Below are 136454 nucleotides of genomic sequence, written 5' to 3'. Positions count from 1 at the left end.
GAGCTGCGTGCTTCGGCAACAACGCCCTTGAGGGCTTCAAAGGGTCTGGGGGATAAATCCAGGGAGTTGGGGGTCTCCAAAGCCACCATCCTCCCGTTGTGTGCCAGCAACTGCGCTGTGCGTGATCACCCACCAGCACTTGAGAGGGCTCGTGGGTGCAAATCATTCAGCTGAGGGCACACCCTCTGTCTTTGCAGTTGCAGCTCTATAAACACTTATCGTCTTTGCATTCCTGCTTTGCACGTAATGTCACAGATAAGCCCACGCAAGGGTTGTCAGAATGCCCCTTGGATTTGATAAAGTTGGCTGTGTGGTAATGAGTCTTTTGGCTCTTGGCTTCTGACCTCCTCACTAAGCCTGAGACCCTCAATCCTACACCCTGGAACAAGACCGAGGTGATATCAAGTGATGCTTGTTTAAGTCTCCTGAAAATCTAATGTAAGGGGAACAAAATAGGGGGTGCGCACGGGGTCAAATAGCGCAGGTAGCAAGCAGTAGAGCGCAGCATGATCGGCAGATAGCCCATGCATCGGGTGAGCCGCGCTGCCGGCCCGTTTTCGGCGTTTTGCACCATCAGATCCAGATAGAAAGCCCCCTTATAAGTAGTCCCCTGCACACGCGCAACAGTTATCTCCTCAAAGCACATTCCATAGATCGGGCTTCATAGTGCAATTTGCTTTTGCCCCTTCCTAGCCTGTCCGCAGCCCCTCCTACCCCCCATCAAGGGTCTTACTGCAGCATCGGGAAATCTGAGCAGCAAGGTGCAGTCGGATGAGCAACGTGTCACGCTCAGATGAGAAACAAGTCACGGAACAGCTCTGGCCAGGGACATCTGCTGGGCAAATTATCTGCGCACCAATTCGCGGCAGTCTCGCGGGAAGAGCCGCTTGTCGGCAGCACCCGACGCGTCATCTTTCACCGGCCGGGCAACCCTCGGATTCTCAAACCACACCCGCGCGCGCCGCGTGGTCCCCGGCTGCTCGATCTGGGCGCATGCATGCACACCGCTAACATCAGATCGCGCTGTACGTTTCATCGCATGTCATCACATGCCATCGTGTGATGTCATCATGCGAGGCAACCAAAGTTATGATGGGGGAAATGTCTCCCTGCTGTCAAAGTCTAGTGGGCATTAGGGGGTGAATACGAGGCCACGGAAGCTTGGAGGGAGGGAAGGACTCTGGTGCAAGCAAGGATAGGACAGTGGAGATGCAATGCGCTTGAGACATATGGTAGCCGCGTAGCTGCTTTGGCGGCTCCTCTAAAGTGCAATTCCTCTGAGCAGTCCCCAAAATACTAAATTTCTGTTGCTACATTTAGGCCGGCGTGATGACAAGACGTAGCCTTCTAAGAAGGAGATGAGTTTGATATACGATGTTGCAGAGCAACAAGCATGTGAGATTCAAGAAAAATGGAGCCTCCAAGGCCGGAGAGCTAGCTGTGCCAGTTTTGGGTAGCACACCAGACATAAAAATCTTAATCAGATAATTAAAAACATCCAGAAGGTGTAAATCCCAGACCTCCGCTGGCTTCAGCAGCTCCACAATACTCTGCAGACCCTCTCCGATGAAGTAGTCGAAGGAGTCGATGTGCGGCCGCACAAGCTCCTCCAAGGATCGAGGGGACTCGGCCATTTGGATATGATACTCAATTATCTAGATGCAGACTGCTGACATAAAAGATCTGATAAGGAGACTTGGTGGCATCTACAAGCAGGCGATCTAGCCTTTTGGTACTCAGATGTACTATGCCGGCTGTGCATCGTCCAAAGGCCATAGATCAGTTGCGTCATATAATCTATTTGGAACGAGCCAATGCAGCTTTTACATGCATCTGCTGCAGCGCAGACTTCTCAGAGCTTTCGGTCGCAGTAACGTGACTCCTGATTCGTAACCCACCCCACGGCAACCCGCCATGCCTTCCCACCTCGGCCCTGGTGGGCAATAGACGGGGCACACCAGAAACAACTGGCGCCTTGAGCCAGCTTGGTGATCTGGATGGAAGGTACCTTCAAGGTATCTTAAGTTAAGCCTGTGCCACGCGGCATGGGGCATCCACTGGTGCACTATGATCATGGCTTGAGCTTTGAGAGAAGGTTGAGCACTGCTTGTAGCAGATGACGTTGGCAGTATCTCTGGGAGGAGATCACCTGCCAACTTTTCAAGCTGTGCAGTCATGCTCGGCTGAAATCCATATCATGATGATGATGCTATTGCCAGCAGGAGCAGCTTTCAAAGGGTTGGTTCGAGCCGCAGACAAGCTCAACTGTAGTTGAGAGCATGCCATGCAGTGCATGCATATGCTGCCGTGTTATCGTCATGGATGATGGCAAACCTACAAATCGATGCATGCTGTCAACAGCAGCAGCAGCTGGCGTCAAATTTGCCGAATTGCTGAAAGACAGCAGCAGAATCTCCTTACAAAATACAAAGAATGTTATTTGGAACCCCCACAAGCCGAGGCAGCTAGCTCCACTCTCTGGCTATACCATCTCCCCCTTTAAATGCACAGGCAAATCAAGAGAGTGTAATTTTGGATAAATACACACCAATATTGCATACTCTGGTCCACTGTTGTCTCCAATCGCCACATTCTGCAATTCTGCAAAATTTTAGGGGCCTCTAACTGGCGCGCCCAGTCGCAGCCAGACCCAACAATGTACTGGCCATCATTTACTGCACTTAGAAATGAAGTCACTAAGTTTAGTGATAAAGCAATGAAGCATGCATCCTTATTCCTAGCCCATCGTTTCCTTTTTTCAAGAGCCTGATTCAAGAGAACCACAGCCATTCTGACCCATGCAAGGCTTCAGACTTCAGCTGGAATCCCCCGTTTCAAACCTGAATAAAACCTTCAGGCATGCAGTACCAAAACCATGCATCAGGGTACCCAATGCAAGCATGGCAAGGAAGAGAGACAAGTTTAACCTCGTCTTCTAAGCTAGCTCAAGCACATATTCACACAGCGACAAAAGTACAAGCCAGTGCGCTGTGCTGCAACAGAGCGAGTAACCCCACTCGTACTAATTCCAGCTCAGCGCTGATCCATCAGATACAAAATTCCCAAGTCCTTCAATCCATCTGTGTCATTCTCGGGCGCTGTAAACAAGGTGCCTCAGGGCAAAGGCCCATTTTGCAATCATTTTTCAGCTTTCTGTGATATTGAGTCGCCAATCCCATCTGGGCCCCCCAGTTTCTTTAATCAGCCTTCCACCCCAGCCTTTAAGCTGCAGTTAAAGGCTGCAGGACGTACGTTAACTCTTGGCAGGAAAAGTATGCAATGATAGTAGATATAATCCCATCTGGGCCCAACACAACCCCTCAACATGCAGCAGTGTGCCTAGAACAGGTATTTGAAAACTACCCCTTCATATGACAGAAAGATCCCTCACCCCACTATTCATCTACCAATATCGTGATTTCATCGTCCACACAACTCCTGGCTCGATTCGCGAGTAATGTGGCTCATGCGCAGCAGCAACAGATGCTGTGACAGCAGTTTCCAGCAATCACATGCATCTGCAGTGCCAGCCTTCTCACCCAGGAGAAAGCACCCAAACCCAGATAAAACACTATTGTCCTTGCTGCATATTCCCTGACTCCACCCACGGCTTAGAAAACAGCAAAGCAAGATGCTACGACAAGGAGCAAAACAGATAAGGATGTGGCACCGGGTGGCTCATTTTATACCCAGCACAGATCTTCTAGGCCTGCCAGCAAGGCAAACCTGACAAGGAACCACCCAGCACAAAGCAAGACAGCCATTGTACAGGCGTGCTCCTCCCAGATGTTAATTTAAAAGGTGGAAAAAAAACAACATGCAGGCCCTTTGCAAAACGATCTTGAACTCCACTGTTCTGTTCCGCAGGGATTCAGCATGTTAGCAGCTGCTTCTCCACCTTTCTCTGGCTTCAGAGAGCTTCACAAGCGGGAGATCAGTCAGGTCAAGGTCCCTTTGCAAAGGGGAGGAAAGATACAAAAAGGTATTGGCTGCATCTCCTGCGCGGCACATGACACCGGCAACATTCCCTCTCCCCTAAACACTAAATTGACACGCTCTTCCACAAGCCATTCTTTACTCTGCCATGCAAGTGCGGAGCCTCTTGAATCTTTGCCAGAGCCAAGGTGCTGCGCACAGGACAGCGCCGCATTGATGTATTTTGATCAGCAAATTACCACAGCAGCAGAGCTGTGATTATGGCAAAGCCCCGCGCCCTGATCTGGAGTGTACAGCTCGTGCCCGTGGCCTGGCCGTTTTTCATTTCTGAATTTATTTTCGAAGTGCCTCGACGCGGATTCGAAAAGGGCGCCCTCAGTTGGCCTGGATGAGGGCTGTCAGAACCGCCATCCGCCGCTGCTGCTCCAGGGAGAGCTCTGCCTTGAGCTGCTGGTTCATCTGCTGGGCCTGCATCACACAACATGCACACAGCTTTTTAAGAGCACCTTCTAGAGGATTGACAGACAATTTGCTGCTGCCTTCTGCATTGACTGGTATACACGGTACTTTCCAGATAGAAATGGTGGGTCCGTTCAGCAGGATAAGGGGCGATAATTGCCAAATGGGAGGCCACACTACATACAGCTTTTCTCCTAACATTGCTGCGCCATTTATTGCCCAGTCAGCCCCGGCCGGCATAGTGGGCAATAAGGCATGCAGGCCAGTCGCAGGAAGAGATGCAGGTAAAAGCACGGATAGTGCACGGTCCTGAGAACTGGTCTGGTAATATGCTGGGGTGCAGATGGGTGAAAGGCGTTGCACAGAGCCAGTCTGCAATCAAGAGCGGTGCATGCTGTGAAGAGGGGATGACTTGCTGGGAGAATTACTCATAGTTACCTTCTTCAATTCCAGCAGCAATGCTTCCTTGGAGAGAGCGTCCACGTTCACTGCTGGCAAGTCCGTTTCTTCCCCTGTAGCTGCAAGCGACCCTGTATGAGAAGGGGCTGCACTGGAAAGGAATAGGTGAAAATCCCACAACATAGAGCTTGGTTACATAGCGAGCTCTATTAGGCCTGTGGACATGCTCCCTGAAAGCGGACATTGAATTTGCACGGCTTGGGCAGGGCATGAAGGTCAGCCAAGGTCAGAGTTAGAGTAGGCTTTGAGAATGATGCCTCACCTGAAGTGTCGGAGATCACTACAGATTTGTTCCCAAAACTTGCCGCAGAGCACAGGGTGCGCAAGCGATCCGGCGTGAAGTTCACCTGTTCGAGCCACCAATTGATCGAGCCTGAGTCTTTGATAAATTCCCGCCGATACTGAATATCAAGAAGAACCGGGCAGATAAAGTGGGTGATAATGTGCGAGCAATATGTTCTGCCAGGCGCGCACGAATGTGCTGGACACTGTGAACTAATGCTGATTGGGCATGGCAGGCGATCGCCGCACCTCTCGCATGGTGAAGTCGATCGCCTTGCCGGGTCTTGCAGTCACATCGGCTCCATTGGGAGGAGGCGATGCCTTCAGTACGCCCTTGGAGACGAGGATTGCCAGTGCCTTCTCCGCAGCAGCGTGTTCGGCGGACTTTTTCGATCGGGACCACGCTGTGAACGTCGTCTCCTCAAAGCCACCCAGGGGAGTATGTACGGCTGGGATCGTCAGAGTGCATGTGAAACTGGGCAGTGCGGGTGGTCGGGGCCCGCTCTCTATAGAGAAGATAGGGATGCCGGCTTCGGAGTGTTTCTGATAGAATTGATGTAGGGCAGATTTTGGGTAAAGTGGCCCATAGTAATTAGAGACAGCCATTTTGGAGTGCTGCAGAACTGGAAAGACTTACAGAGAGACTTGGGCATCACGAGCTGGAATGCCCGCCTTGTGAAATTCCAGGCGGGACAAAAACCCCCTTCTCGACACCTCATAACCCTCTCAAAACCCTCACCTTATAACCCTCTCAAACCGATTGTGGGGTCACATTCAGGATTGGATGATTCACGTTGGAGCCAAATATATCGACGATTTCCATCCATCAGCGCGCTGTATTAATGCATAATATTCGTCGTACTTGTTGGGAGAAGAGAGGGTTGAATCAGTCAGCAAATTTGCCCAGGATGGGAGATCCGATGTATTTTCATCCCATGGCACATGCATGATGATGTAGTGCATGGCAAGCTATTGCTGGGATAGTGGCTTCCAACATCGAGCAAGTCTTAATATGGATGTTTTTTGCGGTGAATGCAATTCAGGGAGCAACAAAAAAAGGTTGAATTAGGTGCAATGTTGACACGTGCAAGCATATCAATCGCACGTGCAGACGTTGCCCTGACCCCAGTTCGATCAGGAGCGGGACCGTGGTTTCTTGGCGCCCAGTGCAAAGCCTGTGCCACAGCAGTCCTACTCTGGTGCTGCAAGTTGCAATTAACAATTGTGAGCCCCGATCACACCTAACAGAAGAGCCTAAGCGGTCATAGGCTTCGCGTTTAGGATAGGGTAGAATTGCCGCTCACAGGCTGTGTTCCAAAGCGATGCTTTTATCGCCCACCCATCGGTGCAATTTCGCGTAAATCTCACTGTAAGACGCCTTTATTCAGCATAAATTATTCCGAGAATATGTAACCTGTGCCCGCCACCTTCTTCTGTAAATGTAAGGCAAGGTGAGAATCCCACAAATTAGACGTAATCCGCGATCGTAGAAGGTCTCGGATATCCAACACGTAGCAAACTAACTTCACATTGTGATTAACCGCAGGTTGCGGATCCAGACCGAAGACAAACAAGTGCTTGAAGAAGCCTTGCAATGGCCACAGAAACAATTTTTGCACAGCCGACTTTAATAGAGGATGCTGACACCTGGTGGGCAAAGAAGACACTAATGCAGGTACTGCTGCTCCCCAACAATGTCGCTTAGCATCAGAATGTGATTCTTCTACTGGGGTGTATCTTCTGCACTCTGCCAACTTCTTCAGGTTCTTTAGTGTTCCACCACTTACCATGGATTGGCTGCCTCTTCGGCTTTGCAAGGGCTCATAATCTAGCGCAATTCAAGACTCCTTCCTCCTTGTGTACCAATTGCTGTGTTGGCATCTTCCTACAAATGCTCAGCTGTGATCTGGGCTGCGTCAGGTCTTGCAGGAGAACGCTCAGCTGCGAGAGAGGCTGGCCAAGACGAAGGCAGCGCTGTCCTACAGTGAGGCCCTGCTGAGCAGCGGGGAGGTCCCACAGCCACCGCTGGCGTCAGTCCCCCCTGCGGTGGCGGCCAGCGCGGCTGCGCGGCGGCCGGCAGACTCCCCAGCCCAGCCAGAGAAGCGCCAAAAGATTTGCTGACATGCTGTGGCGTCCTTCATCAGTTGCCAAAAAGTTAAACTATCCTTTAGTCATCCCTGCGTGGAGAGGCGAGGGAGGTCGCCCTTTCATGCAATAAATTTGATAGCCTGACGTGTCTCCCTGCCTAAGCTGGGGGCCTGCATGGATGTGCTGTCCATGGATCAGCACATAAATGTCTTGCTGGTTTTCAGCAGCCACCTGGCCTCACTTTTCAGGGTTTTAGGTTGACACATTTTCAATGGCACAGCAGAATCCTCATGAGGTGAAACAACTGGTAGTCTGCTGAGCACAACACCGCAGTTCATGGACAGCAGGCGTCAGAAACAGAAAGACATAGTAGCGAGTGTGCGTGCATTGCACTTGCCAACCAGCGTGCTCGCTGTTGAAGCCATAGTATTCCTCCTCAGTGATTGATGTTTCAAGGCACACGCTGCTGCCTTGTGTGACGTGTCAGCGGACTGTGCGTTGGAGTCCTGGCTGGGCTTTTGCCAGAGTCCAGCAGGTCTACTTGAACTTGATGGTATATTTGCTGCATTGCATCCATACCATAAGCTGCTTGCCCCCAAATGCACAGCAATTGGTGCGCATTACTGAGGATTCCTAGACATGCGATTGGCACCTCTGTCAAGTTGCTCGGATTAAGTCACCTGTGATAGGAGTGAGTCACCTGCGCCTGTGTGTGTGGTGAAGTTCAGCTAAGGCAACACTGGTTGCTGGTGTGTCTGGGCCTGATATTTACCGCTGAGGCGGCGGCATGTGCCGGCATGTGCTCATATTGGAATCTGAGTTTGAATTGCCGACTCTTGGGGCTTGTACCCATGTGCTGAGGCATGTGCTGGCACCACCATTGTCTCGAATAGGCTGTGTGATGAGATAAAATCCCCCAGCAACGATCTGACTCCTCATGTTTTGGAGGGCTGGTTCAATCCTGCTTGTTATAATCATTGAATGGCCTGCCGCTAGGTGGGCGGCATTGATTTTAATGAGTCGTGCCAGAATTGCATTTGGCAGTGCATAAGCTTGTAAATCTATTGTTACATAAGTGCAAAGCCCAAATGGGAGCCAGCTGCTAGCAAAGCGCTATGATTGCTTGCCGCTGAGTCTGAATGCCCATGACTTTTCAGGGTGCCTGGTGTGTGCAACTTGCCACTTGCTTAAAGCCACTTGGAAAGATGCTCATGTTATTTCCATTCTGCTATGGGAGGATGTTTCACGCTATTGCTGGACTGCTTTCAAGCTCCAGGGGTTCTGCTGTGATTGTTTGGATTCAAATGCAAGTGTCAGATCTGCAGACAGCACCAGTACCTCCGATGAGTCATCAACTGTCACCCCATCTGCCTTCACTTGGTTGTGCCAGATTAGGTGCCATCTGCCACGCTGTCAGATGGCACAATTAAAATACATAATGGGTATTGTGCTCAGCAACATTCTTTCAGGCAATCAAAGAGTCTTGCTGAAGGATGGTGAGTGCGGATGCTCAACTCAAATTCTATTTTCAAACGCATAATTATGTCATCAAGCTTGCAGCACTCACACAACCTTGTGCTTGATCAAGCCGCAGGAGGAAATTCACTGCCCGATACCTGCTTATCATCTTTGAATTCAAATCAAAATCAGAACGTTGTCGTCTATCAGTACCTCATGGGTTCACTTTCGATGCCTCAATTGCTGCACTTGTCCCCTCAAATTGAAGTACCCATTCATGCCCCTTGCCTCCATTGCTGCGCTTATCCCTTTCACTTCTACTTGAAGTACCCGTTCATGCCTTGGGGGTAGAAAGTGCCGGGCTGCGTGGCGTTCCCTCCATACACAATCGCCAGCACCTCATACGGTGTGCGAGAGAATGCCAGTCCCTGGCCATCTTGGGGTACCAGGTTTGCAAAGGGGTATGCTGTGGTTCGGCCGTCGGCCGGAGGAACCACAATTCCCTGGTCCTTGCCGTTACCGGCCTTGCCGCGCAGGTTGGAGAACCCCTGCACAGGGCAGAAGTTGCGCTGCTCAGATGCATGACCTTTGTGTGGCTTGAAAATGAACTTTTGGCCCAGTAGCAGATAAGCTGGGAATGCAGGCGCAGTACTGAGCTAATTAAGCTTGGTAATGTGGAGTCAACCCCTGTCTGTGGGGTCAAGGCAGGCAGGCAGGCTGAGGCAGCCCTGTCGTAGAAGCAGCGCCAAAGCATTGGACCAAAGCTGCAGGCTTGCACTCGCGACTTCCTGGCTTTCAAAGCACGTGCTGGCAAGCTTGAGAGTCAGCGTTTCTTTACCAGTTGACTGCAAGGACATCAGGTGATCAATGCCAGGGCGGCGAGGGACATGACTGACCTGGACAAAGTCCCACACGCGGATGTTATAGGGAGTGACCATGTCGGAGCCCTTCTGGTACAGCAGGGTCCGCAGAATGGCTGCATGGTATGCCTCCACAGGGGCAATGCCAGCAATCGTGTTGAGCACTGACTTTGAAACCAGCAGGGGAGTTGCGCCATGGAATGCAGTGACTCCAACGTCCTCAAACAAAAAAGCACCTGCCATGTCACACAGCAGCAGAGTGAGCAAGCCACAATGTGCTAGCACAGCATGCATGCTGTGATTCCTCTCAGCTAATTAGCTCAGTACTGCGCCTGCATTCCCAGCTTATCTGCAAATGGGCCGAAAGTTCATATTCAAACCACACTCTTTTAAATCGAGCTGATATATCAGGCAGTTCCCAAAGGGGTAATAAAACTTTTGTTAGGCCAATGTGCAGCATTGCATGCATGAGTGGCATGCAGGTGCACCTAAGAGGAAATTGATGTCACTGTTGTAGGGGAAGAAGCCGTCAACGTTAAGCGCAGCTTTGCCTAGGCTGGTGAAGGAAACGCCGATATCCATTTTTGGGCAGGGTACCGCGTCATTGCCCAGCAACTCCCGAAGGTCAGTTACCTGCACACAGAATTATGTCGAGTAAAGCACGTTTCATGCACATGGGGTCAACCACATTCCAGCTTTCCTGGCACAATATGCTCCTGCACTTCAGGAAACGTTCAACGAGTCACAGTCGAGTTTAAGACAACATCAGGAGCTCACATGGTTGATTTCATCGTCAGCAAGCTCAGTTGCTATCTTGAGCAAGTCTGGGCTCAGGTTGGCCTTAAGCCCTCCGACTGATCCCGGACCACTCCCCAAGGTACTACTATTCAGACCATATCCATAGACGGCGTTAGAGTAGTACTCAGCCTCCAGGCACTCCAAATTCAGGGCGAAATTCAGGATGTCGTTGTCCGTTTGGGCGACAGCTGTGCCGGCAAATAAGACGGCTACACAGGCGGCGAAGCCCATGGAAAGCCTTAAGACCATCATATCCAACAGTGTTATGGTCTAATTGTATTAATGTGCGTGGAACCACCTACACAGACAGCAGCAGCCCTGAAGATGGATACAAGGTTACTCGATAGGTCGATAGGCCCTTCTACTGCAATAAAGGTTGCGCTGTCGTTGTAGATATGTTCAAAGTGGCGTGAGAGTAGAAAAAAATGGATAATCAAGACAGTTTCGCGCCCACGACCCTTCTGATCTCTGACCCAGTTCTTCTGGCAAGAGGTGCCGACCCAAGTCAATCTGGGCCGCTTTACTGATGATGCTCTCATACAGCACAATCTAGAAGTCACTTTGTCACAAAGAACCGATTTTATTTTGTTACCTGGGGCCAAATAATCAGGCGCCGGTTTTGAAGTTCCGCAGTGATGTCCACTGATCTGCACTAGCTTCAAGCAGGTAGTAATGGATCACAGCGAAGCTCAGATGAAAGAGGAACTCGTATCTTAGTGTCTTTGGATGCTCAAAGCCTGCTTTCGAGAACCCAGTGTCTAAATATTCTACGATTTTTTATAGATCGATGCGTCAGGATGGCGCAGCTCACCCGGAAGCTACAAACCAGATGGCGTTCCTGACCGTGATTTGAGCAGCAACTTGAAAGGCATGCAGATGAACATAATTGCCAGAGGGCGATAATGCCCCGTGCAGAGAGCGAAGCAATTCACCAGTCAGTAGTCCAGGGTGCCTGAGTGTGATCTAGCTAGGCGCAGCCGCTTATAAAATGCGCATCGCATCATGATGGCTGCACGTGTTTCTAAGCGGTACTTAGTAGCTAGGCCGGTATCGTTACTCTTCCGTTCTCAGAAACATATAACCTATAAAGATAACTTCTCTTGAAGAGAATATGACATTCTCTTATGAACTCAATTAAGCTTATAAAAACCTGCTTCAAGCAAGCAAGCAAGAGTTTCTCAAGAAAAGAAGCTCCTGCCAAACGGCAAGGTGCGTCTACAGACAAGCTGCAGGTGGATGCTGCCACACGTTCTGCCACTTGATGGACTCGCCAGATCTCAAGCAAGACCCAATCACCGGTCACTGACTTGGCAAGCGGCAGTGCTCAATTCTTATACCGCCCGATGGTGCCAATGGATGCATGCAGATGTGCATGACTATATTTTGATCCTGCATGCGCATGCCCTCAGTGGTCAAATAGGGCTCGGAAACTTCAGAGTATTGTTGGTTGACTCCAAATGCATGGATATGCTCTTTCGGTCGCCTGTTAGGCGTTTGGCTCGCCGCGGGAGACAGAACGGGGTGCACCTTATCAAGATCGTCATGAACTTCAATCCTGTGACGTTTGGTGATGCCCCGTGATGATGTAAAGCTCATCAGAGCGATCATCGACTCTCGAGCTCTTGTTCCGGCAAGGAAACACACTCTGGACCGTCAAGATCGGCCCGATATCGCACTTGCAAAGTCCGCCGGTTGACGATCGACGCTCTTGTGAGATCGGCTGTCGCTGTCAGGGTACGCCCAATCCGCTTTAGGACGCAATTGGCCAATTTTTTCACCCCTTCTTCAAAACTCAGCGAGAAAACCTTATAAATACGCATCCTGGCGCTGTGCAGCTGCTCGTCTTGTATAGTCGCAGCCGTCCGTTGACTTACAGTGAGGGCCTGGCAGGTGCTCGGGTCGAAGCAATACATCGTGGGAGCCTCGCAGATAACAGCTTGGGCAACACCGCGTCAGGGAGTAGGCAGTCAATCAGAGACGGTGCGCCACTGGTGTGCGCGTCTTCTATGAGCTTGCGATTGGAACGAACCAGCACACTTGCCTTACCCAGAAGCCACTCCTGCTCTGATGCCAAGGTCTAGCAAAGCATCTTAGGGAGTTATTGGCGACTGCCCTCGCGACAGGCGCCAGACTTGGAGAATTCACACACACGCCTGCCACTCTCTCGTAGGACACCAATCCATGCCCCTCAGGGCCACGTGTTCAAACACGAGAGTGTCCCGACAATGTTCAAGCACTCAAGCTTGTGGCCTTGTATCATTCAAAACAAATGATGCACCTCCTGCCAATGCAGGTGCCACTGAGCTCGACAACCGCAGAGCCATCCTGCAGCCATGAGGGAGGACTGCACTCTGCAGCTGCCCTTGCCGTTAGACAGACGGCCCCTGGGAGGCTCCAGGGAGTCAAGTGGTCTGCCCAAGACGGGCAGCCCGCCTTCTGGGCTGCCCAGAAAGCACGCGGTCAACAGCTGCTCGCTGCCCGAGCTGTCCAAAGTTGACAGCCTAGACTGCCCGCGCGTGCCCGGTCTCGGTTGGGGCAGATTAGTCGGCTGCGGCAGCTTTGGACGCATTTATAAGGGTACGCCCCCTTCTGCCATTTACCTGCCTTCCTGTGCCGAGTCGTCTTCAGTCAGTGACTCATACTTATCAAGCACTGACTTAGATCAAGACAAGTGCCGAGATATATAAAGGGGTGCTTCATGCTTTGGGCTATGAACTGCAACCAGATTATAAATCCATGTTCACCTTTAAGGTTTGCTATGGCTTTGCAGCCGCATGACACCTTGCAGACTGGTGAGCGCGGTCTATTATGGTGATGAACATGGCATGTTTAGTTTTGCCCAACCCAATTATCGTTTTCGGCCCCGCATGCCCTGATTGCTATCTTTGACAAACTGAGCCATCCCTTTCAAAGAGTCCTGTGTGCGCTGCAGGGGTGTGGCAAGGGGAGATTGTGGCGATTAAGGTTTTGAGCAGCCAGGGGAGCAATACAGTGGATTTTGAAGCGCTGTCGGAGCGCCTGGTGTCGAAGCAAGTGCACCACCCCAATGTGGTGCGCCCCTTACACCCCGTGCGTGGAGCCTGCACCAAATGATTTCAGAGTCACGAAGATCGCAGTGTTGAAGTCCCGCAGGATTGTTCTTGTACATGGTCTGAAACCGTGATGCTGCAGCGCCAGGCACTTGTGGATTTCCAGATAGCTCACGTTCAAAACCTGTTCTCCTGAATTCACCCTTATGCCACGTGTTATTTACCACAAACATGAAGTCATGCTGAGGAAGTTCTTTGACGTGTGCAGGTGAAATGGTACAAGGTGCTCAGTGTGCAGCGTATGGCATCAAAACAGAACCCCCACCACTTGAATTATCATCTGAGTGTCCAGTGCGCCGCGTCTGATTCGGTAGGTGCCTCGGCAGCTTCCGTAGCAGCTTCCTCGACGGCGGATGACGCCGCCGACGACATCGACGCCGTGGTCAGGTTCTTCCAGGGACATCGGCTCGAGAATCCCCCGGAGCCAAGTTTTGCGGCGGCGGTGTTCCCGAATGCGGCAGCTTCCGGCCGCGCGAAGATTGCCGCGCGCACTCTCGAGGCGGCCGCCACCGGCCGGGTCGAAATGGAACACGAGGTCGAGGCGAGCCCTTTGGTCGACAGCCGACTGGACAGTTGGAGCGCGGGTGATGAGGTAAGCGCGTTACATGTGCATCATCACTTTGCCTTGAATCAGCCTCGGTGCTTGGGTCTCGGCTGGCGGCAGGCGGTACAAGAATTGTCTCGCTTGACAAGGTCCATTGGAGGGTAGGATACTGGCAGCCTTTCTATGCAGCTGGTGTGCAGACGCACCTTGCCTCTGGCGCGAAGAAGAGCATGTAATGGTACTAACAATCGACAGGCCTGCCACAGTCCCATGATGCAGAGCGTTTGCATATTATAGTATTCAAGGTAGAACCAGGGCTGGCCAGGAAGGAGGATAGGTGTTCCGCAATCAGGGGAAAAATGTCCTCAGGGTTTTTTGCGGTTGTGAAGGCAAATGAGATTGGCAGAGTATCAGAACATTATATGATTTGAGTTATACACAGCCATTTAAACTCCACAGTCTGCATAGTTTCAGCCAGATTGCCCCCAAAATCCACCAGTCTGAGATCAAACTTTCTTCAGGTTCCTTTTTTATGGCAACTTTCTGGCTTTCAAAAGTCATAAGTACAAAGCCAGTGTAGGTTTCACTAGTCTTAGAAGACACAGTGCAGGTTTCAGAGGATGAGAGCCAGTGTTTGTCATATGCAGCTGCAAGGCATTCTGGGCGTAAGCAGCGCCTTTGCAGCGACGCGTGCTGTCTCAGCCCCCCTCGCACCGTCACCCTTTGATGCCGCCGTTCAAAGAGCACTCTCCGGCAGCTCAGCAGGTTTGGCACCACTTATTTCACTCTTGAGCTAAGAGAGAATGCAGACGTAGACAGAGCGAGCGCCAAGGAAGGGCTGTCTCGTAGGGCTGTGTAGCAGAGTGCAGCAACAAAACAAACATCTCTCGGCCCAGGAACACTCATGGTCGCATTGCGTGCATTCAGCTGAGTGTTGCTAGGTGAGAGTCAGGGCATCACTAACAAGCAGGCAGGGCTGAAGGTTGGCCCGAGCGGCACGAACAAAAACAATGAAGATGACCGACACCCTGGGCTGGCCTGTGTAACAAACATGATGCACTATCAAGACTCAGAAAGATGGGGCCTGCTTTAAACTTGCGTGAGTTGGCTACAACCCAGCACATCGGTCATCACCCTGTAACCCTGGAGGGAAGGTTTACAACCACCGGCAAGGCAAGCACCTTGCGCTTGGGACACCACTGACGCACGCTTCACGCCGTTTTTGATCGCGGAGACGAGGCTAACATTTTCCTCTACTATTGCAGGAGGCAGCGTCGACCTGCAAGTGGCAAGAACTACGCGAAGTTCTTCTGCTAACACTGATGTGGCACTTGGTGACCCCGCTCACCTGGCACTGTTGGCCGCCGGCGGTAGCAAGACCGGGGGGACCGCGTCAGGTGCACTCACCAACAGATTCAAATAAAAAAAATTGTTGTAGAAGTCAGTCCTTTGCACGCCTGCCATTTGAGTTGCTTCCCTCAAGCATGGGAAAACAAGGCCTAGTTCATGGCCTGCCTTGCTGGTTCACCATGATTGCAGCAGCATGGCAGTAATAAGATTTGACCATTGTGCCTGCAATTTGCGGCGTATGGGCATCAGTTGCTCAACTTATTAGATGAAACTGAGCAAGGCTGGTGAGACAAAATGGCATTTGCGGTGGTACAGGCGCACACAGCAGTGACTGGCAGGAGGGAAGCTGGTCTTCATCGGGGTGTGCGCCCCCCGTCTCTCCGCCACCGCATGTCCCACACTGGGGGGACCCGTCCCCCCGGAACACTGCAGGGGACAGCCGCACCCTCATACTAATGGAGTACGCGGATCAGAAATCGCTGCACGCTGCCATTTCCCGAGGGCGGCTGCAGGGAAACCTGGTGAGTCACACGCTTTGAACGCCTTCAATTCAAATGGAGACTCATGAGAGTTTTGGGCGCCAATTTTGTGAGGCTGAACTACGTGGTGCTGATCCGAACGCATCACCGAGCCAAGTGTGGATTGTCACCTTCGTCTCTTGTTGCAGCGATACAGGAGGTTAAGTGCATGACACTATCAGAAGCATGTGCTCCTCTGTATTTACAAATTTCTCATATTCTGAGAGTTGGCCGCGGCTGGCGGGGGCGGTACAAATACTGAGCACCGTGCCCACGGTTGACTGCGTCTTACTTGGATCTGGCCAGTCCACCAAGGGGGAGAAATTCTGCAGCTTTTCCATGCAGCTTGTCTGCAGACGCACCTTGCCTTCGGCAGGAAAAGCGTGTATAAATAACAATAATTCTGAGATGCATGCATGCATGCATGTCCAGGCTATGAGTGCACAGCGCATTTGTGCGTTACTGTGTACAACAGCAGCTGGTTTGAACCTGTGGGTTCCTGTCAGTTTCTGCTCTTGCAATCCTGCCCGCTGTTGCGCACAATTTAATCGCAACAGTGAGCAGAAGGGCGTTTAAATTAAGTTGTGCTCACATCTGGTGTGAAAAAGTGTTTTCTCATCATGCTTTTGTGTTCTGCAGGAGGCGATTCTGCTGTGCGCGATGGACGTGGCTTCAGGAATGAGCCATTTGCATTCCATGAAAATTATACACGCGGACCTGAAACCGGCAAATGTTCTGCTCAAGAGCGCGCATGCGTCTGCAGACGACCCCCGCGGCTTCACCTGCAAGGTTGGTCACCTCCGTCTGTATTTTTTGTTTCACAAAAGAGAAAAAAACAGTGAAGTAGCTCGAGCAGTCTTGGCGGAATCCGTAAAGTGTCAGTAATCGAGGTCGATCTGGCTTCACCTGCAAAGCAGACTCCCTCTGTCGTTGCTGCAATGCATCCAATACCCTCAGATCACTCGTACATGGGAGGCTCTCAATAAAGGCTCAATTAATGTTAACATCATGACTTGAATCACAGCTGGATTTTAGCCCCTCCTGCGTAATTCTCAAAGGGGTGTGCACAGGCGGCGTTGCAATATGGCACTCTCTGAATGAGCAGTCTGTAAGGTGGGATTAAAATGCACGAACGTGGTTTCTTGCTTTGCTGCATGCTGAGTTGCTGACTGGACGGTGCGTGTGCGTGCAGATCGCTGATTTTGGGATGGCCCGGATGCTGTCGGCGGATGACAGCTACATTTCAACTGAGACTCTTGGTGAGTAACCTGCACCCCTTTCCATCCAGTTCAATGCAAGCACATGCTCACGTGCAATGCATCTCTTATGTGTGTTAATCCATGCATTTTTGTTTGAGGCAATGTGCATGCTATGCATGTTGCCTCAAACTCACCCCTCCCATTCGGCAGCCTTGCGAGCACTTGACAGGTGCACTGCTCTCTTCATGTTCACAGACCCAGATGCATCAACACGCAGAGCGCCATTAGATCGGCAATTGTCTTGTGCTGGGTAATGTTTTTTTTTTGCTGCATAGTGCTTTGAAAGAAGCAATGTGAAGCTTTCATGCGGCAACTTGCTGGAGATCCCTGTCAGCATGCTGCTCGTTGCTAGGACTTCGTGCATTTGGATCAGCAATCTGCAGCTTAACAAGCTACAAAGAGCATCATATCTCTGCTTATGGCCTCTCAAGGGTCGTCAACATAAAAAGATTCCCGGGGATAGGATGAGGTGGCAGTATTTAATGGGGACGAGGATGTAGTCTTGAATGAGTTTGCTGGATTACTAAGCTTCTGCTGACTCATGCGCAGGGTCTCTGCCATATCTGGCCCCAGAGGTGCTGCAGCTGAACAAGGTGACTAAGGCTGGTGACGTGTACAGCTTTGCTGTGTTACTACTGGAGATGTGGGTCGGGGGCGGTGCCTATCAGGACCAGAACTACCACCAGGTGAGTTTTGCATGCAAGATGTCTCCTCATGTACTGTAGGTATTGATGACCAAAGGAATGATCCAGATCCGAAATCTGGGTTGCAACAGACAGCCACAAAGCATTTGTGGATATGGGAGCAGACCTAGTGCGTGTTGCACAGATTCCTATTCCTTGAAAGTACTGCACCGCAGTTCAAATCAAGAATGTTTTGAATGGTCAGTTATGATCCTTCAGCCTAGAGGAGCCAAATTATTGAGGATGGTGCATGCAAAGAGATTTGGTCAAGTGTGCTTTTGCCTGGCCTAATTTGTGCAAGGCTCTTCCAAGTTACAGCAAGGGGACGATGAGAGGCAATATATATAGTATACACCGTTGGTACTGATTTCCCACAGCAGCACCTGGCAGGAAAGGTGCGAAGTAATAGTTGTAATTGCTGAGTCAGCTGCTGACATGTGCCAGCACCTGCGCACAGGTGCTGTACAGCGTCTTCTGCGGCCTCCGGCCTCTGGTGCCGGCCGACATGCCAGCCGCGTACCGCGCTCTGCTCGAAGACTGCTGGGCCGCGGACGCAAAGCTCCGGCCGACCTTTGATGGCATCTTGGTCCGGCTTGCGTCCCTTCTGAAGGCCGAGCGCGAATATGGCATGGCGTGCTGAGGTGGTATGCTGAGCTGGCATGCATGCCACTCGCTGGAAGACTGCCGGGCCGCGGCTACAAATGTCTGACCCACCTTCGATCAAACTATTGCTCGGGTTGCAGCCCTTTTTGGAGGCTGAGCGCGCAAACCCCTGAGGCACAATGTGGGGTGCTGACTTGGCGAGTGGCATCAGCGGGATGGCTGAGCTGGCAGCTGAGATGGCGTGCTGAGCTGGCATCCATGCCGGCCGCCGCGCAACGCACGCTGCCGCGGCCGATTCCGATTCTGCTTTGTTATCACGCGCCGCCGCTGTGTTGCAGCAGAAATCCGCATTCTCTTTGAAGGCTGCACCAAAATGCATCCCTCTGCAGATTTGCGCGGCGAGATCCGTTGGCACATTTAGGTCTGGAATTGAAGGTCAAGATCAGCCCAGATTGCTTGGCGATTGATGGTTCGTATTCAGTCCGAAAGCAAAACCTTGGTGTCAATACTGGCACTTGCAGCAATTTCCACACAGCCAGCTTGCTTCCCTTACCAACACTTTCAGTGTGCTCATTCCAATCGAGGCAGCCGCTCCCTGAGCACAGCGCATGTTAAGATGCTGTGTTCCCTGAGCAAAAATGGGATGTGCCTATTAGAAACAGAGATATTTGTCAGCTGACGGGTCCTGTCCGGGGAGTTTGCTTCTGTCAGACGAAGGTGGCTCAGCCCTGATTTGGGCAAGAGTGGAGGCTTACGATTAAGGGTGGTGCATTGCTGTTTTGCCAGGAGTACCCCATGCCAGATCAAAAGCCTGCACAAGACCTGTGTGCCAGGCAGACTCTGCTGTCCAGACAATATTGTATGCAGCTGTTATTGTGCGGCACGCGCAAGTATTTATCATCGATTTCATAACTACGCCCAAGGGCCTTGGGAGAAATAAGAGCCAGGGAAGATCCAGCGGCTTTTGCCAGCAACGCTGCTATCCTTGTGGAGAGTGCAGAGGTGAATCAGACATTCTTTCAAGCGGAGGTGGCGAGAAGAAGCAGCCTACGAGACGAGGCATGCTCGCACCACATTTCTAGAGAGGCAGATATCTGGCGACGGTGCTCTGGGTTTGGGGTTTGAAAATGGCACAGACGGATTAGTCACACTTATAAGGGTGAGGCGCCTATTTTATGCAGGAGGTGCTTCCTCTCAGCTAACCAAAAGTGGCCGGATATAAAGATGGCAAGTTGCCCCTGTCTTTCTGAGGAGGGGCGCCTCCCAAATTTGAGTTGAAGCGATGACCAACATTGGTTCAGCACCATGGCAATTTTGCTCTGGTGCTGTTGAGATGGTCACTGGTGCACTGGGGTTGAGTTGCAAACTTGGATTTTAGTAGTTGCAAGGTCCGTGGGCGGAAATTAGGGTTCACTAAGAAGATGGGAGGTAAAATTGTAGGTGGACGATTAGTACGTGCAGATCATGACAGATGAGTCTTTATCATGTATATCTTTTATTTATTTATTTGGGGGTATTGAATTTTGGGTATTTGCAAATGGGCAGCCAACTTGATTGAACCAGCTCAGCAGCAGTATTTTCATTGGGACATTTTCCAGAAATATTGGTGTAGCATGCATGGATAGGCGCAAGAATGCCCGCCAACTTGAGGCATTCGATGCTTTCCAATGCTGAAGGCCCTGATCTCATTTTTGGGGGGTGACGGGTGTTTATTTGGGGTGCTGTCACAGCACAATGCTGCCTATATTAGTATTGTGTCGACCTGAGGGTCAGAATTGTTGTTTGCTGTGGACCACAGGCCGCCTGCGGCTGAGGCTTTCCCTTGTCGGTTAAGCTGTGGCTACATGAGTGTGAATACTGTCAGGACGCTGCGTTCTGTCACAAATGGTTCTAAGTTACATCAACAGCGCTTTTGCTTCAATTTGACTCCAAGGGAATGGTGTGTTGGGGCCTCTTGTGTGCCTGCCCGGGTCTGTGTCCAACTGTGACACAGATAGTGTCATATTATACATTGTTCTTTTGTGATGCTAACTTTTTTTTCGCAAAGTGTCCTGCCACCTGCGTGCCAGGAATCTTTCCAAGGGTTTTTCTTTTGTAACTTCCAAATTTGGAATGCAAGTATGCACGTTGCTGCATGGCTGTGATGATGTTGCCATGTCAAGAGTACATGGCATCTGCACAATCTCTGATGGTGCTCATCAATCACTTATCCAGTAGAAGCATACTGTCATGAAGGGCACAAACCTCAAGAGCGTGATGAGCTCAAGCCATCACAATCCTTGCAACAAGCTGTCACAGATGTGTGCAAGGCGCACATAGGCCACAGTGTCTGGCAATCTGGCTGCACGCAGCAACATGCAGCAATGCAGCAGCAGGCACGTGCAGGCATGCCATGATCTTTCTCTTACAGCAAATACCAAAGCATCCATATTTGAGCTGTGCCTTACAGGACCTAGTACAATGCAATTCTTACAATATATTTATTTTTAGGATTTAGGACGCGGTGTCGGTTGAAAGTATGCAGCTGTTACCTGCATGTGGCTACTGACAAGTCCCCCACTGTGTGGCTCAGAATGGCCACTCAGAAACGATTGGGACATTGAAAGTTGCGTGTGCAATGGTCGCATGAAAATGTTGGGGTGCATCCAATGTTTTCCAGTAATTGGACCCTCAGAAACGAACTAGTGCATATTTTGGAGCCTGTGGCATCCGCTCCAAGGCTTAGTCCTACTCTTGCCACTGATACTGCTGCCCTGCCAGTACAGACCATAGCAGCTCGAAAGGATTTGAAGCTCACTTTAAGGCAGGTTTGAAGGCAGTGCTCCAAAGTCATATAAGCAGCGCTATTCTTACAGACCACAGTGGACACAGTGTGCAGGATGCAAGCTTGCATTCCATCATCATTGCGTCAATATTTCAAATTTGAGTCGAACCTTCTGCGCACTGGCGCAAATGCACTGTGTGCAACCTTGACACTTCATCATTCCAGCAAGTTAACATTCACTCGGACAGCAAACAGGCTGTCTGGAGGTGTCAAGGGTGCTGAAACGAAAGCCATCTGCCACTGATGCACAACACAGTGTACACAAGCATCAAATGCTGCTGTTCCGCAATGGCACATTTCTGACGATCGCAAAGGACTGCATGCAGACGGAGTGACTCATATGCTGAAGGAGATGCAACATAAACGGATGCAATGGTCACACTGGTGCTGCAAGTAATGCACACATTCCAATCTCTCAAGGCTCCAGATCCTGATTCCAGCAGGCACTATTCAATCTCTGCCTCACGCGTAATTTCCAACGCTGGGCTCTATCGTCCTCATGCATCGAAGTACTCTGCAGCCTCGCTCAACCGCTCTGGAGTAGCATGGTAAGAGTTTCTGCATGGATCATGGCAGCTGCAGCGGATGTGCTGCCCTGAGCTGAGGCTGCAGCAGTGGTGCAGCGGCATAACCACCTGAACAGCAGCAGAGAAGCACTTTTCAGGCGCTGCGGCAACTTCCTTCAACGTCACGAGCCTGCACAGACGCTTCTCAGCCTGCACAACCCCAAGTAGGACCCATTGACCCTTGATTGTTGAAATGGGGTATTCGGTCCGCCTCATCTGGAGGAGCACCTGGAAAAGGTGGGACAGTCGTGTCACGGCCTGCCCACATGTAAATCGAGCTGCAAAAGGAGGGGTTTAGGGGAGGGGTTTAGGAGCGCAAACAACAGCCAACTCATAGCTGAACGATAGAGAATAGCAACTGTTCAAGCAAGAGCCTTTGAGCGGACCATTCTGGGGTACCAGAATGCAGGATGCCTGCCCAGAATGGAAGCTGCAAGACACCTGTCCTGGATCACTAGAGCAACACCATGACCAAACGTATTGCACTCACACACTTCAGACCATCCCATACTTGCACCTACTAGGCCATTGTGAGTCATGCCTGCTCATGCAGCAAGAGCAGCAACACCCACATCCTGAGCAGCATTTCAGAATTGACATTCGGTTTAGACATGCAGAGCAGGTTCAATCCGCACTTGCTGCAGCGGCAGCGGCGGCGGCCGCAGCAGATTCTCCGCCGAAGCCAAATTCGCGGTTCTCAAAGCCACGGCCCTCTCCAAAGCCACGGTCACCAAAGCCGCCAAAGCCCGCCAGCTTGCGGCCAAAGCCAGAGCCTGCGAGCAGGAACTATCCGCAGGCAACGCATCCATTGAATATGGGTTCAGTCTTGCCGTTCTTGACAAAGGCACCTACTACTGAAAACAACAGCATCAGTGCCGTGCCAAAATCGCGCTCCAGCAATGCAGTATCACATGCAAATTCGAAAGGGCATGCGCACTTGCTGCAGCTGCGGCGGCTGCCGCGGCAGATTCGCCGCCGAAGCCGAACTCACAGTTCTCAAAGCCATGGCCCCCGAAGTCACGGCCCTGTTCAAAGCCGCCAAAATCTGCCAGCTCGCGGCCAAAGCCGGAGCCTGCATGCAGGAATAATTTCATGTTGATACGCTTTCATCATCCATGAGGATCAGTGCGTCGCAGCACCCTTTCTGTCACAGCCTTCCAACCGTCTCTATCTTCGGCTTTCCTCAGGAAGGAGGCTACGCCAAATCACAGAGACAGAGCAAGACACTCCAAGCCCTGTCTGCTCAGACTCAATTTAATACCTGACAAGCCTACCTCTTCTACCATTTGCTACACAACACACAAATTCTGTTTCACATCATGCTATTCCTGCCAAGAGGCAGGATACGTCTGCAAATTAAAGCTCCACCTTAAAACCGGCAGCAGCAGCAATGCCTGGCCACAGCTGCTCTGCAGCATTGAAATTTTCGAATGCAAATATGAAAACGCGCACTTCCTGCGGCTGCGGCGGCTGCCGCGGCAGATTCGCCGCCGAACCCGAATCCGAATCTCAAAGCCACGGCCCGCGAAGTCACGGCCGTGTCCAAAGCCGCCAAAGTCCGCCAGCTTGCGGCCTGCGCCGGTGCCTGAGACACATGTGCGCACATGTCAGCAATATGAAGTACAGTTAGTCATTGCTATGTGATATTAGCAATGGATCATCATCTGCAAAATCTCTGCCGGTGACTGCGCGGAGAGCGCACCTGTCATTAACATGAGATTCGATGTTGTGCTGATCAGTGATACTTACATAAGCTGGGTGCCAGTATTCCTTGAAAAGAGTCAAGCTGAAAGCAAACGCTCAGGAAGCCTCAGACATATGCTTGGCTAATGTGGCGAAGGCCAGCCAGCCCATGCTTCTGGGTTCTGGTCTGCATAGAACCAAAGTTTGGAACATCAACTCACTTGAACTGCCACGTAAAGAACACAAGTCTGAAGTCCTGGGTTGCCTAGAGACAACCAAATGTGGTGTCTGGCCAATCGGGGAAATATGTTTCGGCCGTAACAATCGCTGCCCACATGACAAGCATGTGACCCATAATGAGAGCTGCTCTCAAGGTCCAAGAGAGGCAGGGATCACAGGCTGAAATGATGCTGTGCTTTCTGCAGCAGGACTGCAATGCATGCCCTGCTAAGGGATATGCAAGGCAGCAATACTCCTCCATTATGGGGCAGTCCAATAGGCAAACGACTAACAATTCTCCTGCGGACTGATGAATCCGCAGTGCAGTATCTTGGTTTAGGGTCCCCTGCAAAAATGCAGGTAGGTCCCAGTGTTCATTAAAGGGGGGTACGTCAGGGAAGTAAACGTACCGGCAGCTGTGAAGCTGTTGTCAGAAGTTGCAGCGAGGTGCCTGCAGCTGCGCCAGAAGGGCCAGCAGCGCCACCAGGGAATGTCTGCAGGGTCAGTAATTACCATTAAATACCTTATAAGTGGGGCAGAGGTAGTTTACAAAGGCGACTAGAGGTAATTTACTCATGATCAAGGCAGTTTCTAAGATGTTCCTGTCAGAGGCAAGGTTTTTGTGCAGACAAAGTGCACGGTCACATGTCCTACCCCTTCAAACAGAAGTTCGAATGCTCTGACCAGTCTTCTCAAAATTCCAGTGAGGAACTCACACGCCCACTTGGCTGCCCCGATGGACTTTCCGCATGCAAGCAAAAGGTACCTTGAAAGATTTACTGACTCAAATGCACAGGAGGACAGGACATGTGTTAGAGGAAAGAAGCTACTTATCTGATTCATGACGCATGGAATCTAATTGGAAGCAGCCAGCAACAGAACCAAAGGCACATGCATTGCTCATTTGATTCTCTCTGGCAGCATCCATGCATCGTGGGAGCTGCTAAATATGTACATTACTTTGACAACCCGTTGCACCGCGTCGTAGAGTATTCTTGCAATAATGTGTCCTGCTCGGCTTAGAGAAGGCAAAATGCCAGACATGCAGGCATAGGTTTCGCCAGGAAGCTTCAAAGAGTTTTCAAAAGTCAAAAGTCAAACATCAAAAGCTGAAGGGGATTCTGTACATTTCACCAGCGCAAAAACTTGTCCTGCTCAAGGAAAAGAGGGTAGAATGCCAGGCATGAAGGCATTGCAAGCGCCTCAAATTTTAAAATCGAAGGGAAGTTCAAAGGGTGCTCACGCGTTGCAGCAGGGACGTAGATGGTCCTGGCATGGCCATTCTCATCCACAATGCTGATGGCGCCATTCTCGTCAAAGTTCCCCGCAGCCCCCTTGAAGCCGCGGGGCTCAGAGGAGGAGCTTGGGAAGACTTCCTGGGTGTTGGATGACTCGAGGCCTGGCTCGCGCAGACGCCCTGAGACTTCGTGTCCAGGCGTGGTCAGGGCATTCTGCATGCCACACTTCGGGGAATGTGTCAATTTCAATTCAAACGTGTCAGGCCAAAAATGGGTAATTGAGAGGGCATTGACACAGATCCTGGGTTGTCCAGACGGCACTTTCTGAATTTCCCTGGGCAATCCCAGGGACTCTAGAATAGCTTGGCTTAGACATATAGTAATGGCTTTCGATGTGCTGAAATTCTTGGGACTTAAAGCCCGTGCCAGAACCAAGAAGCAAGAGCCCAATGTCAGGAAGATACCCCGGACATGTCGAACTCTGGATCAAATGGATGCATGGGTAACCGCAGAGCAACAAAGAGACCAGATGCTGCTACACAAAACCCAACAAGGTGCATCAGGACAAAGAGCACATCTTTTTACTGGTGAAGGTCACTCACATTCAGGTTCACTCCATCTTCAGCCGGCCTGCGCAAACACCATGTGCCATGCATCACTCCATGAGCCTCCATTCACTTGCCATGCATTAGCATGCAGCAGCCACCATGCAGCTGCAGGTGACTTCCTTTGGTATCTTTGCCAACTAGAGTGGTCCGCACATAGGCGTTTGCTTGAGCAATTCCTAGTCTCTAATCTTCATCCATCTGTGATTTTGCTGTTGTCTCAAGCTCCCTAGCCCCTGTTTTGCAGCTCGATTCACATTTGGGCAGGCCATAACACGACTGTCCCACCTTTCTCAGGTGCTCTTAGTTATTATTATTATTATTATTATTATTATTATTATTATTATTATTATTATTATTATTATTATTATTATTATTATTATTATTATTATTATTATTATTATTATTGCACGCTTTTCCTGCCAAGAGGCAAGGTGCTTCCTGCAGACAAGCTGCAGTTAAAGGCTGCCACAATCCTACCCCTTTGGACTTGCCAGATCCAAGCAAGACCCAATCAACCGTGGGCACGGTGCTCAGCATTTGTACTGCCCCCCCCCAGCCGGGGCCAACCGAGGCCAGCCGGGGCTCTACTAATTTGGGCGAAATAGATCTTTGAAAAATGTGGCACCATTTCAGCCTTTGCACATGCCATGCATGACACTGTGGCTTTCAGCCATTGATGCATGCCCTGCTGGGCTGCATGCAAGCAAATGATTGCCATGGAAGCAGGATGCTTGGCTTCAGATCGCACCTGTCACTGGCCTGGACTTGGTGGGAAGCACCTGCAGGCCACATAAATCTGAAGCACAGCCACTGAATAGGGAAATAGGCTCTGGTTATGGGATCCAAGGGGAAGAGGCATGCAGATCAGAAGCACACTGAGCATGCCAGCAAGCTGTGTGCTTCCTGCCTGCAAATACTTGCCACGTTCTGGAAGAATTCATTTGCACGTAAGCGCCGAGCACTACGAGGGAGCGAATTCAGGGGTGCCCGACTGTGTCGCACTCGAACAACAGGTCGGCAACAGGCTGGCACCAAAAGCATTTGAGAAGCACTTGGAGCACCAGTGCACACAGCGAGCAGGACGAAGACGCAAGCGAGGCCTTTCATGTTGAAGTGCATGGAGTTCGGTGTGTTTCAGACGGGGCAGTGGCTTCAGCAGGTCTCGTTGACTGGACGATCGCAGGTCGATCCCAGGAAGCCTGAGGCTGTGAGCAGCAAGACGTTTCCTTTCACTTTTGGGACTCAGGATTGCTTCAGCAAGCTTCAGGTCTGAAAGTTTCGTGGCTTGCTCGGGTCCTTTGGCTGACGTAAAGGAAATCCTTTTCATCTTTTAGTCATACTTCGACATCAGTGGGAACTTTTCGATATGTTTCAGTTGAATGTGAAGTCGAGCCATGTGGGGCTCAGCGAAGCAGCAAGGGAGCTAGAGCTTTGATCTCTGCCATTTTTACAGCTGCTCCTGCTGGCACCATATGTGTCTTGGCAGGGCGAGTCGTCCTGAATACGCAAGACGGCTCTACTTTCATGTCGCCAGCAGGTCTCGATCTCAGCACCTCAGAATGGCTCGACCATGCATTTTGCTGCAACTAGAGGGAATCCTGGCAAAGCAGAACACAAGGTAGGAATCACGTGGCGCACCTATCCTAGGTCAGACACCAAGAGGAGCTCCTGCTTCAATCATTCCATGACTGGACTAGCTACTCACCAACGGCATCATGCAGGCAGGGAAACAATCATGATCATGATGATGATGGTGCATAGCTACCAGCCGCGCACGACACACTCCATATTAAAATATTTTATACACTCGCCACTGACAAATTGTCCTTGCAGACAATTTGCCATTCAACAGCTGATCAGTATGTATACAGATTACATCGGGCCAATCTTGATGAATCTGAAAATGTACTTGCGCCGCCAAGAGCTTCTGATGACACAGGCACATACCACAATACAGCTGGAGTGGATCCTATAAATTAACTTATTATAATTTAACATTTTAAACTTTAAACAACTGGGACGGATCAGCTTCCTAAAGCCGTGCGGCGGCAGCTGTGAGAGGATCCCCCGTGGCCCAATGAGCCGCTCAGAACAGCGCAGAGACTGCTCAAGCCACAGGTGCCTCAAAAGGTGCTTGCTGCACCAGCAATCACCGGTGCATGCACCTGCCCGGAAGGCACTGCAAGACCTCTTGTGTCACCCACGGAGGACGGTCAGCAACAAATGTTTTTGATGCGGCAGCTGTGAGAGGAGCCCCCGTGGCCCGACGAGCCTCTCAGGACAGGGCCACAGCTGTGGTGCTTGGTGGACCATTTTTCAGCGATGCATGCAGTTGAGAGGGCACTGCAGCAGCTGGAACCACGGCTGCGCTCGGCCCTGCGGCCGCCTCCTGCGCTGCAAACCTCAGCGGCTCCTGTGGCGCGCGCATGCATGCACTTCAGCTGACAAGTAAATGACAAGATGAAACAGTCATCATTTCTGAACCTGGACAAAATCAAGACGAGCTCGTGATCTTCATTGAGTTCCACCTGGACGCTCTCAAGGGTCCATAAAGTGAATGCAGCCCGCATTGTGTTTTTCTATTTTTGCAAATTTTAGTTGAGCACGGGCATGGTAAGACGCCACTAGTGAATGCTCAATTTTAGGCTCATGCAATCCAATTCAAGGTTGAAGCTGAAGCATTCACCCGGTGCCCGAGGGGAGGCTCACTTCAGCTGACATTTCAGTGCATGCAATGCACAGTCATTAAAACTGCTGACCGAGACTCACCACCTGAGTGTTCCCACTCAGCCAAACGCAAGCAAAGCTGAGGCTCAGCCGAGGCATACAGCAACGATGACGCACTTTTGGGGTTTTATTTTTTGAAATTTTGAGGTCTTTAGGGTTCAGAAGAGGCTCATGTCAGTGTCAGCAGGCATGTCAGATTGAGAGGCATAGGCCGACCCCAACCCGAGGGCCCTGTGAAAATATCAAGGGTCATTTGGCATCGATCCAGACTGCCAGCAGTGCATGGCCCACAGGAATGTCTGCCTCTGCCTGAATCTGCTTGAAGAAGAATTACTCGACTGCGACCGCCCCTCTTGTTATCTGCAATCTATACTTATATATTCAGAAGGGTTTCCTACAAAACAAAAATTGGTGCACAATGTGTTAGGACCACCTGACAAGGTGGTCCTAACACAATGTTTGTTCCTATATGTTAATTTGTCGGTTGCTTGACTTCAAAAAAGACAACGATAAGGTACTTGAAGCTCTCAATCATCAGGAAAGCGAAATTGGGGCCCCTGCGATCATGCAATCGAATTTGCTCACGTGAGTGCTGCCACGTAGATGCCAAGTGTGCTGGCGCCAACGAATCGTCGGCTCGTCTGACCAAAGTAACATCCTTGAGATGCAGAATCTATCACTCCTGAGCAGTAATAACACTCTTGATTGCGTCAACATCGCTCATCACTAAAGCTGACCAGTCCGGGAAAAGAATACAAGAAACATCTTGTTGTATAGGATGTTGTAATTGCTCATTTTTCAACACCTGCGCGGATTTGCCAAGCAAATATCGAGGTTGTTTCACATCCTAAGGTTCCTGCCTGATCATCAGTAAGTATTATTAACGAGAGAGCTGCTCACTTGTTGTTTGCCAAATTTGTGGATGCTTGCCCTGAAAGATTGCAAGGGCTCGTCCCCTGAACCCCATGAAAGAGAGTTTGTATCTTGATGCAAGGTCCATCGTACTGCCGTGCAGGTGCCATGATGATTGAGGAGCTGTGCTCAGTCTCTTCCTCTCCTTCCTTGGACAGCTTACCTGGAGCCTTTCACAAGGTCGGCAGCACACTTGACACATCGGTAGGAGATCTACACAACACGGCAGCTCAGCACCGAATCGTGGGGAACGACCACAACAGCAGCAGCAGCAGCAGCTATTCTGGCTCCTCTGTGCTCTTCGACCTGTCTGACAACCAGTCAGATGTCTTGCGCGCCCTGTCAAGAGGGGTACAGCTCAAGGAAAACCAGCAGCCACTGTTAGCGCTTCAAAGCAGCCAGGCAGGTGCCGCGCTGGTGCCCCTGGAGAAGAACAGCTTTCAGGATGTGGCTGAGAGGGAGCAACTTGTGGCCAGATGGGCCACTCATGACAGTGCACAGGCAGTGCTGGATGTGGCTTATGCAACCGAGAGGGCTCTGCAGGAACTGGAGTTCGAAATGCAGCTGCAGGGGCCGGGCACTCCTATGGTGCGCTGTGCACCCTGTTATTCATTGGAATGTATTGCAGTGGTGCACATACTGTGATGCTTGAAGTGCATGCGGCTACATGCCATCGTCATGACTGGCGAAAGCCACAAAAGTATCATGCAAACGTCATCCTGCTTTTGGCAGACACTGGTAGCAAAAGGTTTCTGGCAATGCCTGTGTGGTTTGATAGGTGAAGCGGGTTTTGCATGGAGGAAAGGACAGAGCTGTAGATTGTGGATTGCCAAATAAGTTTATGCTTATGTGACAGGTGAGGCTAGAGGAGGCAACGCAGCATGCCGGGCACCTGCAGGAGGCAAACCAGGCGCTAGCGGAGGAGAGGGATGCGCTGAGCCAGCAGCTGAGTCACCAGCGATACATTGAAGCCCAGCAAGCTGCGCAGAGCCTTGAGGAGGCACGCGCAGCTGCCGCGCAGCTGCATGCACAGAATGCGCAACTTCTGGACGAGCGCGGGCAGCTGCTCCATGCCCTGGCAGCTGCCCGGCAGCAGCTGCAGCAGCAGGTGCGGCTGCCCCATTAATTATCTTGGGGGTGCCTTACACTAGCTGAAATGTCTCGAAGCATCTACACGAGGCATTTTTCGCTGTGGCATTCTACTGCATAGACGTCAAAATAGCTGGGCCTGCTAATTTTGATTGGTTCATCACGCTCACTGTGTGCACCTAAGGGCCCGTAGCCACTTTTATGCTCGTTTTTCCCTGCCTCTCTCACCAGTAAATAAGACTGCGCGCATTTTTTTGTGCGCAGATCCCTCTTGGCGGACCGCCTACTATTGTCGGCATACACTTAAACCCTGGCAATATGCAATTCCAGGCTGCGGGTGATGCGGAGAGACAGACGCTGATGCGCCGCGCGGCCGACGCCGAGAAGGCCACTTGTGCGCTGTTGGAGCAGCATGCTCGGGAGGCGGCCATGCTAGGTGTGCACACCTCAACAATGTGGCCCCTGTTTGCCCGGCGAGATGGCTCAAATCATCATGATTATACTGTCTCCATGAGAGTGTGACGCGAGCCGCTGTTTCCCTCCTTGCTGGCAGATGTAGCCGGCGCTATATCAATGAAGTGTGCTCAAGATCCTGCACAAACAGCCATCAGAGCAGATGCCTAATACACTCTGATCAACAGATTATTGTCTAAACGACAGAGTTTGATGTTAAGCGCTGCGGCCATCCTGGCCTACAGTGCACTGACATCTGCTCGGATGGTTGTCTGTATAGGATCTTGAGCTCTGAAGACATGTCCAGTAACCAATGAGAATGGCATTTCCGAGTCTACGCACGTGCTGGTGTATCACCAAGCTCATGCAAGAGTGTCTTTGCTTTCCTTTCCTTCTCTCAGCTTTGCCCCACCTATTGACAGAAGAGTGATGAACTTTATGCATAACGATCCGCAGGGGAGAGGCATAGGGCTGGGATGGAACATCTGCAAGCGCTGAGGGAAGCTGAGTCACAGCATGCTCAGCGTGCGGAGCAGGCGCTGACATCAGCGCGGCAGGAGCTTAGTCAGCGGGCCGAGCGCTGCGCTGATCTGGAGCGCGCGCTTGAACAGGCGACCGCTGATGCGCGCGCCGCGGCTCAGCGGGAGCTCACTGATGTCAGCGCACAGGTGGCCCCCACGCTCAAGTACTTGCTTTTCATTCCCCTGAACTGGCAAAGTACTGTAGTTCTAAGCCTTGACGGTACCCTTGCATTGCCCATGTTTGTCAAAAATTTTGGACCTTAGCATTCAGATGAGCTCTATATCAGTAGCATCTCATCAAGACAGGGATGCCAAGACGAGCCCAGCTCGGTCTGTAGGGCCACTCTCAGCATCTGAGTGTTGCCGGGCCTGGGAAAGCCCTTCCCTGGACGTGGGACGCTTATTTCCCAAACCCCAAGCCGTTTTCATTGATTTTGAATGTGCTGTACAGCTGGCGGCCGAGAGGGAACGCAGCGCTGCAGCCGAGCGCGCCCGGGAGGCGGCGGCCGCCATAGCAAAAATTGAAGCGGATCGGGTGAAGTGCGCGCTTGAAAAAGAGATCCAGCAGATCAGAGCTGCAGCAGCAGCCGAATTTAAAGAAGAAGCCAACGCTGCCAAGGACAGAGCCATCCAACAGGTGCAGTGGACTTCATTCCTTTGACCCAATTGATGCCTGATAAGCATTCAAAACATCTGTAACAAGCAGGTTGAGGAACAAAATGGTGTATCAGGCGGTGCTCGATTTCTACCAGCCTTTGATGTGAGCAACATACCTGGGCTGCTCTGGCATTGTGCAACCTCTTGGCAAGATGATGCCCATGACATCATCCATTCGGCTCTGCAGGAGAGGCTTGCTCATGAACAAAAGCTGCAAAAGGTCAGAGAGGCGGCTAAAGCAGACCTGCAAAGAGCGCTGGCGGCAAAAGATCGCGAAGCGCAGAAGAGCACCGAGACGATTGTCAAGCTGGAAGCACTGGCACGCGCTGAGCGGCAGAAAGCGGCCGCTGCCGAGACGCGCCTTGCTACCGAGCAAAAGTGCACTCTCATCACCTTTGCACCTTCAAAACTATGCAGACAGCAGGATATGTAATGTCTGCATCATTCTACTCGCCTGCTAATTGCTGCCACACTTACATGTGGCCTCACCGGAAGGCCCTGTGCTAGTCATGCAAGGCAGAAGCCGGTTGATGCCCCAGATGTATACCCCCACCCAGGCAAAATAAGCAGATATAGCTATGGTCCTTGTGAATATGTATATTTATAGGCTGTCACCTCTATCCCGCGTCAACATGTTTGGTGTGCACAGAGAAGCCAACGGTGTAATTACGCGCAGGAGGGCGGAAGCTACGTTGGAAGCCGAGCGGGCAGTTTCCCGGCAGGCGGCCTGCGCAGCTTCTACCGGAGTCAGCGAGGCGCGCCGCCACGCGAGCAATGAGGCGCACCGGCTGAAGACGCGGCTGGCCGCTGCTGGCAAAAAGGCCGCCGATGCCCGGGAGGAGGCCAACGCTCTGGCTGTTCGGCTACAGGTGATTGTTCATACTGGCATCTCCTGCATGACATCATTCTGCTTCTGCTGCCTTATGGGCTTCAGGAAGGCAGAAACTTAGGGTGGTGCAATGAAGCAACATCGAGGTGCCAAACCTGGCTTGGAGAGGCTTATCATGCTGCACGAAGGTCAACTCTTTTTAAAATATGATGGTGTTTTTTTGCGAGGAAGCCAATTTTGGGACCCACTGTCCCAATGTAGATAACAACACCAAATCTCCGGCAAGGTGTGTTGTACCTCATTTGGGCTGGCAAAATGGTGCAGGAGTCGGAGGTGGCGAGGCAGGAAGCTGCGGCAGATCTCCAGCGCTGCTACGAGGAAGCCGCCTTGCTGCAGGCGCAGCTGTCCTCGCTGGCGGCCAGCTGCCGGGAAGGCGCCGACTGCCGCGTACAGCGACTAATCGCGCAGCTGCAGCAATGCAGCGACGGCCTGCGCAAGATTCACGCCTGCGCACAAGAAGCCATGCTCGAAGAGAGCATTAATCCCTCTGACGACGGCACAGTGAAGGACCCCAGTCCTCTGACTGTGGCGCGGGCAGACAGTCAGCAAAATCCTATCCATTGCGGCGAGGCCCAGATTTGGGTGCGGCCAGAAGAAGACGGGGATGACACATTAGCGTCGGCCGTCGAGGCCGTTATGGCGCTGGCTGAGCTGGCAAAGCGCGCACAGCGGGAAGAGGTACAGCAAAGGGAGCGGGCCGGGGCTGCCGAGGTACAAAAGCTTTTGGGATTTTGCCACAAATGTGACAAAAGCCACCGTTCTGTCTGATTGCATGCGGCTGCACATTGGGGTCTTGAACTCCTTTTACAACGGAATAAAATGCATTCCTCTGGACCGTATGGCCTCACCTGACCTCTTAGTGGGCAATCTATTACATGACATGCAAAAGAGAAATTTACAGCCTGAGGGAGGTGGCGTCGGTGCAGGCGGCGCTGCAGCAGCAGAGGCGGGCAGTGCAGGAGGCGCGCGCGCGGTCGGCCGCTCTCGAGATCCGCGCGGCCGAGGCGCAGCGCGGATTCGCCGACCGGGCGGCCGCCGCCGATGCACGGTTTGAGGAGCTGCTGCGGCAGGCAGGTTTTTTAATATTATTTTTGGACCATATTGGTTGAATAAATTGGCCTGTAGAGCGTCAAACACCAAAGTCTTTGGATATATTTCAGACTGGTATGCCCTTGCATTTGCGTGCTTTGAGGCAATGCGGTAGCAGGCGCGCTCCTGTTCAGTGCACAACTGTACCCGTATTTTGTATTTGTGGGGTTTGATGCTTTTGTGAGAAAAGTTGTTTTGCATTTGTCTACACCAGCAATTGTTTGAAGCAATTATCACTGGTGCATAAAACAGGGGCGGGCGGAGACTGCTCGTCTCCAAAGCGAGGCCGCCGCGCTCGAGCAGCGGCTGGCTGACGGCCTCTGCATCAATCTCGCCACCACCGCCGCCGATGCAGGCGCGGCTCGCGACGCCCTCGCTGCAACAGACGCCGCTGCCGCGGACGCGGCCGCCGCCCGGGACGCCCTGGCTTCGGCAGAAGCTGCCGCGGCCGGCCGGGCGGCCGAGGTCGAGGCGCTCTCCAGCCGGCTGGCAGCAGCGGATGCGCGTGAAGCGGCGCGGCAGGAGGAGCTCGCGCGGACCGAGGCGCAGCTCGCCGGCGCACGTGAGCGGCTGGCCGCGGCCGAGGCGGCCCGGGCCGACGTGGGCGCGCGGTCGCTGCTGCAGGCGCAGACGGCGCTGCTCAAGGCGGAGGGCCGCCTGTCGGAGCAGGCCGCCGATATAAACCGCTTGCAACAGCGGCTGGCAATGGCCAATGCTGATGCCGGGACCATACAGGCACTGAAAATCGACTTGGAGGCGGCGGAAAGCAGGGCGTCGGAACAGAAGAGTGAGCTGACAAAGCTCAGACACGACCTGTCAGAGACGGAGGCAAAGTGTGCAGATGCATGGGACTTGGAAAGGCAGCGCAGACAGGATAATGAAACGCTGGAGGCTGACATGGAGGCTGCGAGAGATCAGCTCGCAGCAGCAAAGAGCCGGCAGCAAGCTCTTCTGGCCGATGTTGCTCTGCTCACGGCGGCCGTTGAAGCCTCAGCATCTCTCCTTGAAGCCACACTGCAGCCCGGTCTCGCATCGGCTATCGTTCTCCCGGAAGCCGCCGTCGGTGACCCACCAAATGTCTTAGGCACCACTACTGAAGAAAATTCACACCCGGAAGGGGAAGTAGAGAGTGCACAGGACGTGGAAGCCACAGCCGCCAGAGTGAGAAATGCAGCGCAATCAGCGACGGCGCAGATCGCGGCGCTGCGCGCAGATCTGGAGTCCACCGCCTCCGAGCGCGAACGCGCGGCAGCCACGGCGGTTGGCCTGGGGCTGGCGTTGGCGCGTGCCGAATCGGAGGCGGCCGCGGCGGCGGCTGAGAGCGACAGGGAACGCGCGGAGACGGAGCGGCGGCTGCGCGAGGGGAGAAAGAAGATGGAAGAGTTGGCGGCCGCGCTGGAAGGGTGCAGGGTGCTGCTGCGGCAGTCGCAGGAGGAGGGTGTGAATTTGCAGGCCACCTGTGAGTTGCTGCGGGAGCGGCTGCAGACCGCTGAGAAGCGCGCCGGCAAGGCAAGTGCCATTCTACCGATAGGATTGTAGAACGTATCCCAAGACTTTAAAGTTTGAGTTGAAGTGAAGTGTAGTGGTAGCGCTTGGAATTCACGCAGGCACACTAAGTGGATTATTTCAGGTACTCAGTGCTGCTTATTGTCAAGCATTGGATGCTTTTCATTGGACCATAAAGCTTTTGTGACACACAAAAGCACAGACAGTACTACATGGCACACTTGTCTGCTGGTTACGTCCTGCTGCACTGCAGCAAAGTGTGTCCTGTCATTGGACAACTGCGGATGATGTGCATGCATCTCTGCAGCCTCTTGAGATGGCATAACAAGAATCACAGCATTGGGCGATTCAATTTGCAGGCAGCTGAGCTGAAGGTGGCGTTGGAGGCTGCACACAAAGAGGGGGAGGAGGCCCGGGGCCGCCTGTCGGATGCTGACAAGGCGCTGAGTCAGGCAAGGGCTGAGTCAGTGCGCAGGTGCAGCCAGAACAGGACACTCCTCGGCAAGCTGGCGGCTGCACAGGTGACTTCCGTGACCCGCTCGTGCCTTTCTCGACACATATAAACTCCTGCCATTTTATATATCCCCTGCCACTTCACTTGCCTGGAAAATGACCCTGCGGCCTCCCATCGAGATCTTCAGCTACGGACTTCCGTGACTCCTTTCATGATGTCGAGGTTTGCAGTGGGATCACCAACATTGCAGCGGGAAGTCTGGGCGGATTTCACAATTGTGTTTTCCTGATGAGTGTAATAGTTAGGATTTACACCTCTGACATGTGAGGCAGGGATCTGCTGGGCAACAAAATTACCTGACAAGTGAGGCAGGGTTCGGCTGGGAAATAAGTATAGAGTAGCAATATTGGCGCTACAACTGTGGAATAAAGTGTTTTGCCTGAATAGGAGCGGGCAAAAAAAGCAGAGGAGGTTGCAGAGAGCAGCAAGCTGCACATTGCTGAGCTGGACGCACAGCTGGCACAACTCCAGGTCCGCAGCACACTCTTCGACTCCATTTGACGAGGAAAGGGCATGACACAAGTGTCTTATTTTGCTACACCTGTCAAGACTGCTGTGTGCACTGAATACTAGTTGCTGCCTGCAGGACACTGTGAAACGGCTGCAGCACAATTGCAAATTGCAGGAGAGCCATATTCCGGCACATGCCCTGCAGGTGTGCGCCCCTCACTCTGCCCTTACCAGAGCAGACATGTGCCTCTCCCTTGCTCCTCATGCTATGCTGTCGGCTGACTAAATTGATCAGAAGGAACAGTTTCACCAAGCCAGATAATTGCACCTTACGCATCACATTTTCCAAAGATGACTCAAGGCGCCCTCAAGCATTTTTTACAATTTTTAAAACAATTTTTACACGAGGGAATCTGCCCACTCTACCCCGCTGCCCCGAGGGCTTTGGGCGATTTTGTGCTGTGTTTTACAGGTCCTTGTCTACAGACGTATCTCGCCTTGTGTGCAGAAACAGCGTGTAGCAATAGGAGCATCATAGCGATGAAATGCACTTCATACTCATCTTCAATCAACAACGCAAATTAAAATTGTCTTTTATGAATGTTCAATGACAACGCAGATGCTGGAGGCCGCAGAGGGGTCCCTGGTGGAGGCCCGGCGGGCGGCGGTGGCCACCGCAGAGCGGGGGGACCGGCTGTCGGCCGAGCGCGACGCCGCGATGCGCCAGGTGGCGGCGCTGCAGGCCGCGCTGGCCGGTGAGTCATTGCTGAACCCACCTAATACATCCCTGCAACCCATGCAATCAGAGTAATTATAATACATAAATTTTAGAGAGGCCCCCGCCAACTGACTGACATAGTGTTGCAGAGGAACATGGGCCGTGGCATCTTAGCGGCTTTTGTACCAAGCGCCGATGGGTGAGTCAGCATGAAATCACATAGTCAGCCCTCATTGTCCGTGCAGTCTGCTGAACGGCTGAGTGAGTTTGTGTACGTCTCATTGAGCAGTGGCGTGGACGGCTGGTATCCCAAAAAAAGGCTCTCTGGCTCTAATGAGGACGTGGTATTGTCAAACGCAAAAGATATGATCCCCCGTGCCTGGCTTCAGTGTGTTAGTGACATACTTTGTCGAGTGTTATCCCTGGCAGGCTGATGACAGAAGGTCTCTGCAACTTTTCCAGGCTATAGAAAAGAGCTTGCCTGCTCATATTCTAACTGCTGCAGACCTTTGCAAGAGAATGTGATTGTGCCATTCAATAATGCATGTGGCAGTGGCCAAATTTAGTACGTGTCATTTTGACCTAGTTTTGGGCACATGCAGGGTTGGAGGCAAGGGAAGCTGCGCTGAGCTGGACGGCGCAGCAGCTGCAGCACAGCGCAGCGCAGAGAGAGGACCCCCGGGGGACCGCAGAAGGGCCAGGGGAAATATGCGGGGGTGATCATGCCGATTGCTCCAGCTGCGCTGCCAAGGCCGAGCGCATCTCTGAGCTGAGGTGACTCCTTAGTAGTCATTTATATGATTTGGGAGGAATAGTTTGTATTCCCCCAATGCTGGATCTATATTGTGCAGCTCGCCTTCAGCCCTACATTCGTCATCCGTCAGGCATTCTCACCCTTGCACATTGCGTGCTGTCCTCTCAGAGGCAATAGGTTGCAACCTGCAAGATGTCTGTACTAGGCATTTGCAAAGGGCCCCTGCTAAGCACCTGAAGTGCATGCATGCGCGCATGCCGGGAAGTCTCCCAAGACACAAGGCGCCTTCAGCATTCCTTATCCTAGTACGGTATTTGCTGAGGAGTCTGCAGCTCACGAGATGGACTGCAGGAGCAAATCATGCGCTTGGCAATTCAGCCAAGGGTCTGGGGAAGACAGATGGGAAGGGACACTGTATCGATGAATTTCAGGGAAAGGCTATTGTGGAATCTTGAGGTAGCCACCAGCTTATATCGAACAGGGAAAGGGTTGCAACGCTGAGTCAAGCATTGTGCAATTGCAGGCGCGCACTTGCCGAGAGCTTGGCACGAAGCAAATGAAGTAATCAGGCCAATGCGTTCGACAATACTTTTGTCCGCCATGGAGCTGACATGAGATGCTTGGAATTAGCAACAGTTTGCCCAGCGCGCATGCATGGTACCAGGTGCCCAACATGATTACCTGATGTTCCCATTTCAACGCTACTTTGAAAAATTTCGTTTTTTCTATTTGAATTTTGACATCGACATTGCCATGCATGCTGCTGTCAAGAAGATGAGCAAATGCGTTTTGAATTTTAAGGATGCCCATGCTTTGCAGGAGGAATGCCAGCTGCCTGCCTTGGATCAGGGCAGGTACTTCGGGATGGATAGCATGCTCAATGACGTGCACCTGCCAGCACACATGTGCAAAGCCGAACTTGAATTCTCGGATGCATGTGGAGAATACTCTGGCAAAGCTGAGTGCGAGTGAGACTAGTTAGGGGACTAGCAGTACTCTGGCTCAAGTAAATTATTCTTGCCTGTGCCTGTTGCATGCCTATTGCATTGATAAGCAGTGAAGCCACACGTGCGAGCCGGTAGCTTTCCAATTACAGGCTAAGCAGGGAGTATAATATGGGTGACCAATTGTTGAGATGAGGCCGAGTCCACTATCCTTGCATGCATTCAATTGATGTGTACTTGTTGGCAACGACTCATTGGGATTGCTTTCAAACCGTTGAGTCTGCTCTGGCTGATAAATTGATCGATGATATCAATCACACACAGCTGCTCACAACAATGATGGCTCTTGATGAAGAAGTGCCGCCCGGTGCTTTACAGTAAATTGAGCGGCCTATGTTTCCAGTCATCGATGTAAAACTTTTCTCAAGGCTGCACGGCATGCAGCTGAAGCATGGAATTGCCGGTGTGAAATGATTGATAATGCCCTGGGAATCTAATGCAGCTTCGTAAAAGACAAAAGGCCAGTCAGATGACAGCTTCTCGGATCTTTGGGCCAGTGCTGCAGAAGCCAGTCAGCAGTTTTCAAACTCTGTATATCTTGCATGAATCTCATGTTAGGGCGGCCAATGAAACAGGCAGTCTCACAGTAAGAGCCAAACTGGTGTCGACAATATCTTTGAGCGATAGCCCCAATCCTCCATCATATCTGCCAAAATCTCTAAACGCTCGTTCTTAGGTAGTCCACCTCATTACTCCCGCAAATGCATCTGTTCCATGCTTCAAGTGCTGCTCTCTATTGTTTGCATCATGCTGATTTTCCAGGAATGGGCACAAGAAGAAGGGGAAGACAAGGAAGATGAGGATCAAGCATGCAAGACAGAGAGCGAGAAAATCCAAGAAAGTCTGCAAAGAAGAGCAAGCCTCAGCCTCAGCTTAAAGTGAAGAGGAAAAAGTAAGCACGGTGCGTGGCTGCAGCATTTGGCTCAATTGCAGAACTGTGTCTGCCTATCCTGGCTCTGCAAGCAGTGACTTGCCAATAATGTTACATCTCACATGGAGCAGGTTGACCGTCATTCACATTGTTCATGGCAGGTTGCTACTGGACACAAAGGTTCACCCCTGCATGCACTTGGGGAATACAACTGGCTTGTAATGATGCATGCAGGTAGTAAGAACATCCATCTGGAGCAGCTGCTGGAGTCTTTACTGGAGAAAAAAACTTGCACGGCAATCGAAGGCATCTGGGAAGTCTGCAGAAAAGGAGCCGCTTAATCGTAATCTGGTGAGCCAGCCTCAAAGTTGTTTGTACGCTGGCATTCTCTGACCAGCTGTGAGACATGCATATGCTCGTGTAATTCCTGCTCACTTTCAGCTCTAATGACGTTCTCTTGAAGCGGTCTCATGGAAAGCAGCACCAGAATCTAAGGGTTGCAGCACTCACAACCAGTCACTGGTAGTAACAAACAGAATGTGTGCATGGGCAAAAGAGGGACATCGTGCAATACTGCCATGAGAAGCTCTCAAAGAAGGCGATGTACCCTTCGTCCGCTGCCATGGAGAAGACAGCGAAGAGCTGGCGTCCAAGAAAGAGAAAGGCAGCGCATCATTCAGACGCGCCATCGTCAAAGTGGTGCGTGGGAACTCAGTTACATTTTGCAGCTCATGCATACATGTGCATGTGCAAGCATGTGCCTGGTCGGTGTCTTGTTCATGCCAAATGGAAGAATGCGGCTACCCAATCCCAGCGCTGGGCTAGCCTCTTGTCATGTGAGGCTGCATCGTGCCTCTTATGGCCATGACGCCTCCTTGTTGTGTTGCAAATGCGCAACACAATGACAAAGCAGGTGCGAGGAGAGACTGCCAAGGAGATCAAGGGAGCACGGATAAAGTACTATGGTCACCTGAAGAAAGAGGAGATGTAGGGATGCTGGCAGGTGAGAGAGTCTGCCCCGACCATTGCAGGAGTTCACTTCTCTGAATGGAAGACAAGCAGCCTAATTGCACCATCCGTCCCATAGCGTGAACACGTGGCTGAAGTAGACACACGCTCAGGAGCACTGACTGCTCACTGTGCGGTGGGCGCAGATGTGTCCTACAGGAAGGACGTAGCACAGCAGTACGGGGTGCAACCCATCTTGAGCCTGCTGCTGGACGTGTACAACCTGCGCAAGCAGCCAGGGGGCGCAATGCAACTGAGCACAGCAGAGGTGGCCTTGGCCGAGATGGGTGTGAGTTGGCCAATTCAACTCTTTGAGTGATGCGGGACTCAGAGGACACACACTTATTGCCATGGCGTGCTTTGCAATGCGTTTGAATTGAACGTGACCATCAGGTCATGCAATCCTGTCCGCTGATCGTGTCTGGTTGTGCCTGCCAGTGTGGCTATTCTTCAACGGCATCCCTGAGTTCCCAAAGGACACCACAGAAGGCAGAAAGCAGAAGCTGGAGAACGACCGCTTTCTCGCTGAGGCTGCAGCTGGGATCAACGAGAAGGAAACCTTATACTGATTGTGATGAAGACCAACTGAAACGTTGTGTATGCTCTACATATGATGTCATCTGATGACAAGAGGCTGTAATTGGATATCAGGATGATAACCCAGCATCACTGCTGGTGCACTGACGTGCATTTGATACAATTTGGTTTGACATGCTCTGGCCCAGTCTGGCATCTCTGATATCCTTTTGACATCATATGACGTGTCAATGACATCACATGATAATGATTCGTCGACCCGGAGACCCAACGCCTGCAGCACAATCCTTCCATCATTTTTAAAATCCGCCATGATATCATTTGGATATATGTCTGAAACAATTGGTCATTTGAAGCCATAATGATATCGGTGTCGCGATGACGTCAAAAGGAGTTCAGCATCATCCAGGTTGCGTACTTATCTCCCTCTTCAAGGGGCTTCTGCAGAGGAAGGAGGCGCATGCAGGCTGAGCGGCTGCTAATGAGCTCAGAAGTCCATCCAGATATACACCGTCACTTATGCTGATGTAAGTCTCCTGAAGGCCTGGTCTTTGATGCTGCTCTCCCCAAACCAGACCAGGGACCCTCACCTGTAAGCATGGTCCTTGTCTGGCGTTCAATTAGATGCGAGGACAGGAGCATCACGGCATGGAATGGGAAGATGATGCAGGAGGTGGCGCGGTGGGGCTGCCGACAGCGCTCAAGTGGGCGCTTTGCCAGTTGCTCATGGCCTAATGAGGACATGGTAGTGCCAAACGCAAGAGACACGATCCCTCTTGTCCGGCTTCTATGCTTCAGTGATAGTTTTTCTGCACTGTAACTTTGCGACTTCATCAAACTTGTCAAGTGCTATCTCTGGCAGACTGATGCCAGAAGGTCCCTGCATTTCTACAATGCTACAGGAAGGAGCTAGCCTGCTCATATTCTGCAGTGATGCAATCCTCTGCAAGATACGCGTGTGGCATGCTATAATGCACGTGGCAGTTTCTGGCCAAATGTAGCATGTATCATTTTGACCAAGTTTTGGGCACATGCAGGATTGGACGCAAGGGAAGCTGCGCTGAGCTGGACGGTGCAGCAGCTGCAGCACAGCGCACCGCAGAGAGAGGGCCAAGACATGGGGCGCCTCCAGCGAAATACATGACATAAAAATAAAAAATAATTAGAAAACAGCTTGAGCAGTCTTGGCAGAATCCTATTATTTTGATTTGGAAAGGGTCAGTGTCAAGGTCGAGCTGGCTCCACCTGCAAAGCAGACTTCCTCTGTCCTTGCTGCAATGAGTTTAGCACCCTCAGATCACTCGCACATGGGAGGCCTTAGCAAGGGATGGAGAATAACAAAATCATGACTTGCATCACAGCTGCATTTTAAACCGTGCTGCGGAATCTTGAAGGGGTGTAAACATTGTGATATTGCACTCGCTGAATGAGAGCAGTCTGCAAGGTGGTGACTGAGAAGCACAAAACGCGCTTTGCTTTGCTGACTGGACGGTGCGTGTGCGCGCAGATCGCTGACTTTGGGATGGCCCGAATGCTATCAGCGGATGACAGCTACGTTTCAACTGAGACTCTCGGTGAGTAATCTGCACCCCTTTCCATTAAGTTCAATGCAAGCATATGCTCACGTGCAATGCATCTTATCTGTGCGTGAACCTATGCATGCCTGCATGTCTCCTCCTGAAATCTCCATAGAGTCAAGGGCATGCATGCATGCATGCATCTATTGTTTGAGGCAATGTGCATGCTGTGCATGTTGCCTCAAACTCACATCTCCCATTTTGGCAGCCATGCAAATACTTGACACGTGCTCTCCTCTCTCCATGTTCACAGACCCATGCATCAACCAGCAGAGCACATTAGATCGGCAATTGTCTTGTGCTAGGTGTTTTTTTTAGCTGCCCAGTGCAGGCCAGTGCATGAAACAAGCATTACGAAGGAATTTTCGTGCGACAGCTTGCTGGAAAACCCTGTCAGCATGCTGCCTGTTGCTGGGACTTCGTGCATTTGGATGAGCAATCTGCAGGTTATCAAGCTACAAAGAGCATCGTATCTCTGCTTATGGCCTGCCAAGAGGTCATCAATATTAGATCCCTGGCTATAGGATGAGGTGGCAGCATTCAAGGTAGACGAGGATCTAGTCATGTTTGAATGTTGCTGGATTACTAAGCTTCTGCTGACTCACGCGCAGGGTCTCTGCCATATCTGGCCCGGGAGGTGCTGCAGCTAAACAAGGTGACCCTAAACCCTAAGGCAGGTGATGTGTACAGCTTTGCTGTGTTGCTACTGGAGATGTGGGTCGGGGGCGGTGCCTACCAGGACCAGAACTACCAGAACCCTAAACCATAAACCCTAAACCCTAAAAATATGTACCGTATCCGTATTCTTTGGGAGTTTAAAATTTTTGTGGGAAAAGATGTTTTGCATTTGTCTACACCAGCAATTGTTTGAAGCAATTTTCACTGGTGCATAAAACAGGGTCGGGCGGAGACTGCTCGCCTCCGAAGCGAGGCCGCCGCGCTCGAGCAGCGGCTGGCTGACGGCCACTGCATCGATCTCGCCACCACCGCCGCCGATGCGGCCGCGGCCCAGGACGCCCTTGCTGCGGCAGAAGCCGCCGCCGCTGCGGACGCGGCCGCCGCCCGGGACGCCCTGGCTTTGTCAGGAGCCGCCGCAGCCGGCCGGGCGGCCGAGGTCGAGGCGCTCTCCAGCCGGCTGGCCGCAGCGGATGCGCGCGAAGCGGCGCGGCAGGAGGAGCTCGCGCAAACCAAGGCGCAGCTCGCCGGCGCACGTGAGCGGCTGGCCGCGGCCGAGGCGGCCCGGGCCGACGTGGGCTTGCGGTCGCTGCTGCAGGCGCAGACGGCGCTGCTCGAGGCGAAGGGCCGCCTGTCGGAGCATGCCGCCGAATTGGACCGCCTCCGAGCGCAAATGGCGGCGGCCAATGGAGATGCTGAATTGTTCCAAGCACAGCTGGAAGCGGCAGAAGGCAGGGTGGCCGACCATAAAGCGAGCTGGCAAAGCTGAGACAGGGCCTGTCAGAGACAAAGGCAGAATGTGCAGACGCATGGGACTTGGAGAGGCAGCGCAGACAGGATAAGGAGGCGCTGGAGGCTGATGTGGAGGCTGCAAGAGAGCAGCTTGCAGCAGCAAAGGGCCGGCAGCAAGATCTTCTGGCCGATTTCGCTCTGCTCATGGCGGCTGTTGAAGCCTCAGCATCTCTTCTTGAAGTCGCATTGCAGCCCGGTCCCGCACCAGACATGGCTACCGTTCTCCCGTAAGCCACCGTCGGTAACCCACCACTACTGCAGGTCTCAGGCACCACCACTGAAGAGAATGCAGACCCGGAAGGGGAAGCAGAGAGTGCACAGGACGTGGAAGCCACAGCCGCCAGAGTGAGAAATGCAGCGCGTTCAGCGACGGCACAGATCGCGGCGCTGCGCACAGATCTGGGGTACACCACCTCCGAGCGCGATCGTGCGGCGGCCGCGGCGGCCTGGCGGCCAACCAGGGGCCGGCGTTGGCGCGCGCCGAAACAGAGGCGGCCGCGGCGGCGGATGAGATCGACAGGGAATGAGCGGAGACGGAGCAGCGGCTGCGCGAGGGGAGAAAAAATTCAGAAGAGTTGGCGGCCGCGCTGGAAGGGTGCAGGGTGCTGCTGCGGCAGTTGCAGGAGGAGGGTGTGAATTTGAAGGCCATTTGTGAGGTGCTGCAGGAGCGGCTGCAGACCGCTGAGAAACGTGCCGGCAAGGCAAGTGCCATTCTACCGATAGGACTGTACACTGTATCCAAAGACTTTGAAATTTGAGGTTAGTTGTGGTGGCAGGGCTTGGATTCCACGCACGCACACCAAGTGGAGTATTTCAGGTACTCAGTGCTGCTCAGTACTCAAGCATAGGGTGGTTTTCATTGGACCATCAAGCACCTGTGACACACACAAGCACAGAAAGGCACAACAGGGCACACTTGTCTGCTGGCTAGGTCCTGCTGCACTGCAGCAAAGTGGGTCCCGTCATTGGGCAACTGCGGATGATTTGCATGCATCTCTGCAGCCCATTAGAATGGCAATAACAAGAATCACATCATTGGGCGATTCAATTTGCAGGCAGCTGAGCTGAAGGCGGCGGTGGAGGCTGCGCACAAAGAGAGGGAGGAGGTCCGGGGCCGCCTGTTGGACGCTGACAAGGCGCTGAGTCAGGCAAGGGCTGAGTCAGCGCGCAGGTGCAGCCAGAACAGGACGCTTCTCGGCAAGCTGGCTGCTGCACAGGTGACTTCCGGGACCCGCTAGCGCCTTTCTCGACATGTATAAACCCCTGCCACTTTATATAAACCCCTGCCACTTCACTTGCCTGGAAAATGACCCTGCAGCCTCCCATCGAGATCTTCGGCTATGGACTTCCGTATTTCCCTTCATGATGTCAAGGTTTGCAATGGAATTACCAACATTGCAGCTCGGAGTCTGGGCGGAGTCCCAAACTGTGTTTTCCTGATAAGTGTAATTATCAGGATTTACACCTCTGACATGTGAGGCAGGGTTCTGCTGGGCAACAAATTTACCTGAGAAGTGAGGCAGGATTAGACTGGGAAGTAAATATAGACTCGTTCCCAGCAATACCGGCGCTACAAATGTGGAATAAAATGTTTTGCCTGAATAGGAGCGGGCAAAGAAAGTAGAGGAGGTTGCAGAGAGCAGCAAGCAGCACATTGCTGAGCTGGACGCACAGCTGGCACAACTCCAGGTCAGCAGCACACACTCTTTGACTCCATTTGACGAGGAAAGGGCATGACACAGGTGTCCTATTTTGCTACACCTGTCAAGACTGCTGTGTGCACTGAACACTAGTTGCTGTCTGCAGGACACTGTGAAACGGCTGCAGCACAACTGCAAACTGCAGGAGAGCCATATTCCGGCACATGCCCTGCAGGTGCGCGCCCCTCACTCTGCCCTTACCAGAGCAGACAATGTACCTCCCCCTTGCTCATGCTCATACTATGCTGTCAAAATAAAGGGAGTTTTACAGGAGGAAGAGTTTCACAAAGCCAGATAATTGCACCTACCCATCACATTTTCCATAGACTCAAAGTGCCCTCAAGCATTTGTTACAAAACCTTTGGGATTGCAGGAAAAAATCTGCCACTCTACCCCGCTGCCCCGAGGGCTTTGGGCGATTTTGTGCTGTGTTTTGCAGGTCCTTGTCTACAGACGAATCTCGGCTTGTTTGCAGGAATAGCGTTTAGCAAAAGGAGCATCATAGCGATGAAATGCAAGTCATACTCATCTTCAATCAACAACGCAAATTAAAATTATCTGCTATTAATGTTCAATGACAACGCAGATGCTGGAGGCCGCAGAGGGGTCCCTGGTGGAGGCCCGGCGGGCGGCGGTGGCCACCGCAGAGCGGGGGGACCGGCTGTCGGCCGAGCGCGACGCCGCGATGCGCCAGGTGGCGGCGCTGCAGGCCGCGCTGGCCGGTGAGTCATTGCTGAACCCACCTAATACATCCCTGCAACCCATGCAATCAGAGTAATTATAATACATAAATTTTAGAGAGGCCCCCGCCAACTGACTGACATAGTGTTGCAGAGGAACATGGGCCGTGGCATCTTAGCGGCTTTTGTACCAAGCGCCGATGGGTGAGTCAGCATGAAATCACATAGTCAGCCCTCATTGTCCGTGCAGTCTGCTGAACGGCTGAGTGAGTTTGTGTACGTCTCATTGAGCAGTGGCGTGGACGGCTGGTATCCCAAAAAAAGGCTCTCTGGCTCTAATGAGGACGTGGTATTGTCAAACGCAAAAGATATGATCCCCCGTGCCTGGCTTCAGTGTGTTAGTGACATACTTTGTCGAGTGTTATCCCTGGCAGGCTGATGACAGAAGGTCTCTGCAACTTTTCCAGGCTATAGAAAAGAGCTTGCCTGCTCATATTCTAACTGCTGCAGACCTTTGCAAGAGAATGTGATTGTGCCATTCAATAATGCATGTGGCAGTGGCCAAATTTAGTACGTGTCATTTTGACCTAGTTTTGGGCACATGCAGGGTTGGAGGCAAGGGAAGCTGCGCTGAGCTGGACGGCGCAGCAGCTGCAGCACAGCGCAGCGCAGAGAGAGGACCCCCGGGGGACCGCAGAAGGGCCAGGGGAAATATGCGGGGGTGATCATGCCGATTGCTCCAGCTGCGCCGCCAAGGCCGAGCGCATCTCTGAGCTGAGGTGACTCCTTAGTAGTCATTTATATGATTTGGGAGGAATAGTTTGTATTCCCCCAATGCTGGATCTATATTGTGCAGCTCGCCTTCAGCCCTACATTCGTCATCCGTCAGGCATTCTCACCCTTGCACATTGCGTGCTGTCCTCTCAGAGGCAATAGGTTGCAACCTGCAAGATGTCTGTACTAGGCATTTGCAAAGGGCCCCTGCTAAGCACCTGAAGTGCATGCATGCGCGCATGCCGGGAAGTCTCCCAAGACACAAGGCGCCTTCAGCATTCTTTGTCCTTATACGGTATTTGCTGAGGAATCTGCAGCTCACTAGCAGTTCAGGCACTGCAAAAGCCTCTGCTCAGGCACTGCAAAGGCATGCGCCTGGCAGTTCAGCCAAGGATTTAGGGAAGACAGATGTAGGGGATAGGGAAGGGACCCTATGTTAATGAATTTTCAGGGGAAGGCAATTGTGGACTTTTGGGGTACCCACCAGCTTGTATTGATTAGGGAATGGGTTGCAAGGCTGAGGCAAGCGTTGTGCAATTGCAGGCGCGCCCTTGCAGAGAGCTTGGCACAGGGCAGATGAAGTGATCAGGCGCATGCCTTTGACAATGTTTTTGTCCATCGGGGAGCTGACACGAAAGAACTTGGGAGTTGCAACAATTGTGCCCAGCGCGCATGCATGGTACCAGGTGCCCAAGATAGTTACCTGATGTTCCAATTTTAATGCTACTTTAAGATATTTTGATGTTTTTCACAAATGTGACGTCGACGTTGCTATGCATGATGCTATCAAGAGGATGAGCAAGTGCAATTTCAATTTTAAGGATGCCCATGCCTTGCAGGAGGAATGCTAGCTGTCTGCCTTGGTTCAGGGCAGATACTTCAGGAGGAACAGCATGCTCAATGCCATGCACCTGCCAGCACGCCTGTGCAAATTTGAATGTGAACTCTCGTCGTGCATGTGGAAAATACTCTGGCAAAGATGAGGCTGAGTGAGACTAGTCCGGGGACTTACAGTACTCTGCCTCAAGTAGATTCAATCTATAGAATAAGTCATTCTCGCCGGTGCCTGTTGCATGCCTGTTGCATTGATGTCCAGTGAAGCCACACTTGCGAGACGGCAGCTGCGCAGGACAGGCTAAGCAGGGAAATTGGAATATGGGTGGCCAACTGTTAAGATGAGGCCGAGTTCACTGTGCTTGCATGCATGCAATTGATATGTACTTGTTGGCGACAACTCATCGGGAATGCTTTCAAAACGTTGAGCCTGCTCTGGCTGATAGATCGGTCGATGATATCACACTACACACACCTGCTCATGACAATGATGGGTATTGTTAAAGAAGGGCCGCCCGGTGCTTTCCAGTAAATTGAGCGACCTATGGTTCAGCTGGCCCCGGGGGCGGTAAAAAAACTGATCACCGTGCCCACGGTTGATTGGGACTTGCTTGGACCTGGCGAGTCCAACACGGGGTAGGAATTTGGCAGCCTTTACATGCAGCTTGTCTGCAGACGCACCTTGCCTTTGGCAGAAAAAGCGTGCAATAATAATAAGATTAATAAAGTATCTCCTGTCATTGATGTAAAACCTTTCCTCAAGGCTGCGCGGCGCCGGCATGCCGGCATGCAGCTGAAGCATGGAACCACCGGTGTGCATGATAAAATATTGATAAATATATCTTTGATAATGCTAATGCTAAATCTGCATGTATAGGCCACAAGAAGTAATTGAGATGCCGCGAGGTGCGAATTGGCATGCGCTATCCATGAAGAAAAGAAACCTACAATGACCCCCCGCTTTGCCAGAGGGAAGCTGACTTCTACCCTCGTTCTATCGTCGTTTCCTGTTTAGGTGGGACCAAATCTCAGCGCGGATCAGCCGGGTTCGACGCATCACACGCCGCTCTTCATTAAAGAATTGGAGAAGTAGAAACTGATTACAGGTGGGTTTGGGTTCCAATCATCCAAAACAGCAATCCATGACTTATGACGAGTCGTTGACCTGGCCAGGTCCAGGGTTGTGTCCCTTGATTTTGCGGCATCAAGCAATTTAAGATCACCAAAAGTATAAGCGAACGTCTTTGCAGAGCTGTTGAAGAAGGGTAACAGAATTGGAAAATGCGCACAGGTTTGGAGGGTTTCGGCGAGGTTGATCCGAGTCTGCACATTTTCTGACGGGCAGGAAGATCCTGCATTGAACCATAAAAGACTCCCCTGGTGGACTACTCAGAATTTTCAACAGAGCTGCCGCGTCTCACTATGGTGAGTTCTGCGGGAATCGTCGCTGCCAGCAAACTTGCCGTCATGTTGATGAGCGTAGCTAGAATACCCTACGCTGGACAAGCATCGATGCTATTTGCTAGCTCCCAAATGTTTCGACAAAATTTCATTCTTCTGTAAAGGTCCCAGTCGACAGCAGTTTGCAGAGAGGGAATACCTAATTCCTGCTGTCCTGGTCGAGTGGCATCATGCTCCTCTTCTGACTATTTCTGGCCAAAAGAACGTGATTGACATTTCCTTGAGCGTGCAGGCAGCTTTGTCTATGAGCGCTGCATTGAAGGGGCAGCCCCTGTGGCCTTCTGCAACTGCACAACAGGTGAGTGCAAAGACCCTTTCTGGGTACTTCCCCTGGAACCAATGTATCACCTAAAGAGATCATATGCATCCTTCCGGGACCCAGCAGATGCAAATCAATTTGATTACCTGACTCCTGAGCAATAACATCCTGGTCGATTCTCCTGCAGGGCCGCAACAAAAAGCAGGCTAGCCGAATGACTAGGCGCCAGCTCTCTACCAGCTGCTTCATTCTTGAGCCCTTCACGTTGGCAACATTGCCGACCGTGGATTTTGGGTGGACGTTTAACAGCGCTGATGACTGCAACGCCGGCTCCTACTGCCGCAAAAATTACTACGGGTCCACTTTGCACGACAACAAACAGAATATTGGCGCTGCTGCGGACCGAGTGCTTGCTGATGAGAGTAATACAAGGAAGAAGGACTCTTACAAGGCGCTCATGCTTGCAGTGGCCATGCAGGTAAATATTTCATAGCGGGACCTCTAAGCCTATTCATTTTCCAGCAGCCAAATTGATGGAAACAATGCATTCCTTGATAAAATGTAAGCAACGCTTGCCCGACCTCATGCTCTTGGATATGTCGTGCCTGGTGTTTCACAATCTGCAAACTTCAAGCACCATTCATGTGAGTGACCGGTGTTCAGTTTTTGAGCATGTGGTACCTTGCTGGGAGAATGTCAAACTTTAAATTTTTACACAATGGCAATGGCAGTCCCTAGTTGCCGGAGTGTTGGCAATCAGAAAAGAAATGTGTCAAGTCAGGGAAATACATAATACCACCCTTGGTAGTCTTTAACAAATTTTGTAGGTAAATGCCTGAATTATGCATGCAGGAAGCTGACAAGATGGATCACCGGGACACGTCCAAGGACAACGATCCGCTGTCAATGAACTGCAGCGTCCTGAACATAAACTGCGACATGCTGCAGCGGGCAGGCAAGCTGCGAGGTCCCCACGGGGAAAGCCCAATCGACACAAACGTTGACTGCTACGCAATCAGGGACCAAAATCTTGACCGAGTCCTGCTGCTCCTAAGGAGGGCCTTTGATGTGTGGACGCCCAAACGCACTCTGGACTTCATCCGCGGAGGAAGCACAGGGTTTGATGATGGCTACGGCGGCTCGTGCAACTGCCCTGTGTATCGGAGGGCCATTGCATCCCTCTACAAGGCATTTTCTGACGACCCCAGCCTCATGACTGATGGACGGAGGGGTGACATCACAGTGCCACCCTGCTAGAGCTGCCAACTGGCACAGGATTACTGTCACTCACAACAAACGCTTAAATATGGGTACAGGTCTTTGTGTGATGCTGCAAAGTTGCACTTGATGACAGATGCAACACTTTAGAGTTGATTGGAAGATTGGAAGATTTTAAAAACATTGAGACACGCACTTCATGAATCGCTATACTGAAGCAAGGCCCCTTCACCCAACAGAGTTTGTCAAGAATATGGCCACAACATGGAATTTATCGAATCACACGTCTGAGACACTCAACTTCTGTTCAGCGTATCATAATCTGTATGTCGCAGCCATCGCAGCCATCAAACAACAGAGACAAACAGAAAAGGCATGTCCGTAAAGCCGTGCAATATCACTGACTTTCCTTACAGCTTTGCATCAGCATAGTCTTACTTTCACAGTCTTACTGATTATTGTTCCCAGCATCGCGGGGAACCAGAAGCAATTGCTGTAAGCGGCTCTTGAAATTGGAATGACAGTACCCCACAAGATCCTTATTCTCAGCAAATGCGCCCAAGACAGGATGTGACAAAATTGTTTAGTGATTGGTATTGCTGGTATCTGCAATGTTGTCTATGCAACCATACTATGTGATACTCAAGCCCCTGAATGTAAGATTACAGCTGCTGCTGCAAACCACTGGATGCAGGATTGAGATCTCAATCATGTTCATGTTCATATACCTAGACAATCTGGGGAGCCTGGTACGCAGGAAATTTTGTCGCGAGGAATTCCCCGATGTGTTTGTCGACTGCTTCAGGCCTGCATGGACGCACATGACCCAAAGTGAGCATTGATGACCATTGAAAGGATAAGCAGGCACAAGGACAGCACTACATAGTACGAAGTGGTGTGGGCATTTGATCTTCTGCGCAGAGAAATTGGGAGGTACTCTGGCAATTGCTAGCGTCTTGCTTGACATGTGCTGCCAGTCCCGTTCAATCTGACAAAAGTCAAAATCAGTGAAGCCAAGCAATGCGCAAAAAATCCAAAAATTGATCAAGCCCTTCGCAGGGAAGGCAAGGCCCCAGAGGCTTACTGGTCTTGGGGGCACCAATGGGAGCAATCTTCCAGCGCTGGCGGTAGCACAAGGTGGCGCACATGCTTGTCAAGATTGTTGAACATTTCAGACCGGAAGTACCCGTCCTCTTTGCCATGCAGCACAAGCGTGGGAATCTCCAGCATTTTAGCACATGCCCTGTACCAAAGACACCAATTCTGTTGCCGGACGCCACGAAAATATTTCTACAATGATGTTGCTCAGGGTTTAGGGAATTTGAGTTTAGGGTTTAGGGTCAATGAAGGGTCTAAAATTTATAGACATAAAAAATATTTGTAGGACAATTTTCTGCGCGCAGGATGCACTTCAAAGAAGATTGACTGCCTGGCTGATTATGTCACAAAGTATGACTCACAATGACCTTGTTGGGAACGCACTCGTCAATCTCTGGAATGGGCTTCCAGGTCTCGTTGTCCACCCAGCCTCGGTAGTAATTCAGAGCGGCGGTTGCAGCGCTTATTGGGCAAGGCTCAGTACCTTCCCCCGGCTTCTGCGCGAGCGCGGCTTTGGTCCTTATTATTTCTGAATCGCTTATTGCCCCAGGGGTGCAGGGACCCTTAGGAGGATTTTTCAGGGAATCGTCGACTAATCCCACATCGCTGTTGAGCAGGACTCTTTCTGCCAGGCCCTTGGCATAGAACAGCTGGAAGTAGGATGATCTGCGCAGCAAAAGCATTTTATAAGAAATTATAAGACCCAAAGAATTAACCTAGACGTTATTTGCAAGGGACCTTATCTCAGCCAATTGTGAAGAGTCCTCTGGTGTTCTGGTGCCTCAGGTTCAAACCGACTCTCTGGTGCAGACAATATGTGCCACAAAGGTTATGAAGACAGCCTGACAGACTAAGACACAGCTCAAGGAAGACGTCTTGCAATGCAATGCAGCAAACCCAGGGAATCTGCTATCTTCAATGTAATGACGCTGTACTTCTCCAACACACAGTTGTTTTCAAAGGATGCAGATCCTAATAGATTCTTCAAGGAGAGATGTAAGTCCCCAGCTCATTTCAAAAGACAGAGCAAGTGTCTTGAGCTCTCTCTTCAAGAGAGTCTCTTGACAATCTTGGGCGGAAGAATGTGATATGACTTATCAGGACAGCCACAGGCAAGCTCTGGTGCGCACTTCAGATTCTGCTTGAAGGTGAAGCAGTCGGGGTCTTTGTAGGCAGTTGGGTGCGGTGCAGAGATGACTACAAGGCGCTCGATTGTCTCTGGGTGCATGATTGCGGTTGTCCATGCCACCTTGCCACCCCTGCATGCATGCATTGTGCGTGTTCGAATTTGTAAGAATTATTTCTGTTTTAAAGGCAAGTCCAGGTTCACTCCGAGCAAAGACTGCTGTTAAATTTTGGCTTGCCGCAACACTGCCTTGCTCGTGAGAGGCCTTGATGGCAAGTGGGATAGGAGGAGCGGAAATATTATGAACATGGTGCAAGGCTCCAATTGATCTTGAGAAGTGGTCATCTATAATGTGATCTTGGCACTTATTTTTGAGCAGATGCAGTGCGCACCAGTCGTGGCCGACGAGGACGCACGTCTTGTAGCCGAGTTCATGCACCACATCCACCACATCTTGGACAAGGCGATCGATGTAGTAGTCTCTAGGATCCTGCATAACAACAAAATATCAAGATTGCATGATCCTGATTGCTCTTTGGGTTTGTCGTATGAATGAGAGAAGCTCAAGGTGGCGAGTGCAAGAAGGATGCGCACTCCGGGGCGAGAGCTTTCTCCGTAGCCCCTCATATCGATAGCGGCCACGTTGTAGCCCTTTTTGAAATGGCTCAGCTGATGCTCCCACATTCCCCACAGCTCAGGAAAGCCGTGCAGCAGCAGCATGAGCGGCTTGTCAGAACTACCTGTTGTCACCGTATGCACCCTGCATCCAACCTTTGAAGTCAGAGTTTCAAGCGCCGTGATAAATTGCTCAGAATACACTATACCTGTCAAAGATTTGCGTACTTTATGCCGTTGACACCCAGCTGTCTATGCGTCAAGCCTTGAATCGGGTAGGGTGGCAACTTCAAGAGTTCCTCCGGCCAATCAGTCTGATGCAGGAACCGTTTAGGACTGCAGGGCACAAATACACTTTTGTAAAGGTCATAATGACACGAAAGTCTTGTAAAATAAGAGATGCGGGTCTTACTTGCGTATGAACTTGATTGCCAGCATGAGGATCGCTCCGAGCCAGATCAGCGGTGCAAAAATCATCTTCTTAAAAAAGGCGATATTCCCGGACAGCGTCATTTTTGGCGGCACACTTATGACCTTCACTGGAACCTTCTGTGCCCGGTGTATCTGCTTAAGCCCTGGAGCTGACCGGGTTCGCGTCAAGTGGCATCCACGGCGAGGCCTATGGAAGCAGCCCAAAGGGGATATATGTCTTTTGAGCTGTGTATGATGCAAGGTAATCAAATGCCTATACCAAAGTGGGTGAGTAGTCTGCATCGCGTCGGGCACTCTCATGTCATTCAAGGAATTCCGAAGATGACATGAGAAGAGCCCAGCGCTTGCCTCAATAGGACGTGCCGGGACCTGACCGGTTACACGAGAATGCTGACCTGCAAATTTTGAAGGCAACCGCTCAAGGCACCATTGATCTGCCAATAAGTCTCCTATTGAGGTGCGCGCTGAAAGAGAGCACCTGTGGCGAGATAGCTGATTCCAAACAGAAACGATCTGGGTTCTTCCGGAACACGCTTTGCAAGTCTTGAGCCATTGATAGAGACAGCGCCGACACTTCCTGCTAACAAAGAATCGATTGTGTAAATAATCACATTGCAGTGGGCCAACAGCCTTGTATAATTTCTGGACATGTTTGAGCTCACCGAGACTCATCGCATGTTGGAGTGCTCATCTCGCTTTCAGCGTGTTTGCAGTAAGGACCAATAATTCGAGCTACTATACGTATGTTGTGCACATCATCGTTCCTGGAATGGCTCTGTCTATCAGCTTGAAGACGTCAAAACATTTCGTCAGGTTGGCTGTTCAGCCAAAGCCAAGACCTTCTCAGGCTCGACGCCATTCAGTTGTGAGGTACATAGCTTCAATCCGGTGATTGAAGGGTCTGCCAACGTCTCAAATACCTTTATACGGCATGTCTTTTCTTTATACCTGACACGCTGCCACCTGTCGCAGGTGCCAACAGGTGAATTACTTAAAGCTGATGCTTGTGCCGTGCTGATAATTGAGCTCAAGCAGCCTTCATAGAGCAGCCTTCATATGTAGCAATCAGCTTGTCGCTTTTCCCACCAGCGCTGCCTTGCTGTGTCACTATAATGCCGCATGCATGCACAAATGGCCCCGGCTGGCGGGGGCGCTGTGAATACTGAGCACCCTGCCCACGGTTGATTGGGTCTTACTTGATTCTTGCAAGTCCAACGGGGGGCAGGATTTTTGCAATGGTCACCTGCAGCTTGTCTGCATACGCACCTTGCCTCTAACAGAGAGATCATGTGTAAATATACCTGATGCATGCACAGGTGTCCGTTGACGAGCTTCACAGCAACTGGAAGAACAAGTATCTTGCCACAAGGAGGGATGGCAGCAAGTACGTCAAGTACAATCTTGCTGGCGATTCACAGCCCTCCAACGCTGTCACAACCTCGGAGGCCATTGGGTAAGCAGACTCGTAAGAGAGCAAAGCTTTCCAAATGTGCAGCAAGCTTCTGCTAGTCCCTAAACACAACACAGAAGACTGAAAGCAACAATATAGGTGTTGCTTGGCGTATCTGGTCCTTAGGACTAGAAAGAAAAACAATACCGGTAATTGTTGAAAATACAAGCATTCTAAGATTGCACAATGAAAGGAAGCAGACTATTCTGTAAAGGCAGGGAACAGCAGTGTAGTGGGGAGCAAGACTAGGGACTGAGATATTATTACGATAATTTATATTATTACACGCTTCCCTGCCACAAGGCAAGGTATGTCCTGCCACAATCCTACCCCTTGCTGGACTCGCCAGAGCAGATCCAAGCAAGAACCAATCAATCGCGGGCACGGTGCTTAGTACTTACACTGCCCCCCTCCAGCCAGGGCCTTGCAGGATAAGGCAATGTGAAGTGGCATCTGAAGCGAAGTCACAGCATATCTCATTATATTTGAAAAAGACAGGAGCTGCAAAGGAACGATGTGCGCAGGTATGGGATGTTGATCACTGTGCTGCGCGGCGAGAAGCCTGAATTCGATGGCTTAATGAAATTCTATCAGAGCTTCATCAATCCAAACCATGGGATGATGAAGTGGCAGATTCTCGACAACTTCACGGCTCCTGACAGCAATTCCGCCACCGATGGCGACATGGACGTGGCTTACGCCCTGTTCAAAGCAGGTTAGTCGTCACTGATGACTTATCAGACTGGCAATTGACATGACACAGTACATCACTGCCCCGACCTTATTCTTCATCCAGTTTAGCTTACTATCATTATCATTATTATTATTATTATTACACGCCTTTTTAATCCATGAGGATCAGGTGCGTCCCTTTAGCTTAGGATTTAGGATATATGGATTCAGGGGTAAGAACTAAAGGAAGGGGCTTCTAGAGTAATATTTTTCAAGGAATATGCAATGGTGGAGTTAGGCTATAGGTCCAATGAAGGGTTAAAAAACTATAAAACACAAAGTGGATGAACTCTAATGCCCACTAGAACAGGTTGGTCTGTAAGTCCTTATGTAGTCTGCTGCTTTAGGAATTGCCCGTTCTTTGCAAGCCATCTGCCTTGCCTTAATCTTGTGGACAGATGTAGAGATGCACAGAGCCGAACAGGAAAATCTGTGTGCGTTGGTTTCTTTTTTGCATGCATGACGTGCAGTGCTGGCTGGCATATAAACAAAAAGCTTCTGCCAGCATGAATCGTTGCATAGCTTGAAAATTTCGGTTTTACGAGGCGAGTCCTTTTCTTGTCTGGCACGGGGCGGCTTCAACATCCTTTGAGATGATAACCAACTTGACATCCCACAAAATGTCTGAAGACAGCTCGAGCAAATTTCTCGTTGCATGCACAGAGAAGAAGTGGGGTGGCGGGTCCTACAAGCAGCAGGCTCTCAGCATCTGCCAGTCGCTGCTAACGCACTGCATCAAGTCTGGCGAGAGTCACATGCCCATGGTGGGCAGCTGGGCAGGGCCGACTGACAACCGGGTGCTGTCGAGATCATCGGATTGGATGCCTGCCCACTTTCTGCTGTTCAAAACGGTGCGCTCTGCATATTAATGCAGACAGTCAAGCTTCAGTATCCCTGGGAATCTCTTGTGCATTGATAGCTAGGAGAGCATTGTTGCCATGATTGCTAAAGGGCACTGCTGAGTGGACGGCAGAAGGACTTGACAAAATATGGTTGAACTTGCCAGACCGCAAGCAAATGAGGGCCATTGCCAATTTCCTGCTGCAAGTGTTTCTATTTATTTGATATACTGTATACTTTACCTCAAACACTTGCATGCAGCCTGTTTCCACTGTTTGCAAGTGTATCCTGCGACAGGGTTTCTGTCTAAGTTTTACCCCCGTTGACAACCATTGATGCAATTTTAAAGTGCAGGAGGACAGCGCGCACGCAGACAAGTGGCAGGCAACATTTGACAAGACAGTGGCAGCCTATGAGCGAAACCGTACTCAGCATCCAAGGGGACTGCTTGCAGATTTCCATGTGTACGATGAGTCAGCCAAGGTCTACAATGCATCCACTGGGTTTGTGTTGGAAAATTCGCACGACAAGGACTACTTCACAAACGCCTCAAGGTGTGCCGAAGTGCTGGACTCCAATGCATGTCTTACATCAAGCGCTTGCCATGTGCTATCAAGTTCAATCAAGAAGATTTTATAAAAGACACTTGTTTCCCATGTGACACTCTGCTGTGTCTCAGAGCAGCTGTGCCTTCTTATATAGTTTGGGATACCTCTGTTCTCAAACCAAACGATTTGAGTCTTAGAGCTGACTAATTGCCTGCAGAGAGCAACTGCAGCCATGTAAGGTCTGCAGAGAAGCCAACATCCGTACCTCTGGAACACGACATGATAATCTCTCATGAGCATTGTAGTCTTGCATGCGAAGCCAGCAATACAGCTGAGGCAGTGCGTGATGTAGCGTGACTGATTCTGACTGATCGTATGTGTCATGCAGGATACCCTGGCGCCTGGCAACTTTCTGGAAGGCGCATGGAGAGCAGGCAGTGAGGGACGCCGGCCTCTACCCTGCAATGAAAGCCCTCAAGAAATTCTTTGAAAGCGAAATCGTAAGCACCGGAGAGGTGAGTCATTGCTTACTGCTGTGCATTGGTCAGAATGCCTCAATTCCTCAGTCTTGAAGCCTTTCCTGTAGCTCAGTCAACACTGTCACAATGGAGAAGTGCTCAGGAAGCCCGCATAAACTGTCGTCATGTTGAATACTTGGCTTCCTTTCAGGGTTTGACAGGGCTCCTAGAAAATGTCAGGCCAGCCCAAAAGTAGGGCAAGGGCGGGCCTGCTGCCATAATAGTAGCTGAAACTTCGGGGCATCCCTGAGGTTCCCAGAATGTTTTAATAGGGAGAAGCTGGTTTTCCCTTTAATCTGGCCTCCAAGGTGTTCATATTGCCTGAAGTCAGGGGACCCCCTGAGACACTGCCACGTAGTCTCGGGGCGTTGCCCTATGCCATTTGGCCAAACCTGAATTTATCCCGGGGTTTCCCTAAAAACCTTGCCCCTAGCACTGCAGGTTGGCCGATCCCTTGGGGGGCCCCGGGGGGTTGTCAAACCCTGGTTCTTTTGGAGCTTGTCCACCCCATCTCATCATGAGCACACCAGTACACTTATTGTGTCTCCCTGGCTACTTGCATAGAAATATGTAGCTGACATGGCAAAAGCATGGCAGCGAGCGCTCTATCAATCAAGGTGATTTGATTAATATCTGAGCTTCGGTCTAAGGCAATGAGCATGCCATGGAGTGGTCTGAGCATATGATGACTGCGGGACAGGTGAAGGGTGGATACTATCTGGATGGCAGCAGAATGAATGAATGGACAAACAACGCTTACATGGGCCCTGCATGGTGCCTGCTCAAGGTAGGGCTCTTATCATTGATGTCTGACACATCTCATAGGACCATCCCACGAGGATCATAATTTAAAAGGTCTGAACACCTGACAGGTCTATAAGCATCTGATAGGCTATTGCTTGGATCTTGCTTGGATCTGGCGGGTCCTAGAAGGGCTAGAGATGGGCAGCCTGTGTCGGCAGATCAGCAGACGCACCTTGCCTCTGGGCAGTAAAGGCAAGTAATACTAATAGTATTAACAGTAATAATGAGATAGGCTATGGAATTAATGTAGGTGTGCTGCACACTATGTGCATAGGCAGAGCAGACTGTGTGCAAGTCTAAAACAAAGGTGTTGCCTCTATGTCGTGGAAAGTGCACACTGGGAACAAAGCTGTTAATCAGGGCATGCATGCATTCATAGGAAATAGTGTAGATGGGTGCTTGCTCACAGGTTATGGGGAGTAGCAAAGCGGATGACCTGGAGCAGAAGGTCTTGGAGCATGTGAATGACCGCTACTTTGCGTGCGCCACTCTCCCTTTGCCTGGCAGTGTTTCTTCAAACACATCCCATTTCCTCCCTTTTCAGTGCGCTGTTGCAAAACAAACACGGATTTGCAGGGTTATTCTTGGAAAACTTTTTTATTACCCCGTGGGTGACCTGAACCATGGGTCACTGACTTGCACGTAGTCAGCTGCTCCTGGCTTCTTTCTGCTTTCCGGGTACTCTTTTACTACGTGAGCCTGAATGAGAGGTACTTACCTTGAATGCCAATATTTCAACCGAGAACGCCTCAAGTGAGAATCAGCATGGCCCACAGAGCAATGCACCACACAATGGCGGGGCTGGTGACATGGCAATATGTACAGTGTGGGCTTCTCAGCTCCTCAACACCTGCCGGTGCTGCAGACCATAGCTGACGCTGGTGAGTGTCATGTAGGGATTCCATACTTCTGATGTCAATCCTGGAGACACAGTAGCGCTGTCGGCTGCGCTCTGCACCACCAGATTGACAAAGTGCAATTTTGCTGCAGCTGTTATTGGCAGGCTATCACTCTTTTGTGCAGAAGGAAACGGGCCTCATTGTCAGGCCGCTGGTTGTTTGCACCAATGACTCAGTCAATCCTTGAACGCCTGCTGGTGCTAGGTAGCCGACAGATTTGTAGGATGGGTCAGCCTAAATGAGTTTAACGCTGTCAAAGGGAGGTGGGGAAACCCCTTTCGAGCAGCTTCTGGGCTCACGTATGGGTTTGAGTAAATAGCCCTGTCAGTGGTCTGCTCATCCATTCAGTCACTGAAGCATTGCTGAGCAAGATTGATTGACAGTAAGGCTGCTGCACATGCGCCAACAGCAGGTTAGACTGTGCATTCACCTTGACGCATCCCGACTGATTCAGACAAAGCGGTAATGCCTGGGCCCAGCAGGAAGCTTCTTGGTAGCTGCGCTGCAACTGCGCTGCTGCATGCAGTCTGCAGTCAAGACCATGGGACTTTGAAGTTGCCAGCTACTTCACAGGCAGTCAATGATGTGTGCAGAAATCAGACGTAACTGTTTATCTGTGTGCCAGTGTTCACGCCAGGTGACACAAAAGCATTTGAATGAGAGTTTGAGCACTGCTGACAGGAGCATGCATGCGAACATGCACGCATGCATGCATCTTGAGGCACAGAGGAAAGGCCTCTGCACGTGGACGATTCAAACCGCATCCGTTACAACAATGTAATCTACACAGCAGAGCCCGATGCATACGCGGCCTGCTATATTAACAACAGGAGTAATATCTGGCAAAAGCCGAACAAATGAGCACAGCTAGGAGGAGCTCCAAAAGACACAGCTAAATTTACAGGCACAAACGTCTCCTGCCTTATGCTTTATGCGCATCTGCAGCAATGCACTCAAGATCATACAGTGAACTACTTCGTCAAATTAAGATAAGACCATCGACACTGCTGGCCATGTCAGCCGCCATGTCAAAACAATTGCAGTGGGGGTGATTTCATTCATTCATTCATTTGCAGCCAGACAGAGTAAAGGAGAAAATATAGGAGTCCAGCAGGTGAATATACATCTGCATTCAAGCTTAGTCCATGTTCGAAATTGACAGTGCTGATATCACTTGCACAATCCACTCATTGCAACCGAACTCCAATATCAAGTGAGTCCTGTGCACAGCCCACACGGCTGGCCTTTGAGGCAGCTGTCAGACAGCAACTTCGTCAATCGTTCCAATTCTCATCATACAACCAGTTATCAGTGTCTCTGGACCACTGCATGTTCAGGAAGATCCAAATTGCAAGGTCTTAGCCAGGGCAGGAATATTAACATTACATCTGAGTCCTCAGTGCCCTAGGCTGCGTGACGCATCTGCATCATGAGGAGCGAAGCATATCTATGGTACATTGGACAAAATCAAAAGTAAAGAAAAAGAGTGTAGAGCACTGATGTAACTAGACTGGACAACAACCCCATCGATTGAGTTGTCTGTGGGCATGGCAGATTTGCTGTGACCAACAGACTTGGAAGACCCATCCTACACTTTTTTCTGCGTTGGCAGAATGGGTATGCGGCTGCAAGGCCATTGCTTCCGGCTCCAAGCTCAGGAAATATGCTTGACAAACTGAGATTCAACCTAGCACAACACACAAGCATCAGAACATCACCAAGAAGAACCAGAGACCACTCTTCAGCTTGACTGGCACAGCCACCAATGTTTCTTCTAATATACAGGGATGAGAAGAAATACCTCCGGTATTACTCAGGAACTTACAGAGCTTAGTCCTACGGTGAGCCCTGCCACTAGGTGGCACGGTGCGCTAGGAACCCATCTTTTACACGATCGCCGAAGACAAATTGCCAGACAAACATTGTAACAGGTCATACATACCAATCAGCTTCAGTATCTGACAAAGATTCCGCGTACCTTTCATTCCCGCCATGGATGTTATGACAAGGCATCAGATGGCTTCAGGGCGGACGGTCACGCCCGTCATGTGCCGCGCAACCACCGTCCAACGCCAGCGGCCATCCTTGACAGGTTGCATCTTGGAGGCATCGATGCTCCAACACCGTTCGAAGGCCGTGCGAGCCTGCAAGGCCAGGATGTTCACACAGACATCCGGGAACACGAACCAGAATAACCACAAAACTGGATCAACAGGCTACATTTGAGGAGTCGATCCGACATAATAGCGGACTGCCAGCTGAGGGCTTCATTGCTGACAGCTCTGGGGAGCAGTACGTACTATGTGTCCAGGATGTCAACATCTGAGAATATAGAACAACTACCACGGCAGCTCCTCAGCACCAAAAAAGCACCGGTGAGGGTCCCAAACGGATAAGGACACACCTGCTGCTCAGCATTCTTGAAGAATTGGTCCATCTGCTCTGGGCTCGGCGAGCTTCCAAAAAGGCGCCTAGTCGCTTGCCTCTTCGTCTGCTCGCCTCCTAGGGTCCCTTGCTGGTCCATTATTGGCGCATCGTACGAACATTGGTCGTGGCAAGGCCGTTTCCTGCTCTGAACTTCCTCACTCTCCCCACCGCCGCTGCTCACATCTTTCTGAGTAGGTTCGCCCACCCCGAATAATCTTCTTGACGACGAGCCTGCCGACCCGTTCTGCTGCTGCAACTTTTTATCCGGAGTGATGAGCGCATCTGATAAGCTTGCAGCCTCCTGCTGCTTCTGACAGAGAATGATCCTGCTGCTTTCCTGGTGCAGCATATTCTTGAAGTTTAAACAATCCTCACTGCATATGCTTCCTGGGTACAACAACACCTGATCGCCCTGACAGCATGCGTACTACAGAGTTCTGGGAGCCTTTGTGTGCCAGACATGGGTATACGCAGGAGGCTGTAGCGCGATTTTATGTGTCCTGGAACAGATTGCGAGCGTTATGATGAGAAAGCATAGTTTCTAGGACAATGCCCCTTTATAAATATGCACATAATATTAATCCAAGGGATCTATAGGGCCAGGACAGCAGGCACCCTGCCATTAGCAGTGCGCCAAATCGCATCTCGAGCAACTTGTTCGTGGCAGGGATGACGTTGGGATCCCACTGAAACAAGAGTCGTCTGGCATGTTGGTGGTCTTCAGGGTCTGAGGCTCTCAGACCTGTTGAGGCAACCTTCTGAGCATTCACCTTGCACTGTGCTCTACCTCAAGCACTGGTGCAGCCTCAGGGACGAATCGCGCTTCCAGTGTGCCAAGATATTTTAAGTAAGCTGGCAAAAGCGTTCAATCACCGCTCCTTGCTGGAGTTGCGGAGGGGATCTGCTGACTTGGCAACCCAGAGCTACTCCTCAGTGCAGTTGTGAGGTACGTTGTTGCCGTGTTGCAGCTGTTTCGAGAATCTTGCAAAACATGTTGCGTGGGCCAGCTTTCCTGCTCGAGAAACATGGCCAGGCGAAGCTTTGAAGTGCACCCTGATGTTCCTTTGAGTGTTCCACGATATTTGAACTAACCTCGGCTTAGAGATGTGTGCTTCGTTGCCAATGGTTCAACGTTCCTCTAAAACCCTGGCCTGCCTTTGGATCCACTCTTGAGGGGGAGTGCAAAGTAGATGTCTGAAGAAAATGCATGCTTCCTGCTTATGATTTTGCCTCCCTGGTCCTCCAGGCGGAGTGGAGCAGGTCTCGGGCGACTGATTTCGCTCCTGGCAATGAACGGACAAGCGACGCCCCTGTGCTCCATCTGCTGGGAGACGTTGGGCAAGTATGGGGGCCCAGTCACCCTCCCATGCGGTGCGGTCACAGCATCCTTCCATCACATGCACCCTCTAAATCCCCTGAACATACCTTCTCATTTAAACGGCCTTGATCTAGCAGAATCTGGAACCTTGGAAAGGCGCCTGCTCTCTGCATGCAAGATCATGGCTCAAGTCTGCGTACTGTAGTGGAGACTCTCTCCTCCGCAGGGGCACCATTACGGATGTGCTTGTAGCCATTCTGGCAGCGCATACAGGTCTGCCAAAAGCTTATAAGGCAGAGATGTTATAAGATGTTGGAGCAGCCGCCTGGTCCCTCTGTGTGTGCATGTATACATTATTTTTTTGATGGCTAATCATTGTGCAATGCCTGGGCCCGGCTTTGGGGGGGCGGCACAAGTACTGCGTGCCCACCCATGATTGATTGGGCCTGGTTTGATCTTGCGAATCCAACAATGAGCAGCGGGTGCGGCAGCCTTTGCGTGCAGCTTGTCTGCAGACGCACCTCTTCTTGCCTTCTGACAGGACCAATGTGCGATACAACTAGTTCATGGGCATGCTCCATCAGATCGCACTCGTCAGGGGCTTTCCGAATTCGGCCTCAAGCTTATTAGAGGGTGATTGTGCGTGTCAGAACGGTGTTACAGGAATATTAATTTTACTACTTCGCGTGGGCAGGACACAATGGCTGCCTATACTGCATGGCGCAGAATCACCTACTCAGGTCCAAACACATGCAATTGCCAATGTTAGTAATGTGCGTGGGCAGGCCACAACGGCTGCCTGCACTGCATGGCGCAGCTGCAGCGGGCCAAGGCGGAGTGCCCCCTCTGCCGCGCGGCGTTCCCTGCAGGGACACCATTAGTCGTCAACCACGAACTGCGCGACCTCATTGCCCTCGCGGCCGCGCTCGGCACCGTGGAGCAGAACGATGGCTGGCAGGCCATAACAGCCCAGGTCAGTGTCTTGATCATGCAACTCCTGCACTAAGCCCGCTCATGCATTCATCAGTAGGGAGTGCATTTGAAATTCGCCAAGGGTCGCGAATGCAGTCACTCGCCTGGACAATGCACCCACAGCCGATACTTGTGTCCGGCAGTTGCAGTGGGGGCAGTAGCGCTGATGAACAGCAGCGGCCCTGGTTTCGGCAGGGTGGTTTCCGCCGTGGCAGTGCTGGTGCCACCGTCAATCAGTAGAACTATGGCGTCCGGCCTTAACGGGTTCATTCACCCTGTCACTGTGGAGATCCATAGATAGCACATACCACCTGTTCAATAGCCTAAGTCTAGGGTGATCTTTGACATGAGGAGAAGCTTTTGAAAGCTGCACCTCAGGACAGGAGCAAGCAAGCAGCTGTCCACACCCTGTTTTTCCAATTCTTGAGTCACTGTCGACCTCAGGCGAGTGGTAGGCAAACCAGAGAGTGTGATACCGGCGTTTGAATCCAAACCTGTTATGGCATGTGCGCGCAGGTGCCGAAGAAAGGCGCGGACGGCGAGCTGGAGGGGACGCAGTCTGAGAACGGCGTTTCTCTGGTGCCGACGGCGCCGCCCGCGCACATGTCTCTGAGCGCCGTTCTGGACGGCGACGGAGACCTGCTCTCCCTGGAGCCCCCCTGCTGGGTCCCCGACTCGCACGCGACAACTTGCACGCGGTGCAAGGCCGGCTTCAGGTGGGTCTGAAGACCCTTTGTCAACTCCCCTCATCTGACACCACTTGGGAATGTCATGCCCCAATAGAGTAGGGTCGGCTAGTACACCATAGCCTGCCCCCGCTGCATGCAGGCTACTAGTGCACCTGCAGCTTGTTTATTGCTCAAGTCCCAGGGAAATGTAACATGCAGGAGAAGATTGACAAACATGCGTCTGCCTCCTTGTGGTTGGTTCAACGACAGTGCTTTCTGCCGCCCATGAGATGGATCCCTGTCAGGTTTCTGGGAAGCCAGGTGTTGGGCAATCTCATTGTGGTGTCTTGAGGTTCATGCAGCGACAAAAGGCAGAAGCAGCTTGGTGACCTCCAGAGTAAAAGCTGATTTTATGAGTTTGCAGCTTGCCCGTACGGATGCATGGTATGCCTTTCATACGCATGGTGTCATATGTAGGGGTCCAGTCTGTGTTTACAAAGTATACACTATGGCCTCCCCCCAGCCGCCCTCATGATTTTAACATTTGGCCAAAGGGTGCAATTACCTGCTTCTGCACCAGCGCGACCGGTGTTGAAGTAGGTACATGTGCCCCATGCACACATGATTTTTATATTCTTCCTGGGGTTGACATCTCTTGCATTACGTCCACTGCCAGGCTCCTCAGCTTGTCAAGGAATGCTTGGCAAAAAGAGTAATCTAGAGGTCTGCATTTTGAATAAATTTAAATTTGAACGCAGGCCTCTGGCGCGCACCCGCCACCACTGCCGGCTGTGCGGGAGCATATTCTGCGGCGCATGCAGCGCGGGCAAGCTGCTGCTGCCGCCCAAATTCCGGGAGGCATCGCCCCAGCGCGTCTGCGTCAACTGCGCTGCGCTGCTCACCCCCCTGCAGCCCTTCCTCGCAGGTGCGCGCACCTGCCGACACTTGACACTGGTACCACCCTTGCATGCATGCAGCACCTACCACCAGCATCAATTGCACTTAGGCCCAGCTGGAAATAGAAAAGCGTTTGATATCTCGGCGCTCTAGCTCATTGCTGTCGCAGGATTGGGTGAATTTATGGACCTTGACATACCTCTGCAATGTCTCAAAATGCCTGGCATCAACTCTCTTGGACATTGACCCTCCGAGAAAGGATGTTTTTTTGGAAGCAGAATTCCCCCTTCTGTTGTTCACTAAGCATGCTGCGCATGTGGGCCTAAGCAGGCACGGTGAGTCACGCGGTGCAGCCGGCAGTGCATGATGTCACGGATGCGAGCGCGCTGAGGTCATGGTTCAACCCCCCAATGGCCGCCAGCCTGGCAGCTGAGCTGTACAAGGTGCGCGGCACGACATTGCTTTTGTGCCGCTTGAGGCCACACACACACATTCAGAACTATTCGCCTGCTATTCTCTTTGTGTTTGCGTTCTGTATTGGATTTCAGGTCATTTCTCGTCTTTTGCATTGAACAGGCATCTAGTATATCGAATCCAAAGGGGCAGGAGACTGTCTTGCAGAAAAGTGCATGCATGCGGTCTCATAAGTGCCATGGCCTGGCTCTGTGATATCTAGATTTACTTGTGTGGTGGGTTGTGATCATTGTGTAGGTTCTTGTCGGGCCATGTGGACTTCTGAGGCTGTATGCATGTATCCGTCTGGCATAGGTCCTTTGGCATGCACGCATCGACTACTGCGCACAACATCTTTCTGATGTGGCTAATGTACTCAGGCATCTTGTGCCTGCACGCCCAATATAGTATGTGGGGGGTATACTGTATTGCATACCCTGCAATATTCTAATTTGGGCTACCCCCAAAACAATTCACCCCAAGATACATTTGGGTGAATACACGCAAAATGGGTAATGCTCGCAGGCGACAAACATCGTGCGCAGCTTTGCGGCGGTCGGCAGCCGCTCGCCGGACAAGGCAATTCCGGCCGCCATCCTTGATGGCGCTGCAGGCTTCGCCATCCTCTCCGTTGCCAAGGTGCGACTGCGCCGTTTGTTCTCCGTTTGTTCTCAATCTCTTCACTCCACTTGCGATAAATATCCAGTCAGTTCTGTGGCACTTCAACATCGAAATAGGTTTTACTAGACCAGCGGGCACGCCTGCTGCGCGCAAAAGGCGCCGCAGCACCTGTCTGGCTCGAACTGGCTATCCATGGCTTGAACTGGAATTAGCGCATTTGGGTGCTGGGGCATTTATTGCACCGCAGCGGATGTCCATGAAGGGAGGCTCTCTTTACTCTGGTTGATGCGCTCTCTTCACTCTGCACGGCAGCCCTTTTTCTTTTCATGCACTGCACTTGCATGTCATTGTTTCTGCTTTGGAACTTCTCAAATATGAATTTGCTACGAAAGAGAACGTGCGCAGTGGCTGCGGCCATCGTAGTGTATTTGCCTCGTTTCTTTCAATGTCAAATTCTAAGTTCCGAGGGGGAACGCCTGTTTCTTACAATTTAAACTCGAATATCTGAGAGGGAACACGCACGCGTGGCAGGGCGGCTGCGGCTGGAGCGTGGCAGCCGGGACGGGGCTGGTGGTGGCGCGCAAGGCCGGGGGGTCCTGGACACCCCCCTCGGCCCTCGGCTTCTACAGCTGCGGCTGGGGGTTCCAGTTCGGCGGCGTTGTCTCTGACCTCCTCATCGTCCTGCGCAACCAGTGCGCGCCCCTTTCTCACCCCGTTGTATTGGATACCCTGGCTTGCCATAGTAGGTCATTTGTGATGGGGGGATCATGTTCCTTGACTTGCTGACAAGACCTGATATCCCTTCATGCCAACTATCCATATGTCGACAGCAGGGAGAAGCGGCAGCTGTTGTTTTGATGAGCACATCAGTGCAGGTTGGTGATCTGGGTGTATCGTGCCATTGGAATGATTCGCAATTCTTGAACGCCCCGTTGAAAAGCTTAACCTCAAAACCTTGCAATGATGGGATGTCTTACATCATGCAGCAGACTTGTGCACGCACAGACCTTGCTCTCCATAAGCACAGTTCTCGAAAATAGCTTTGGACTCTGCCAAGTATGCTTATGGCATTTGCAGGCCGGCGGTGGCTGCATTCTGCGGCACGCTGCACTGCGGGCTGGCGGGTGGGGTCAATCTGGCGGTAGGTCCACTGGGCCGCCAGGCCGAGGTCACCATGCAGGTGCGCGAACATGACCCCCGTCCACGTCAGCATGACCTGCTGTGCTGCTGTGTTGTCCCTTTGTTTGCAGTTGTCGCTAATTGTGGGTTGCAACTTTATTGTGGCCGCGCACTGATGCAAGCAGTCTCTGTTGTCTGGATGGCGGCTCACTGAAACTATTCCACTTCAAGGCCAGGGAACACACGTTGCTGGATGTGATTATGGCATGTCTTTAAAAGTACCTGGCTATGTATCAGCTCAATATATGTATGGTTCTGGTCTTATAAATGGAGCTTTGGGAACCATCTGAACCCGTCACGCTTCCACTACAATACCCTGGAGCTCAGAACAAGTGCTCCATGAGCTGGGGTCACCAGACATGCAGTTCCTCATGCCGATTCTGGACTGCTTGGTATGTGTAGGAGTGATGACTAAAGGGTTACGATCTGCCAGGTGGGCCTGGCCGGCGCGGCGATGTGCTACAGCTACTCATGCAGCCGCGGAGCATTCGCCGGCGTCAGCATCGAGGGCTCGCTTCTGACAACGCGCTCTGATGTCAACCTCAACTTCTACGGTGAGTTCACGTTTGGCTGTGATCCTGCCTCCTTCTGATTCCAGTGTCTCTGGTGCTTCTGTTGTAGCGAATATGTGGAAACTTTAGATTCTTTGTTTGTCATGTGCTCGGATGTGAACCTGAACTTCTACTTCTTTCCTGTCTCTGAAACCAGTGGCTGTTCGTGTCTTACTTCATTTGTTGTTTGAGGACACTTACTCAGAACGGCAGGCACTTTGACAATCATGGTCCCTTGCGCTGCCGATCAGATGCAATTTTGCCCTTATGGAAATCTGTTCTGGAGAAGTGTCCTTTGTTTGTATGTTTAAAGGCTGCTTTGAGGGGCTTCTCCATTTGTGCCCTAGCAATGCAAACCTTGCCAGGGCGAGTGGGGATTGGGGTCTAGAGGGGATTGAGGATTATAAGGGATCCAGGAAGCGCTTGTCCTGCTTGCTTGGGGTGGTTTCACATGTCTGCCAGGTGTTGCATGCAATCTGTGACTCAGCGGTGACGTGATTGACTTGAGTTGCCTGTTCAGGCCGGCCGCTGACCGCAAAGCAGCTGCTCATGGGCGACAACGTGAGTGCGCCAGTGGCGGCCGATGCGCTCTACACTGCACTTGACGACCTCATGGCGCGCGCCGGAGCGCTGTCCGCAGAGAGAAGGTGAGCACTTGTCTTTGCTTTGGGAACCTTCGTCTTTGTTATTACTACTTTTTTCTGACAAGGAGAAAGATGCGGTAAATTGTGTTGCTGGGCGGCGTCTGTTGGGGCCTGCAATGCCCTGCGCTCTGTGGCAGCCTAGTAAAAGCTGAGGGTTAAGAGTCACCGCATCTGGCAAGTGTGCGTCCTGGGAGGCTCTTTTGTCCAAAGCAGCGATGAGAGAATGCTGCCGCAATCCTTACATATAATCAAGCTTGATTAACCGCATCTGGCAAGTGTGCGTCCTGGGAGGCTTTTTTGTCCAAGCAGCGATGAATGAATGCTGCCGCAATCCTTACATTTAATCAAGCTTGATTAACCGCATCTGGCAAGTGAACGTCCTGGGAGGCTTTTTTGTCCAAAGCAGCGATGAGAGAATGCTGCCGCAATCCTTACATATAATCAAGCTTGATTAATCTTGCATAATTCTCTGCAGGGAACGTCTGGAGGCGGGCCGGCGGCAGCAGGCGGCTGCAGCCGCCGCGCAGCCAGCATCGTGCCTGGCGGCCGCGCGCTGCGGCGCGCGGCCAGAGTCGGCTGTCCGGCCGGGCAGCCGCGCCGCGCTATGGGCTGCCCGAGACGGCCCGCCGGCCGCCGCCCAGGCCGAGGCGCTGCCCGAGCGGGCCGAGGTCCTGCCCGAACCGGCGGCCGAGCCGGCTGAGGGCTTTGGGCAGTTTGGGTATGTCGATGAGGAGGGGAGGCCTGAGGACAGCGAGGATGAGCTGGGCTTTCCTGGGCTGTTTGAAGCTGAGTACGACTGAGCTTTCTTCCTTGCTGCTCCCTTCGAGGGACTTCTGTCGCAACAGAGAACCCTTCGCAGGAGGTTGCCAGACTGTAAGAGAGTGGGGCCTTTACCGGTCAGCGTGGATCAGCTGAGCGTCGGTGAGAGAAGACAGATGCAGAGAAGATCAGAAGATGGGCAGTGTCTCTGGTGCCTGCAGGCTTGGACTTCTGGCTGCATTAAGAGCAGATTCCATTGACATACCCGTAATAGCCAAAGGGTGATGGCCTAAGAAGTGCCAGCACTGCAAGCTTTCCCTCCTGCGGTCTATTTTGCACTGGTCAAAGCCAGACGAACAGCCTGATCTGGCAGGGCTGAAAGGATTTCCTTTTGCCTTCTTGCACCCAGGCGCACCTTGCAAACAGGTGTCTCCGGTGCTGTAGCAGCAAGAGTCTTATTGTATATATTGTACATGCAAAAAGGGGACAAAGAAAAGGTGCTCCTTCTGTATCTCTAGAATGCTCTCTGCTCGCAGCAAACGGCAAGGAAGGATTGCCGGAAAATTTTGGTCTGTGTGGCAACCTGCTTTGTTTTGTTTTGCAGTGTATCAAAATGCCTCACGCTCCAAGTTCCTTCAGGCTTTGACAGCCTCTGATTTCGCATCGCTTTGTTTTGCTTTTGAATCCAGCCTTGCTAGAACAACAACTTCAGTCTCTGTGTCAAGCAGAAAATGCTTTGTACATGATGTACCAATGCTTGTTCTTTTCGAGCCACCCGTTTAGCTTCCAGGCAGCTTGCATGCATAGCATGCACTGGGCTGCTGCTGATTTTGTGTAGGCGCGCCTCTCTTGTACATGTGCATATATGACCTTTGCTTGATTTCAAGCGCCACTTGTCTGTGAAGTGAATCTTGCAAGTAAATAGACTTGGCGGGGAATCCCGGGCTCTTTGGATCTTTGGCTCTTTGGACCCTAGCAGGCCTGCAGCTTGTCTGCAGGCACATCTTGCCTACTGGCAGAAATAACTTGTAAAAATACAGTAATAGCAGCAATTGCTCTCTTGGTTGCAACCAAAGACCACCTTCAGGAAACATCCATGCCAGTGGCCGGCCAACTTGAAGTTGGAGATATTGCAACTGCAGTAGCTAGTGTACTGCCGGATTGGCAATCGCAGTCTTTGGGGGCGAGCCTCAAGAAAAATACCCCGGCCTGCAGGTACCAGCTGGTACCTCCCACTCAGTGCCAAGCTTTGTGGCGGTTACTAAGTAGTGCTATTCAGCTGACAACTGCAGTCACCACGGTGGCATCATGCTGATGATGATCATGCATCATGGATGATCCACCGCGCACATGCGTGGGCACAATGCGCCACCTGGGCGTTCAAACTCTCATAGTATCCAGATTATCAAGCACAATATTGAGTGGAATGCACCCTGCTGAGTCTGGTATCTGGGAACGTGAGATACGGCACAGAGCACTCCTCACCTAACACCTGGCAGGGCCATCCGAAAGGCACGTGTTGATATGAGTGCTTGGTTGGTGAAGAACGCCAGCGCAGACCATGGACGGCCCCACATCTCCACTTTCCTAATCGCTGCCACAGAACAATATTCCAGTCACCAAAGCTCGTCGATCTCCGTCCGGCCCCTGACTCTGTTGCTCCTTGCGCTCGAAGCAATCTGAAAGCTTCGCAGTAGGCCCTCCGGGTTGCAACTCTGGCGTATATTCTGACCAGTAGATCAAGAGCAGAGCATGGAACCAATAGGCGGCCAGTGCTCACAGTTGTGTAAGAGTAATAGTTTCAGTACCAGCGGTCAGAAGTGCGAGCGCGATTTGGCATTCGGAATAGAGGACGTCAGGCCTTGGGGCGCACAGCAGAAGTTTAGCGCAGCTTTCGCAGATGTGAGTATCCTGGCTTCTGGGGGGTTGTCTGGCATCATGTGCTCGCTGCTGGGCATGGATCAGATTCTCGTCGATATATGAACAGCATTGCAAGTAGGTTGAAGTGGGCATGCATACCAGGGTCATCAATCTGGACGTTGCTGCACTTGCTGCTACCTGTGTATTTTGCGTAGCAAGACTGCCCCAGGGCCGTATGGTTGGCTGCGGACCCAATGTGCAATTGCTTTGTAGAGTATCTGGAATGGATGGTTTGCGCAAACCTGCCGTGCCAAGTTTCGTTGCTCACAGCAGCTTGTTGTGTGGTGCAGTGCGTGAAGAAGCCCTCATAACAGGAGCTAGTGGAGCATCAGTCTGACAGTTATTGGCAAACATATAGGGAGCGACCAACAGAATATAATGGAAAGCGAGAGCGTGCTTCCTTGCCCCTTATTTGAGGGAAGCGAGAAACGCCTTGCGGCCGAATTCTCCTTTGGAGCCGCCAGCCGTGTTGAGGGCCTCCGGGCGCTGCGCCGTGGCCAGATCGATGCGCTGCTGCACCAGGTGTGCGACCTTCCCTGGATTGATTGGAGACATATTCAAATTAAAGGTGTCTGCTGTCTCGGTGCAGACTCGAGCTGCTGTCCTACTGGACCGTGAGGTCCTCTAGAGTTCTGCAGCGAATGCATGGAGGCGTTCACTTGCTTGGTTATCGTACGAGAAAAGGGTTTTATCATTTGCATGTCACTGGGACCCTTGCTTGATCGCAGCTTCGTGTTTCCGGATGCTCGGAACGTGCTCGTCGAGGTCCGGAAGCTGCTCGGTTCTGCTCACAGCGTCCTTTTGCCATGCAGGCGGCGTGCTGCATCGTCTCGTGCCGATCCAACGAGGAATTCGATGCCTACGTGCTGTCCGAGTCGAGCCTGTTCGTGTACCCCGACAGGCTCGTGCTGAAGACATGCGGCACCACCGCGCTGCTGGCTGCCGTCCCGATGCTGCTGGACCTGGCAGCGTCGCTGGACATGCGCCCCTCCAACTTCAAGTACTCCAGGGCATCCTTCCTGTTCCCGGAGAAGCAGGTCACTCCTCACATCACTTCCTCAAGTCGGCTGAAGACCAGCAGTGCAGCACTTTTTTGCGTTCCTACATCAATATGCTTTGCGTTCCTACATCAATATGCTACTGAGTGTTTGAGTATCAAACCATCCATTTTGTGCGGGCTCGTGCAACCTTGGGAGTAGCTGCTAAGCCATTTTCTGCTTGGGGTGTTGCCGCCACGGGCATGCATGCATGCTTCCCTGTGCCGCAGATCAATGCAGTGGGCCTCTTGCTTCACTTGGGGTATGCCAATGTTCTAATGCACGGCCTTGAGCCTGAACTGAGCAATGATCTGCGGAGTAGAAGTCTGATCCGGGCGCTGTGTTCTATGCAGCCGGACCCCTACCTGTCTTTCGAGCATGAGGTGGCATTTCTGGAGGCCCATTTGGGCCATTTGGGCGGAGGAGGGAACGCGTATGTCCTGGGAGACGCGCTCCACGGCCTGCGCTGGCACGTCTACGTGGCGTCCGACTGCGGCTGGCCGGCAGCTGCGCGCAGGGATTCCTCCGCAGACCACTCCATCGAAGTCTGCATGACCGACTTATGCCCCGTCAAGGTGGGCACTGTCATCATGCTGATCTATTGTAGCGGTCATCAGCGGTTCATTTGCTCCACCGTGGCATGCAGCCTCTCTGTCCACTGTGGCTGCATGCATGCCCTCTTACCTCTGGCTTGAAGTAGGCGAACTGAAGCTATAGGGGACTCATGCAACTTCTGTCATGATGCTGAAATACTATGCGCATGGAGGACCCCCCTTTTCACCCTTTGTGCCAACATGCTGACCTTGGAATGTTCTTGTCTCGGTGCTGGCTCTGTTGCTTGGTAGCTTGCTTGCAGATGTCTGCTGTGTCGCTGTCAATGTCTGTGAGTGGAGGTAAAGTTTCATCTAAGATGATGTTAAAATTTGCCGATTTGAACCATGTTGCCAAAACAGGCGGCGCAGTTCTTCCGTGGCGACACATTCGTCTCGGCACGCCGCACGACGGCCAACACCGGGATCGCCGATTTGTTGCCCGCCGCCGACATCGACGAATACGTATTCGAACCGTGCGGCTACAGCATGAACGGGCTTCAGGGCGATGCTTTCTCAACCATCCATGTCACGCCCGAAGCCATATGCTCCTACGCTTCTGTGGAGCTGACTGGATGCGCGCAAGAGGATGTTGCCGCTTTCGTCGCCAAGGTGCGCTGCAGCAGCTGTGCATCCTGTGTCAAGCTATTCCACTACAGCGCATGTTCTGCACCCTTCTGCAACCTCTAGAGTGCTATGCCACTTACTCTATTATATAGCACTCATCTCTGTTGGAAGGACACCCGAGCAGGGTATGTCCAGATAAGCGGCTGTATTGCAACTGCTTTGTAGTTCCTCGCAACCTTCAATGTAAGGCTCTTGGCGTTTCGAGAGATGGTCAGAGTGGCGCATGCAACCTCTAAGATCTGTACTTAGGCATGAATATGTTTTAATACCCCGCATGCTGATCGTTGTGGTGACTCCTGTGCAGTCTGCGGGGATATTCTGCCCGGGCAAGATTACGGTGTGCATCACAGCCGCCGCCGCCGCACCGCTGAGCGGCTCTCTGTCCGCGCCAGGCTACAGCGTTCTGGGCACCGCTCTCCAGTTTCTGCCGGGCGGCGCCAGCGTGCTCGTCCACAGCCTGCAGGCGATTGGCGCTTCTGCAGCGGCAGCGGCGGCCATAGAACAGGTCTGGGTGCTTTTTGTGCACTAGTGCGGAAAGTATGATGGAGCATACTTGTGTGCTCGCACACGTTATACTGAGCCAATTTGTAGGATGATGAAGTCGAGAGAAGTTGAAGGCGTGGCGCCAGCTTGGTGCGGGATGACAAGAATCTCACACCAGGCTGCTGCCGTCTCTTCAGCTTCCGCAAACTTCAGAGGTCGTGGTGTGAAAGGGGGGTGAATGCATGCAATCAAGGGGCAGCAGCGTCATTCCTTGCATGCTTGTGTCAGGCGGTGTCCTTGCATGCATGTTGAGTTGCACACTGTCTGCAGCGCCATTACCGTTTTGCAAGGAATTTAATTTTTGCAAGAAATGTACTGAGAGGAGCCATACCTGAAATTTGTGTCTCTGCTTGTCCAGGCTGGCAAGGGAGCGGAAGCAAGTGAGAAGCTGGCGGCAGCTGCCAACGGGGCAAGCATGGAGGAGGACAGGCTCAGCCAGATCAGCGAGCTGACTGGACTGGAGCTGAGCGGACTGGCCGGCAGCGCATGCTGCTCTGACGATGATGGCTCTGCCGCTGCCATGAGCGCCAGCTATGCGTCCAGCCTGGCATCCGAGGCCGCCAAGCAGAGCCGCCCCTCCACTCCCGAGGCCGTCTGGCCAGGTGTGCTTTTGCTCACCTTTGCCTTTTTCAATGATGAATCTACCAATCAGAATGATGGCGGACAACGGCGATGTTGATTATAAACGCAATGCGCTGTAGAGGTGTCTGTGGTGAGTGCATCCTTCCTAGACACAGCGGTATTATCTTTCAATGGGCCCCTATTTCCCACTCAATGATTTGCTCCAACGCTCTGCGAGCATTTAGCTAAGAATGTAATTCTACCTTTGATGAGGGTGGGCATGTGGGTCTGTCCCCCTCGCAAGGCCATCGCATGCACATGGTTCGTCAGCACAGTGAGTACAGGCCTCAAGTGAGGGGTTTCTGGATCTTTCTGGTGCAGAATTTTGCAAGAGACTACGACATGGTAATTGAAGTGAAAATTTGAAATTGAAACCGCAAGAGATTGTTATTTGAGGGGACTTTGTATGACCTGCAGACTGGCAAATGGTGGACAAGCCAATGCCATCGCCGGTGTCAGCCGCCAGGAACGCGGCTGGAGACATGACGTCCTTGCTGTCAGGGGTCCTCGCGCAATACAGCGCCGTGCCGCTGCCATCTGGCGACGAAGCCACGCTCGATGCATACCTCTCCCGCCTGATCAGGTGCACGTCCTTCTTTTCCACCATGCAGCTGGTGAATCCTCCTGATCACATAGTAATCACAGGCTCATCTGCGGGGTTGGAATGGTGTTTCCTTCCTGCATTGACAGAGCCTCCGTGACACTTTCACGTATGGACCACAATTTTGACTGTCATAAGATTTGCAGCCTGTGCATGACATGTCCTCAGATTGCACATGGGCTTTTTTCTTTGACTGGCATTCATCTAGTTCAATCTTCAAAATTCAGTTTTCAAGATTTAGCTTTGAATTTGAAAAGTTTTTTTGGATTTAAATTTCTGATTTGCAGGCAGCACCGGCTGGAGGATCCGGTGTGCATCGTGGATTTGGGCAGAGTGAAGGGCCTGCACGCGGCCTGGGTGGCTGCGATGCCGCGGGTGACACCGTTCTACGCGGTCAAGTGCAACAATGACGAGGCGATCCTCTCCGCGCTCGCCGCTCTCGGCGCCGGCTTCGACTGCGCCTCTGACGCAGAGGTGAGATCTTTTTTCTCGTTAGTGCTAGATTACTGAGATTCCCACAGGGCCTGAGCTCTTGCCAGGTTAGCAAGGCGTCCAATATAGTAGTAGATGCAGTTGAGGGTGACGGGATAGATATTGTGTGCTGAGACAAGTGCGGTTTTGTCAGGGGCTTGTATGCCTGCCTTTGGAATTGTTTTAATCTCTTCCACCTGAATCTCTTGTCACTGATCCTCTTTGTGCACTGTGACATGTCGGAGTACTTGCACAAGGAAAGGAATTACCTAGTATTAGCTGCTTCTGCGTAGACTGCTGGCTAACATTCAAGCTCAGAATATCCGCATTCTGTCGGCTGCTGAGGTGAGATTTCTTGGTTCCTGCAGCTGGACATGGTGCTGGAGTTGGGGGTTCCCACCGGCCGCATAGTGTTTGCCAACGCATGCAAGCGCCCACGAGACATCCGCCGCGCAGCCGAGAAGCAGGTCCGGCCTCATATGCCTCGTTCCAGCACGTTTTTCCAACGCCAGCATATTTTGCCAGCTTGCCCACATTTCCCATGATAAATTTCCAGATGCCTGCATGGCACCACTGAACAGGAAGATTAGGCCTCATTGCCTTGAAATGATTTCCCATTTGTTTAGCTGCTGCCTTACCTGCTGTGCAGACTAGCACAAGTCTTCAGCCTTGCTTCAGCCCCTGTAATGTGGTTCCAGAGGATTGGCGCCTGATGTGATTGTGACTTGCGCAGGCGAATCTGACGACCTTTGACACAGCGTCTGAGCTGGCCAAGCTTGCCAGGTGGCACCCCGCCACGCGTGCATTACTGCGCATCCGCGCAGACGACCCGGCCGCGCGCTGCCAGCTGGGCAATAAGTATGGCGCCGACCCCTCTGAAGTGCCCGCCCTGCTGCAGGTGGGTGAATCATGCATTCTTCCAGACACTATTTTCCTGAGGAGGGGTGTTATGGGAACAAAGTGGGTCTTGGAGGGCCCTCCAAAACCAGGCCCGCCAAGACCCCAGGGGATTGGCATTGAGCTCGAGGGCAGTTCAGCTCTTGCATGTCGGTATTGAAGCAAGTCGTTTACTGGCACAAATTTTTAGTCGCCTGATTCCTTCGGTAGTGTGCCCCTGTTCTCGACAAGGCAGTGTCTCAAGCGCATGCTGTCTGCCTCATCGTTGCAGTGTTTGTGATTGCAAGCACATCAGTGGAGGGCAGAAATCTCCATCGTCCGGACCTCATAAATCGCTGCGACTAGATGCTGATGTGGCCTTTGTGCTGGATTAGGCGGCCAAGGAGATGGGCATTGAGGTGTGCGGCATCAGCTTCCACGTCGGCAGCGGCGCGACCAATCCGGATGCTTTCAGCGAAGCTATCGCTCTCGCCCGCACCGCCTTTGACGCTGGCACAGGTATTGCTCGCGCTGCCGTGCTTTTCTTTTCTTCCCGCAGACACTCTGGACCTGGCCTTGCACCAGAAGTCCAGGGCTCATAACACGCGTATCGGAGTATTTTCAAGTTTAGTGCGCCTAGCATTCCATTGTGTAGCTGATGTCCATGCCTCCGCGCTGGTCTCATTCGATGTCTTACAGGAATACAGTGGTGTGTATCCGATGTCTTACAGGAGTATAGTGGTGTGTATAGGTTCAGGGCAATCTTTTGTTGCCCATCAAGACAACATGTTGGCTGACTCTGCGTTTTGTCATGTGTGCAGGCTTGGGATTCACGATGGACCTCCTGGACATCGGAGGGGGATTCTGCGAAGGGCGAGTCATGGGCGACGTGGCGGTGGCAGTCAACACCGCGCTAGCCCTGCACTTCCCCGTCTCCAGTGGCGTGCGCATCATTGCAGAACCCGGCAGGTGTGTTGATCAACCCTGCCAGACTGCGAGACATGCTCTCTGTCAACTTTTGTATCAGATGTGCATGCGAGGTCGTGTTTTGTGGGAATTGTGCACCTCATGCAGCCTAGGTTTGAGGAGGTGGGAAAAGCAAAATATGGTTGCCAGCTTCAAACATGTTGGCCAATGGTATTTTTGGAGAGCTTCTAACCTCTCAGCCGGTGGCACATACAGCTAGCATGCGGAAAAAGTTCAGGGACTGTTAATGGCCAGCATTCCTGGCGTGGTCAGCATGGCGAACAGATAACTTGTGCTAAGGGAGTTGATGTTCATGCATTGCAGGTACTTTGCAGAATCCTGCGCCACCTTCGGATCCATGGTTTTCGGTGTCCGGGACGGCCGGTGCGCCAAATCCGGCGCGGCCATTCGCGATTACTGGATCACTGACGGTGAGTCATGCTCTGGCTTTTGAGCGGCTTTCATATGCTGTGCATGCGTGCCATGTTGTCCTTTCTCTCAACCTGGAGTGCCACACGATGCAAGATTGTGGTATTTGTGCTTGCATACCGTTAGCTTAAAAGGGTGTAATCGAGAGGTGCAAGTATTGTAGTGCGCAAGTACCGTAGTTTGCCAGGATCGCGGCATGCTTGAAACTTACTGGGTAGGAAGAGAGTGCTGTGCAAAATACTAGAGTATCAGGCATTGGAAATATACCTCCATCTTGTGAAGGAAAAGGCCTGACTTGTTCTGTTACATTTCTCCTGTGCAGGCATCTATGGCAGCATGAATTCATTGCTGTACGATCATGCCACGGTGGCGCCGCGGCCGCTGCACATGATGACTAATGAGGCCGTGAACGGTGCTACGGACCTTACGGATGGTCCCATGCTACGCGGCTGCGTTTTCGGCCCTACCTGCGACGGCCTCGACACCGTGCTGCATGACTACGCGTTACCTAATCTCGACGTGGGTGACTGGCTGGTGTTTAGGAACCACGGAGCTTACACGTTCGTCGGAGCCTGCCCCTTCAATGGCATGGACCCTGCTCCTGCCACGTTCTATGTCTTCTCTGAGAATTGAGCTGTGGGGATTCGAGGAAGTGGAGCGTGAGTAGGAAGTGCAGCTGGCGATGCATTGAGGAATTTGGATGTGTGTTGATGGGCACTGAACACGGCAAATTTCATGGAGGTGTCATGCAGAGGTCAGAGGATTAGAGGCAGGCAGAACTCTCAGGAGGGAGGGGTTATTGCAGCGCTAGTGATGGATTAGTACAACAGGAGAATTGGGTATTGATGATCATTTTATGAAAGGAAAGCAGAGTGGGATCATGGAATAACAACCGGAAGTATTTGTCATAAGCAGGCAGGTTCCTGCTGATCAGCGGTCGGTGTGCAAGTTAGTTACATTCCACAATTACATCACAATCACATCAGAAGCAACCCAAATTTTTATCAGTTCTGAGCTCCTGAATTGGCGCCCTTTAGGAGGGTTGTGCATCAGCGGGTAGTTTGTTACAGGTTCTGATCCAAAGTTTCAGTATGAATTCAGGATGGTCATGATAGTGCACTCCTATGGAGGAAACAGTTCAAGCAAGCTTACAGAGGCTGGGCCCAATGAGTATTTTGGTAGTTTGTCGTCCGTGGATAGTGTATGGTATGTGGAAAATTCGAGAGTTCCTCATTTGCACTTATTTGTTGGAAATCATGCTCACCTTAAATCGCCCTGATTTGCAGTGCAGTGCAAGTTTTGCACACGTGGGTGGAAAGCGGAACGAGAGGGGGTGGACATGTGGGTGACACGCGTGTCAGACGTGTACCTGCTGACACGTCGGACACGCAGACTGGGAGGTGAGGACGAAGTGGGCGTGTCGAGGGTGTAAGATGATGCGTGAAAGCTTTTCTACGCGAGTCTGTGGGTGTGAAACCGGTGTTGATCATACCACTACTCTCATACTTTCTGATAAAGATGAGTCCGATGCAACAAACACAAAGTGCCTTGAGGTATCGCTCCCGGCCCATCTGCGGCAGCCCGACACTTGCAGATCCTGACCTGCCCGTGAGGGCATAAGTCCCACTAAATTTTTTGAACATATTGTGCAACCATGATGGCGCGCTGATGCGCTGCGCACCCTGCGCGCCTCGAGTGGATAGCGGCCGGCGGAGCGGCAGCAGGCGCTGAGATCATGCCGGCGCTGCAACCATGATGGCACTGCAGCAGTCAGATGCGCTGCTGCCGATCTTGGCGCCCGGTGGCGGCCTGGCTGGGAACCCGGCAACGAGGCGGCCGCTCTGCGCGTGCTCGGCGTGCTCGCCGCCGTCTGGTTGAGCAGAGACAGGAGGTGGGCATCGGGACCTCTGACACACACTTCTGCTGAGTGTAGTGTTCTACTCGGTTTCCAATTGATGGGAGTGTTCATATAACACTGGATTGTGTAGGATAGCATACGGTCTTAGATCTCTTGGTCCTGCACGGTCAGGAGGGAACACCCTCCTGCCTGCCTGTCACGTGGGTAACAGAAACGCTAAACTGTGACCGATGCTGTGCTGTGGTCAAAAGGTGCATCGCGCAAGGAGACGGAAAGCTGTTCAGCAGAAGTACCCAATAAGGAGCTGGCCGCCTCCAAGTTGTGCTTCATGGGGCAGGCAGATAGATTCCAGGAAGCCATCAGCAACACCCTCAGCCATATGCAACAGCTTCTCGTTGCTCCTGGGAACTCGTTGGAGGCTGTGCGGCTCGCGAGGAGTCCCGCGTTGGACTTTGATGCACTCTGAAGCTGAGGATTACAGAGTTGCTTATGCGCATGACTGTTTTGCTTACATGTCCACTCCGAGGGAGTTGCAGCGACAACATAAGGTAGATGACTTAGCATGCATTCACGTACGGCATCCTGTACAATGATCCTCATTTCGAGATGCCGTATGAGCTCAACCAAGGCCGGTTGACAACAGCAATCCTATCAACCCGATGTTGTACCAGATGCATGCCCAGCAGCAGTACTAGGAGATGGTGCCACCAGCAGTGCTGGAGTAGTCGAGGCAGCATGGCATCAAGTACTGCATGATTGTAAGGGTCAGAGTAGACCACATAATCAACTTGAAGAGCCTGACAAGCAACTATCCGGATTTTGCCCTGTGGTACTCGCGCTCCATGGCAGCGATTGTCATCCCGCAGCCGGGATGGGACTTTTTAGATACGATGCCGGCGGTTGGGGGTTACCAATTGGAGTGCCACCAAGATGGGGGGAACCAATATAGAAGAGGGTGGGGGCCTCCTGAGTACATGCAGTTTACATGAGACGGTGAAGCCATTCTTCAACAAGATCCACATAGAGAGTGGCCGCCAGGGCCGAAAGGGCCGCGCTTGGAGCTTGCGTATGCACATACCACGTATGGCGTCCTTGTCAATCAGGTTGAAGATGACCACATGCAGTATTTGGAGGTTCCGCACAACAGAATGAAAGGGCTCATCAAGCTCACCGGTCATATGAGTCATATGATATGACTCAGAATTCTCAGAAAAGGCTATTTGAGACTCCAAAAAGCTTTTGGCACCGATCGATGCACATGTGATGGTGACGTTGTTGGCCCCAGGTCGACTTTTTGGGAGTAGTAAATGCACACTGTGGCACGAATCACACGTCGTGCTCACGGCACAGAGCCATGTGACATTCTGGAAGTTTTGGATGGTTGCAATTTCTTTTCTATTCTTTACCTTAGCATCATAGTTCCAGCCTGACACCTCCTGATATCAGAGCAATTTGAAGTTGAAGCAGCAATCATGCTCTGCAGGTCATAGCCAATCAAAGGGGTCACTGTCATGCCATGAGCATCAGCACAGGTGCCGTACAACAACCATGGAATTATTCGCCATGTGCTTCTGCTGTAGTGTGAGGGAGCCTCTGCCTTACAAGATCTCGCAACCTTCTGTTATTTTGCTCCTTTCTTCTTCTACGCACACAATTCCCAAAGAAATTTGAGTCTCTGGCTGTACTAAGGCAGACTTTGCCTGCATCACATCTTGTTCAACAAGTTGGTCATACGCAAACGGCTTTGGCAAAGCGGAGCTGCCCTCAGGATCCTTCATCTGGTGTGATTTACCCAAAGAAATTGAGGATTCTCGGCATCCCTTTGCACAGGCATTGTGCTGCAATACGCAACGTACTCCAGGCCGTTATATGCAGCATCATTCAGAGAGTTACGAATGTGATACTCCCAGGCATCGCTGGGAATCTTGGCGTTCACCTGCAGTAAAGGATCCCAGGAGCTTGGTTCACAGTGATGCACGGAATCAGAAGCTGATTTGGGGACGCTTAAGTCTTCAGTAGCGTTAATATGCACGTTTCTGCACATATAGTTGTTCCTGTTACAGCTATAACGCTCACTCTTCGGAGGTCTCTACATGGTACGCACCGCACTGCTCCAAATGTCGGGCTCTTCCACATTGTCCATCATCGTAGCACCTCTTTGCTTTTCCTGCTTGATTGAGGTCGAGTCGAGAGCTCGAACCTAGCGGACACCTATACGAAGCAGGGCAGGCCACAATCATAAAGACTGAGCGTTATGGTGAATACAGTCAGAGGTCGCTTGCAATCTCACCTTTAAGCGATTGCAAGCTTCGTAATACGTTTGTTGCTAGGTGCAGGTAATATGGCTTTATCACTATATATGCTTGATCAATCGATTTCATGTGAGGCTCATGCAATCACGGACAGTTCCGAATGAGCTTAAAATAAAGAGTCTTTCGTTTAAAATTGCTTCTAAAAACCTGGGAGACTAAATAATGCCACTTTGGACAGGAGAGCAATAATATTCTAACACTGCGCATCGCAAAGGCATGACGGCCTTCAACATCTCAACATCCTGGATTCTTGCCTTTCCCTAGCTGCTCTGTGCCATGTCCTTTACATGGATATCATGACAAAGCATGGCGTTGGTAATTGTATTTGCATGCGCATATTCCTGTGCAGCACACTTGTCTCCCACATCTTCGCAGGTATGCACCGCCTCCAAAAGGTCTCCGAGAGTCATGTCATGAGTCATGTCACATCCCTTTATACGCGCCTCAATATCAAAGCGAGAAACTTCAAGCCTTGAAGGCCCTGCAGGCATGGGCCCCAACATCTAGTGCAGTGTATTTTCCAGCATCATACTAAGAGTGACTCTCATCTCACACGGTACTTATGAATGAACCTCATGCTCCGCATATATTGGACCTTTTCAAACCGCCAGATCAAGTCAATCCAAGACTGCGCAGATGCATTCTATAATCTTGATCGACACTGGGGTAATGATAGAGGCAGTGCATGAACTGTCCCTGCTCAGAATCATCTATGTTGACATCAGACTTTTTACAACACAGAAGGCACACAATGTCTGTACTAGGAAGTCTTGTGGATATTCCAATGCCTGCCAGGACAACGTACAGGCACTGCTCACAGGAACAAAACATATGCACCATGCAGGATTTCTATATGTTGTCATGACGTTTATACCACACCATAGATTTAATCCCTCTGTAACATCTTCATTACCGACGAATCGGCATGCATGCATCTGGCAGGAGGGTGTTCCCTCCTGCAGTGCAGAGCCTGTGCGCACATTGGGCAGTGTAAAAATAACACTCCCAGCATGTGGAAACCGATTCATATCTCATACCCTCCATGAGTGAGCTTCATGCCTTTGAGGCCCCCATCTTGTCAGGGTGGCCGCCCAGCTTGCCTTCCTTGATAGCTTGCAGCGGCTTCTGCCCCGCCAGAGCAGCCTTCAGGGCTGTTGCAAGACCACCATCCACCTGCAGAGCACCAAACCTGTAAAGCCCCGACAATGGAAAGTGATTTCCAGACTGTAATAACATCTTGACAAGAGACAGGCCTCTCAGCTGTGCTGAGACCGATCAACAGTGTTCTGACACACCCAGGATGCCAATACAGCGGATTGTCACCATGCATACTCGAGTCTGCGTACCGGGATGCATTGGAATAAGCCAAGAAACTGACAAATTCTCCTGCCCAGCAGATATGCATACCAAGCTGGTGCCAGAAATATGGTTGTGTGACAAAGCATGCAATGACCCCTACCTTCTGCAATGATGTTGCTACTAGCAACAAACATTTGTGCCTGTAGTCACTCAGTTACAAAGGGAAACAGGCAGAGGGCGTGCCTGCTGCCAGATATCCAGCCAGCGATGCCTAATCTCAGGGGTGCACTTTGGGTCGGCCATCCAGTTGCTCAGGGTGAATATCAGCTGCCCAGACCTGCAATTGCCAATTCAACAGATCAGACGGGGCCAGCCTGGACCTCTTTAACACCAACTTATTTGGCACAGGACGCAAAAATTTTGCCGCCTTGCTGGCGCTCTTGCACACATTGTTCTGCACCAATTGGGATGAGACACCTTCTATTGGAAGGCAGGTGCGCATAAAAAGGCATATATGATTATCCTTTTGAGCCTGTGCATCGAGAGGAGCCCTTGTTCTGCTGAACCATTACTTTGCACACATGCCGCAGGAAAAGCTCAATACAGTCAAGTACAGCATAGATGCCTGCTGTGGATGGGAGCTCACTCGCGCATAGACATCTTCCTGTAGCGGTCACCCGCCTGCTTGAAGTCATTCTGCTTCTCCTCCGGAATGTCCTGCGGTTTAAAAATTGAATTCCATCTCAGCAAACCACTCTCCTGGCCCCGGCTGGCGGGGAGCGGAACAAATACCGAGCACCGTGCCCACGGTTGATTGGGTCTTGCTTGGATCTGGCGAGTCCACAGGGGGTAGGAATTTGGCAGCCTTTACATGCAGCTTGTCTGCAGAAGCACCTTGGCTCCGGCAAGAAAAGTGTGTAATAATAATAATAATAATAATAATAATAATAATAATAATAATAATAATAATAATAATAATAATAATAATAATAATAAACCACTCTTCTCAGGGGTATTTACCGCAGCTTGAGCACACTTGCTGGGCACACTGATTGAGCCCATTCATGTACCGGCGCCAGCTGGCTCGGGCGAAGGTCTCCATGTTGCTCATAAGAACAGACGGGCAAGTGCCTCGGAAACGCTTCCAACAGAGACGTCGCAATTAGTGCTTGGTAGAAGTCACCTCAAAATACACGTATGAGGTTCACTATAGGTGACGTGTAGAGCAGGTAGCACCTGTTTCACTCTCTGACCGTTGATCTCATCTTTGCTGACGGTGTGGGCCTCCTTGCTAGCAGGGCTGGTCTCAACGTCGTCCAACGTGGACGGCCAATAGTTCACCTGCAATTTCATGTGACCACCCGCTTTGAAATTGACTTGGATTTCCTGTCGCTGCGTGCATTTGTAATCGAAAAACTGCGAAAGTCAAAGTGCTTGCTTAAAAGCTTGTGTGCTCTGCTTTGCGTCATGCAAGCTCTGAAGTATCTAACACTGCTGGCAGCAAGAGGACAGCACTGTTTGCAGGGATTGTGGCAACTGAGAAATAATGAGGATGGTGAGATACAGCAACCTCACCTGTCCAGACTTCTCCATGAAGTTCATCGCTCCTGCACAGCCAGGAATTTTCTGCATCAGTGAACACTGCACATAGTACAGTAAAAAAAGAGTCTGGTGTCCTGCTCTTGGATTTTCAACACTTCAGAATGAGGATTTTCTTTCTTGAGGCAGATTAGTGTACATGGCGTCTCCTGACTTGTGTCCTCACCAGGCAAAAGGCAAAAGGCAGAAGCATTGTCTGCAAGGCACTGCAGAAAGTGTACCCTGACCCTTGCGGTTGGAACAAAATAATCAAATAACAAAATGGCACCTATGTTCTGAAACACAGTGCTGCGCCCTTTTAAACAACAACAAACATTTCAAGTTTCTGTGGACATTCTACCATTTTCCAGAACAGGACATTTAAGATCCGTAGCGACCCCTGGAATCAACAGGGGGTTCTGCATCCAAGTTAGATATAGAACCCCCTGGAATCAAATCACCAAGGGTGGCCGCACCGTTCTCATGGGAGTTGTGGAAGGGGCATCGGGGGGCGTTAATGGGAAGCATCTGGTAATTTGTGCCGATGCGGTAGCGCTGAGTGTCTGCATATGACAGCGCTCGCGACTGCAGCACCTTGTCATTGCTCAGGCCGATGCCTGTGCACGAGAAACAGGACCTCAGCTGCCTCCTCCTTTCTGGTTGCTTGTAAGACTTCGGCCCTTATACCAAAGCATAGCTTTGAAGCCACACTGGCTTCCAGCTGAAACAAATTCTAAAAACACACTGCTTGCTGCCTGTGACGCTCTGGGGCAGCTGTTGGCCTTGTAAGGCCTGGACATTCATCCCATGTCTCCCTTCAGATAATGCTCGGCAGAAAGTGTTTGAGAAAGGGTGAGTAGCCTCTCACCTCCGACGGTGACGGATGGGCTGAAGGCGATCTGCTCAGACTCATTGTGGAAGTTGTCAATGTTCCTATTCAGTGTCAGCGTGCCCACTGGCTGCAGTGGGAAGTCCTCCTCGGGCCACACCTGCAGAAAACAAATACTCCATTTGGCACATCATATTTACAGATATGTGCTCTGAATCGATATAGATCTCAATATTGCAGGGGGTGCAGGCGCTGAGCCATCAAGTACTCTTGTGCCTAAAATGGCTTTGGAGCACTGAGTTTTCTGACTACGGGCTGCTACTTCTCAGGCTTTTTCAAACCTACTGAGTAAAGCAGACATGTCAACAGACTATGCCGGACCAAGAGACAGACAGACAGCAATAGGAGTCAACCTGCCAGGGCAGCAGAAAAACTTCAAAAGGCCATGCTTCTGGTGTGGGATCTAAACTCTCATCGAGACACATGCCTAAGAGACAATTTTGTACGAGTGCAGCTGTGACAATTTGTAAGAGAGGGTAGTTTGAGGCTCCGTGACCTTGGTGCAGTCCAGAGGGTCAAAATCGAGGGTGAGCTCATCCTTAGGGTCCAGCGTTTGAATGTAGAAATCATATTTAGGGTAATCCCCGTCTGCGATGGCGTTGTAGAGGTCATGAGTCGCGTGACTGTGTCGCATTTGGAACTCCCCTGTAGACTGCGCCTCGTCATCAGTCATGAACTTTGCGCCTGCATGAATGCAAGTAATATATTACCATCTCAATATCAAACTTCAACCGCCTGCGGGCGATATATCAAATAATCAATCTGGAGCAAGGAAATGAGCAATGATCTTTCCATCTAAACATGAAGATTGACAGAGAGAAGCGGAGCATATGCATAATTCTCAAAAATGCTGTGATTGCCCAGTTCTATCGTCAAAGATAAAACTGCGATATTGTACTTGTGTGAATATAGCGGCAAAAGGATGAGAGCAGAGTACAGCTGGGGTAGCAAAAGCATGGATGCATGTTGAGCAGGGCTGAGCATCCAGCGAACACCACAGAATGCATCTTAGTCCTCAGACTCAGAACTTGACATTCAGAAGCAAGGTCCACTAATGAGCAGGGGGATATGATGCGCACCGAGCTGGGGCCGCCAGTGGAATTTGACGTAGGTGCTCTTCCCCTCAGAATCGACAAGTGTGAATGTGTTGACCCCGTAGCCCTCCATGTGGCGATAGTCCTTGGCAATGCCCTCCATGCCCGCCAGCCAGGTCATCTGCGCAGCAGATAGTTATTATTATTATTATTATATTATTATTATTATTATTATTATTATATTATTATTATTACTATTACTATTACTATTGTTATTATTATTATTATTACTGTTATCACACGCTTTTCCACCGAAGGCAAGGTGCGTCTGCAGACAAGCTGCATGTAAAGGTTGCCGAATTCCTACCCCTTGTTGGACTCGCCAGATCCAAGCAAGACCCAATCAGCAAATGTAAAAAGAAATATGAGCATTGACATTTGAACTAAAACTTCAGTGCCGTAATGTGTGCCAGCAGAGAACCCCCAATTCCTGGTACCACACCCTAGAAGATCCTCTGAGGCTTTTGATAACTCAGATCTGGCCTCTTCGCCTGGTGTAGGAGATGCAGCCTTTACCTGCTGCTCGTTGCATGCGTTCCAGAAATACTTAACATAACCTTTCAACAGACTGCACGAGCCGCGCTCTGACATCTGGCGGACACAGGGTGGATACTAGGCAGTCAAGGAAGCACTACTGGTAATAACAAACAACTTACATTCAAACGTGGGGGATTCTTTTCGGGATTTAGGGGCAACTTTCCTGGCACTGCAAGGGAGCGATGACATACATGATGTGGGCGAACAGGACAACCCAAAGACCAGAAAGGGGTCACATTTGGTTTCTAGTTTTCCAGGGTTTGGAGTTCAGATTCCTCCCCTGGCAAATGATAAAAACAGTTCTCACCGTGTGGGCGGACCGGGGTGGAACGAAAAGAAGTCGAGGAAGCACAAACTTGACATAATTGTAAACAATTAAATTCAAATTGAGTATTTCAGGGATAGGGTTCATTTCTAGGGTTTTCTCACTGACAATAATAGGGGGCGTGGATATATATACCATGTGGGCGGACTCGGGGTGGAAGGAGAGGAAGTCCAAGAATCGCCAGGCCTCCTGTATGTTGTTGGCCGGGTTCGGCCGCAATGCATGCACCAGGTCGGGAAACTTGAAGCCGTCGCGGATGAAGAATACCTGCGAGTCATCATCATGTAATCAACCAGTCAGTGGTGTCGAGGGTTTGGTAAACAGGGTCTTTTGAATCAAGGGCTGCCGCGGATAGAAAACACGTGTGAGTGATGAAACCAAAAGAAGTGAAGCTGCGAGCGCACAGCTGAAAAATGCGGTGGATCCCGACACACAGAGCCTAAACAGACCTCAGATTGTTCGTGTGTTGCTGACAGAGTTTTCTGGCGCCCAGATCACAGCGCTACTAATCAGCATTGACAGCAATTCACCTGGCCTGTAAAAACTATGGTACAGAGACAGACACCCTGAAAATTTGCAACGCCTAGACCTTATACAACTTTTTGGAGTGGTCCGCCTGTGATCAAATTCTTAAGAAGCTCACCGAGATATTGCTGCCGACAAGGGCCCAGCTGCCTGGACTTGTGTGACACTTTGTGGCAGAGCCTGGCTCATGCTGATGTGAGCACCCCTAAACCCTAGCCAGCATGTGGTGACTAAAAGGTGCTTGGCGACTAATGGACTTGACTTCAAAGACAAAAGGAAAGGCTCACCGGGATGCTGTTGCCGACGACGTCCCAGTTGCCCTCGCATGTAAAAGTTTTGTGGCAATGCTTGGTACGTATTTTTCTTGATATCCTCAAGACCCATATTCATATATTGGTAGTTAGATTACAGTTTTGGGGGTGGAAATGCTACTCACAGGGATGTTGTTGCCGACGAGGTCCCAATTGCCCTCCGATGTGTAAAACTTTGTGGCAAAGCCTCGAACATCGCGCAGGCCCTCAGGGCTGTCGCGGCCGTGGGTCACCAGAGAAAATCGAACCGCCGTCTCAGTCTGCGTTTGGCAGAGAAAATGGTGTTGACAACTTGATTTAATGACTCTTTAATGTGATGTTTCTTGGCAAGAATATGACAGCAGTGAATGGCGGCCTAAGAGATTGCCTGCAGATTGATCTGCTGGAGGAAAGTGATTAAACTTGCTCCGTCTCATTCAATTTACATATAAAGCTGGTAACGCCATGTAAATGGAAGGTTGGCCGTCCGCAGTCTGCACATCTGTGTGCAGCTGCTGCACATGCAAAGCAGGGTTGTGGCATGTCATGAATAAATGGCGGTGGAAATGAGAAACTACTCCGCACCTTTGTACCGACGCCATTCAGAAAGGCCGCAGAGGTGAGGTGGCTGATGTCATGAGTCACCTGGAACCCCACAGCGCATGCTTATCATTGGTAATTGGATCCTGGTTTTAGCAGGTATTGCATGCCATGCTTAATTTCCCTTATATAAAATAGCACTGTGAGAGCTGTGATGCAGTCATGCCATCCCTTGAAAATTATCTCTCAAGCCACTGCTACTTCAAGGCTTGCATGCTTTGGTGTTTCATGCTCAGGGAGGTACAGTCATTCAGCAATGAATTTCAAGCCCACTGAATTGTCAAGCCCACCTCAAAATAGCCTTTGGCAGTGATTCCTCGAGCGTGCACAATTCGCTCTGGAGTCTTCTCCCGGTCAAACTGCACCCGAGCAAGACAATTTCTTAGGCAGCAGCTGCACAGCTTTTATAAAATAATTATGACTGCCAAACATCAAACACATGTTCCTAATATTGTCAGCAATGAACCTGCGACATTATTGTTGTTATTATTACACGCCTTTTCCTGCCAAAGGGCAAGGTACATCCTGCAGACAAGCTGCAGTTGAAGGCTGCCACAATCCTACCCCTTGACAGACTTGCCAGATCCAAGCAAGACCCCATCAACCCGTGGGCACGGTGCTCGGTATTTATACCGGCCCCCGCCAGCCGGGGCCTGGTACGAGGATTCTGAATCTTCCTTCATTCCACGCCTGTATACTTGACAGGAGCTCACTTGTTAGTCAGGTGCAGGGACAGACCTGCTGCAGCTTCTCGATCAGATGAAAGTCCTCCAGCAGAATTGGTCCTGCAAACAGCAAAACCAATTTCTAGAATACCATCAACGATGGCCCACTATCTCACCAAAATTGTTACTCCGCCCAATCTAGAGGAGCACTTGAGAAAAGCGGGACATCGTCATTATGGCCTGCCCAAATGTATGTCAAGCTGCAAAAGCAGGGGCTGGGGAGCTCGAAACAACAGCAAAGTCACAGATAGATGAAGATTAGAGACTAGGAGACTCTTCAAGCAAGTGCCTACATGCGGACCACTCTAGTTATCTTTTAGGGGGATCCCCTGGCCCATTCTAAGGCATGTCCCACAATTTCCAGACACACACTTTGATCATGGGGCATCAGCTCAATCAGCGCTGCAGTGATTTGTGGCACCTGCAGCAGCTGACAAAAATCTGGTGTACCAAGAATTGCGTGCACTAAGCAATGGCAATCCTGTCAAATTCTAGACTGATGCATGAAGCCAGCGGTGACAGTGAAACAGCTCCCTGCATTTGTCAAGCCATCAACAGTTTCCTGATTGGGTCTGCACCTCTGGGGCCCACTGTGAGGGAGTGATCGTTGTTGTACACCCGAGTTCCCTGTTCAGTTGTCAGGTAGGGTACGTTGTCTTTGTTGGTAGGTAGCTGCCGTGTGCTCGACCCCTGCATTCAAGACGCCAGAAGCTCAGACGTCTCACAGATGCCACGAAAACTACTCTGCATAAGGTGTCCAACGGTCACGAGCGGAAAAGATGTGGATGAGTAGCCGTCTCACCTGAGATCCATTGCCGTTCGAAGCATTGGTCTGCAAATAGAATAGCGTCAGCATCATGTAGTGCTGTAGATAGGTGCATCTTTGTAGCCCAAAGTACTGATCAGTGTGCTTTCGGACAACTTTGTAACTAGCTGCATTGGCCATTAATTTCGAAAAACGATTACTTACCGACTTCGACATTGCTTGGAATCGCGAAGCTGATCTCTGGGGCCTCTGAGTGAAGGACACCCACCGTGCGGCCATGGCGGATCGCCCAAAACGGATTGATGACATCTGCATCCTGGCAGGCTTCAGGTTCCTAGCTTCTATGCTGGCTACAATTCTCAACTTAGATACGCAGACTTTGCTGTTGCCCGAAGCTCGAATGTCCGTGGCATCTCATTTATCGGACTTTGAATTTTGGGTGAACCCTAGCCAGCGAGGAACCCTACAGGCTTTCCCAAAAATAGCACGAAACGGAGCAACGTCAGCAGGACACTTCATTCATCATCATTGATGGTGCACAGCTGCAATCGGATCCTTGCAAACGCCCAAGCTTATCTATAGGATGACTCCACACAATGCATTACGCAGCGCTGCAGCCAGCTCTTCAACCTTGTCTTCAAGAGCTTGAAGCTCTTAAGAGCACATGGCTTGTGCAATATGTTTGAAGCTGAAATGGGAAAGCGGCGGGTTCCATATTTAGGTCAGGGGCCCCCCAACCGGAAGGTGAGACACACCGTGTGCTTCGTGACGATTCGTGTGATTCCAAAGAGAATCCGGTGCTGGGCAACATCATGCGTTGCAATTGACTGGTATAGTCGATTGAATTTAATTGTAGCTGCATCCCAAAGGCAGGAATGCAAGACGACTGTGGCATCACGCTTGCCTGGCATGATGCTTGCCTGCCCAAAGCATGAACACTGGTATCCCACAGGCACCTGTGAAGGATCGGTCAGGGGCCAATCTCGCTGCCATGCGGCATGGCACAACATTGACTTACGACGATTTCTCTTGTTCCTATAGGTACAAGCCCACATTAGGACCAGCGCTATTTTCATCTCCAGTGCAAGTATTGAGATCTACTTTCCACACAGCAACCGACTACACCTGCTGCCAAGATTCCGAGTGCAAAACGTCTCTCTAATGCGTCAAATAGTGACAACTTTCAGAACTTATAGCTTGTCATTATTTCCAAACGTTCATCGCTGTGTCAGCCTGGGAGTCACTTTTCTTTTCCAGCCGCAATTCAGAATTAGTCCAAGAGGGTCCGCACAGTCAACAAGACAACCTGAAGCCTGCAATGTAATCCTCCTCTTGACTACTCTGCTACTCCCCAACCAAGAAAACAACTGGAAAATCACATACATGGAGCCGGATCAGGACGCGGGCACAGCTTCAAAAAGTTGTGAGAAGTAGAACTTGCTGGCAGTCAGCTCGCGCTTAGTCACCTTGTACCCGGCCTGCTTCAGGGCGGCTTCCACATCATCCTCCTTGTGCAGGTACGCCCTCGTAGCCTGGCCCCAGCAAATAACATAATCCTCAGGCAAGATTAATATCAATATTAGAAGTAGATTGTTGCTGCTGGAGGCAAGGTGCATCTGCAGACAAGCTGCAGGAAAAGGCTGCCACAATTCTACCCCTCGTCAGATCCAAGCAAGACGTATTCAGCCATAGGCAATTGGTGACGACCTCTTTCTGGAGCCAGCTCATTTGTTTGTCGACTAGATGTTGCTTGCATGTTTGCACAACAGAGTGCACTGACAGTGACGGATACTTCTGCAGACCCCACTTTGCTGCGAATGCTCTTTGGCAGGCTATGACTCCTTCGTACACTTGTTTTATGCGTCAAAGTACATGTAATCAAGTTGCAGCAACATAACAAAACAGGATCATGGAAACCAAGAGTCCTTGCATCCACTGACCTGCCCTTTTGTGTCCCTAAGACATCTCTATAAGCCTGCAAAAACACAGCCAGACTTGGCACAGAGCAGTTGGTCCTAGCAGATATTCGCCCTGGCACATGGTCTGATGCTGCGGGCAGGTGTACTGTGATCTGGGCACCGACTGTGCGGACTGTGGGCCATGGGTTCAACATCTGCCCAGCTCTTGCCTTCCAAATAGTCAGAGCCCCCCAGACGGCGCCAGACATGCTTGTACGTGCCTTCAGGATCCGCTACTTGCAGGATGACTTACCTTGGAGCCCTTGGGGAAGAATTCCCCGATGCGCTTGAGGATATCATAGTAGGGAGTGGAGGGTGCAAAAGAAAGGAAGTGATATTTTTTGTTCACAGATTGCCCCACTCAGAGGTCAATCTGGTGCCTCAAGAGTCCACGGGGTAAAGAGGGGAAAGTCACCTTGGAGCCTTTGGGGAAGAACTCGCCGATGCGCTTGAGGATTTCGTAGTAGGGGGTCGAGGGTGCGAATGAAAGAATCAGCCGCTTGTCTGCCAGGCTCGCCAGATGGCCCACCATCTCTGCCATGCGCTCCTATGAAAGAAATTCGAATTTCAATATATGAAGTTCAAATTTTGCATTTCAAGCACAAATGTCACCTAGAAGACCCCACAACGACAATGCAAGACTCCCATTCTTGGCGACACCACATCAGACAAAAATCTCAGCATTTCATCAACATTCCAACTCCCAGACAAGAAATAAATGCAGCAGGTGAGGCTCCTGTGCACAAAGCAGGCTTATACAAAGAAAGGAAATACGATTCTTGAGCCTAGCTCTTGATTCGGGCTATAGTTAAATTCTACATCCTTAGATTCAGATGGTGCTGGCCGCATTGATACTTCTGGACCCTTTAAAGTAGATGACTCTACGTCATGACCTGAACCATAACCATGCGTAGACAATGGCACGAATCTTTGGGCTATTCCAGCCATAGCCGACGGGCTCAAGCTAGCCGTAAAGGAGCCGGTCTTGCCAAGCAGCGCCAAGGAGGTGCTCTTCCTTATAGACCCCTTGCTCACCTTCTTGTTGAGCGAAGTGGCCTGGGTGGTGATACCCTGGCTTGGTACATGCAAGTGCTGTCATCTTGGATATAGTTCTTACGAACATGGATCGACATGTGCTGACTAAAGACAATGAGGGCCTCACCGGGGGGTAGTGTATCAAAACATCGATGCAGCAGACGGTGTGGTAAGTGCCGCTGATGGACTCCAAGTCCTTTGCCTCAAATTTTGGCGCCTCTGCCGCTGTGTTTGACTTCGCCTCCACCTCATACCTCCTGGCAGCCTCATTTGCCTAGAGCACATTACTCAGCAATTACTCACCAGCTTCATGCATGCATTGCATTTTTTTTGGAGGATAATTTCACAGGACCCTGCATCCCAGCTGGGCTCTTCAATTTTTTTGGTCCTCTGGACAACACGAGACCACCTGAGCACCGGGGCCTTCAAAGCAAGCCAAATCAGCGAGAGAAGAGGAAAAAAACGACTTTCAGTCTCCAGCTAGACACTGCTCGGACACGTGAAGTTATGGAGTGTAGTTCAAGAGCTGCTGGGATTGAAAAGGAGGGAACAGCGCCGTACCATGGCCTCTGAGATGTCTGATCCATAGACCTTTGCTCCCTGGAGGGCCAGGGGAATTGATAGGGAACCGGTGCCGCAGCCGGCGTCGCATAGCGTGATCCCCTTGACCCCGCTCCCCTCCGATAACCACCCTAGGACCTTGTCCACAGTCACTGCGTGCCCCTCCCTGATGTCCATTTGCACCTGCAAAAAGGAAACGCCCACACATCTCAGCTCCCTACTTCATCAATTTGCCACCTCATAGGACAACTGCTGCATTATTGTGACTCCGCCCCTCACATGCAAGGCTTCCCCCTTTTCCTCATCATTCTAAAAAACGGGAGCCTTGAAAGAAACCGTGCCATTTGCATTCCTTCCTGCACCCTGCATTCCTTCCTGCACCCTGCATTCCCAAGCCAGCAGGATTAGGCATGGAAAGCTTGCACCTCCTTCCTGCACTGAACCATCTTGGGCACAATTTTACCTTATCTGTTCCAAACTAAGATTAATGATCACATCTGAGATCATTCTTTAAGAAAGGGCAGGTGGGATTGATCACGGAGCTGATCTCATCAGTGGTCCCACCAATCTAGAGATAGGCACCCCCTTGGCTTCCCCATTTATTCTCTACAGATTGCAAAACAAAAGTCTTTCCCAAAGGAGGGTCCCACAGCTTGCTTTTGCTGAATGCCCCTTACTGCATGCCTTCATAAAATTTCTCCTGGTCGTGTTGCACTGTCATCAATTTTGCTGGAATGTGTGTAAATGTCCTGCAGGACCGGTCAAGAGTGGCTCACCGAGCTGATCTCATCGGTGGTGCCGTAGATCTTGTTCCAGCGCTCAAAGCCGACAGTGTTGAAGTAACCCTTCACCGCCTCTTTCTCGTCGCCCCCCGCGGTGGTCGTCTGGGCGGACCTCCTGCGCCAGAACAGGCAATGCTGCCACGTCAGCATGACTACAGCTTATGAGGCTTCTCACTGCTTGTTTGTCCTTCTGGGCTGCTGAATTGCAGAGAATGCTGCTATCGCAGCTGCGGCGTTTACAGTCCCACAGGAGTCTCAGGGAAGTCGCTGTAGTCATTATCTTGTAAATACTGTCACATATATTGGGCTAACAAGAAATTCGCCTCACTCTTTCGTTCTGAGCAGCGGTCTTGCGATTCTCTTGCAAATTGGTCATGCCCGCGGCGCTCTCATGAAAATTACACCGCCAACAGATCAGCACCCAGCATGGAAATGTGACGCACCTCTTCTCTGGGTCTGCCACAAAGAGCGCTGCGCCGATGAGCCCCACTGCTCCAATGGCTGTGAAGGCGCTGGGAGGGATGGCCAGAGCGCCATCAGCAATCTGCACCATGGCATCAACCTCGCCGGCGTCCCAAGTCAAGCTTGTGGAAGCAATAATATTGAGTTGAGAAGTGGATGTGGGCACGCTCTCTGTCAGCATGACTGTGCGCTGAGCGTGGCTCAGGACATGGACATCCCAGCTCTGAGGGCTGTTTGACAGACAAAGCTGGTGAAGAGTTCCAGGCATGCGCGCGCCTGCGAGATGATCTCCGAGGGTGTGCTGGCTGCAACTGTCCTGCTTTTATGCGATCTTCCAGTCCTCCTTGTGGAGAATCTGCCCAACACACACTGCCTTAGACTTGGAATGGAACATTTCAGCTTTATAGTCCAAATCCAGATTGGCCCACGCTGCAATATCATTTGAAGCCTTAAGGAAGACCATCTCGATGAAAAGTTGGTCTTAAAGCGTACTTTGGGGCTGCAAACTGCTTCCTGCTGCTGATTGTCGTCTGCTCCAAGCTAGTGGATCGCCTGCCTAAGCGTCCCAAGCTGCAAATGTGCTGCGAATGAGCCATCACCATTGTGTCGATGATTCTTCTCAATATTAATTTGCCGCTTCTGTTGATGAGGGCCTATTGCAGCACTAGTGTAGCAAGAATTTTCCGAGACTACCTGGATTTTGTCTGTCAGAATTCTTGACTTCTACTCACCTGAACGAGATGTAAAAGTTCAAGAGCTGAAATGCAGGTGGTGCAAATTTAAGAAGGAGCGCAGAAGCCAATCGGGATCCTTATCCTCCATAGGCTTTATCCACCCCTGTCGGAAGGCAGAACCCGAGCAACAAATCTCGGGAATCCCCAATTAGAACACGACCTGCCCGAAATTGCCTCCAAACTCAATTTGGGAGGGTCAGCAGCGAGCAGCTGCCCAGCGATGATGGCGAGCCAATCCGTGTTCCTTGGCACTCGACCAGCCACGCGCTCCCCTCTGCCGATTGGGAGAGCTGGGCATGGTGCGTCCTCGAGGGAGTCAGCTTGTTAGATAGCAGAGCCAGTTTTCTGCGTGGCGACTGTCCTTGTCACACCAGCGCTAGCTGTCAGCAGAGGCTGTCATGCGTTGCTTGAAGGCGCAGCTGGTTTGGGCAGGAGGACATGTCCTCTCAGCTGCAAGAGACTGCTTTGCTCGAGTCTCATTGATACTTGGAGTAGCTCTATGAACATGTGGTGTTGTATGCTCAGTCCTGGACAATCTATTTAATGCCTCTGGCTGTTTGTCAAGCTCCATCACAGTGAATAGAGTGCATGATCCGATGCCATCACCTTCTGTGCCTGTCTCCATCTGCGGCTGACATTTGCTGCAAGCATGTCATGATTTTTCTCGCTGGTGGTGGACTGAAGACGTCTCCATCGCATCTTCTTTTTCCCGCTTTTTAGTGGGCCTGTGGCATCCCATCTTTGCAGGATCAGCAGGAAGGCGAGCACTGCGGGTCAGGGCGATAATCAAAAGCGACAATCCAGCTGCAGATAAGTATGACTTCATCCTGGTCGGCGGCGGCACAGCAGGCTGCGTGCTGGCCAACAGGCTGACAGCAGATGGATCCAAGAAGGTCCTGCTGCTCGAGGTGCGTACACTTGGACTGCAGCTAAGTTGTGCAGCCATTTGAGCGAGAACACAAACAAGTGCCAATCGAATTCAAAAATGAGGCTTTCACCTGCTCAGCATCTGCTGGAAAACTGGCCCTGACACATCTCCCTTATGTGCGGAGCAGCAATGACTTTGCTTCCCATGCAGTTGTTGTGTCAAGTGCTTGTGTGGATGTCTGGTAATTATTTCCGAGCCCATTTGTATGTGGACCGTCTGCAGTCCTGTGACAGATCAGGGCAGCTGCAGAGCATGCAACACACAAGACATAGCAATTACCATTTGAATGACAGATGGATGAATGCTTACATATTCTTGACAGGATGGCAGAGGGTATCCTAATAAAGGATGAGCGCCCGGAGAGTAATGTGGTGACTAACATGTATGTTATTGTTCAGGCGGGAGGCGCCAACAAGGCGCGGGAGGTACGCACACCGGCCGGGCTGCCGCGCCTGTTCAAGAGCGCCCTCGACTGGAACCTCTACTCCTCCCTGCAGCAGGCAGCCAGCGACAGATCGGTGCGCGCCCTGGGGACCTCCTCACATCTGGGAGTCATTCAACGCAAGGAACATCAAATCCAGTGAGTTTTGACGGGTTTAGACAAAGCAGTCCAGGATTTGGTGGGGTGCCATGGATGACTGTGCCCAACTTTGCATCAAATGCCTAGCAAGCTTGGCAGGCAACCTTGCTAGATATCTCCAGCCGATCGGATCCTCCATTCCACAAACGGGACATCGTCAGATGCCCAGCAGTTATAGTCATGCAGCAACAAGTCCGATTGCAGCCTGCCAGCATAACCCATGGGCCACATCTCTCGAGGCGCATCCTGTCAAAGTATACAGGAGAAAGGCTGCAAGGAACAGTACTGGATGGAGACGCCTGTCAACAATATTGGAGGCTGCAGATTGAGGATCTCTGGGCAGGATGATAGCAACATGCAGCAAGGTGTACTGTTACAGGCAAACTTCCTGTGCGGGGAAGAAAATCGGTGGTGCATGATGCTGATTATGTGGCCAAGGAACCCTCCAAACCCGCCTGAATATCTTCCGAAGACCTTGGGATTGTGCCTCTGCAGATCTACCTGGCACGGGGAAAGCTTCTGGGTGGCAGCTCCGCAACTAATGCCACGCTGTACCACCGGGGGACTGCGGCAGACTACGACGCGTGGGGTGTGCCGGGGTGGACCTCCCAGGACGCCCTGCGCTGGTTTATTCAGGCAGAGAACAACTGCAGAGGTGGGTTTGGGGCAAAAATAAAATTTAAATCTACATAGGGTTGGAGTTCAAGATAAAGGGTGCTGGGATAGCGGTGAGGAGAATCTCCCGGGATGCTCCTGCGCTGGTCCATCCAGGCACAAAACATTCGCAGGGGTGGGTGCAACAATCCTTTTTCGGTCAGCTTCCTCAAAGGACAGATCTCCACGGCACTAGCTTTGTTCTTCTTCGGGGTGAACAACTCTTCAGTAGGGGATCTTGAATTCCGCGCCTGATGCCCTGCAGTGCTTGGGCCAGGGGTTGTGTGCCCGGCAGTAGAATCACATACCCTGGAGGGATGCCGACGTTCTTGAACAGCTCCTGTTCCTTCCCACCATTTGCAGCAGGTCAACAGGCATTCGCTGGTGTATGCTTGGGAATGACAGCTGTCGCATGCATGGCAGGGATTGAGGACGGGGTGCATGGGACCGGGGGATTGATGCGCGTGGAGAACCCTCGCTACAACAACCCCCTGCACGAGGTCTTTTTCCAGGCGGCCAAGCAGGCCGGCCTCCCAGAGAACGACAACTTTAACAACTGGGGCAGATCACAGGTGTGATTTCCTTCTGATCACTTCGTCGTCATTATCATCATCACACACTTTTCCTGCCAGAGGCAAGGTGCGTCCTGCAGACAAGCTGCAGTAAAGGCTGCCACATATCCAACCCCTTGATGGACTCGCCAAATCCAAGCAAGATTGAAACAACTGTGGCCACATGCATGGTGCTCAATATTTAGGTTCAATATTTAGGTCAATAATAGCAAGGATCAAGTATTCAATATATGTTAAGAGATCTGTTGGGAGCCACCTAATGTCTCCGGATGCACTCATGACTCCATGTGCTGGACCCCTATCTGAGGTTTTGCGCATTTTCTGAGTGTGGGCGTTGCACATTTAATCTAGTCTTGTTGCAATTTGTATCTATGAAGCTGACTGCAGATTACTCAGATGCACTGAGTGTAGCAAAATCTACCACAAGCATGCTCGCAAACAATCTGAATGTAAGGTAGGACGCAAGATATACAGGGCAGTGCGAGCGCCAAGAAGGGAGGAAGGGCTACTTCGCGTTTGAAAATAATTTAGTCCAAAAAGCTGAAGAAATTAGTACCGCGAATGCTTCGCCTTGCAAGGGCCTCACAGGGAGCTTCACACGCAAGCATAAAAGCCGTCTTTGAGGACACACAATTTATGCGAGAAAGATGATGATTGCAGGCGGGGTATGGGGTTGTAGTTGTTAGAGGGGAAAGAAGAGGGTGAGATGAAGGGTCAGGCGAGGTCTCGGGAATTTACTGTGAGCGCAAGACATCAGGGAACTAATCAGGGGTCTTGATGCGTCAGGCGGGGTACGGGGAGTTCCAGGTGACTCACAGCAAGGGTGAGCGCGCCGACTGCTTCCGGATGTACCTGGAGCCAGTCATGGGGCGTTCCAACCTCACAGTGCTCACCGGAGCCAAAACGCTCAAAATCGAAACTGAAAAGTCCGGCGGCGCCACGGTCTCGCGCGGCGTCACCTTCCAGGTCAACGGCCAGGACGGCAGCAAGCACTCAGGTGCGAGGAGATGAAGAAAGAAGAGCACTGAGTCGTTGTGCTTTGAGCTGTAGAACATAGCAGCAGAGCATGAGCCTTTCACGTATGGCAGACATCTCCTGCGCTTCAGGAGTGTGTGTTCTATTTTTCCTAAGTTCTCCTGTCCCTCTGGCACTGGGAAGCTGGGAAGTTTGGTTTTCAGAATATGGTTTCTATGACACCTGCAGCGTAGCTGAGGCGAGGTCACGCTGCAATTCGTCAGTTCACGCGAATAATTTACTTTGTTCATGTGTCAAGCCAGGAGGCATGCATCGCTGAAAATATCAATAATTTCCTGAAGAGCTGGTGTAACTTCTGTCGGTGGTTGGGGCCCAGTTGGGGCCATCCCCTTATTCACGGCTTTCCTGACATCGAGCCAGCAAGCATGCATCCCTCGAATAAGATGCTTTTTTTTTTTTTAACTTCCTGCAGCTGAGCTGGCTGCTGGGCAGCAAGGTGGCACTGCAATTCAGCAGTGCATGCAATCACCTTGTTCATGTATCAATCCAGCAAGCACTGAACGCTTGAAACTCCAAATTACATTTGCAAATTATCGAAAGGGTGATTTGAATGCTGCAGCTGAGCTGGCGGCTGGCGGCGAGGTGGTGCTGTGCGCGGGGTCAATCCACTCGCCCCAGATCCTGCAGCTCTCCGGCATCGGCCCCCAGGCGGAGCTGCGCTCCAAGGACATCCCTGTCGTCGCAGACCTGCCCGGCGTCGGCCAGAATATGCAGGTGAGACCAGATTCTCTTTTTTCTGCCCCTAAACCCTTCAAACCCCTAATTTTCCCCCAAGAGCTGGAAGCAGAGAAACTTGGCGCTGTGAAGGCAAGGTGCTTACAGCAATCTGCCGGGCATGGGCCAGAACATGCAGGTGACCTGCTTGTCCTGCTGATGGCCATGATGTATGTGACAACCTGAAAGTGCTGTGAAGCACTTGGACAACATTACCAGTGCTGATGATGCATATGGCATACGGCAGTATCAGACGCTAAGAGTCAATCACTAGCAGTGCAAAACGATGGCCAGTCTGCACTTGAAAGCCATTCTCCCCGACTGTGTTATGTGGTGTTCAGGGTTTCGACCCCTTATTATGATGAGGCCCCCTTCATAGAGTATTGAGAGACCCCTCTGATGCGGGGACACCTTGCCTGCTTGTTGCATTCTTCCTCAACCCCTTTCAACTCTTCAACAATTCCCCAGACCCTGTTTTCTTATACATACCACCCGGGCATGCCTCTCAGCAAACTGACCGAAGGACAGCAGGTCCCTGTGTTTGCATCCCTGCTTCGGGCCCCAAACCTTGTTCTGTATTAAGTAACAAGCAACAAACCTGTCTCCCGATGCAGGACCACCCGGCGTGCCTGTCAGCCTTCTACCTCAAAGAGAGCGCGGGTCCCATCAGTGTGACTGATGAGTTGCTGCACACCAATGGCCGAATCCGCGCGCGCGCAATCCTAAAGTACCTGCTCTTCAAAAAGGGGCCCCTCGCCACCACAGGATGCGACCACGGCGCCTTTGTGAAGACTGCAGGTGCGCCTTGAATTACGCATGGAGGCATTGGCCATGGCTCATTTAGGCCAGATGTGAGCTGGTGCTGCATGCTCAGCTGCCCGCAAGCTGCCAAGCTACGCTGATGTTCACTCTCCTGTTGTCAGTCAGGCTCAGCCTGCACCTGCTCATGCCTTGGTCCGACAATCCTGCGCATGGCTGGCACCTTATGTATGTGACAGTGGGGACTGCCCAGCTGAGGGCATTGAGCCGTGCGGCGAGCCAGCTACTTAGGAGTCTTAGGAACCCTTGAAATGTCTCGATGCAGGTATCATGAACATGTATTTCTCTGGTCGTTAGTATCCAGACGACCTTAGATGGGGCACCCTAATACAGCATGCATAGCATGGATGCATGATGGCAAGCCTGGCTCGGTAACATGAATGCGAGAGGACTTGTCTGTTGCATGCACAGATCCACAGCAAGCCAGCCATGAGTCTCAGTACACGCTTGCGCCGTGCCACTGTGAAGATACATATAGTGAGTCTGCATTATGTGCAAATTCAGTAGAGCTTGGACTGACTGGTTAACATGACAAGACAGCTGAGTTGGCAGGAATCAGGCAGCTTGCTGACCTCAGCGTGGCCAGGTCAGCGCCCCTCCTTGTCAGTCAGGAAGCCGATGGCCAGTTTTGGTGCGTCCCAGGGGTCGTCGCTGCGAAGACCCACCGACCCGCGGCTCCTGCGCAGCATTGCACAATCTTATTCAACTTTCCCTCTCTCATTGTCAGCGGATTTTAGGGCAGAAAATTAAGGAGAGCTGTCTGTGTTACTGTGCAGGTCAGAGTGAGCCGGACCTGCAGATCCGCTTTGTGCCGGGTCTGGCGCTTGACCCTGACGGCATCGGATCCTACACGGCCTTTGGCAAGATGAAGGACCAGAAGTGGCCCTCCGGAATCACCTTCCAGCTGCTCGGAGTGCGGCCCAAGTGAGCCTTTCTCACTTCTCTCACACTTACGTGTGTACACTATAAAAACGTGGAATCCCTTAAAGCAACCCTTGCCGCCCGTATAAGATCCCATTGTGTCTTGCGCATGTGATATCACACCGCCAGGCTCTCTGTCAGTGCGCGCCAGTGGAGCTGTCAGATCCTCATTGTGCTGCTCTAGAAGGATTAAATTTCGGAGGCTGATCCGTTGCAGACGCCTGATCAAGCTAGCTGCAATCAGGCTGGATGCCAGAACTTGCAAGAGCTGCTCAATGTTTGTAAAATGGGATCTCTAAACATCTAAATTGGCAGGCTGATGGCCTGCTCTCCTCAAATTTGTGCCCCAAAACCCGCTGATTTTGGGGAATGTAGTGAATGTTGAATTAGATTGTGCAATGCTGCGCAGGAGCCGCGGGTCGGTGGGTCTTCGCAGCGACGACCCCTGGGACGCGCCAAAACTGGACATCGGCTTCCTGACTGACAAGGAGGGCGCTGACCTGGCCACGCTGAGGTCAGCAAGCTGCCTATCCCCTGTCAACTCAGCCGTCTTGTCATGTTTATTAGTCAGCCCAAGCTCTACTGGTTTTGCACATAATGCAGAGCGCACAGTAGCATGCCATGCAGCGTTTGCATGCGTGCTTGCATGCAAAGCCTGCAGCAAAGGCTACTGTTCTTAGATAGCTGAATTTGAATGCCTTCTGAAAGCATGCGCAGCGCAACTGAACACCTGGTTCTTCGCCTAGATCATGTCCCACTGTGCCAGACCGCAAATTCAGAAAGCAACTAAGAAATGCAGCCTAGTAACTAACGGGTTACTTATCGTGACTCATCATCGCCTGCAGGAGCGGCATCAAGCTCTCGCGCGAGATCGCAGCGGAGCCGGCATTCGGAGCATATGTAGGCAACGAACTTCACCCGGGCGCAGCCGCCTCGTCCGATTCTGCGATCGACTCATTCATCCGTGACACGGTGCTGATTTTATACTTCTGATCACTTTTGCATGCACAGATAGACTGCTAGGTATTTGGGCGGCAAAAAAGGGCGATCTGTCCGGGATGCATGTGCTGGGCATTCAGCATGTCAGGAGGGAAGATGCATGGCATTTGTAGAGGAGTACTTGCATGCAATGTGTGCAAGCAAAAGGTGGCTTTTCTGAAGAGCGCAATTGTATCTGAGATACAGCAAATGCTGGCTGGCTGGCAGGCGTGCACCAATGCAGTGCTTATTGTACAGGCAGGCCTTGATCTCCTATTACAGTGTACTTATTATTATTATTATTACACGCTTAGGTGCGTCCTGCAGACAAGCTGCAGTTGAAGGCTGCCACAATCCTACCCCTTGTTGGACTCGCCAGATCCAAGCAAGACCCAATCAACCGTGGGCACGGTGCTCAGTATTATATCGCCCCCCGCCAGTAGGGGCCATTACAGTGTAGTACTCCACGAAAAAGTGGCTGCAGACGTCCCGCGTGTGAATGCCCTTTTCTGCCTTTTCCGTCTGCCGCTTTTTTTATTAAATGACAATGACAACATTATGACTAAATTTTATTTTTGTGCATTTTCGCAGGTGCACTCGGGCAATGCCAACGTGGGCACATGCTCGATGGGGGTGAATGGGAACGCCGTCGTGGACCCGTCACTCAGAGTGTTCGGCATCCGCGGCCTGCGAGTGGCCGACGCATCAGTCATCCCCGTCATCCCAGGTCAGTACTCACTCTCCTGTGATACTGTAATGGGTGCTTATTTTCGCTGGCACTGCTGGGTCTTGACCCCAGGCTGAAGGTCTGGGCTGGACCTTCTGAATAATGTTGCTACAAGGGTCTGCAATGAAGTTATAGCTTGGGGCTTGAAAGAATTAGGCGAGATAAAGCAGGCCTGTTGCTTGCAAGCATGACACTGACGGGCACTCCAAAGTCGGCCTCTCGCCGTCAGCAGCACATAGCAATTCTATAGCAAGTGTTCCCTGCCGTACCTCGGATGTCCGCAGCAGCTAACATGGGATTTTGTTTTTCCTGTAGGAGGCCAGACCGGCGCTGCAACGGTGATGGTGGCAGAGAGGGCCGCGGAGATTCTCCTCGGCTCGAACCAGAAGCAGCCGGCCGCCGCCGTCCCCGCCGCGCAGCCGGCCCTGGCTTGAGTGAACGGCTCATGACGTGCGCGCTGCGGGGCCTATTCTGGCACCGGCATGTGGCAACACCGCATCTCGGACATGCCTCTGCCCTAATCTGGCGCTGGCGTGAGGCAATGCCGTGCGAGGAATGCGATGCGGGCCTATTTTGGTGCTGGTTTGAGGCTGCGCCGGTTTCCCAGCTGCCCGGCCAGGCAGTCGTCTGCTGCCCACGGCCTGCCCGGCACAGGGGCAAGGGATTGCTGCTGCAGACCGGGGCGCCAGGTGCCATGGATGCTTAGTCAAAAAGGGTTGCCTCTACCTGGCAGATACACCTTGCCATGCTTGTGCGGGAGTGACTGCAAATATCAATAAACAGACACAATCTGACAATGGTCCTGGTACTGGTGGAGAACGAGCTGGAGGCGGCTACGTAGATATGGAGGTGGCAAGGGGTTCATCTTGGTAAGGGTGGAAGGAGAAAAGATTGGTGGCCTTGTGGGAGGTCATGGAGAGGCCACCTGGCACATTGCTGCAGCAGCATTCGCTGTACACGGCGCACAGTGTGCTTGCCAGAGCGCATGACTTGTTGGGTGGCCTCAGGAGATGTAGGCATTAGTACAGCTGTGACAGAACAGGGAAGAAGAGGGAGGTTGAGGGCTGTGAGTGAGGGATGTGCCAATGGCCCCATACAGCAGAACTGCAGCCTTATCATTTCGTGAGTTGGACACGTGTGTGGCTAGCGAGAGTATTCTGATGAAGGACACAGTGCATGATTGGACGAGAATAAAAGGGCGGCAATAAGACCAAATCGTGGCTTTCAGTTGACATGACTAGTCTTTGGGTCAGGCTGCTCACTGGTCACTCCACAAAATCAGAGTTGAGGCTCCTTACTGGTCACACTACGATGTCTTATTGGATGCTGAATAACAAGTTTTATGGTGGTGGGTGCTTAGCTCTTTGCTTGCTGCAGTGAGCTCTTTGGCCCTGTGCTGGAGATTCTCCTGTTGAAATATTCGTGAATCAGATAGAGGATAGTCAGAAATGAGCATTTCTGCATGAGTAGTACTGAAAGATGCACCCAGAAGGGGTGGGCAGACCAGAAATGTATATTTGCTCCTTTGGAAGTATCGCTAGAGCTGTTGTCAACGATTGAATCTAGGTTCAATGCGATAGATCTATCGCAAGTTGTCTTGCTCGATAGTGCCTGAGAGTCTCCAATTCCAGAGATTGCTTTGTTTGATTTTGCATCATGCCGTAGCAGTCTGAGATGAACCTCAATTTTGAGAGCGAGACAGTCACCCAAACTCAGTAAGATACTTGCGAGCAGAATCGGGAACAAATCTTTCCACTGGCAAAACTTGCGCATGAAAATGCATATCGTTGAATCATTGCTAATCATTTCTTCTTAGTGACCCACTGAGGCCTGCATTTTGTGCATGCCCAAGTGCAAATCTTGTGGACACACAATGGAGCATTGACATCACTGAGGACTCCTAGTAAAGTCTTGGCCAGATTCCCATGGGATACTTGCACGATCGCGATTGGTGCTACAGCTGCTTGGAGGGCAACTGGTTCTCCCAGATTCTAAGCTTGAATAGAGTTGGAAGACCGTGCTCTGTGACAGGAGGCTTCTTTGCTACAAAACGCGTAATATGTACAACATTGGAGGATCAAGAGTCCGCACTACTGCACCAGAATTGTGAAGGTGTACTTGCCAAAACCAACTCTGGAAAACACATGCTGCCCGCCAGCAGCCCCTCCGTGAGTAGAGGCGCGTACAGAGTGCGAGTATTACACATTCAGGAGAGCTGCATGCCAGGCAATGCCTAGCTAGCTAAATAAGCAAGGGCTTTCTAGATCCGATCAGAATCTGACTCACATACTGCAGCTCTCGTGCAGGGTGAAGTCGCGCAGGAATGCCGCAGCGCCAGGCGTGCTTGGGATACAAGTAAGATCTGGGAACTTTCCCAAAGAGCACAGGCGTGGGCAGGCCAACTGGTGTTGCAAAGACTGCTTCGGCTTTCAATTTAAAAGTGAAGCTGGGCTGTTTCTATATTCCCCTTGAGTACAGGGAGAACCTTTTCTTGGTCAGAAGGAAACTTGGCATCACTCCAGACATTTACGCCAAAGCAGCCAGATTGGGACATAAGATTCGGTTGGTGCGTTGTATGTTGTCAGTCCGAGTTGGTGAACGGGTAGTCATTGCCAAGATTGAAATTTTCCTGAAACCATGTTGATCTGGTGCTCAGACTGTTATCTGATAAACATATACAATTCGATATTGACATGTAAGATTGAAACAACCATTTAAGACCAGGTGATCTTTGATTGACTTTATTATGAATAGTATGACCATTACAAACCATGGCACCCCGTATCGAGTTGCATTCTTTAGTCGTTGAGGAATCCTGTGCCTTTGAAGGGAGGATCATGGGGAACGATGGACAACAGAATGATCACAGCCGGTCAGGCAGAGCTGGGGAGTGCTTCGTCTGCGGCCAGGTTTGTCCAGATGATCTTACCCATCACTGCTGCTCTAGCCGGCCAAGATGTGCTGTTTCTTCATTCTTTTGCTTTTCTCTTCTGTCAGGTGTCTGAGGGTTTTTTTTGGTGCGTGCAGCTTGGACATTTTGCGCGTGACTGCCCAATGAAGAGGGGAGGGGGTAGCAGAGGTTTCTTGGGTGGAGGCCGAGGTGCTTTACTACCAAACGCCTTCTGAAGCCAAATTTATTGATTGCCTCATCTTCTGAGAGCAACAAAATGCACCTGTGTGTATTCTGTTACCGTATATGCAATGTAAGGTTGCAACGAGCACCTTGCACCCAGCTTGAAGCTCTTCCCAGCCCATCAGTTCACAGTAGTTGCCCGCTCTTGCAGCGCAATTGCTGACTACCATATGTTCATCATTCCATCTGCACACAACATAACCCCTGGTGCAGCACCATTGCTGACCATCATATGTTCAGCCTATCATGTGCACACCTTGAATTAAAGAAAAATGTAGTCACGGAGGGGAAGCGTGCGTTTGCAGGGGGTTTCCAGGGGAGGGGGATGCCAGGCCGGGGGGCACCCTTCGGCTCCTTTGGCATGAGCGGTGGCCTGGATGGCAGTGGGCCCATGATGATGGAGATGGGTGCGGCCTCTCACCTCCTGCAACACACTGCATCAGTGGCAGTTGAACAGCAAGGGCAGAGCTTGAGGTGCCCGCATCGTGAGATTTGGGTGCTGCTTTACGCTCGATGCAATACACTGCATCACTGGCACTTCAACAGCGAGGGCAGATTTGTGAGAACCACCATCCTATATATCAGGAGGCCTGGAAACTTGGGTGCCGCATGGCGCCCGATCCAATATACTGCATCTCTTGCAGTTCAATAGCAAGGAACGATCTCAAAGTGCCAGCATCTTATTCTGTCAAAGGCATGGGAATTTTGGTGCCGCATGACGCTTGATGCAATACAGTGCATCTTGTGCTCTTGAACAGCAATTGCAGGACCCTGTTACCAGGAGGCGCCAGACAAGTTGGTGCTTGGTACAGCTTGCAGTAGCTGTGGCTCATACGGCGTGGCGCAATCAGTAGATGAAGGGCCCTGTCAGGTCTACTGGGGAACCACTGTTGCAGTGACTGCAGCTGTTGGAAAAGACAACGTGAAATGGTAGATGTTCATGATGACATTGCCCCAGTCATCGGAGGGTCACCGGAGGCCCGAGGGTCCAGAGAAAAACAGACTTGCAAGGGCGCGGGTGTTCAGGTGTGGGGTGACGTGGCAAGTGTATCTGCGTGCAGGCCAGGCGGAGCCGATGTTTATGGGCGGCGGGCAGGGAATGATGGAGAATCTGCCGGGCCCCCCCGGCATGATGATGGGGGACCCCATGCAAGGCCTCGGCTCCCCCTTCCCAGGTGCAATTTTTCAAATTCCCGTACAGTCCCTGAACGTCCCTCATTCCATTCCAAGCACCTGCACGTTTTCACTGCACTTGGATTTTTCTTGTATTCCAGCCCACCAAAAATACCACTTGAATGCCGCAATTTTCATATTCCTCTGTAGTCTCCCAAGTGTGTGCTGCAGATCTGCTGACACTGATGACATGCGAACAATTCTCGTTAATTTTTGCTGTCTGTAAGGGATGGTGCAAGGAAATCACACACTAGAAGTTTGTGATATGAAGATGGGCAGCGACAGACTGCCCACAAGACCCACAAGCCTTAGGTGGCTCCCAACAGCTCTCTTAAATGTTAAAATATGATTAACAACTTCATCGCTGCTGGATGTATTCACAACAGCTGCTGCACTGCAGGCGCAAGGCCCATGGGGGGGCCGATGGGTGGACCCCGGCTGCCACCGATGGGGGGCCCGCCGCAGGGTGGGGATCTGCACCGTATGGGCGACGGCAACGGACTGGCCTTTGGTTTTGACAGCTTCGGCGGTGAGCTTCCCTGATGATCAGATTAGATTGTATAATTGTTTGAAACTTGATCAGTGCGCTGTTGCAGGTCTCCTGCTGTCACTCGTGTCTGTTGAACGCCAGTCCTGGTACTGCACATCAGCGCTTATGCCATGCCTAGGATGCTTGCAAATTCTCAAGACAGATGGCTACAACAAATTCCCATAATCACTTTGTCAAATTCCAAATCGCTGCATTCAGACTACACACCAGCTGGGTGCAGTTTTTTGATGTGTTGCAAGTACTTGGTAGACAAGCTAGTGGAAAGGGGGAGATGTGAGAATCCTTGCACATTGGTGTTAAGGGCCGGGGGAGGCGCAGAACGGGGAATTCACACCGGGCAGGGGGGGGTCCCGAGGGCGCTTCGATGGCCGCGGCAGAGGGGGGTCCTCCGGCCGCCGCGGCGGGGGCCCCCTCTCCACCGGGCCGTCCCGGGGGGAGCAGAATGACTACTGCCAGCACTTTGTCGACACCGGCGAGCGGCCGCAGAACTTCCTGAGAGACGTGCAGCTGGTATGAAACATTCCCTCCACTGCCAAAAGGATCAAGGGTCAATAATGAGGGCTACATTTTAGGATCGGAAGTACCATTGGCACTGTGGATGCATTGCTTATATCACTGACTCTCACATGACCCAATTTATGCCAAGTAAATTCTCATTGGTATGCACTTCAGAGTACGCAGCATCCTAGAATTGGAGTGAAATGCGCTGCTTATTCTAATATACCATATACATACCACACCATTGGTACCATACCTGGTACCATACCAGTACCAGGACCTTTGCAAGTGTCTAATGCCCGAGCTTAGATATCAAGGCGCTCTTCAGCTCTTTTCTGCAGCACGAGCATGCTGCTGGATGGGCAGCTTGTGGGCTCTCAGTCTGGCATGCCTTTTGCTTTGCAGCAGCTACACACGTTATTCTGGATTGCTGGCGCTGAGATATGTTCTGGTCCCTGCTCAGATGGACCCATTAATATGCTACTTAATTAGCCTCAAAGTTGCCTCACAAAATGGCCTCTACTACTTGGGTTAATATCTTCTGGGGCTGTGCAGATGGATCGTTATGAGGAGTACCCAAAAATGAGAGAGCTCATACAGCGCAAGGACGACCTGGTCGCCCAGAAGGCAACGCCGCCCTACTACCTCAACGTAAGCACTCTTGTACTCACAGCTCTTGATCACTGTCACGCGGAGCTCTGTAAGCAATGCCGATGACTACTTGCTCGGGGACAAAGCTGCACTGAGAGGAGAATGCCACATTCCCGGTGTGCTGGCGCATATTCCAAGCCTGTCAGCACTTGACTGCTCTCTGACCTGTATGAGAGTTTGTATCAGTGGAAATGGGGACAGGTCATGTCCTCTCATCCAGAGATCAATAACCGGTAAGATAGGATGGCTTCGAAATTCTGATGGCTAGTTTATACTCTGCAGGCGGACCTGCGCGAGCTGAAGCTGAGCGTGGCAACGTTTGGCACCAAGTTTGACGTCGTCCTGGTGGATCCACCCTGGGAGGAGTACGCCCGCCGCGCGCCCGGCATCGACGTTCCCTCCTGGCCCTGGCAGGACATAATGAAGCTGGAGATCGAGGCCATCGTCGACGTTCCCTCCTTCGTCTTCCTCTGGTGCGTGGATACACCCTGGGACGATTCACCTGTTATTTTCATGCCCGCATAATTGGCAATCTTCATTTACAGAGGATTTTCGGCCTTGCCTCAGGTTACCATCCCTGCCCTTGCCGTATGCATCAAAGTATCTTTGCAACCAATACATCCCAAAAAGCAACAGGTCTGGTGTCTTGACAGCAGAGATGGCCCCAACACCTAAAATGCCAAAGGATTCTTGAATCCCAAGGGACTGACATTGAACCGGCCTGATCCACCACTCTGTGGGCTGCGGACAGAGAGAGCAGTGTCTTTCATCGTAACTGCAGGTGGGATCAATGATTGCCGAAACACTCCTGTGGACTACAATTTGAATTTGAATTTATTACAATTTGAGTCCAAATTCACAGGTGCGGCAGCGCGGAGGGGCTGGACGCCGGGCGGCACTGCCTGAAGAAGTGGGGCTTCAGACGCTGCGAGGACATCTGCTGGATCAAGACCAACGCGCAGGCCGCGCGGAAGGTGGCCGCCCGACAGGACGCGCACGCCGTCTTACAGCACACCAAGGTGGTTACCCACGCTGTCTGATGATAATGTCACTGACCCCTGACGGCATATTGACCCTGGGATACATGAAGGTCTCAGGGCCGGGACATGCATGTCGTCCTACAGCACACCAGGGTGGGAAGCCTGGCTAAGGCCCATAGTCCCCCCTAATACAACTCGAAAACCCTTGAGCGCCCCAAAAGTTATGCCCTGACGTGACAGCATTGGTGTGTGAAGCGCTGTGCCTCACCTGAAGTCCCAGAAAGTCTGGGTCATACTGCACCTTGAGCACGCCAGGGGCATCATTCGGTGGAACACCCATCTAATACATGCATAATTCGGACTCTGAAAGCATGCAAAGGTTTGGTCACTCTCTACTAAATTTCGCAGGAGCACTGCCTGTTGGGGTCTTGTTCTTCCTCCACCCTGGGTCCACGGCATACCTGTATCCTTGCTATCAAGGCGGAAATCACCTGGTGACCTATCACAGACCTTGTCGTTTACGCGCGTGAGCACTGCTCCTTCATAACCACCTTATTACCCACCCATGACTGATCCGCTCTCGCAGGAGCACTGCCTGATGGGGATCAAGGGCACGGTGCGGCGCAGCCAGGACGCGCATGTGATCCACGCCAACGTGGACACCGACATTATCGTGGCAGAGGAGCCGGCTTTCGGATCCACGCGCAAGCCCGACGAGACCTATTCCCTCATCGAGCACTTTTCGCTGGTGCGCGCCCCTTGGCGATGCTCCTGATACCCTCAGGGTCAAATGGTTTAGGGGATACGGATTCAGGGTTCAGGGTGTGGAAATGGGTCCAGTTATAGTTTTTGCCCTCATTGATCACTTGTCCCTGGCGCGCCTGATCCATCTTCCAATTGGCAACTGCTGCATGCAGCTTTGCTGGTTTCTAGGATGCTGTCGCCATGTTTGGGGGTGTTCGTGGAGGCAGAAGTGCTTTTGTGCGCTGCATTGACCTGGAAACAGCATGTGTTGGAATGAGTGTGATGATTGTGACACCGCATCCCTTGATTGCCGCCCACATGCCGTGTCAACTATCGGGGAGTCTGCAATGGTCAGCACCCTCAAGGCTTGCAAAAATCCCCAATTTCAGCATCATGATGATCAGGCATTGGAGATGTGATTGAGCCCGAAGGTACCAACCATAGGGATGTCGAAGTTATCCTGGTCTGGGTTTGGTGACTTGTGTTTCTTGGGCAGCAGCAGACATGGGAACGAAGATGCATGCCCTGTTTGTTTCTTGGTAGGGTATTTTGTTCCCCTTAACCCTATGTGTGCTCCAGGGCCGTCGGCGGCTGGAGCTGTTTGGGGAGGATCACAACATCCGCCCCGGCTGGGTCACTGTGGGCAACGATCTCACCGGCTCAAACTTCGGCGCGCAGGTGCGGGGGCCGTTCCCTGGCAGGATTCCCTCCCCCTGGAGGATCCCCTCCCCCCTCGTGCTGCGCTTGCTGCTGCTTGTAGGAGCAGCAGCAGCAGCAAGCTGCAAGGCTAAAAGTCAAAGGAATAGACGGGGGCTCATACAAGTGGTGGAACATGTGGTTTAATTCGAACCAACGCGCAGAATTTTCTGGTCAAATGAATCTTGGTTCCATTTGATAGTACCCGTACCGGTCACCCTAAACTTTACAGTGGGGTTGTATTACCCGCAAAAAGTAATTACTTGTGGCCAGAAAGGGTTGATAATCAAGACCCTATCTCCCAAAATGTATGCCCCATTGAATCCTTGAGACGTGATTCGACAGAAACCTTGACAAGCGCAATCCTATGGAGCATGACCCTGGCATTTTTTGGAATCAGGAAGACCCCTATAAGCTGCTTTGAAACGATTCTTGCACCGCCAGGGGTGCGGATTCTAGTATGAGCACCATTCCTGAGCCAGCTGTCTTGTGTGTCTGCGCGCTTGCCGCATTGCGTACAAACTGCGATGCTACCCTTCCTGCCGGGCGCTCGCAGTGGCTTCCATTTCTTGTGTGCTCCCAAATCACAAGGGGACAAAGGTCCCATGCAGCCCAATGCATGCAAACCATTGGCAGGCGCCGAGGCAGGCTCTTGTTGACAAGTGGACCTTGTCCTCTTAAGTGTCTACAGCGAATGCATGGAGGCCTTCAGATGTTTAATTATTGTACGAAGAAAGGGGATGTGCTTGTGTGACTTGCATTGCCTGCACAGAGGTCTGCAGCGCAGGGCTGCTACTCTTATGGGAGCTCCATGCAGCTGTAGTCTTAGTAGGCAGTCCAAAGAGTCACAGTGCAGGCTGCTCATTGTACAACATGTCTTTGTATTCGTGGGAGCTGTTGGACTCACTTATGTTTGGCGTGCGTCTGCGTGCGTCTGCGCACGCAGCGCAAAGCTGCTGCTCTTCTTGGAGCCTCTTGCAACTGTGTTCTTAGCAGGCAGGGAAACAACTCGCAGTGCAGGCTCTTTGTTGGCTTCATCCTGAGAGACTGATTCGGATGTGTTGTGCACAGACGTACGCTGCGCAGTTTGCTGACGAGGCGGGCCGGCCGCATGTGAGCAGCGGCGGCCGGCCGCCACCGGGCGCGCCCCACCTCCTGGGATCCACCCCGGAGATTGAGGAGTTACGCCCCAAGTCCCCTTGAGCGGGGGGACCCGCCACGGAACCGGGGGGGGACTGGCCGCCTGTCATTGGCATGCCATGCTACTAGCAAAAAAGCGAGGATTGCGCATCATATGATATCATATGCATGATGCACCCCACTTGTAATAGATCAATCATATTGTAATCATTGAGGCGAACCCGTATCACATTCTAATTATAATATTATAAATAATTATAGGCTACTTGGACCCAAAATGCTTGTGGCGCTGTGTCAATATATCAAAGGTGAAAACATTGCTATAAACCCCAAATGATTCTCACTACTAGTAGTGGTGCCACCACCGTGGTGACAAGCTGTTGGTAGCCTACTGAGATGAGCATACCCGGGATGCCGTAAGGCCTACAACAAATGCTTCAAAGTGAACTTCAAGCTTGAAGCTAGGAATGCTTGTTGCGCAACAAGTGCACGGGCAACCTAGTCAGCATTGGGCGTCACGCCAACGGTTGGCACCCACTTGTGCTCAGAAGGCTTCTTTGTGATTATAAATTGTGCACATGGCATACACTTGCACGCACACTTGCAGTGCACCAACATGCAACTCTCCTTCTGTGGCGTGGGCCATGGCTAGGGAATGTCTGTTTCAAGCTGATCTGTAGTTCTCAGGCCCCAACGCTCAAGCTGATGGGCTACTAGCAACCAACTGAGGATGCGCCTATTGCAATCATGGGCATGCGCATGCACACTGTACGTGGCATCATGCCACAAGCATGATGCATTGAAAAGCAGCGGCAACGGGTGCTGCTTGAGCTCAGGAAGAGGTCTGGATGATTGATGCAAAAGCAAGATGTCACAGGGTTTTACAGCTGGAGATCTCTAGAGTTAACGCTGAAGCTCCCAAATGAGCATATAGCATGTGCATCAGCTCTCAGAAGGGAGGCTCTTCAATCTTGGAGGCTCGCCCCATCCTGCTTGTAATAATGCCCCCAGCCCACCCCAGGGGTCGCTAGCGGGTTTGACACTGGCAGTGCCTAAGCATTATTTTTGGGCTGCCCGCACAGCACTTCCTCTGGGCAATCCCAGGGAGATCACCCAGTAGATTTGGCTACCAATGCACAAACAAGTCTGGATGGACCAGAGTCATGTGCAGAGACATGTCCTAGACGTAAGAAATATGAGCCCAATCTCGGGGGGACAGACCCTGGTCACTGGCGCTATATTCAAAACTCTTCCATAGCTAGGTTGTCGTGCGGTCCTGCTCATGATCGTGGGAACTTGTGGCGACGATGACGGCAAAGAAGCTGCCGAGGCACAGCCCGGCGAAAATAGCAATGCCGGTCTTGGATATCAACTCCGCGCGGATCATGCTGCGCCGCTCGCGGCCGCCCCCCCCTCCCCACGGCTGTGCATTAAAAAATTAATCAGTGGGTATTGTGACACATGATGACTAAGGCAACCAGAATAGCGCTTCTAGTAATATGTCTGGTCACACCCTGCGAATTACATAAGTTGCCAATCGCCCCAAACATGCCGCAGAGCCCAAACGGGAACGCCTTAAAACCCATGTCAAGAGATACTCCTTGCGGCTGCGCGGGGATTAGTCACTGGTGAGTGACATGCATGAGTCATAATGACAAGCTCGGGTCTTCGCTATACTCTATTGTGTTTTTGATGTGCGCTGCAAAATCCTCCCTCAAGGGATCCCTGTCTGGCTCGGACTGCTGACTGTGAGTCAGTCCTAGGAGGCCTCGCTGAAAATGTTGCATTTCACCTGCGCACCATTTTGCATACAGCGGCTGCCCTGGGAGCTGATCTCTGTACAATTATCAATAGTGAAAGCCACATGTGAACACTGGGGTTGACACAAAAATGGAAGATTGGAATTCAGACGAGTAGTGTGCTCCTGGGCTGCAGATGTCACTAGCGTAGGTAGAAAAGCCCCTTCGAGCGTTCATCCCACTGATGTGTCCTTGCAGCTGCCTGTTCTGTGAATGCAGACAAAAAGTCCATGACTTCTTGCTAAGATTCCCCATGGCCATCTGCTGGAATCTGGAGGAGAAATAACGACCACGTCAGAAGCGTCTGTGAATATCCATCTGCCCACTCAAAACCCAACGATATCTGGCTTTCGAAATATCAGGACGAGGGTGAGAAAGGTCTCCACAGTAAAGTAGTAGCCCCTTCGCTGCTGGGACTTTGGTGCTCTTAGCAGGAGTGCTCGAGTGGCATCTCTGTGGGTACTCCGTGGTTTAGATTCTGTGAGGGTGCAGTAGACTCCATCTGTCTCACCTGATAATATCAGGCTGATATCCACTGCTCCGAATATCTTCTATGCAACACGTGACTCTGAAACCCCCTTGTTTGCCCTCCACTGAATTGGTCCTGGTTGGCCGGTCCATACTCTGGGCCCAGCCTTCACTGGCCCATCTGATTGGGACGCAGGTCGATGCACCTTTGCAATTTTCAGCAGTGCATCGCAATTGACTGCGTCCAGCACAGCAAGTATTCAATCAACAGTGGTGCAGGTGTTTGTTCACATGTGCAAACGTCAGGAGTGAGTCTACATAACAAGATGCAAGGACTTCTCGAAACCTCAATGCGGAAAAAATGTATGTTGACCCAGCTGAATGGACGATTTGTGAAATATATATAAGGCAGATGATGATGCATTGGGATCGATGCATCCTTAACGAGCAGAGTTGCAGCCGTGGTCTCACCCATCATTGTATTGGTACAGATTCAGAGTTGTTGCATCTCGACTTAGCCTGTCAAGACAGATCCACCCCTTACACAAAGAAGGGCTGATGTTTACCCCCGCATCGTCAAACTTGCCTTGCTAGGTATGTATGTGAAGAAAATCGCAACGTAATCTCAGCACTAGAAACATCACAGCGGGAACCGACCAAGAGCACTGGTTCCTATGTTGCCTTAAAGAATGGAAATGTTAACAGTTGCATTTTGAATGTCCAAGACTCACTGACCGTTCTCCGAGAAGTACCGCGTCATCTGTTCACAAATATGCTTGCCGTCAATCTCTCGAAGGCAAGCAGGCACGACCAGCTTTATCTTGGTCTTGTTACAGCTGGCTCACGCAGCGAGATTTACCCCTCAAGTGCACCAGTTGACATCATTTGGAGAGAAGTGCATAAAGTTCATCAATCCAGCAGGGCTCCAGGGAATTGTTCCAGTCAGCGGCAGTTTGTCACCCATTCAGCCCTTCCAAAACCCTAGCATAGCAGATTAGGTGTTCCCAAGGAGCCAATTTTATAGCGCACGGACTCATAAAGACGTCCTGATAGGGCCAGTAACTTAATTTTGGAGTATTGGTGACCTCTCTGCGGCGTCAGAAGGTCTTTACGTTTTGTGAGGATCGAGTTGGCGGAGAAGGATGACGGCGAGGCGGTGAGCGCGAAATGTGCAGTGCCCCCAGAATTCAGCCGAATGTGTTTTGGGAATGTCGAGAACGATTTCAAATCCCTTTCACTGGCTGTGCCGAGCACCAAATATTTGCTTTCGCCCTTCATGTGTCATGTGACGGCCTCTCTGTTTATTTACTTTTGCGTGTTTATCCTCTTGTCCAGGACATGTGGGGCCACCCTCAGAATGGATGGGTTGGTTGTGGAGAGCCGAGACATCGCTGCCTGCTCTGCAGACGCCTGCAGCGAGTGTCCATGCTGGTTCTATTGAATGGACGACCAGCAAGAACACCCTGCAAGGTGAGCAAGAATCACATGCACCCTGCCGGAAGTGTATATTTGTATATTTTCCAAACTGGACCAAGCAGTCGTGTCTTCTGGCTACTTCTGTCCCTTGACGTGGACGGCCGTGAGCAGTCCTTTGGCATCGACGCTCGTCACGTTGTATTGGGTTTTTCCTGAGACTTATTCTCCGGTGCATCAGGGTCCAGGTGTCGGCCACCAAGAAGCCGCTACATTTCTATGTGGAGCTGGCAAAGGTACACACGCGTCCTCGCTTTGTTGTCACCACGAGCGCTGTTGCACATAACTCTAACTAAGAAATGGCAATGGCAGCTTGCATGTTCTGTCACATGTATCTGTGAAGTATCTACATGGTTGCTTATCCTTGGCCTGACAACAGAGCATGGAGTTGCTGTTTTCGTGGACGTTCTCAGACCAGCAAAACAGCACCCATGGCAGATGGAGAGGAGGATCCTCCTTTGATTTTGTATAAGCATTGCTGAACACCTTCTGTGGTTCATGCAGAGGTTTCTGCAGGAGCATGGACAGGTGCAACTGTCAGCGATTGGCCTTGGTAAGACACAGCCCCCATCCCTTGGCCACATTACTGCAATACTTGCTTGGACAATTCCCGCAGGGCAGTTGCATTTCAACAATGAGCCAACAACAACTGGGATGCTTGCCTTGAAATCCTATTGATGCTCATACCTCAACAGCTGAAGATCCATTTGCAGAAAGCATGCATTGTGGGGGTCATTGCAAGATGTTTTCCACGGAAACGGCCTTCAAGCAGCCAGGGGTTTGATCAGGTGCTGCCGGTTTATAAGTGAGTGAGAATACTGCAGCTGATGTTGACTTTGGCTGTGTGGCTTGCAGCAATCCCCATGATGGTCAACCTTGCGGAGATTTTGAAGGCCAACCGCTGGGCGACTGAAATAAGTGAGCCCCCGTATATTCCGTTCCCTTACATTGTTTCGATTGAAGACCTGCATTAGCCCGGAAGGAATTGCCCTACTGGCCCGGCACCAGATGCACCCAGCTGCGAACTCGGTTAGCTGATTTCTCCAGTGAGATTGTGGCTTGTCTTGCTCTATCGACATTTGTAGTCTAGAAGAGAAACGGAGTGCGTATGATCTGCTGTCAGGTTTCTCTGGGATTTTGATTCGGTCTCAGGCAATGGAGATCAGTAGCAACTGCTGGTGTGGTCATGCTTTGTCGTAGCAGCCATTGCATAGAATCTGGCGAGTCCATCAAGGGGAAGGAGTTGTGGCAACCTTCACCTGCAGCTGATCTCCAGACGCACCTTGCCTCTGGCAGGAACAGCGCGCAAGACTAGCAATACGCACTTTACCTATACCGGTATACTGACTGGAAGCAGACAATTGTCTGCAGGACGTAGCTTGCCTTTTCGCAGGAAAGCGTGTAATAAGGACAGCAATACTGAGGGGAATGCTGTGCTGCGCAGAGATCCGGACTGGGCTGTACCAGCTGCCTGGCGAGCCCGAGCTGCCTGCCAGCGGGCTGCCCAAAGCAAAGATGGAGATCGTGCTGTCCAAGTCAGCCGAGTTCGATGACATCATGGCGGGTCCCCCCGCCCCGCCACCGCCGGGGCCCCCGCGGCCGCCGCGTGGGGGCCCCTCCCCGCCGCACACGGGACCCTACGCGCCGCGGGGTCCTCCGCCGGGGGGCATCGCACCGCTGCCCTTGTGACCACTGCTTGGCCCGTAACTTCAGGCAGGCAGACACTTGGCAGCACTTTTCCTTTGGATCCTTCCGGACGTTGCCTGCGGCAAAACCGGAGCACTGCACGTGGTCGTGCAGCCTAGGCCTTCTCTAGAGGAGGGCAGGGAGGCCCCTGCAGGAGGCCCATTCCTGTGGGCTGAGGGGGGGGAGACCGCCGTCTTAGTCAGCATCCAGTCAGCGCAGCAGTCAGCGCGCGCTCTTCTCCGCACGGCCGGCGCCCTCTTGTGTTCAAAGCATCACCGGCCGACTTGGCGGTGGACAGGGCAGTTTCTGCGAGGCAGCAGCCGGCTGGGACGCCCTCTGAAACGGGGCAAGACAGCATGGCGGAGGGGCGCATAGCGACAAGTCTGGGGGGATTATTGCGAGGGCCCAGGGGTGAATACCTGTCGACGGCGCGCGGCCGGCGCGGGACCGGGAGCCAGGAACGCCCCGCGACAGAGCGCGCATTTGATGAGTCAGCGGTGACTCAACGCTGAGTCAGCAGCGCAATAGTTGCGCCTAGAGAGTGAGTCCTGTCAGCACAAGACCCACAGAAGCTATCCGAGCGCCGATGGCCGGTGAGACGCCGCGGCCGCTGCCCGGATCAGCCAGGGCTTGTTGCTCCCTCTTTGCAGCGCTGAGAGCTTTCCCCCTGTTTTTTCATACTGTGATTTTGTGCCTGCTTCTGAGCCGGGCCCTGCGAGCATTTGCCCTTCTTCTCTCCGATCTTTTCGAAATTCGAATTCGGACTTCATTCTGGCATCCAGGAGAGGCGGCTGGGCTGCAGGGCCTGGCGAGTCATTATTACAGGTCTATAAGTCATCAATTACAGAGCCTTGTTTCAGCGCAAAAGTCCCCGATAGTAGGAATACTGCTGCAGAGGTGGGCAGAGAGCGCCTTAAGTCCCATTGAGACGTGCTTTGCCTGGGTTTTGGAGTCCCTTGCAGCACAGGAAAAAATGACTGGTGCGGCGTAAATTGCCCTTTTATTTTGATTCAGAGTACTGTCGTGAAACAGAAGAACCCTGCCGAACATCCTGGTTGCCAAGTTGTCAGCTGCCAGTTTTGGCACGGACCGGAGCTTACAAAGCGGGGCTGACTAACCGTACTCAGGCATGAGTCAGTCTCAATGCCACCTGGCCTAGTGACCCGTGCAGGCATTTTTTCGCAGAGGTTCAGAGGGTACGGAAACATCCGGAGTGCAAGGGAATTGAGGAGAGAGTGTCAGAAGTGCATTCAACAAGTGTTCTGAGTGCGACCCAAGTAGGGGAAACCCAAATGCACTGAAATAGAATGACACTCGAGGCAGTCGCCTGGTTACTAGGGAGTTGAGTTTTTCCAGTGTGCTCTTTCTTTCGCTGCGGTTCATTCATTCTCATATCTCCATGCGCGAATGAGAGAGAGCTTGCAAGAGACTCCTCTCTTCTTTGGTGTGCTGTATTCTTTCTTAGTGGAGTGGCTCCAGAACCCACAATCTCGATTGATCAGCATGCTTCAGGTCTCTTAGAAGGGACACCATCTGAATTGGTTGCAAATCTGTCTTTGTAGTGCTTTTGCTTTGCATGCTGATACTTGGCAGGATGGAGGTTTCAGGTGGTTTGACACACTGCCCGGTTGTTAGCAATGTTCGGAGACAGCCCCGTATTGTGTGTGACAGGGTAGTGTGTGCTTGTATTCGAATTCAAAACCGGATGTAGAGGTGAAGGCTTACGTGGCGCAGCTGGCAGCAGCCGGCTGGGGGTCACAGGGTGGCTTGGTGGGAAAAGGACAGGGACACACTTTGCATGAAAGGGTTTTTATACATTCAAAGGGGCCTGAAAGGGTGGCGCCTGGGCATAGAGATGGGTCTGAGTTGGGGGGTCATCTGTGACTGTGGCTCAACAGCGCTGAAGGCCTGCCATGTGGCTGGCGTTCCCTTTTTGCATGTGCAGCACTTCTACTGCAGTTCAGTGGGCAACAGAAATAATGAGAGTTCACCAAGATATTTCAGGTTGCTCATCATGCCAGGTGATTTCTGGGTGAGGCAATGCATACGCGTGAGGTTGACTGAATAAGTCTGCTGCATGCGATGCCACACTCAGTGGCTGGCGGCTCCTCTTTAATATCAGATAGTATTGCGATCGGAATCTTACAATTATTCGTAATCACTTCTGTGCAGCATTGTAAGAGATAGCTATAGGCCTTGCTGCCGCAGTGGCTGTGCATTATGTATATATGCATGCAGTGCATGGCATGGCATGAGCAAACACAAGAGAAAGAGGATTGCTAACATGCATGAGGGCTGGGCGGGCACCAAAGTTAGGACTGTTGCAGCATATCCTGGCATAGTTGCACGACACCTGACACGGGGTGTCGGTGTCGGAGTGTCGGGAACGTTCCCAAACGCGTGTCGAGATTTTGGCCATTTCCGACACCGCTCCGACACAGGGTTACGTAAGGGTTACGTTCAACCGTTTCTGACCGTTTTTGGCCGCTTGGACGCCGGGAAATGATCCAACAACACCCCAAACACATATAGTACGCTTATAAAGGTGTTTAGAGACAATTCCGATGTGTTTTGATGCGTTGTCGGGTCCGGAAACAGCTTTTTGAGGTTCCGTCAGCCTTAGTAACCTGTAGTCATCCCTTGATTACATGGTTACTAACGTCCTCAGGTTTCGACACGCGTGCCGCGGTGTCGCGGTGTCGCGAGCGTTCCCAAACGCGCTCCCAAATTTTGACCAGCCGTGTCGTGCAACTATGTATCCTGGCGCAGCCAGCACTGAGTAATTGCACCAGACATCATGTCTTCAATGAAGACTCTTCATGATGCCAGGTGCAGTGTGCTTTTGCCGGGCATGGGCATGCATGTGTAGAGCATGGGTCATAGACTCTAAACATATATTCTCAATACAGTCTTTCCGGCATGCTGAGCTGTGGAATTATTATCGACCGTTATAATAATATTAGTCTCTCCACTGCAACATTGATCATGAATCATGATGTCAACACGGTTACACTCGGCTGTGTGCTACCTTGGATTCTGTGATGCATCTCTATTTTTCTGGATGGAGTTCCCAAAGTCCATATTTATGGAGTTGAAGCAACGATGCCGATGCTACAACTCTCAGCTCTTCCTGGACTCGTTGATTTATGCGCTTGAAGCCACCGGATTGACCACAATAATGTTATTGATACTGGCATTCAATGTTACCGCCGTTGAAAGGCTGGTGAAGTCCTAGCAGATCTTGACTGAACAATTGAAGAGTCACACAATGCCTTGGCTGAAGTATTGCCTCAAGCTTTTGGGCGCATCGAAATGACACGATATATAGCTTCAGTACTGCACATTTGCAGCTCTTTTCAGCTTGTATCAGGATGACACCTGTGTTGACATCACCTACTTGACAACGTCGACATGTCTAAAACGTTATAAATAACGCAAACTTGCTTTCTTCTTAGCGTCTAACAATTGACTGCTCGTTGCTGTCTCGACAGCCCAAACACTCCGGCGCAGGTCTGCAAAGGAAAAATCCTAACAACGACTGAACGAGCCATCTCAAATGCGAGAACGAGAATTGATGAATGCTCAGAAATACGCGAAACGAGCTGCATGCCTGTGATCTTAAACGTAGAGGGCTAGGCTTCTTTTGTCACTGCTAGCCTTCGCCAAGGTAGGTTCAGCAAATTTTCAAGGTGAGCCTGAAAAGGCTACATATGCACTCATGCCCATGCATTGATCCTGTCAAAGTCGTTTGCATCAAACAAAACAAGAGACTTGAGTTGATAAACTTGATCGTCGTTGCCCAATATGAAGCCTGGGAAGGCAGTGAGGGTGTGTGTGATTGGTGACTCTCAAGTGGGAAAGACATCCCTCATCACAGCAGCAGCTACTGAGTCTTTTCCTGATAACCCACCGCCTCTGCTTCCAGCGACAAGATTAGGTGCTGATGCGACACCAGAAGGTGTTCCACTGATCATCACAGATACATCATCGCGTCCAGAAGACAAGCCAGCTCTGGAATTGGCGTGCCTGAACTCTGATGTGATCATCCTGGCGTATGACACAGGTGAGGGGGAGAAGTTGTACTCCCAGTCACTTCTTTAGTTACTTGTGTCTGCATTTGCGTAAATTGTGCTATTTTTGTAAGTGAGGCCCTTCCAAAGCTACAATGCTTGATCAGTACTTTGTATCATATCCATTTTGAGTCTCGCTTTCCTCAACACAGGGAATCCTCGCACTCTCAATCGAATCACAGAAGTGTGGGTGCCGGAGCTGCAACGTCTTGGTGTGAAGGTGCCCCTTCTCCTGGTGGGATGCAAGAGCGATCTGAGGCCACAGGACCAGAACATGCAGCAGGTCAGTAGCTATGAATTCCACTGCAGCCTTGCGATCATTTAGCAAAATTATATTTGCTTGTCAGGCATGGTGCTTCGTGCTTTTTATGGTAGAAACTATCAGGGATGCCATTTTCCTGATGTCATTACTGTGAATGTCCGCATGCAGGTGGTGGTACCAGTGCTGGCAAAGTGCAAGGAGATCGAGTCCTGCCTGGACTGCTCAGCCAAGAACCTCATCTTTGTCAGCGAGGTGTTCTACTATGCTGTGAAGGCTGTAGTGCACCCAGTGGCGCCCCTCTTTGATGTCCACGCTCACAATGGCGTCGGCGCGCTACGTCCGCTGTGCATCAAGGCTCTCATGCGCATTTTTGCCATGTGCGACAATGACAGGGTGCGAGCATCCCCCCTCTATGCTCCCAAATGTACTGCGCTCGTGCAATATGCAGTTTCCACATCATGTGCGCCATCAGGAAGTTCGTGCATCATTGGAGTCCAAGGAAGCAAGCAAGGATGCAAAGTATGCCCCACTATGTGCTTGGCATTAAGTCCTTGATTGGTGAGATCTTGAACGTGGGGTCATCAACTATTGCACTTGCCTGATGCGCCAACATGTTTTATGATTCTGCAGCTTGCCAATGAGCCTGCATGATGTACAGGCATGCACATTGGTCTTGACTGCATAAATGGCAGCTTGCTGGCCCTGCTAGCACTCCTGGGGTGTTCAGATCTGACATTGTGAATTTGAATTGCAGGACGGGACGCTGAACGACGCAGAGCTGAATGATTTCCAGGTGCAGTGCTTCTCAGCACCGCTGCAGCCTGAGGAGCTGGCAGGGGTCAAGAAAGTGGTGGCCCAGAAGATGCCACAGGTGGATTTCCTTTGCTGCAGTGAATGCTGTGGTTCAGCTATGGCTGGCATTGTTGCCCTGAACAGAAGGCGTATAGTGAGTTTAGTCAATTCATGCCCGTGATCAAGGGGTATCACAGAAAGGCCTCGTGAAGCAACAAATGGCTGACGCTGCGGGGCGTATTCCTGGGTGCCCTTGGTTTGGGGTTTAGGGATGGGGTTAGTTTTTCATGGTCTCTGTGCTGCAACTGGGCGTGAGCAACAACGTGCTGACGCTTCCTATTCATGAACGCCCAACTTTTTTAATTTCTTACCTCGGCCTAGGGGATAGGGATAGGGTTGATATCAGGGTTTTTGATTGACCCTTTTTAAATATGTACGGTATGTGCTGCGGCAGGGTGTGAGCAACAACGGGCTGACGCTGCCGGGCTTCCTTTTTCTGCACGCGCTGTTCATCGAGCGGGGGAGGCTGGAGACTACCTGGGCGGTCCTGCGCAAATTTGGGTACAACAATGAGCTGCAGCTCTCCGAAGAGGCCCTGGGGGTGATCAGTTTCCAGCGCTCACCCGACCAGGCAAGTTGCAATTGCATTTCCCTTTGGTGGTTCACTTTCCAACTCAAATCCAGGATTGCATTGCAAGCCCCATGGTGTGCATCTGTCTTGGGGGTGCGTCCATTTTGCAGATGTGAGGCCTGAGTGCACCTGCATGTGCATAATTCAGCTGATTTTCTTGCATTGAGTACTTGCCTGACCAACATGGGGTTGTTGCAAGATATTTATACCAATCAGAGCTTGTAGAGATGCACAGCATTTGTCAAGGTACACACATGAGCTGGTGGTCACATTCCCAAGAGACATGGTACTGAATCTGAGCCTCTGGCGAGGACAACCTTCAGCTCACTTGTCTATCAGCTTGTCAGCTGACGTGGACAACCTTGTGGGAGAGCGACTGCGCTTGTTTGAGGCCCCATACACTCCTTTGAGTTTCAGCCTTGCGGCTGCACCTCAATTCCGGTGTCAGGGACCGCCATGCAATACAGACTGCAGTATAAAGTGCAACATCCTGGCACCTTTGCAGGCTCTCTGCGAGTGGCATGTTCCTTTGTACATCTTTACAGGAGTACTTCAGAAAACTGTACTACGAGTATTCTGTCTCACCGCGTACTGCGAGGGCGGAAAACGGGCCGTACCTAGTACGGAGCACTATCTCGAGGGGATTACGGGGAGATGGTGCATTTAAGGAAGTCCAGTGACAAGTCATAGATTGGAGGCGGGATTTAAAAAAATCTGCGGTGTGTTAAAGAAGCTGGTTGAAACCGTGAGAAAGCTAGAAATTTTTCTTCAGCTGTGTAAATTTCTGCAGGTGGTGGAGCTGACGCGGGAGGGCGTTGACTTTTTGGAGCAGCGGTTCGCGCAATTTGACAAGGACGGCGACGGCCGCCTGTCACCCGCGGAACAGGACGACATGTTTGCATGCGCGCCATCCAGGTGCATGCTCGAATTAACCCCAACTGATACACCCTGCGATAAAGATTGCCAAGGATGGTCCAAAAGTAGTCGCAGTGCAAACGGGCAGTTTGCCACATCCTCCTTGCTGTGTTTTGTGATGATCCCTGAGATGCATGGCGCAGCGTGGCAGGTGTGTCGAGCAAAAGAAGGCAAGCGATCCTCAAACAAGCACCATCGCAGGCTGGAGTCCTTGCATTCTGTTGTGGATTCTCCTATCTAGGCTGCAACCCATCGGAGTGCATCGCCGTGTAACGTTTGCAAGAGAGACAGCAGTGGTAGGGAAGCAGAGCAAAGCGGGACAAGATCAGTCCGCACCTGCTGTCCAAAGAGCAGAACCCTGATACTTCCCCTGACATGCGCAGGCCCTGGGAGGGTCCGGAATACGAGGGCCTGCTGGTGGAGGGAGAGGGGGGCACCGGGGGGCGCGACGGCCTGACCAGGCGCGTAATTCAAACTCATTCTCATCATTGGTTGAAGTGTCAGGGTAAAATGAACTCTGAGCAGAGGTAATGGAACCCTAGGAGTGAGAGAAACTCTCATTCAAAATCTTAGATTCCCATTACACCCTGCACAAGAAGACCTGTACTGCTTTTATGACAGGCCGAGCACAGCAGGCGGTGTGGGTTGCATCGTGTTGTCGCAACGCCTCCATCACAAGGCGCAATTGCCACATGTTTGTACTGCTACAACAGAGACTTGTATCAATTCTAGTTTTCTTAGATTTATCTTGAAATTGTCCAAATTTTCCTTGACCAGGCGTGGGTTCCTGTCTCGGTGGGCGTTCACTACCGCGGTGGACCCCCGCGCGACGCTGGAGCACTGCTTGTTGCTGGGGCACCGAGGGGACCCGGCACCGCTCTTCTGCATCAGCCGCCCGCGCCGCGCCGAGCGCAAATCCGACGCGCCCGGCCGCACCGTGTTTCAGGTGCCCACCCGTTCATGCCACTTTTGTCTGATGCTGTCCTGGCCCCTGCCTGTGCTGTGTAGGGAGCTGTGTCGGCAAGGCAAATTAGAACAAACACAGCAATCCAGATGGTATTTGTAGGTGAGGGATGAGGGTGAGAGAAACTTTCAAGATAACTTGCTTCAGAGGGATCATTGCTCTGCCTGCTCCCTCTGCCCCTCATCCCTGTCTTTTGGCATTGTCTGAAGTCATGCAAGGATACGTTCCTCAAAAGGGAACTGTCCAAGGCGGGTTCAGGTTACTGCACGCATTTACTGTCTGCGTCTCTGCAAAGAATGCTACAGGTTTTACTGACAACGGTCCCTTCACATGCAAGTTCTGGTGATGAATTCAGGGCTGTGCATGTTAGCACCGGCATGGTTCCATAAGATGCTACAGGGATAGCAGGCAAAAGGAGTGAACACGTTATTTCTTGCACAGATTCTGGTGATGGGCGGGGAGGAGTCCGGCAAGAGCAGCCTGATGCGGGCAATTGTCGGGCAGGGCGAGCTGCCCACCCGGGCAGCTCCTCAGCTGCCCGCGCGGGCAGTCGCCAGCCCGGCCTCGGGCAGCGACCGCGGCCGGCCCGCCGCCGCGCGTGCTACTGCCGGCCCCCAGAGCATCTCCGCTGTCCTGCAGACTGCTTCCAGCGACCGAGAAGGTATCGTGCCTGCAAGAACCTTTGAGCATATCACATGACCATCGCAGAAATTACCAACTCAAAGATCAATCTGTACCATAAGCCTCTGCCAAACCGCGGACGAAATGCTGCAAAGTATTGACTGAGTGATCCTCAGCTTGTAGCTGCAGCAGTGGAAAGGAAAGGTATCGTACAGTCTGCATTCAGCATAGCTGCCATTGCTGCATCTCAAGATTTGCCCCGCCTAAATCCCGCGCTGTGACAGGGTCCGCATACAGACCGCAGCGATATATATGAAGGCCAGTGCTGCACATTGTTTGCGTCTTGCCCCAATGAAGGATCGCTGAGCAGGGGTGAAGCAGCCAGGGCACTCCAATTCAAGTTGAATTGTTGAATTACGAGTCCCCTGCTCTATATTTAGGGTTGAGGGATTTGTGACCTAAACATTAAACTCTAAATATATTTGTGTGAAGGGGTTTGCGCCGCGCGCAGGGGGCGTTGAGCCGGCGGCGACGCTGATAATGCGAGAGGTCGGAGAGGGCGCGGCCGAGGATGTGCTTTCCAGAACAGGCAACGCCCCGGGAGCGCCAGATCTGGCAGAGGCTGACGCAGCGCTTTTCATATTCGACTGTTCGAATTTGAATTCGCTGCGAACCGCCATGCAGCTTCTGCATCGGACGGCGGCGGCTGCCGGTGATGCGCTGCCTTGCGTGCTGCTTGCTGCAAAGGATGACCTCGGCATGTCACCGGTGAGTTTATTCGCATTTCTAATATCCCCGTACTAGGTATGTGTAGGCTTGATGCGGTTAAAAACCTTGGGAGAGAGGGCCTTAAAAATGTGACAAGTGCTGAGGGCATGCTAATTGCTTCCAAGGAGGACATGGACATGTCTTTGGTGAGTCAGGGCTTTATCAATCCCTGTTGACTCCTCTTATCATTCCCCCTGTGCAGGAAGTGGAGGCTGCCTGTGCAGAGGCGTGCGCTGAGCTGGCGATGCCCATGCCACTGGCAATGTCTCTATCCGGCGGCGATGCTGCAAGAATCCCTCAGCAGCTGCTCTCCATTCTGCGCAGCCCCGATGGCGCCATTCCCCTGACACCATCCCTCAAGGTGTGTCACATTTGAAATATCTCGCCCTGGCGCAGATTGAATTTTTTTGCCATCTCTTGTGCTTTGGAACACAAAGTGACTGACTGGCCCGTAGACTGTCTTCAAGCGTCCCTGCCTTGCATTTCATGGAAGTGATTGCCCCCCTTTGTAGGTCTGTGGCGTGAGGGGTCCAAAGGATTACATATGAGACCCTTGATCTTGTGAGTGAACAGTTGCCTCCATTGGAGGCTGTCATACCTTATCCATTGCATCGCTTCAAATGGATAAATTTTTTCAGATTGACATCTTACCACACAGCAGAAATTTGCCATTTATTAAGTATTGCTTTTTTTTTGGGTGAGAACCTGCCAAGACCTGAACATCAAGTGGACAAGATCTTGGCACGAGTACAGCAGAGACAAGAGGACAGCCGTGCAGTCCTCTTCTCCGTGGCAGCAAGTACCTTCCTTTCAGCTGCAGCGCTTTCATGGGTTCCTTTCCAGGCTGCAAAGCCGCATGCTGCCCCGTTTTAGGGCACAAAGGGTCTGCTGCCCATTCAACAAGGCGGCTAGAGCAACCAGTCACCTGCAACCCTGGTCAACACTTGTCCAAACGAATGCCAGCCTGCCTAGAACCCGTGCAACAGAACCGGGATCAGTAGTGAATTCCATAGTCAGTGCCCTGAGGTAGGGAAGAATCTTTCCGGGCTCGAATAGGATGACTAACGCCACGCATGTGACTTGTGCAGGCTGCCCGGCGGTACAATCGGATGCTGCGGAGGGCGGCGATGTATTCGGCAGGGGGAATGTTGGGAGCACTGGCGCTGTACGGCCTGTTTAGGATGCAGCGGTCACGGTCCAGTCAGCAGAGCAGTGACTCAGCGCCAGCTAGGCAGCCCGCGCCAGCCGCTCGCTCAACCCCGGGCCTGAAGTTGGTTCCTCGCAGCTAGAGGATGTCTCCTGCCCTGATACAGTAGAAGCTCTTTTGCCTTTATGTGATGCTTGCACTGCCCTGTATCTTTTGCAGTGAAACTCACTCTTGGTGTCCAGCAATGCCCAGAACATGCATGCGACCAGAGTGAATGGAAAAATCGTATAAGTTCGGTGCATCACGGCGCAGTTGGGATGTAATGGTCGCGGGTTAGTCAGCTGGGTGACTTATTACCTGCCCAGCTCGGGCAGCCGCTGCTGCCCGGCGCAACAGCTAGAATATTTTACTTTTTTTGTGGGCTTCAAAGTGCAACGTTGTAAGCATCTTGGATGATGGGCAATTAAGAACCGGAGCGCTCTTGCTGCATTCTAATCGTTATGGCCATGATGGCTTAGGCTTGCTGTATCTCACTCTGTGAAATTGGGCCAAGGTAGGTCAAATTTTGTATAATCAGCTGGTGGAGGCTGCAGCTGGTCAAATATGAGCCATCATGCATTTGTATGATGCGCTGTCAGCTGGGTAGGATTTGAGTGTCAATTGCCAAACTTGTCCTTTGAAGGAATTCCATCACAATCTCTTTATTACCAACCATCAAACCAATGTGCGAACCTCCTGCTTTCATTGCATTGAAGGCCCTCCAACGTTTCGAACCAGCTTGCTCAATGCGTGCATTGCATGCAGGTGAAACTGGAAACATCACTTCCTATATTTCACTGCCGAACTTGGCGCATGCCGCTCCATGTCTCTAACTGTGCACCACAGCCAGTAAGAGGGTTCACCATAATTGCAGCTTAGGCCTGATATTGTTCCTCTTATTACACGCTTTTCCGGCCAACAGGCAAGGTGCGTCTGCAGACAAGCTGCATGTGAAGGCTGCCATAAATTATACCCCTTGTTGGACTTGCCAAATCCAAGCAAGATTGAAACAACTGTGGCCACAGTCATGGTGCTCAATATTTATACTTTTTCTCGCCAGCCAGGATTTGTCAGCCTGTCAGCCGTGCAATAAACATTGAACAGGGCTAGGCAGTAGGGAAGGTTGGGTAGGGAGGTGCCCCTACCCAAGCTAGCAACCCCGAGCTTGAGGCAATGCGTTCACTTGGCCCGTCGCTCTGCTTACAATGACAAGTGACATCAGCGCCTGTGTGGCACCGTGCACTGCAAGTGTCCACGTTTGTTCTCCACAAATTTCTTTCCCCACGGGAGTTTGCACTACTAAGTGTTCCTAATTGCTACTAGGGGATCCCCCCGTAGGGTCTCCTACTCATGCCACATTTGGAGGTAGTGAATCATCAGATTGATGCAGCAAAGATGCGGCATTCAAGTCTTGCACCATCTAATCAATCCACAAGCAGCTCGCATGCACATAATCGGCATCTTGGATTGCACCTCTCCGCCATTACTCATCAAACGCAACCACACACCAGGTCACGATGAGACCACAACACATTGCACACAAGTATCATTCGAACACATCAACGTGGCAGCCACTCAGGCTTTCCTTGGCCTCTAAGAGAATTGGCCGGACAATCAATGGTCCCAGCACTAAAAGGAAAAGGCACACATATCTGATCAGCAAACCACCCCACACTGATCAGAAGGCCACAATTATCCCAAGCACCCTTGGATCACTGATTGGCAATTGGTGGCATACTTGACTCCAAATAGATAGAAAACTCCCAAAGACATATCACTTCTTCCAAAGCCTGCGAGCCCATCGTCTGGCAGACCATGTTTTGCCTGTCAGGATTGTTGACTCACATGCACCCGGAATTGATAACTGCACTACAATGGGAGGACCCGTCAAAAAAAAAATTTAGTCAAGAGAAGCAGTTTTCAGTCCAGTGCGTACGGCAGTATCAGAGCTCAATTCAGTAGGCAGGCTGTTGCCAAAATAAGGCTGCCTCCGAAGAGAATGATTGGACGCCCAAAATCCAGGAAAGTCCGCATGGTTGATCCTGCACCTCACAGACGCCATCACAGTGACTAGGTGTCAGTCCATTGACTAGACACCCTCAATATCTACAACAGGGCCGATGCAACCAACACAGGGGTTCACACAATCCGACACCGAGAATGCAAGGCCCGGAACTCAAAACACATTAGAATCTTCATTTCACGACCGGGAAAGCCACCATCCTCCTCTTTGTAAGGTGCATATCAAAGGCCTCGTTACCCAAAACCCAGAGAATGAAATGCCTCTTGGCAATACCTGGTGACCACATGCCCTGACTCAGGTATAAGGCCACATCACAGCTGATCTTTTCTCACCTTCACACCATCAAGAGTGGCCTGTGAGAAAGAGTCTTGCTGCCCTAGCTAGGTGCATTGCATAAAGCACCTCTGTCCAAGAATGCCCCCAGGCAACAACACATTTTGTAGGTGATGATGTTTGCGCCAAAATGGGCGCCGCTCTGAGGCAGCTTCCGCCAGCTTCCGTCGCCGAGCCTAACCAGGCAATCGACGACACCACGCGCTGCCATGTCAGCATCTATACAACCCCAGAAGACCTGGACACAGTGCAGGGGACCGAACAGAGTGTGTACCCAAAATGCTGACAGCGCATATACGGAAGGCCCGCTGTTCCGCCCAAAAAGCATATTAAGTACAATGCAGTGCAATGATGTCATGCGCACTGAGTCAGCGCTGAGTCAGCGGCCAGAAAGGCCGCTGTCTGTTGTGCTTCAACCCTCGGATGCTGAGAATCCTATCTAACGGGCTGGAGCTCAATTGTCCGTCATTGGCTGCTGCCTAGATAGCGCTGACCCCTCCTTGTCAGCAGCAGTGCCCGCTCTCCCTTACACCCCTTTATCGACCCTGGCCGCTCACCCTTAGATCTGACTAGACTCTCGGCAGCAACAGCCCTTCCACACCAACCGCCTCTCATGCAGTGCACCTGCCCTGAATTGCACCCAAGACAAAATGAGCTTGCCAGCCAATATTACACTGCGGCCGTCGATAGCTCTGTGATTATGCCCTGGAAAGGGGCTGTGACCCGATCTAGCGATGCCTGATAACAAATGTCCCCTGGGCCGAGCCTCATCTGGCCGCCGGGTGCCAGACCTGTTTTGGCGCTGTAACGCTCGAAGTCGTTCGAATGCGACGCCAAATCTGGCGCGCTCCGCTGCAAAACAAGCCGCCTAGCTAAGCGCCTTATGGCGCTGCTTCTCCTCTCCGGCAATCCAAACGCTCCAAGGCAAGCCCGCGCAAAAACTTCTCAGCACTGCAGCCGTGCGGACAATTGCATGACAAATCTCCTCTCTGGGAGGAGCTGAACAGCGAGTCGCGCAGTTGGCTGAGCCCGGCATAAGGGCAGGCTACAGCCGACGGGGGTCCCACTGCTGCTGACTGGACTGCTGCGCAGCATGCTGACTGGACAGGTGACTGGGCAGGCTCAGGGATACTGCCTCTTGCAGATTCTGCCATTCCTGCTGCTGGCTGATCAGGAAGGGGAGACTGGTCGAGCCCCCTCTTGACATGTCGGGCAGGGCGAGCTGCCCGGCGGGCAGGCCGCCGCTGCCCGCCCGGGAGATGTTGGGCAGCCTGGACTGTCCGCCGGGCAGGCCGCCGCTGCCCGCCCGTGAGATGTTGGGCAGCCTGGACTGCCCTCCGGGCAGGTTGCCGCTGCCCGCTGGGGAGATGTTGAGCAGCCCGGGCAGGAAGGACCCCCCGCCAGGCAGGCTGCTGAGACCGCCGCCGGGTAGGTAGGACCCCCCGCCTGGCAAGCAGGACCCCCCGGTGGGCAGGCCCGGCAGCGAGACCGGGGGGTTCCCGGGCAGCGGTGGCAGGGTGCTGGGCAGATTGCCGGACATGTAATCTCTGCGCGAGACACAAGCTTCCCTTCAAAGACTGTAACGACACGCTGACTGTGCAACACAGGCAAAATATAGACAAGCTGCCAGCTAAGGGCTAGCTTGCAACTCACCCGAGACAAGCATGATTGGACCCAACTGTAAAGACCATGTATGGCCCACGATTTTCTTAGATCCATAACTTCAGACCCTGAAGTGCAAAGAAGGCAGCGGCATGGCTCCAGCAGAGGCCATTTGATATGGCATCGGTCCACTTGAGCTTGAAGCAAAGTGGATCTGGGTATAAATTTTTTGAATCCAAACCAGAGGATTTCCCCCTCACCTCATGCACATGCCGACAGCTTCATGGAAGAGGCCCATAGCATCGGCCGGTACCATCATGGCTGCGCGCTCCTGTCCAAATACCTGAGCACAGCGCATGTATATATTCAACTTCAAAAACTTGAGCTAAGAAGGGATCTGCCCGAGCCTGATGTCCTGGCAACCACATTCTCCAGCTTGGGTTGTAACCTTAGTAAACTAATTTTGAAAGCAGCGCAGGTTGCAATAGAGCCAACAGGCAGAGAGCCCACAGTTCAAGTCACCAACTCGACGCGCTGATCAGGGTATCTTTCGTAATGCTACAGGTGTGAGCCTTAGTCGCTGTTCTGCTACTAGGTCTTGCGCGTCTGGCAAAGAAGAAGTGCGCATGGAAGGCTGGAGCTCTTCAATGACCTCTGTGGCTCAAGGTCTCACACAGCACGAGTCTGTCCCACACAGGGCATTTGACGTTCTCTGCCAGGGCAGCAGTCAGGGCATCCGTGCTGGCGTCCGGATCATCAATCAATCGCTGTGGGGGAGCCCCTCATCCCCCTCAGCAGCCTCTAGCAATCCATAAGCTTAAACAGGGGATGGTTGCAGGGAAAAATGCCCACCTCGGTGATGCGCATGTACTCGCCGTGCTGGCTGGAGCACGCGTCGAAGAAGTACCGCTTGTGGCCCGCCCTTACTAACAGGCTGCCGGCATCAGTCGTGGTTAGTAACGGCGGCGCCGGCCCCGGCCCGACCATCGTCTCGTGGCCCACGTGAAGCTGCGGCGGCGGCGGCAGCGGCGGCGGCGGCGGCTGCTGGCCCCCCTGGGAAATGCAGAAAGAAATCATAATTTATTAACAGGGGCCCCAATGAAGCCTGGGGCTTGACTAAGGAGAAGGCATAAGGAAAGCACGAGTTGCCCTTGCCACCATGAGGGCATGGGTGGAACAATGCTGTTCTACCCTGCCCTAGGAGGATGACAGAGCCAATAGCATGTTGAATTGCAGCAGGATTTGCCTAATGACCCACAAATGAAATGTGGGAGAAGGGAACTATTGAGAGGTTCCTGCAACGCACCTAGCCCTGAGGGCTGGAAAAAGCGTGTAATAATAATGATAATATTAAAAACGAAAAGTTCATTGGGTTTGCCGATGTCTGCCTGGCTATGCAACGAGATCAGTATATACATTTTGTGTTGAGAATCTACACCTGTATTTCCACCCTGTAGATCCTCACTGCCTCTCTGTGTCATTATACTCTAGCTGTGGTGCATGGCCGCTTTGACTCACACTGTGCGAAAAAAGAACATTCAGTTCGAGGAGGACTTCAAATGGGCATCATGCTGCACCTGTTCGGAGGCGCCCTCTCCCACGCCCAGTTGGAG

General features: G+C 51.6%; 25 protein-coding genes across 25 annotated transcripts; 15 read left to right on the top strand and 10 right to left on the bottom strand.

Moving 5' to 3' along the window:
- Positions 1 to 2403: 2403 nt before the first annotated feature.
- On the bottom strand, positions 2404 to 3945 carry COCSUDRAFT_34560 (hypothetical protein). The gene has a single exon (XM_005642888.1). It carries the CDS (start codon positions 2788 to 2790, stop codon positions 2500 to 2502), a length of 291 nt encoding a protein of 96 aa, XP_005642945.1. The 5' UTR covers positions 2791 to 3945; the 3' UTR covers positions 2404 to 2499.
- Positions 3946 to 4076: 131 nt separating this feature from the next.
- COCSUDRAFT_68326 (hypothetical protein) lies at positions 4077 to 5742 on the bottom strand (the record flags this gene model as incomplete). The annotated part of the gene is made up of 5 exons (XM_005642887.1): positions 4077 to 4404; positions 4834 to 4907; positions 5117 to 5201; positions 5386 to 5556; positions 5737 to 5742. 5 exons carry the CDS (start codon positions 5740 to 5742, stop codon positions 4312 to 4314), a joined length of 429 nt encoding a protein of 142 aa, XP_005642944.1. The 3' UTR covers positions 4077 to 4311.
- A 1009-nt stretch (positions 5743 to 6751) lies between these two features.
- COCSUDRAFT_68325 (hypothetical protein) lies at positions 6752 to 8310 on the top strand. The gene is made up of 2 exons (XM_005642886.1): positions 6752 to 6811; positions 7057 to 8310. Exons 1-2 carry the CDS (start codon positions 6806 to 6808, stop codon positions 7255 to 7257), a joined length of 207 nt encoding a protein of 68 aa, XP_005642943.1. The 5' UTR covers positions 6752 to 6805; the 3' UTR covers positions 7258 to 8310.
- Positions 8311 to 8526: 216 nt separating this feature from the next.
- On the bottom strand, positions 8527 to 11098 carry COCSUDRAFT_54965 (hypothetical protein). Its single transcript, XM_005642885.1, has 5 exons — positions 10933 to 11098; positions 10320 to 10638; positions 10031 to 10175; positions 9579 to 9778; positions 8527 to 9230 (listed from the first exon to the last, which is right to left on the bottom strand). The coding sequence occupies exons 2-5, from the start codon at positions 10590 to 10592 to the stop codon at positions 9000 to 9002; spliced, it is 849 nt and encodes a 282-aa protein (XP_005642942.1). The 5' UTR covers positions 10593 to 10638; positions 10933 to 11098; the 3' UTR covers positions 8527 to 8999.
- Positions 11099 to 16489: 5391 nt separating this feature from the next.
- On the top strand, positions 16490 to 18369 carry COCSUDRAFT_8577 (kinase-like protein; the record flags this gene model as incomplete). The annotated part of the gene is made up of 4 exons (XM_005642884.1): positions 16490 to 16630; positions 17034 to 17100; positions 17650 to 17806; positions 18252 to 18369. Coding segments are annotated over 4 exons (483 nt in total), but the record flags the coding sequence as incomplete, so codon positions are not given.
- A 4031-nt stretch (positions 18370 to 22400) lies between these two features.
- Positions 22401 to 26631, bottom strand: COCSUDRAFT_45441 (hypothetical protein; the record flags this gene model as incomplete). Its single annotated transcript, XM_005642883.1, has 9 exons — positions 22401 to 22549; positions 22714 to 22848; positions 23124 to 23125; positions 23229 to 23361; positions 24089 to 24172; positions 24922 to 25129; positions 25519 to 25546; positions 26273 to 26303; positions 26586 to 26631. The coding sequence occupies 9 exons, from the start codon at positions 26629 to 26631 to the stop codon at positions 22401 to 22403; spliced, it is 816 nt and encodes a 271-aa protein (XP_005642940.1).
- A 2643-nt stretch (positions 26632 to 29274) lies between these two features.
- Positions 29275 to 37827, top strand: COCSUDRAFT_60359 (hypothetical protein; the record flags this gene model as incomplete). Its single annotated transcript, XM_005642882.1, has 17 exons — positions 29275 to 29751; positions 30020 to 30271; positions 30583 to 30688; positions 31162 to 31373; positions 31678 to 31863; positions 32071 to 32261; positions 32560 to 32752; positions 33037 to 33483; positions 33699 to 33846; positions 33980 to 34017; positions 34114 to 35374; positions 35469 to 35491; positions 35727 to 35888; positions 36269 to 36352; positions 36468 to 36536; positions 36951 to 37086; positions 37652 to 37827. The coding sequence occupies 17 exons, from the start codon at positions 29275 to 29277 to the stop codon at positions 37825 to 37827; spliced, it is 4161 nt and encodes a 1386-aa protein (XP_005642939.1).
- A 2844-nt stretch (positions 37828 to 40671) lies between these two features.
- On the top strand, positions 40672 to 41255 carry COCSUDRAFT_60358 (hypothetical protein; the record flags this gene model as incomplete). The annotated part of the gene is made up of 3 exons (XM_005642881.1): positions 40672 to 40681; positions 40833 to 40973; positions 41125 to 41255. The coding sequence occupies 3 exons, from the start codon at positions 40672 to 40674 to the stop codon at positions 41253 to 41255; spliced, it is 282 nt and encodes a 93-aa protein (XP_005642938.1).
- Positions 41256 to 41520: 265 nt separating this feature from the next.
- COCSUDRAFT_68323 (hypothetical protein) lies at positions 41521 to 47430 on the top strand (the record flags this gene model as incomplete). Its single annotated transcript, XM_005642880.1, has 10 exons — positions 41521 to 41750; positions 42261 to 42797; positions 43412 to 43455; positions 43699 to 44211; positions 44529 to 44897; positions 45323 to 45484; positions 45873 to 45956; positions 46074 to 46142; positions 46554 to 46689; positions 47255 to 47430. The coding sequence occupies exons 2-10, from the start codon at positions 42650 to 42652 to the stop codon at positions 47428 to 47430; spliced, it is 1701 nt and encodes a 566-aa protein (XP_005642937.1). The 5' UTR covers positions 41521 to 41750; positions 42261 to 42649.
- Positions 47431 to 49347: 1917 nt separating this feature from the next.
- COCSUDRAFT_49311 (hypothetical protein) lies at positions 49348 to 51383 on the top strand. The gene is made up of 5 exons (XM_005642879.1): positions 49348 to 49361; positions 49547 to 49680; positions 49949 to 50014; positions 50163 to 50453; positions 50828 to 51383. Exons 2-5 carry the CDS (start codon positions 49678 to 49680, stop codon positions 51230 to 51232), a joined length of 765 nt encoding a protein of 254 aa, XP_005642936.1. The 5' UTR covers positions 49348 to 49361; positions 49547 to 49677; the 3' UTR covers positions 51233 to 51383.
- A 538-nt stretch (positions 51384 to 51921) lies between these two features.
- Positions 51922 to 54545, bottom strand: COCSUDRAFT_60355 (alpha/beta-hydrolase; the record flags this gene model as incomplete). Its single annotated transcript, XM_005642878.1, has 7 exons — positions 51922 to 52000; positions 52278 to 52436; positions 52676 to 52957; positions 53422 to 53550; positions 53810 to 53907; positions 54012 to 54177; positions 54445 to 54545. The coding sequence occupies 7 exons, from the start codon at positions 54543 to 54545 to the stop codon at positions 51922 to 51924; spliced, it is 1014 nt and encodes a 337-aa protein (XP_005642935.1).
- Positions 54546 to 55768: 1223 nt separating this feature from the next.
- Positions 55769 to 59630, top strand: COCSUDRAFT_45437 (Six-hairpin glycosidase; the record flags this gene model as incomplete). The annotated part of the gene is made up of 7 exons (XM_005642877.1): positions 55769 to 55917; positions 56439 to 56629; positions 57310 to 57497; positions 57841 to 58040; positions 58423 to 58549; positions 59253 to 59339; positions 59607 to 59630. The coding sequence occupies 7 exons, from the start codon at positions 55769 to 55771 to the stop codon at positions 59628 to 59630; spliced, it is 966 nt and encodes a 321-aa protein (XP_005642934.1).
- Positions 59631 to 62267: 2637 nt separating this feature from the next.
- COCSUDRAFT_60353 (hypothetical protein) lies at positions 62268 to 63031 on the bottom strand (the record flags this gene model as incomplete). The annotated part of the gene is made up of 2 exons (XM_005642876.1): positions 62268 to 62399; positions 62660 to 63031. 2 exons carry the CDS (start codon positions 63029 to 63031, stop codon positions 62268 to 62270), a joined length of 504 nt encoding a protein of 167 aa, XP_005642933.1.
- A 2544-nt stretch (positions 63032 to 65575) lies between these two features.
- COCSUDRAFT_20725 (DUF500-domain-containing protein) lies at positions 65576 to 69992 on the top strand (the record flags this gene model as incomplete). The annotated part of the gene is made up of 8 exons (XM_005642875.1): positions 65576 to 65688; positions 66399 to 66565; positions 66868 to 66980; positions 67516 to 67629; positions 68143 to 68303; positions 68689 to 68791; positions 69224 to 69344; positions 69862 to 69992. The coding sequence occupies 8 exons, from the start codon at positions 65576 to 65578 to the stop codon at positions 69990 to 69992; spliced, it is 1023 nt and encodes a 340-aa protein (XP_005642932.1).
- A 2366-nt stretch (positions 69993 to 72358) lies between these two features.
- COCSUDRAFT_31759 (S-adenosylmethionine decarboxylase) lies at positions 72359 to 74981 on the top strand (the record flags this gene model as incomplete). The annotated part of the gene is made up of 5 exons (XM_005642874.1): positions 72359 to 72646; positions 72955 to 73186; positions 73477 to 73701; positions 74055 to 74276; positions 74655 to 74981. Exons 2-5 carry the CDS (start codon positions 73043 to 73045, stop codon positions 74979 to 74981), a joined length of 918 nt encoding a protein of 305 aa, XP_005642931.1. The 5' UTR covers positions 72359 to 72646; positions 72955 to 73042.
- A 2068-nt stretch (positions 74982 to 77049) lies between these two features.
- COCSUDRAFT_54963 (putative ornithine decarboxylase) lies at positions 77050 to 80553 on the top strand (the record flags this gene model as incomplete). The annotated part of the gene is made up of 7 exons (XM_005642873.1): positions 77050 to 77157; positions 77523 to 77621; positions 77888 to 78052; positions 78426 to 78549; positions 78852 to 78999; positions 79321 to 79427; positions 79748 to 80553. 7 exons carry the CDS (start codon positions 77050 to 77052, stop codon positions 80056 to 80058), a joined length of 1062 nt encoding a protein of 353 aa, XP_005642930.1. The 3' UTR covers positions 80059 to 80553.
- A 712-nt stretch (positions 80554 to 81265) lies between these two features.
- COCSUDRAFT_54962 (hypothetical protein) lies at positions 81266 to 82513 on the top strand. The gene is made up of 2 exons (XM_005642872.1): positions 81266 to 81316; positions 81535 to 82513. Exon 2 carries the CDS (start codon positions 82036 to 82038, stop codon positions 82270 to 82272), a length of 237 nt encoding a protein of 78 aa, XP_005642929.1. The 5' UTR covers positions 81266 to 81316; positions 81535 to 82035; the 3' UTR covers positions 82273 to 82513.
- A 2591-nt stretch (positions 82514 to 85104) lies between these two features.
- Positions 85105 to 92153, bottom strand: COCSUDRAFT_38659 (catalase; the record flags this gene model as incomplete). Its single annotated transcript, XM_005642871.1, has 14 exons — positions 85105 to 85231; positions 85541 to 85611; positions 86131 to 86235; positions 86470 to 86501; positions 86949 to 87089; positions 87341 to 87461; positions 87858 to 88045; positions 88441 to 88576; positions 89453 to 89584; positions 90279 to 90413; positions 90718 to 90777; positions 91023 to 91091; positions 91471 to 91517; positions 92036 to 92153. The coding sequence occupies 14 exons, from the start codon at positions 92151 to 92153 to the stop codon at positions 85105 to 85107; spliced, it is 1482 nt and encodes a 493-aa protein (XP_005642928.1).
- Positions 92154 to 93617: 1464 nt separating this feature from the next.
- Positions 93618 to 96709, bottom strand: COCSUDRAFT_20752 (magnesium-protoporphyrin IX methyltransferase; the record flags this gene model as incomplete). The annotated part of the gene is made up of 5 exons (XM_005642870.1): positions 93618 to 93755; positions 94597 to 94728; positions 95344 to 95490; positions 95778 to 95960; positions 96554 to 96709. 5 exons carry the CDS (start codon positions 96707 to 96709, stop codon positions 93618 to 93620), a joined length of 756 nt encoding a protein of 251 aa, XP_005642927.1.
- A 1266-nt stretch (positions 96710 to 97975) lies between these two features.
- Positions 97976 to 106117, top strand: COCSUDRAFT_60347 (alcohol oxidase; the record flags this gene model as incomplete). Its single annotated transcript, XM_005642869.1, has 13 exons — positions 97976 to 98054; positions 98503 to 98663; positions 99082 to 99201; positions 99759 to 99918; positions 100341 to 100489; positions 101276 to 101486; positions 102084 to 102238; positions 102853 to 103036; positions 103834 to 103981; positions 104388 to 104492; positions 104824 to 104950; positions 105548 to 105683; positions 105999 to 106117. The coding sequence occupies 13 exons, from the start codon at positions 97976 to 97978 to the stop codon at positions 106115 to 106117; spliced, it is 1854 nt and encodes a 617-aa protein (XP_005642926.1).
- A 5847-nt stretch (positions 106118 to 111964) lies between these two features.
- COCSUDRAFT_20697 (hypothetical protein) lies at positions 111965 to 112728 on the top strand (the record flags this gene model as incomplete). The annotated part of the gene is made up of 2 exons (XM_005642868.1): positions 111965 to 112161; positions 112551 to 112728. Coding segments are annotated over 2 exons (375 nt in total), but the record flags the coding sequence as incomplete, so codon positions are not given.
- Positions 112729 to 116506: 3778 nt separating this feature from the next.
- On the bottom strand, positions 116507 to 117058 carry COCSUDRAFT_60345 (hypothetical protein; the record flags this gene model as incomplete). Its single annotated transcript, XM_005642867.1, has 2 exons — positions 116507 to 116671; positions 117041 to 117058. The coding sequence occupies 2 exons, from the start codon at positions 117056 to 117058 to the stop codon at positions 116507 to 116509; spliced, it is 183 nt and encodes a 60-aa protein (XP_005642924.1).
- Positions 117059 to 118547: 1489 nt separating this feature from the next.
- On the top strand, positions 118548 to 121277 carry COCSUDRAFT_34555 (hypothetical protein). Its single transcript, XM_005642866.1, has 7 exons — positions 118548 to 118671; positions 118851 to 118985; positions 119170 to 119224; positions 119493 to 119541; positions 119844 to 119906; positions 120433 to 120565; positions 120603 to 121277. Exons 2-7 carry the CDS (start codon positions 118957 to 118959, stop codon positions 120802 to 120804), a joined length of 531 nt encoding a protein of 176 aa, XP_005642923.1. The 5' UTR covers positions 118548 to 118671; positions 118851 to 118956; the 3' UTR covers positions 120805 to 121277.
- Positions 121278 to 121625: 348 nt separating this feature from the next.
- Positions 121626 to 122570, bottom strand: COCSUDRAFT_34554 (hypothetical protein). The gene has a single exon (XM_005642865.1). The coding sequence runs from the start codon at positions 122055 to 122057 to the stop codon at positions 121830 to 121832; it is 228 nt and encodes a 75-aa protein (XP_005642922.1). The 5' UTR covers positions 122058 to 122570; the 3' UTR covers positions 121626 to 121829.
- Positions 122571 to 124478: 1908 nt separating this feature from the next.
- On the top strand, positions 124479 to 130073 carry COCSUDRAFT_38657 (hypothetical protein; the record flags this gene model as incomplete). Its single annotated transcript, XM_005642864.1, has 9 exons — positions 124479 to 124737; positions 124897 to 125027; positions 125175 to 125399; positions 125761 to 125877; positions 126253 to 126429; positions 127220 to 127344; positions 128122 to 128290; positions 129422 to 129697; positions 129900 to 130073. The coding sequence occupies 9 exons, from the start codon at positions 124479 to 124481 to the stop codon at positions 130071 to 130073; spliced, it is 1653 nt and encodes a 550-aa protein (XP_005642921.1).
- Positions 130074 to 136454: the final 6381 nt, after the last annotated feature.

Source organism: Coccomyxa subellipsoidea, assembly GCF_000258705.1.
Source record: "Coccomyxa subellipsoidea C-169, whole genome shotgun sequence".
NCBI classification, from domain to species: Eukaryota; Viridiplantae; Chlorophyta; class Trebouxiophyceae; family Coccomyxaceae; genus Coccomyxa; species Coccomyxa subellipsoidea.
This window is presented reverse-complemented; position numbering and strand designations above follow the sequence as displayed.

What these genes read in the sequence shown, in the direction of transcription:
- COCSUDRAFT_34560 (XM_005642888.1), bottom strand. Translation starts at nt 2,790, where the DNA reads ATGGCTGTGGTTCTCTTGAATCAGGCTCTTGAAAAAAGGAAACGATGG.
- COCSUDRAFT_54965 (XM_005642885.1), bottom strand. Translation starts at nt 10,592, where the DNA reads ATGATGGTCTTAAGGCTTTCCATGGGCTTCGCCGCCTGTGTAGCCGTC. An exon ending in TGACATCAATTTCCTCTTAG is followed by an intron (nt 9,779 to 10,030) that starts GTGCACCTGCAT and finishes GTGACATGGCAG; the next exon opens with GTGCTTTTTTGTTTGAGGAC. An exon ending in GCGTGTGGGACTTTGTCCAG is followed by an intron (nt 9,231 to 9,578) that starts GTCAGTCATGTC and finishes TGCCCTGTGCAG; the next exon opens with GGGTTCTCCAACCTGCGCGG.
- COCSUDRAFT_49311 (XM_005642879.1), top strand. An exon ending in CTTCTGCAACTGCACAACAG is followed by an intron (nt 50,015 to 50,162) that starts GTGAGTGCAAAG and finishes ATTCTCCTGCAG; the next exon opens with GGCCGCAACAAAAAGCAGGC. An exon ending in TGCTTGCAGTGGCCATGCAG is followed by an intron (nt 50,454 to 50,827) that starts GTAAATATTTCA and finishes TTATGCATGCAG; the next exon opens with GAAGCTGACAAGATGGATCA.
- COCSUDRAFT_54962 (XM_005642872.1), top strand. Translation starts at nt 82,036, where the DNA reads ATGATTGTAAGGGTCAGAGTAGACCACATAATCAACTTGAAGAGCCTG.
- COCSUDRAFT_34555 (XM_005642866.1), top strand. Translation starts at nt 118,957, where the DNA reads ATGGACGACCAGCAAGAACACCCTGCAAG. An exon ending in CAGCAAGAACACCCTGCAAG is followed by an intron (nt 118,986 to 119,169) that starts GTGAGCAAGAAT and finishes CCGGTGCATCAG; the next exon opens with GGTCCAGGTGTCGGCCACCA. An exon ending in ATGGCGGGTCCCCCCGCCCC is followed by an intron (nt 120,566 to 120,602) that starts GCCACCGCCGGG and finishes CCGCGTGGGGGC; the next exon opens with CCCTCCCCGCCGCACACGGG.
- COCSUDRAFT_34554 (XM_005642865.1), bottom strand. Translation starts at nt 122,057, where the DNA reads ATGAACCGCAGCGAAAGAAAGAGCACACTGGAAAAACTCAACTCCCTA.